The sequence below is a fragment of the Centroberyx gerrardi genome, chromosome 15, assembly GCF_048128805.1.
Source record: "Centroberyx gerrardi isolate f3 chromosome 15, fCenGer3.hap1.cur.20231027, whole genome shotgun sequence".
Taxonomy (NCBI): Eukaryota; Metazoa; Chordata; class Actinopteri; order Beryciformes; family Berycidae; genus Centroberyx; species Centroberyx gerrardi.
Genome location: NC_136011.1, coordinates 4621684 through 4765862, shown reverse-complemented (window position 1 = coordinate 4765862; position 144179 = coordinate 4621684). Strand labels below are relative to the sequence as shown.

Sequence of the window (144179 nt, the reverse complement as noted above, 5' to 3'; positions counted from 1 at the left end):
CGTGTAAGTCGCCTGTCAGCCTGTAATCACTGTGTCCGCGACTCTGTATGTTAATTCGTCTCTCCATACTGCTGACTAGGACATGCAATATAAATGAAGTTTGTTGGACGGGCTGACTTGAATAAAAGATCGGGGTCCTGAGGAGAGTCGGGGGTGTTATTAGCCATGCGGTGCCTCACCACCAAGAGACCTAATGTTGTAATGAAGGCCTTTTTTACATGGAAATTGGCATCTTTATCCCCATCAGGATGGGATTAGTATGACTATTACTTTTAGCGCTATTACTATCTGTAATAATCACAAATAACATTGTCCTCTTCTAGTACGTATAACCCTCTCCATACAAGGTTTTACACAAGAAAAAAGGTTAAAAGACTGAATAGATGAACTTTAACAATTTTCATGTTTGTGCATAGTTGGGACACTGGGAATAGCGACACTCTCATTGAATTTCTCGTTATTGGTATTTAAACTGAAATGAAGCTCATAAGTGATGCTGAGCTTTCTCTGACGCTTTTACTCATAGCGTTTCTCGGAATCGCGCTTTTCTGAGTGTGAATAGTTACAAAATGAGATATATCCACTATTCTTACACAATGATCAATGGCACAAAATGACAACAAACTGTCTCTTTTTTGGTACTTTTTAAAGGATAGTAGGTATAACTCAAGTCCTAGGTTGACAAAATGAACACAAATTACAGTAAATCCTCTATTGAATGATAAAGTTAAGGAAATTAGTTTTTCCCTAAGATGAAATGCATAGCGGTTTTGGAAATGAACTCGTCATGTATACTAATAGGTACTGTGTATTTTCACCAGAACGATCGTCCTAAAGACTGTTTGAGATTAGGTGAAAAGGAAAACAGGGCTGGGGTCAGCGGCTCTCTCTGTCCTGTTCGGCCTGCTATGAAAACATACAAGCTCCTTTCTGGCTATTTGGAAAATGTGGAAGCATTTTGCTCTTCATTGAGTTAGAGGGTCGAGGTCGAGGTCTTCACCCCCCTGGGGTGCCGTGTAGGGGGGGCAGGTGTGTGTGTGAGAGTGTGAGTAAGTGTGTGTCTCTGTCTGCGCTCCCTTCCATGTGGAAGTGTGTCAGTGTGTATCTAAATGTGTGTATGTACGTGTGTGTATATGCATGTATGTGTCTGTGTATGTATGTGTGTGTGTGTGTGTGTCTGCGCTCACTTTCATAATGTATGTTGTGTGCCTGTAGGTGTGTATCTGTGTAAGTACATGTGTATGCATATGTGTATGTGTATGTAAACACGTTTGCAAGTGTACGTGTGTCTGTATATGCATGTGTGTGTGGGTGTGTGTATGTATATGCATGTGTATGTGTACATGTATGTACGTGTGTATGTGTCTGACTGAATATGTGTTCGTATGCTTGCATATGTACGTGTCTGTGTATAATATGCATGTGTGATCATGTGTATTTGTGCATGCATGTCTGTGTGTGTGTGTGTATGCATGTGTGTCTGTGTGAGTGAGAGAGTATCTGTGTGGTGTGTGTGTGTGTGTGTGTGTGTGTACACGTGTGTGAAACATGAATGAAACACGCCTTTCTTTTCCCCCCTAAAAGTGAAACCAGGTACCAGGAGACCTCGACCCTTAGTTTGTTGTTTTCCTCGTCTTTCCTCCTCGCTCTTTGTTGATGTTTCATCATAGTTGGGATTACGGGGAAGAGAGGAGAGGAAGGAAGCGAAGGCAGAAAAAACACGCCCGCTAATAGGCTGAGACTGAAATCAGCTCTCGCTATCTTCTATCTCTTAGTTTCATTCTCTTCAGTCTGTTTCTCTCTCCCTCTATTCTTTCTGTTTATCTGCCTGTACAGGTTGTCCAAAAAGTCTGGGATCATTGGGATAACAGTTACACTATATATTTTGAGTTGCATTTTTCCCTGCATACACAAGTTGTCAGGATTGCCTAGCGGTCTGTAGCACCATGGTTTATGAAGATGGTTTGAAAAGAGGTGAGGGCTCGAATCCCATTTCTGACAAGCAGTTTTGATGCTTGTTTAGTAAGTGGTTTCCCTATAACTCCTTTTCGGACACCCTGTTTGAGACATTTTGGCGATTGCTTTAGGGCAATCAAGCTATAAGTTGCCAGTCAAAAGCTTTTAACCATACCCTTACCTTAGCTTTGTGCACAGCAGGTCAAAAGGCTAAAACAGACCAAGTATTAAAGCTGCACTAGGCAACTTTACACTTTGGCAGCGGGAGATCACTTTTATAAATCTTTGAAAGTTTGAAGGACTTCATTACCCAAAAATCATGTAATGTGACATGACAAACTAAGTGTCTTCTTCTTAGTGTGTGGTGGGGTGGAGGTGAAGAGGTTCAGTCGTCATTGGTGAGTCCAGCTTTCTCTGGACGGAGCTTTCATGTTTAGGAGACAGTTTTGCATTTCTTAAATTTTTATTTGTTGCCTATAATCGATTAAATTCCCCGCAATTGTTGATACCCGTCACGCTGGTGGGGATGGGACACTCTTCTCTGTTGCAGCCCCAATTTGTGACTTCAGCTGATAAGACAGCTGTATTTTTACATTAAAATATTGCCTTGTGCAGCTTTAAGTAACACTTTCTACTGCTATCCTATGGGGTCAAATATACATGAATTGTATTTTTATATATATTTCCTTAAACTTCATAAATTAAGCAAGCAGACCACAGAACACCTTTAAAGATTGCCCTAAAACAATCCCCAAAATCTTAAGCCCCGTATTTTCTCTTAACCTTTTTCTGTCTTTGTTCGCCAGCTGTACCTGTCTCTGCCTTTCTCTCTCAATTTCCCCCGTTCTGTCTGTTTTTCCCTACGGCTCCAGCCCAGATCAGACCTAAAGGTCGCGGGGTCAACAAATACAACAATTACCGGGGTCAGAGGTCAGGGGTCTGCCCGATCCAACTTCTCAAATTCCTGTGTTGAAGAGGGGCCTCCGCCAGACCCCCGCAGATACCACACACTCACTCACACTGTGTCCACTGTTTTTACAGCCTCGCGGATAATGATTATTACAATTAAATTATGCATGATGGATGATGGATATTTTGTATTAGTTCGGCTATGCTCTGCAACCCCAAACTCTTCAAGTCCTGTAAAATAAGAGGGTAAAGTGTGCATAGCAAGTGTCAATGGAAGTGTAGAAAAAGAAAAACAATGCTTGATGTTCATTAAAGATTTGAAGGAGGCAAAAGATGAACAATTAAAGGGATGCCTTGACATTTTGAATTTTAAACAGTTACTGTGAAGAAAAAAAAATAGAAATTCTCTTTTGTATACCTAGAAAAAGTAGAAGAAGAAGAGACGAGAGAAGCGCAAACTGTTTTTCAATTGCTCTCATCATTTTATGCCATTATTACAAAGAATATCCGTTTTTTGGCAGATGTTTTTTTTTTTTTTTTAATTGCAGATACTACAGAGACAAAAACAGATATTCTCCCCGATAAGTGTATTTACATGACAGTCCCCGCGATGTGGAGGTTAGCTATTATTTCAAAACGTGGCATATTCATGACAAATTTTGAGCCAGAAAAATAACAGCAGATGTATAAACCCACTTGAGTGCACTTCATTTTCATTCAGAACTCTGTCGGGAAAAAAAAAAAAATGAATCCTCACTGACCTGCATCTCTGTAAAAATCACAAAAAAATAAAATAAATAAAAGCCTCCCTGCTGCATGTAGTATCTCAGTAGGATAGACCCTCCTTTTCCCCTTCTGTGCTTAAAATGACAGACTGTAAACCAGTTTTACAAGAGGCTGTAAAGAAGCCCTTACCCTTTTTGCAGGACCTGGAATGGTGCCAGCACAAGTTTTTTATGTATTATTCTAGCATTATTCTTTTTTTTCTTTTTGTTTTGCATCTGTATTCATTGCTGGGTTTTTTTTGTCCTTCCGCAGGTGAGGCCGGGGGAAAGCGGGAAAAAGGACAGCGCGGCGACAGGCGTTGAGATTGAGTTGTAAAATACTTTTGACTGTCTGGCTCTGGAGAGCCACTTCCATCTCCGCGCGCGATGATTGTCGCCGTGGCAGGAGACGAGGAAAAAGAAGAGGCACGACCGGCAGGCTCGGCCTCCCCGCGCTCTTAAATAACTTCCTCGCTCCTCGTCTTCTTCCCTCGGCGGCGGACATTTACAGATGTGACTTCTTTTCGAGCGGCGCGGCGTCCGTTGGAAATTGCAGACGTGCAATGTAAAGAACTGCGTCTGAGGAAAAATCCCACCGCAACTTCATTACTGGACTTTGACAAGGACTCGTTTTATCAGATAAAGTAAGTAAGTAGGGGAGACCGGGGATGATTGTAACACATTTTGTCTCAGTCCCTATAACTCTGCACATGTAAGATCAGGAAGGAAGTGGGTGTGTACAGTAGGGATGTGCAGACAGCCCAGTATTTGTATTTGTATCTGTATTTGTTGAGGCAGCAAAATTATTTGTATTTGTATTTGTATTCGAATAAAAGTGGAAATAGGCGTAACAATCCTGTTTTTGTTTTTATTACACTTCTAATTTTAGGATATTAAAGTGTTAAAATTAATGTTCTTCAATAAACTATTTTGCAAAGGAGAACTCCTACAGCAGGTCTTGAACCCCGGTCTCCCAGACCACGGACAACTGCGCTGACCACTCAGCCAAAGATCAACTCTGCCAGACATACAGACCTGCAACTATTTATACATTCATGACACACAGACAGACAGCAGAGCGGAGGAGAGAGACGGAGACAGCGATGTAACCTCGCTACGCTACAAGTCCCGACCTGCGCGCTGTTTTTTCTATCCGAAAACAAATTTTTTTAAAAATATTTGTACGAAATAAATATTTGTATTTATTTTCTATTTGTGCTTTTCCGAATACCGTATTCGGATTCGGCTCCACCCCTAGTGTACAGTAGTGATCATATGACTCTAGCTTATCCCTGATTGGTGTAAATGGTGCTGTTACAACTAACCCCATGTTACAACCATCCCCGGTCTCCCCTACAGTTTATTTATATAGCACCTTACACAGAGCAACTTCAAAAAGTGCTTCAGAAGAGTAAAATAGTTCAAATAAGACCAGAAAACAGTAAAAAACAGACATAAAAACAATAAGACAGAATTACAGACACAGAGGCTGAACAAAGGCCAGTCTGAAGAGATGAGTCTTTAGCTGGTTTTTGAAAGTGTCAATAGAGTCCGCAGACCTTAAGTCCACAATTTCAAAGTCTCAAAGGCTCGATCACCTTTAGTTTTAAGTCTAGAGTCAACCCGGAAGCCCTGGTCAGAAGACCTAAGTGAGCTACATGTAATCTAGGGATAGCATGTCATGGAATTCTGTCATGTTTTGTATCATTACCATGTTCTGACAAGACAAAGGTGATATTCCAAGACAAAGATGCACAGATGATTTCTTCTGTACTGACGGCCAGAGACAGCCACGTTTCCCCCCAGGCGCTTTGGTGGAGCGGGGAGGATCATGTAAAAAATGGATAAAATTGCATGTTCTCCGTTGCTCCGCTCCACTTTATAGGGCTAGAACAGGCGTAGCCGCTGTAGACAACACCCAGCGTGCAGCATGCATCTGTCCTGCCTTCGCACAAGGAAGGCCAGACTTTTGAACCACGCTCTCAGACTAAATGACGACACCCAGACGCACGACCGCAAAGCTAATACAGCTAATGTGTAGAAGTTGTGTAGAATGTGTAGGAGCTATGACATCTAATGCTGTAAAACTTTATTTCTGCAATAAAAGCAGCACAACCAAGTCCATTAAAGGTTTTTATCTTGAAAATATGACAAAATATATATATATATGAGGAAAGATACACCTGTTACTTGCACACATTGCATATTACAGACACACTGTCCAATGCAAAAATGCAACCAAAACACATAAAAAAGAACACTAACCCGTTAAATGACAATCAGTGACAAAATGTAATTAGGAATCACTGCTTAAAAGTTGTGAAGAAGAACTGAATGGCCATTGCTCCTTCTGACGGCTGAAAAAAAGAACCAAATTCGACTCTTCCGAACAATTTCCCCCCGGGCCATGCAGCAACAGTGCAGCTGTAGCTCACTGATGCGTGCGGCGGTCTAAAAGTAGGACTTCCACTGCGGCTGCATCTGTAAATGTCCTCCAGTTGCGAGCGAAAGTTGTCTCTCCGAAAAAAAAAACCCGGGACTTTCCACATTACGAGTTTCCACTTCTATCAAAGAATCATCAGGCGCCGGCGAGTCGTGCCCTCAATCGATAATTATGCAAACGCGATCGACATGTGAAATATAAAATAAGGACAAATGATAATATGGAGTCGGATGAATATGTTTGAGAAGGAGGCATTAGAATAGCAAAGTAGCCATTTGGCTTTTATGTGATGGGACCTTGCATTTTAGTTGGCACACGGTTCAATATTTGAACAGTATTTACACCCAGAGAGATAGAGAGGAGAAAAAAAAGCGTTTTAACTCCAAAATTATATTGCTCGGAGTGATAGTGGTAGTAATAAAGAAGTTATTGACCAAATGATATTGATCGACAGCTCCTCGGGCAAAAAGAGCCGACCTTGGTCTCCCTCTGTGCCTTGCCCTCCCTCCGCCCGCCTCCCCTCTACTCTCCACCCCCGGAATTCAATAATATATTATTTTACACAGTTTAAAGCCGGACAACAAATAGCTGCACAGCGCAAGGTGAGGAATTGCTGGTAAATTTTTCATGGCTATTTGCCTGTAGGAATTTGGCAAGGGGTGTGTGAAGGGTGATTAAAATCAAGACTCCAGTCAAGGCTTGATTAGGGGTTGCCATTCAGCAGAAGCAGCGGCAGAGAAAGAAAAGGAGGGAGAAAAAAGGAAGGCGGAAAGAAAGAAGAAAAAAAAACGGGTTAGTGAGAAGAAAGGAAAACCAGAGGCTATGTGTTTCTTCCTCTGCTCGGCATAAATCAGATAATGACCTTGAAGTCTTTGCAGGAGGGAGGCAGCGGTAACTACATCCAAGCTCCGTCCCCTGATTTATTCACAAGGTCAGGGAAGGGAAACAATGGCCATTGATTTGGCCCCGAAGAGGAGGGGAGGAAAGGCCTAGGTGATTGTCACATTACACTCTTAAAAACAATGTGTTGAAGCGCGACAGTATGTGTTGTCCCTGAGTAAGCACATACAGATGCTTTAAAAACAGACAAAATAGGTTTTAAAATCATAATCCACCGCATTTTCATAGAAATAAATTAATTTTGCTAATTGGAGTCTGGTAGGTCTTTCCCGGGAAAAACCCTCTGGCGCACAGGAAGTGATGCGTTTTACATTTCCAGTTTGTTTGGGATAAACAGAAGAAGAACTGGGTAGTTAGCATGAGCAGTGATAGCCACCATGGCTGAACAGACAAAGAAAAGAGAAACTCAAACTGCATCAACAGAAAATCAGAGGAAAAAGACGTCACAGTGCTGGACACACAGTTTGATTGACAGGTGATCTCTGGGAAGTGCAGTGCAGAAACACCACAGTGATGAGCGCTTAGCGACAAAGACGGAGGCTAAATACAAAAAAATAAGAAAACAAGAATTCCCTGATTACTACTTTAAAGATACTTTACTATCCACCCATGTTGTTTCAGTTTTCAACACATTCAATCTCATTCATTGATTTGGGTCAACAAATCATGTGTTATTTCAACACATCCTTTTTTAAGAGTGCGAACACGATGGCTAACAGCTTTGTTGAGGAGAGCCTTAGCCGATAATAACATACAGATGATTGCTGGGGGGGATATTAGTGGATTCATTGTCTGGGCCGATTTAATGCCTAAAGATTGGGTGGCTGAGAAAAAAGCCGCACTTGGCTCTTGTAATTGGTGACCTGCAGGTCAATGCATTCGTCCCCTCTTCTTTTCTATTCTACACTATGAGTATGTGATTCTCTTACACTGCTGTCCCTTAGTGGCATCAGACCTTGTATAATGTTAAATGGTAATGGTATATGAGTTATTTCCCAGACTTTTCAAACTCCCTGTATAGCATCTCTGCATTTGCGTTTCTTGAAAGTGATCCGCAGACTGAAACGCTGACTTTATAATAGCGTTGTCTGAATCCCTTCTCTCCCAGGCACATTAGAACAGCCTGTAAAGAAGTGTAAGGAGACAGGAGACTTCTGACTTTAAGTTGATGCAGAAACACTTCTATCCATTCCCTTTAAAGCTCTCCTCTGCAAAGAAAAAAAAAAAAAAAAATACTTGACTGAATAAAGCTGTCCAGCAATGCTCATAGCATATAAATGTCCTTGACAGTCTAAAAAATGGTTAGCGCCTTTATAACACAGAAAAACACACAGCTCATACTGTGGTTAATACTATTGTGGGCCTAATACATCACAGCATATAGCACTTGTTTGTCTTTGTTTTTTCCTTATAATATTACATGCTCATATGAATTTGAGAAAATGGGGTAAGCCTACTAATGGTACTTGTTGGAGTGGTAGTAGCAGTAGTAATAGTAGTATTACTAGTTGTTCTAGAAGTAGTAGTAATAGTATTAGTAGTAATTCTAGGGGTGGTAGTAGTCATTATCTAAATACTCCAGGACAGCACTCCAATTAATTTATATTTATTGTGCGGCACTAAATATAAATTAATTGGAGTGCTGTCCTGGAGTATTTCGTTACACATTTTTTGAGGATTCAGCACCCACATAAATAACTGAAAAATTCAACTGAGGGTTGAGTGCGTTTTTTGGTAAGTAGTTATCTAGAAATGGTTAGTAGTAGATGTAGTGGTAGATAGTAGTTGTACTAGTGTCCCAAAGACTGCTATACAAAATGACCTACCAAGCCCTTCGTTTTTGTGTGCAGTTTCCAAACAGCTGCTCTGTGGCTCAAACTTTCACCCTTTTAGTATTTTGTAGACGGTACCATCAAAGTTCCAATAAAGTCTTTCAATTTCCCAAAATGCAGCTTTCGGGAGCTGGGAGCTAAAACTAATGTTAGCTAAAGCTAATGCTGACGTTGATTCTACGCTGCGGCGTGCACGGTTTACATAGCCCTTCAGAATAAAAGTCATTCGGTAATATACCAAAACCTGAGAGAGAGTGCACACGATACTTTGAGGTGTAAGAAGCGAGTTCTGAATGACAGTAAAGTTTATATTTTACTTGTTTCTTAACCTGCAAAGTATCGAGTATCTCTTACCTCTCACAACTTTTGGCTACATAAACTGTGCGTGCAGCAGCGTAGTCAACATCATCAGCGAGCTAGCATTAGCTTTAGCTCCCAGCTCCCAAAAGCCGCGTTTTGGGAAAATGAAAGACTTTATTGGAACTTTGATGGTAATGTCTAGACGATACTAAGGCCTGGGAGGAAGGGTGAAAGTTTGCGCCACAATGGAGCAGCTCTTTGGAAACCGCACACAAAAATGAAGGGCATGTATAAATCAATGCTATCTAGCGTCCTTTTGGGGCTATACATAGTTGTACTCGTAGTTGTAGTAGAAGTATTTGTAGTAACAGACTTGTCATAGTAGCAGGAGTAGCAATAATGATAATGATATTAACAGTAGTAGTAGTATTATCTGTAGCAGTGGGGGATTATTTTATACCTGAACAAACCATACAGAGCAAAAATAACCAACAGTGCCAATACTATTAGGAAGCCACAGAACAGGTCAAGTAAACCTTCATTACTGGCAGCGGAAAGAATGAGCGAGGAATCAAAGACGAAAGAGGGCGCATCAGATCATCGGTAAAGAGCGCTATCATGCTCACCTCACTTATCCTGTGCGAACACGATCGTCTTGTTCGTTTGCATGTCAGGGGGATGCTGATGGAGAAAGAGATGGTGGTTATGCTCGGTAAAATATTCATTCTGCTTGCAGGCCAGCCAACTGAAACATCCAGCTACTTGGCAGACATGGAAACTGAAAAAGGGGTGGTGGTGGTGGGGGGGGGGGGTTGCATCCATTATTAAAGGGCCAGCGTGTTATCAATTCATGCAAGGTCAATAAGGAAGATTTCAATTTGTGCCTCTGTCAAGACAAAGATTTCACCTTGTTTGGCTCGCACTCCCCGCTCTCTCTCTCTCTTCCCTTCTACCTGTCTCCCTCGCTCCGTAGTTAATACACTCATAACTGTCCATACTCTGCATTATAACGCCTCGGTTTTGTCCTTAACTGCTTTGCAAGCCTTTTGAATCCCGAGTGCATGATGGTACAAGAAATGACCTTACCTCTGGCAACTTGAAGTTCTGCCCACAAGTCTGTTTCCCCTGCACAACACACACACCGACACACCGACACACACACACACACAGGGACACACTCGCACAGTGTTTGCCGTGGGAGAGCTCCTCATTTACATCAATTATGGATAGTCAACTTCCATCCTCGTGGCCTGGCGCTGCATATTTCATGGAGAGGGGGGTATTTTATGAGTTAATGTGTCCAGTTGACATGCGTCTGAAAGCAATGGCCTGTCCCTTACACCGTGTGCAGGGTTGGGGAAGAGCACGCAAACACAAATTGTGTGTGTGTGTGTGTGTGTGTGTGTGTGTGTGTACCCACTCAACCTCCTTCCCCAGCCACATCATGCATCCAGCACAAATGTGTCTTGCAACCTCGGTTTCTCCTACGGGTAGGGATGGAGCAACGTGACATGAGTGCCTACACAGTTTTGGAACCGACTGTCAAGGCACTTGAAGTTGAGTTTCTTTTTTTCCGGGCCTCGTTTTTTTTTTTTTTTTGTAAGCCGGTGAATTCATGAAAGGAGATGAAAAAAACAAAAGAAAAGAAAAGGGTATGCGACCACTTCATAAAGCGCGTGGGATACTTGAATGTGGAATAAAAAAACATTAAAAAAAAAAATGCGACGGCACCGGTACCGGCGCCTAACTTCCAAGTTGACTTTCAACCCCGTTTCCAGAAAAGCGTGTAAACAAAGCCGATAACGTCGTTCATTATGCCTGCCCCTCCACCACCACCCCACCACCACCCCACGCCCCCCTCGCTCGCTCGCTCTCTCTCTCTCACTTTTTCATCACCCTCACCCACCCACCCATCCATGATCCCCCCCCACCACCACCACCACCACCACCACCACCACCACCACCACTATCTCTCTCCTCGCCCTCTTGCCAGCCTGTTGGGGAGGTGTTACCAGCAGCTGGTGCCTTTGCATAATGTGCGAGGTGTTTATGTGTGTTTTTCGTCTATCTGCGTGTGTGTGTGTGTGTGTGTGCGAGAGAAAGAGAGAGAGAGAGAGAGAGAGTGTGTGGAGAAGAGTGGAGGCTGTTCTCGGATGGTACAAATTGCTTTTTTGACCCCGTAATTAGCGGCAGAAGACACTCTGAAGGGGCCGGTGATGAAGCTCCCGTGGCCGGATTTCAACGCAGACGCATAAATTATCATTTATGGAACACTAATGGCCTGTTGAGTCGTCCTCTCAGACCTCGCTCTGCCACGCCGCCGCTGCGATCGGCCACAGCCGCCGCCGCTCTCCTCTTTATGCGCCATCACTAACGCTAACGACGACGGGAAAACACTAGCTCTCCTCCCATCTCCTCTTCTTTCTCCTCTCCTTTCCTATTTCCTTCCTATTTCCTTGACTCCTCGTCTCGTCCCCTTTTCTTCCCCTCACATCCTCTCTGTTCTCTTTTCCTCTCCTCGTTTCTTCCCTCTTGTACTGCCTTTTCCGCTCCTCTCCTCTCCCTTCCTCTCTTTACTTCATTCCTCTTGTACTCCCTCCACTCCTCCGCTCTCTCCTCCCTTCTCTCCACCCCTTTTTCTCCCTCCGCCTCCGCTCTTCACTTCTTCCCTCCTATACTCCCTTTTCCTCTCCTTTCTCTCCTCACTCCTTCCCTTCTATTCTCCCTTTTCCTCTCCTCTCTTCTCCTCTCCTTCTCTTGTCTCCTTTGCTCTCCTCCCCTCTGTTCTTCCAGCCCTTCCTCTCCTCCCTTCGTCCCTCTTGTACTCCCTCATCCACTCCTCCACTCTTTCCTCCCTTCTCCCCACCCCTTTCCTCCTTTCCTCTCCTCAATTCTTCCCTTCTATACTCCTTTTTCCTCTCCTCTCCTTCTCTCATCTCATTTCCTCTCCTCTCCCTTCCTCTCCTCCCTTCATCCCTCTTGTACTCTCTTTTCCGCTCCTCTGCCCCTTTTCTCCCTCCTCTTCCACTCCTCCGCTCTTTCCTCCCTTCTCCCCACCCCTTTCCTCCTTTCCTCTCCTCCTTTCTATAGTCCCCTTTCCTTTCCTCTCCTCCTCTCCTCTCCCCTCCCTTCCTCTCCTCCCTTCATCCCTCTTGTACTCCCTCCACTCCTCCGCTCTTTCCTCCCTTCTCCCCACCCCTTTCCTCCTTTCCTCTCCTCAATTCTTCCCTTCTATACTCCTTTTTCCTCTCCTCTCCTTCTCTCATCTCATTTCCTCTCCTCTCCCTTCCTCTCCTCCCTTCATCCCTCTTGTACTCTCTTTTCCGCTCCTCTGCCCCTTTTCTCCCTCCTCTTCCACTCCTCCGCTCTTTCCTCCCTTCTCCCCACCCCTTTCCTCCTTTCCTCTCCTCCTTTCTATAGTCCCCTTTCCTTTCCTCTCCTCCTCTCCTCTCCCCTCCCTTCCTCTCCTCCCTTCATCCCTCTTGTACTCCCTCCACTCCTCCGCTCTTTCCTCCCTTCTCCCCACCCCTTTCCTTCTTTCCTCTCCTCAATTCTTCCCTTCCATAGTGCCTTTTCCTCTCCCCTCCCCTCCTCCCCTTCTCTCCTCCCTTCATCCCTCTTGTACTCCCTCTTCCACTCCTCCGCTCTTTCCTCCATTCTCCCCACAAGGTTCCTCCTTTCCTCTCCCCCGCTTCTTCCCTCCTATACTCTCTTTCTCCTCTCCCTTCCTCTCCTCTGTCATCCTCACTTCTTCCCTCCTCTCCTCTTCTTCCCCTCTCCTCCTCCCTCCTCCCTCCTCCTCTCCTTCACTTTCCCTTCATATCCTTTCTTCTCAAGTCTGCGCAATGTATTGTACTGCCTAGAACCAGAAGCCATAGAGTGCAGCTCCCACAGACACAGCGCTCAGTGTGAACCCCACCAGAGTTGGGGGTTCGATACCCCCCCCACCCCCCCCACCCACCTACACGTGGGTTACCGGAGAGGAACTGTGAGTGTGTGTGTTTCTTCCACATACGCCGTATTGACACTCAGAGTGTGTGAGGTTTGCCCTTACAACAGCTGTCATTACAGAAGAGAGTAGAAAGGAATGCAATTAGACACGTCAGCTCTGCGATCCATCACTCTCCATTATGGCCTCCACAAGGTGAGGAAAAGGAGAGAGTAGCCCGTAGATACTGCGAGGCACACACACACACACACACACACACACAGTATCTCGCTCTGTCTCTGTAACACACATAACCATATACACTGTCTCACTGTCTCTGTCTGTTAATACACTGTCTGGTGACTGTCTGGTAATGCATGCATATTCTATCACTGTCTCTCTCGCGCGCACACACACACACACACACACACACACACACAAGCAGACCTCTTGGCCAGACAGCGCTGAGACAAAACGATGGAAATGAAAAGCCTTTGATAGTCACAAGAAGGAAAACAAGTACGCAACTTTATAGACTTTATCAATCCCCCAATGGAGAAGCTATCTTTCCTGCTAGTGCAGCGCCCCCTAGAGCAGGTAGGGATTAACCTATTTTGCCCAAGGACACAGGTTTGGCCTCATGAGGGATCGAACCCAGACTATCCTGTTGGGGGATGACATCATTAAGGCTGAAATCCTAACCATCGTCACACGCATAATGACGGATTTCTTTGATTTTCTTGTGGTAAATATGCTCCCCCTAGACAATAAAGGACGGGGTATCACACTCTTAACGATAAAACTGAGATGATCCCGCCGACTCCTGATACGTCACTCGCGAGGGCCTCTAATCTCACCGTAAACTCTCGCCAATCGACGTGAATCCTATCAAAACAACAACGGAAGCGGACAGCTCAGGCACTCAAACTCAGCTAAATATCAAACACGGCGGCTCAGGCGGTCCCGACCGAGCCTCCGATCGGGATTTTCCCCCTCCGATTGGACGGCTAAACCTGGCGTAAATCGCCCCCGATAGCCTTCTAGTGTGTGGGCCGTCCTGCCGTCATCCAGTAAGCAGGCAATGAAGCAAGAAAGAAAGAAAGGAAAAATAAGAGAGATAGGGGGTTGCGAGAGGCCTAAGAGAGGGCTGCAGTACCTCCTGGACTGTTTTAAACCGTCAGTTAGTGGAGCCCGCCACATCTTCAAACACACTGCCTTAGTGTGATGAGTTCCCCGAAGAGGTCTGCAGCTACTCTGCCTTGAAAGCACCCAGATTTTTGCCAGTGTGTGCACTTTTAATTGCACTCCCATCGCTTGCCCCCCAGCCCCTCAAATCTCTCCCTCTCTCTCTCTCTCTCCCTCTCTCTAGCTCATACTGCCCCTCGCTCGCCCCCTTCCTCCGCTCGCTCCTCCCCCCTCCTCTCTTTCTCATTCTGTCTTTTTAGCCCTTTTCTCTCTATCTGTCCATTCTTCAAAGGGGAAGCTCATTCACTTTATTTTAATTTCATAGAAGAACCCTAAGGGGAGGAATGAGAGACGGCAGTGTGAGAGAGAGAGGGAGAGAAATAAGAAACGCGGCTTTATTTTAGCGCGATGGCTCTGTGGTATTAGGGCAAGGCCTTTGATGGTTGGGGGTGGGGGGTGGGGGGGGGGGGGGGGTGCGGCCAGCCATGGGCGTTGCCTAAAAAGCAAATGGGATGACCCCCTTAACAGAGTGGTGTTAAACATACAAGTTGGTGTGTTTGCAGAAATGCAGCTGTGCAACTTCACTGCATGTTTGCTTGCCTGTTTGTTATGTTTTGTTCCATTTGTCCTGTAGGAATAAGTGTGAGCATGTACCTGTGAAAACTTCATATCTCCAAAATGTCACAAAACAACATAAAACCAGCCTTGTTTTTAGCTTGACCACCATGCATGCATGTTGAGTTGATCCAATGGGATTTGAAAGGATTTCAGAAGGCCAAAGGGATGTAGATTTTTCTCAATCCATCGAGGAAAAACGTAATCATTCCACTTAAGTTAAAACATGGAAATCAACCCAACGAGTGGAGGTACAAGGGTTTCACATGACAGCAGTGTGTGTAGTATGTCACATGCTGCATGGGTGCATGCATGGTTGTACCTGCATGTATGGATGGATGTGTGCATGGGTGTATGCATGGTTGTGCCTGCATGTATCAGTGGATGTGTGCATGCTCTGTACGTCCCTGTCGGCACGAGTGCTTGTAAGTGCGTACGCGATGCATGTATGTGTGTGTGTAGGCTTTTATGTGTGTGTGTGTGTGTGTGTGTGTGTGTGTGTCAGCATGCAGGTGTACAGGCTCGGTGAAAGATGAGCCCTGGCGATGGGCTGTCCACCTTGCCCTTTGGCTATTTCTGTACCATGCTGCCTTCCCCGGCGTCGGTTGCGTAATGATCTGGGAGATAGAGATCGCTCTTTGTTTGTTGTCTCTGTCAGCCATAACTGGGCTTCGGTGCCAGAAGGTCAAGTGTACAGAATAAGAACAGGCTTACACAACACAGAAAACACAGACACACCTTTGATGTGAGACAAGAGATGTGTGTGTCTCGCAGATTGAGGGCGGTGATTGATCTCAGACCTCCCCGGTAGCAACGGAAATCTAACTGTGCATTGCTTGTACTTGCAAGATCCCATTCTGGTAGCAAACACTTTATATTGTGGCATTAAAGTGAGAGCCGATGTGTGCACTAACAGTTTATTCAATGAGTTAACCACTAACACTCGTGCATTTGTCAGTGTATTATTTGAAACCGAGTTCATAAGGAACTAATAGGTTAAGAAGAGGTTTGTTTTTCGGCTTACCATTAATTGTTTTTCCCACTTTTCCATAGGAAGACAGTGAGAGCTCCCTGAAAATGTTCACAGATTTCAGTTTCAGCATTTCCTCCAGCATGGGTTTATTTTTCTTTTTGAAAAGTCCATGTTACCTCGAGGTCTTACGATTTGGCTCCAACAGTGTGAGCATGTCAAGAACTGTTCATCATAAAAGAAAATTCCCCTCTCGGATCCTCTTGCACTGTTATATATCACCAATCTGTGATGTTCAAGGCATTCCAGGAGTTATTTTGTGATGAATGAAGTTTTTTGGTGTATCCACGTTCCCTCAACCTGCTTCATCTACTTCTACTTAAGTTAGTGATACATTTCCTACAGAATGCCCAGAGAATGGCCCTGTACCTATTCCATTCACCTGTGGGCTAGCAATAGTGGTATCAAAGTAAGAGCGAGAGTTTTTCCAGTCAAGAAAAATTGAGACATACTCAGAACACAACATGTCTTGTGGCTGCATTGCATTCTGGTCTATTGAGGCTACTGTCAGTGGAGAAATTGGTCTCTCTGCCTCTTCTATGATGGATTTCTCCCTGTATGATTGTTGAACGTCTCTTGGTGCAAAATGGTGAATCTAGAAAGAAGCCCTCGCTCTTTGATTCTGAGGGACTGACACCAAAACCTGACATTTAACATTGATGCGTTACATCGTTGAAAATGTTTCGTCTATTAAACTACGTTGTAGCTGCTGGAAATATCTCAACGCAACATCACATCATCTACATTTGGGCAGTTATCCACAGGAATAAGAAAAATACACCACCAAACAACAAAATGGGCCCAGAAATGCAAGGTACATCACCAATAGCTGTGCTTTGTGTATAAGCATTCAGACCCATTTCTAAGTTTGACAGAGCTAATATTTGGCACTTAAAGTTAGGGAAACAATGCGGTTTCTTGGGTCGAATGCTGTGGGGATAAAGCGCAGACATAAATAAACATCAAACGAACATGAGATTTACCTGTTTGTTCATTAACTTTCTCGGAGTCCTTACCTTCCAACGAGCGCCGGCACTCGAGAGGAAGCAAAAGCGAGAGATTGAGGGGAGAACGAGAAAGGGAAGAACGAGAGCTGAAGGCAGAATGTCCGCTAGGAATACAAGCAGCGCCTTGCCAAAAAAAAAAAAAAACAGGCCTCTCTCTCGTCTTTCTTTATCCTCCTATTTTATTCCCTTTGTTAGAGGAACTTGGTGTACAGGACTTCAGAGGAGGCTGCAATGAGCACATCAAAGCACGCCGACAGATTGTGGCCCAACGGACACACTCGGAGTGGGCATTAATTTGTTTGTTGAAAATGTAGAAAAGGCGAGCGCAAAGTGGGGAAATGAAAGCGGCTTCTTTCTTTTGTGTTTCTTTTTTTTTTTTTCCTCCTCTCCCCTCCTTTTGTTTTGCTGTTGTTTTTCGGTGTCTCCTTCCTCTCCGAGTTTCCAAATGTCGAAGGTGGCGAGGGGTCACGCAACGGCACCTTGTTTTTGTCAGATGCTCGTTTGGGGAAGGTTTCCGTCCTCTCTCTCTCTCTCTCTCTCTCTCTTTCTCTTTCTCTCTCACTTTCTCTCTCTCTCTTTCCCTCTCGTCGACTCTTCTGACAAGCTCTCTTTGAGTTCAGCCCACATGGCTCTGGGCGAAAATCAATGCCCATATGTGTCTTCAGCTGCTCTGCACTGGAGTAATGAAGGTTAGGGAAGAGAGAGAGAGAAAGAGAGATGAGCAAAATAGAGAGAGAGAGAGAGAGAGAGAGAGAGAGAGTAAGAGACACAGAGACAGTCCGCTGATTACAGACAAAATATTCATAAGCGCTAACAAATTGTGCATCTGTTTACCGAAATAATGGATGAATAATTAAAAGAGAAATGCTCTCAGACACATTTTTTTCTTTTTTTCCCTCTGCCCCAGGTGCCTTTTTTGGTCAGTGATGGATAGGGAGAGGGCAGACTAATTGCGGAAAGTGTTGGTGCAGGAATTAAAGATTATTACCAGCGGATTCAGCCAGGAATTAATTCAGACCAGCATTCAATGACCATTAGCCTACATAGTGCGCTGCGAAGTTCACTGACCTTGAGTGGTGAATCGCAGACACGCTATTGATCGCCATCACAGCGCTTCATTGTTTCGATGTCATGGCTAAGGCTACTCGTTTGTTTAATTGTTTCTTGTTGAATTGTAAAGCAGCGAGTGGGAGGCAATTGAAAGAGGCTTTTAAACAGTTGCGGCTTAACGAGATACTTTGAGGGGAGGCCAAGGCAAACGAGAGGGACCGAAAGCTCGCGCCGTTCGGCCACAATAGCGGGTCATCTTGATCGTAGCCTTTCTCTTCGCAGAACTCCCTCTATAGAAACCAGTGCGTACGGAAAATGACTATTGGACCAACTAATGAACCTCCACAATGAGCCAGACATGGCTTTCGAACACGTTCAAAAGAACCAGTTCAAACATCGACATTCTGATTTGGGTTTTGGCACATGTCTCGTTCACGCCGACCCAAAGTTCAAGATTCAGATTGTGAGCACTCTGCGAGTGTCCGAGAGCGTTCTCGGCATAATATCCGTCGTAACGTCCCAATCATTTCGCAACGCAACAACAACCACCGCAGGAATCGAGGCTCAGCTCGGCCTGGGAAGTTTATCTTCCAGTCGCCGCATGTCAACTCAGCACCTCGAGGCGATGTTTCAGTCCAAAACTCTGCCCCCTCTTCCAGCGGTAGCCAACATTTTACAGCGGCATACTGTTCCTCGTTTTGATGCCTTTTTTCGCTCGCTGCGCTGACCCTTTTAGAAATTCTGCAGAGACCACAGATACTTCCTTGGACTGTAGATGCTCCCTGGATCTTTCGCTTCACGCCGACCTCTTGGCCTCCTCTCTCCGGTTTTGATCTCCCTTCCCTGGCTCCCCGGCCCCTGGAGGGTGTCAGCGTTGGCTGAAGGGGCTTCCAGGGGGCTTCAAGGGGCCTTTCAATCCTTCATCCAGGTCTTAGTGTTCAAAGACCTTGGCCAGTCATCCAGCTGTATACACACATATATACACACACATAGACACACACACGCACGTGCATGGCTGCACACACACACACTAGCACGCACACACATTGGCGCGCTAGAACACACATACCCATACAGCTGCACCCATACACACAATAAGACAGAGAAAGAAGGGAAGGAGAAAGATAGAGGGAGAGAGAGAAGAAGAGCCGGTCTGAATTTCAGAATAAGATCAAAACAGACTCCTGTGAGATATGGCCTTAGCACCCTCGAAATGAGATTAACAATGTCAAGTGTGTAGAATGTACAGTATGTGTGTGGAATATAGTTGAAATACTCCCTCCTATAAACAGCAATGAAGAGACACACATTCAGAAGGGTTTAGAATGGATCTGTGTGTGTGTATGAAATCTTCACCATTATCCTAGAGAACCGGTAACTGCAAACGGTTCTCCACCTGGAGTGTCCACACTACAGTTCACATACGTTCATGCATTGACATACAACATTGCAGCATTGACATACATACAAATGGAGCTGTCGGACGTTTCTAAGGAGAAATCGCATCGATGTGGTGAAGATATACGTATAGTGTACTCTAAGGAAACGCTATGCAAGTGCTACATGTACACTACGCCTAAATGAAAGATGTTTCACAAACTTTACAGCTACACTACATATGTCCAACTCCTGGGTTTCCATTGTAAGTCCATGTAAAGCCAACATTGCAGCTACGCTGCATGTGTCTGACTCCTAGGTCTCCATTGTAAATCTATGGTGTAATCGTCAGAGTTTACAGATCTTGGTCTGATGCTAGGTAGATGTTGAATGTTCTGCTTCTCAAATGTCTGCATGTGCACATACTGTATGTCTATGCTGGGTCACTTGCCACCATATTGTATTTGAAACGTCATTGCTTCAGTTGCTGCAACCACAGTGTGCGTTCTGTTGAAGTGTCCTTGAGCAAGACACTGACCCCCTACCTGCATTGTAAGCTAAAGCCCTTAAATGGAGGAAAACCCACACAGAATGTCTTACATTTAAAGTGGAAATCCTTGTCACCTGTCAATCAAACAGTGTGTCCAGTACTGTGACATCTTTTTCCTTGGATTCTCTGTTGATGCAGTTTGAGTTTCTCTTTTCTTTGTCTGTTCAGCCATGGTGGCTATCACTGCTCATGCTAACTACCCAGTTCTTCTTCTGTTTATTCCAAACAAACAAATATAAAACACATCACTTTCTGTGCGCCAGAGGATTTTTCCCATAAGAACTACCAGACACCAAGTGTTTAGAACAGACAATGTAAAAGCTTTCATGAACTGGCTATAGGTTGAATCACTATTGAGTTATAACAATCGTCCATAGAGAGTAGTAAAACAGACATTTATTTATATGAACATGTCGCACATGATCACTTTAAGTCTTACAGCTTCACATTCTGCCCTGTAGTTCTAACTTTGTTCTCTCTCTCTCTCTCTACAGGGTCTCGGGGTCGTGTCGGAGCCAGATTATAGCTGGTACCTAACACTGTATAAAGCTGCAATGTTCCCTAATTTAACACTACCTTCGGGGACCCTAACGGTTGGAGCCTGGATGGGGAAAGCAGATGTGCCCTCCACTAGAGGAAATAGTCGCTGGCCGATCACCCGTGAAACGCCGCCGCTTACCGACGGATTGCGTAGCAAAGCGATAGGCGGGTCGAGGTGAAGGGGAGCGAGGAGTCGCGGCAGTCGCTGCACTGAAACCTATCAGAAATGTATATCTACACCTCTGGACCGCTGTGGGGGTGATTTAGGAGGCGACAGATTGCGGGGTAGCGGAAAACGTGGTGTGTAAGTGTGTGTGTGTGTGTGTGTGCATGTGCTTCAGTGTCTATGAAGGTCTTTAAGTGTGTGTGTGTGTACAGTACATGCCTACACACATCTCTACGTGCATGCACACATACAAACATGTAAGCGTGACTACATATTTATAGAAGGTGTGTGTGTGTGTGTGTGTGCGCATGTTTCTGTGTGTGTGCATGGATGTGTAGCCTGTGTTTCTGTGTGTGTGTGTGTGTGTGTGTGTCCTTCAGTGCTTCAGTGGGAAAGCTGTGTGTGCACAAGGCTTGCGAGGCCTTATCTAGATGTCCTAGTTATCGATTGGGCGACACGGCAGATAAGAAAGGATGAGTACCCCCACCCCACCCCCATACACACACACACACACACACACACACACACCCTCCACCTATCATCCACCTCTCTACACCCCCCCACCCCTTCCTCCCCGTGGGACACAGATGAGGCTCGTATTTTAAAGCGCTTTACAGTAACCTGTTTACATCACTGCACCCTCCTATCCAAAATTACAGCATAATTAGATGCTAACAAATGATATTGCATGGTAAATTAAGAGTTTATATACAGGAACTAATGCTGTGGGAAAAAGGCAGACTGGGCTTTTCTCTTTATTTGTAATGCTTTATTTTGATATTGTTTTTGGTTTTTTGCAATGCCTTTCTTAGCAAGTATTTTGATTTTGGATATATGATACAATGGCCTGCACCAACGTATAAATATAGCGCCAAAATGAAAGTTGAGACGACATCCACGTTCGTCCATAGCTGCTACCTACTTCATTTTGGGAAATCTGGACGTATATATCTTTCTGATATCAGATCAAAACAGTTTCCAAAGCTGTTTGAATATGAATTTTCACTTTGCTATAATATCATATTGTGGAAATTCTGGGTTTGTTTGGGTTGATGCTAAACTTGACCACCTCCTGCACATCGCTGTCTGTCAAATACTTGCTGGGATAATTTAATGCAATAGAATCTAACCAGTAAATACTCAGGAAAAGTGTTTCCCATGTATGGATTATGATATTGTGTTGTTATATTATGTTTGGTTGGCCCACTCTGGTTTCATATTAATTTCAGGTACTGTCATGTGCTAAACTGCCATTGAAACCTTGAACTGCTATGACCATAATTCATTGCACTATTCTTTTTCTTTTTCAATTTTTCGAGTTTAATCTTAAATGTTGTCTGGGTTCTTCAAAGAGCATTGATCCTATTCAGATGCTAAAAAGAATTCATTCAATTCTTAATATAATGCTTTTTTTTATTTAAAGGTACAAACAAAATAAAAGGTGCTGCTTAGGGGAGCCACTCGTAGGGTATATTGTTATAATGTAGCAAACAATATCATCAAAATATTAATTGGCACATGAAACACTGATGAACGTTGAAACACACATACTTATATTTAGTTATATTTGCTTAATTAAAAATACTAATATCATAGGGGTGTTTCCCATATTAAATTATTAACATTAATAAATGATTACAGCTGCATATTTTACATTTTTTCCCTGATAACATTATTGATAAATAATTCATAGTAGGTAAAATTGGACTGCTGTAAAACTATGTATTTTTCATGATTACCATCACAGTTTGAGGTGGCACTAAACGGCTGCCATGACTGGTTGGCACAATCTAGACCCCCCACTGAGTGTCTGTGTACTGTGTGTGTGTGTCTCTGTGTGTGTGTGTGTGTGTGTGTGTGTGTGTGTGTGTGTGTGTGTGTGTGCATGTGCACTTGTTGAAATGTGTGTGCCGATGGCAAATCCTGTAGCCTGTTTGGTGTAGTGAACTCATGATGAGAATGGGTACAATGAATTTAGTTAAGTTTAGTTCAGTTTAGGGTTACACACACACACACACACACACACACACACACCCACCCACCCACCCACCCACCCACCCACACACACACACACACACACACACACACACACACTATATCCCTTCCCTAGAGTGTTCATGATGCTCCTGACAGCAGTACAGCTCAGTGTAAAAACACAATTACCAGTTCTTTCATTTGTCAATCAGCACAATGTATGATAATGTCACCACTGTCATGTCACTTTAACAACAGAGCCTGTATATGTTTGTGTATTCATAGTACTCCTATGATGTCACATGCATTTCCTACCAATATGGTGATTTACAATACACAATGCTCATTGGCTGTGTTTGTCATTTGATTGTAATCACCTGTTAATTTATTACAATCACCTGTTATTTTCCTACCAAGATGGCCGTGTGGTGATGTAACAGAATACTATGAATAGGGCTGGTTGGTGGAGAAGTAGTGGTGTAGAAATGGATGCATTATCGTAGAATGTATATAGACTGTATTTAAGTTACCTATAGCATTTTATATCAATAACCACATTCATTTTGAGACATGGTATAATTACTGAATACCATCGCCAAGAAGATTTTCAGCTTCTACCGGCCTCTACTCTGCATTTTACATTGTGAGCCACCAAGTTAGATTTGGCGGGAAATCTGCTGGATTGCTTTACGGCACAAAACAGTTAGAGGGCGCTGTTCTTCCAGAGCAAACGGAGATAAAGCTTTCAGAGTTTCTGGCAGCAGATGGTGGAAGGAGTGAAAGGCCGATGGAAAAATCACTTCCAACATGTTGATCCTCTTCAGGGAAGACAAAGAGAAAACCTTTGACAGACGAAGCAACATCTTCTATGCGACAGAAAACAGCGGGGTTTATGGGAAATGTAGTCTTAATTTTGAGAAAGCACTAACAATACTACTGATGTGATATAGAGGCTACCGATCGTCTCCACCATGGTCTCATTTGTTTACAGTAATTATACCAAGGTATCACAATTAATGTGACGATGATATATTGATGTTTAAAAAGCACCTTTAATGGGAGGTTGAAATAATAATCCATCAACAAAGCATATAGCATATAGCAGTGTTTCTCAAATTATGGTTCAAGATGGTAGGGTGGCCTTGTTTCTAGAGAGACTGTCTCACAACCACAAGGTCAAAGGTTTGAGCCCTACAACAACCAATCTGTGTTGTGTCAAAGTGCCTGCCCATCCATTGCAAGCAGGATTCCCACCATGGCCCTGATGTAAAATTCCACGACTTTTCCCTGACTTTCTATGACTAAGTGGGAGCAATTCCATAACTTATTCCTTCCTAGTCTGTTAATGTTGTTTTTCTAAAGGGGTGAATAGTCTGGTTCCACTCCTGTTGGGCTATCTATCTAATGCAATGAATGTGTGGAACAAGTTAGAAAATACATTCTGAAAAAACATTCTGATACATCCCCGATATTCCCTGACTTCCCCAGAGAATCTATCCATTCCCCTGACTTTCCCTTTCTGGAATACACCTCTACGAAGTCGCTGATATTCCAGAAATTCCACGACCAGTAGGAATCCTGTACCAAATCTCTATAAAATATAAAAATATAAAGACACAACATTTTCGGTGTGTTTCTGGTTGGCCCTGATGTGACAAGAACACTTTGTGTTACATTGGTAAGGCTGGTAATTTTCTCCAAATGTTGCTCCTGAGCAGAGAGTTAAGTAACACTTGGGTTACAGAGCGACAGCGCAGGGCAGATGGAGGGTATTTGCAAAGAGAGGACATCTCACAATAGAAAAGACAGATAGAGCACAAGCTGGATTATTGCCAGAGCAACTTGGAGATTGACAAACTTACCAGCCACAGTGAAGATTTAGCTGTTAGTGTTCATTTGGAGCGCTGAATAGGAGGTTTAAAGAGCAATTCACTGAAAAGGGAAGTGGGAATAGATTGGCAGCAGTGGGCCGAGGGAATGAATTTGCATTATCAAAAGAGGCAGAATGTGTGAATATAGACTAACAGCTTATAGGAAAGTTTGGGGCATGCTCAAGTTTAGGTTAGAAGCATGTGAGCTGAAATGTCGCATTATGTTTCCTATCACAAAAAGTGACTCCGACCATGTTGAAATACAGCTGAGTGCCAGGCAAGGAGAGCACAGTGGGTTGAGTGCAACCCAAACGGCATTTGCATGCCAGTTCAAAGTCCCATTGTTGATTAAAGTTAATGATATGTTAATATATAATGGAAGTTCATTGGCCGTAATGTGCAGGCAAGTGTCAGATGTGCTTTAACGCACTTAGGCCCCACGACTTAAGTGATGTAAGGTTTAAACTTCATTAGGTGTTACAGTATTCATGATGTGCCGGTTAAGCTGGTGGATAACTGGATGGGTTAAAGCTGCACTAGGCAAGGTTTTTAATGTAAAAATACACCCGACTTATCACACTAAATCACAAAGTGGGGCTGCAATAGAAAAGAGCGTCCCTTCCCCACTAACTGAGATGCTGTAGAATTTACCTTATTCACATGGCGGCCATTTTGAACATTTGGGGTGGGAAACTCTACCCGGAAGACTGGCATATATAAATTAAAGTAGCATTACTCCAGCTCATAAATGACGACAAAATACAGATAAACCTAACAGTTACCAAATTTGCTAGCAATCACACGAACAACGCCTTTTACGACAAATTTAGCAGGGAAGTTAGTTAGCTTACTAGCTAGCTAGACTCTAACGATAATGGACTAAATATATTAAAGCTCCAATCATTTCAAATATGTATTTCAGTGGGGAATCTGTGAAATGATAAATGTTTGTATGAAGTGTCTTAGTTCACAGCAGTGACAGAGCGGGCTGTACTCGCTCTTCCAGGTAGAGTTTCCCACCCCGAGTATTCAAAATGGCCGCTGTGTGAATAAGGTGATGTCGGGTATGATCACCTCCCACTTAAAGTCCCCATGAACAGTCCCGCCCCTCTGCACCCCTCCCATCAAATAAAATCTCCTTCCTCTCCCTAACTCATATTCCATTGGTTTAGACTTTTGAATGATCCCTTACTTGCATTATGTACATCATCATCAACATTAATACATCACATCCAGGAAGTAAAGACGCTGCCATTTGGAGCCACCAATGCGCAAAGTTGCCTAGTGCAGCTTTAATGCTCAATCACTTAAGGCAGATTACTTTGTTTTTAAAGGCATGTGACAAATGTGCAAGAAGAAGATGTTCAAACATGATGGAAGAAGCAGTCAGCTGTATTTGTGTATGGCTCTGTGGGTCAACACTGCCACTAACAGATGATTGATTCTACTGCATGTGAATCTAGGTTCAAATCTCATTCATCACCTTACACACACACACACACACACACACACACAAAGCCATTAGAGCTAGAGAAGCACATCATTTTGACACTGACAAGAAACAACACATTTCTTCCCACTTTTACATTAAATGCTATTTATACAAACACTGGAATGATTCAGAATGCTGGAATCATTTGGGATTATTATTATATTGCATATATCTCGATATTTTTTTTATTTTGTCTCTTATCTGAGGCTGCTAATATTTCACATCTTTGGTATGTTTTTATATTGTACATGTTAATTTTTCCTTGCCTCAGTATGCTCTGCTGATATTTTGCACACACTCATAATGCTTTATGCATTATTATTTATCAATAATACTTTTCATTCACACATTTCAACTGTCAGTCTCATTATATTTTAATACCCTAATTAGCTACATTTGTATTTATGTTCTATTTTCTTGTGCTGTATCCTATTACTATTGCTGCTGCAACGTCTCAGTTGTTTTGAGTCCTACCTGCTTCATATGAGAATAAACAATTATTATTATTATTTTTTACCAATTCTGCTTCTTTTTTTCCAGGCAATTTGAATTTGGCAGATTCCACACTTGTCAAAAAACATTTCTTATTTTATTATTGTTATTATTATTATGCATATATATATATATATATATATATATATATATATATATTTCTTCCATTTTTACACCTGCCTGGGTTCATAACAGCCAAACCTGTTTGTGTTTTGTGGCCTTGCGCTCGACTTCACCCTCCTCCTCCTCCACTAACCGCTGTCTTGTTGCTTCTGCTCGAGTGCCTCCCTGTGAATACGCCACTTGGTTGAACAATTAATTATTCTAATGATAGACCAGCACTCAGTGGTGCTTTAAACAGGGACAGAGAGAGAGAGAGAGAGAGAGAGAGAGAGAGAGAGAGAGAGAGAGAATGACACAGATACACATAGCTGGTGTAATCCTTTGTGAGTCTCAAAACTAGGTGAGCTGCCGTCAACGCCAATTTGTGCCACATTGTTTATTGGTCTGTGTGTCTGTGTGCATACAATTCGCTTAGATAGATAGATAGATAGATAGATAGATAGATAGATGGGCAGATAGATAGATAGATAGATAGATAGATAGATAGATAGATAGATGTTTTCTGGTTACAGTGTAGTGATGTGGGTTAGCCGGTCAATAGCCTTGAGCAGAATCGACTCCTTAGAGGCCTTGACCACTTGACCAGACATCAGCTCCTCTACACTGTCCCCAGGCCTCACACACACACACACACACACACACACACAAATGGTGTCCAACACCAACAAACACAAGCAAACGCAAGCCTGCATGAGCACAGCACACATACAGCATACACACACACACAGAGGCAAACACACAAGCATGCATACACACACAGTGACACATACTAGTCCATTCAAGCACACAGGCATGCATACACACTCATACTCACACACACACACACACACACACACACACACACACACACAGAACACACCTTTCCCCTGTCTCCGGAATGGGCTTTTTAACCTGAACTGGGTCAAATACAACACAGTCCCAGACATTACATACGTGCGCACACACACATACACACACACACACACACACACACACGCACATGCACACACACTCCTTCAAAGCCCTTTCAGATGCCTTACTAGGGCATTTGGTACACCCAACCCCACCTCCAACCACCCCCCACCACCTTATTTCCTTATTCCCCACAGTACCCCCCCACCTCCCACCCCCCTCACACACACACACACACGAACACGAACACAACCCAACACACACACACCCAGCTCAACTTGCCCTCCAGCTCAATGTGAAAAAGATCGGTGTGAAATTTCGCCACAACTACCTCCAGCTCTGCGGCGGCTACGGACGTTCTTACGGCTGACCCCCCCCCCCCCGCACACACACACACACACACACTTTCCTCTTTATCCTCTCCCATGCAGCTTTTGTTGTTTGCCACTTTGAGAAATCATGTAAGTCCCTATAAAAAATGAATGCCGCCCTCCTCCTCCTCCTCCCCTCGTCTTCCTCCTCCCCTTTATTCCACCGCTTCATCATTAGGAAAAGAGGGAATAATCTGCAATCCTTCTATTTTTCCCCCCTTCTCCTTCTTCTCCTTCTTCTTCCCCTTCCTTGCTGACTGTGGTGCTGCGACTGCCAACACGTACGTGCGGCACGTACGTGCGGCGCATCCCTCGCGGCGAGAGGGGAAAAGGTAAAAAGGGAGAAAGAGAGAGAGAGAGAGGAGAAGAAAAGGACGGGGAGAGGAGGAAGAGGAGAGAAGCAGCGGAGCGATAGAAACAAAGGAGTGAGGAAGAAAGGGGGAAAAGATAGAGGCCCGCAAATTGAAGAAGGTGTGTGTCGCTTTAAAGTGGCTTGTCATTGTCAAGGCGGTGCCAGCATGCCAGGCAGACAGTCAGCCAGTCAGTCAGTCAGCCAGTCAGCCAGTCAGCCAGTCAGTCAGTCGGTCCCCCTGGCACCAACAAGATAGACGCCCAGGGTTCGATTTGCATATGCTATTCAGGGCCGGGCCGCACCATCTCTCTCTCTCTGTCTCTCTCTCTTTTTTATTGTTTTTAATCAGAGGCGAATGTCAACAGAATAAATGAAGTTGCGCGCCGAAGTGAAATTTTTATCACATCGGTGGTGGTGGTGGCGTGTGTGCGTGTGTGTGTGTGTGTGTGTGTGTGGGGGGGGGGGTTGGTGATGATGATGCTACCACACACTTCTCCCCCCCCTCCCTCACTTCTCCACCCCCCAACCCTCCACCTCCATTCATCACGGGCCATATTGAGGGAGCGAAATTTCAGCGGCGGCGCCGGTAATCAATGGAAGGGCTCCATATGGCGGGGATCAAAGGTGTCACATAGTGTGTGGTTCTGCTTTATTGCCAGCCAGCACTGTTAATTGGACAACAAGATCAGAGGCAATATTAAAATCCAATTAAATTGATATGAACAGATTGCCAAGTGATGTACACTAATGTATAATTGAGTATCAAGCAAATGCGAGTGGCCCGTCTCGAGCGCCGAGCTGCTGAATAAATGATGGGCGAGCCGTAGAGGACGGAAACAAGTTTGCACATTAGCCCCCCCCACCACCCCCCCACCCCACCCCCGTCCCACCTCCCTCCACCCCCCCCCACTCCTCCTCTCCTCCTCTCCTTCCCTCCCTCGCTCTCTGGGCCCTCAGATGTGGAGGGACACAGGATTTTTTTTTTTCTTTGCTCTCTTTTTTTTTTTTTTTTGGAACTGGCTGACATTCTTAAAGGGACATTTTCATCCTGCATAATAAGGGCGAAGGGGTGTGTAGGGGTTGTCTCTGTGTGTGTGTGTGTGTGTGTGTGTGTGTGTGTGTGAGATGAGGGCAGAGGAGGAGGCTTGTGCGTGTGTGCCTATGTGCGTGTCCAAAGGGAGGGGCGGGGCTGACGTGTAACATTTTAAACGGCGTAATTCCATCACACGCAGACGGCTTTAATTTGAGTTTAATAAAATCTAAATGATTTATTGCCTTTTTTTGCTGGAGCAAAAAGCAAGTGCATGTTGTGGTGCTTTGGCTAATCGGGCATAAACACGGACAGCCCCCCGTCTCAGCGGAGAGGCCCCCCGATATGGAGTGCTCTTTAAGGAAAAGAAATAAATAAGCAGATAAAGAAGGATGCGCTGACACTATTTAACAGACCAACGAGGCCTAGTCCAAGGTGACATTCCCTGATAAGGTAAATTTGGATCGCAGCCCAAAATAATCAAAAGTTCATCACCACTCATTCATTTATTAATTGAATATTTTTAGCCTTGACTTAATGCGTCGAGCTGTAGTGCTAATTCGTGACATTGGGAGGCCGATAAGGAGATTTACATTTCAAATTTTAATGATATTTTGGCTCTAGCGATCACTCCCCTTTTCGGGGCTAATTATTTATTTCTGTTGTTTTGGTTGCGGTCCAGCATATGCTGTGTTTTTTATTTCGCCCCCCCTTCCCGCCTCCCCTCTTTCTTGCATTAAGCTGGTTTCCTTAATTAAGCGGGCACGGGGCTCATTAGCTGCCATGGCGATGGGGTGGCGTGATGTGCCCGTCTCGGTTCCCGCCGGCGATGCCCGGACAAAGTGCCTGGGGAGCAGGTGCTGACAAGGTCGCGGTGGCAGCGTGCCATCTGGACCGAGGCTCGGGCCCCGTCGCCGCCTGGCTCTTTGTAGCTATAGCTGTGGCTAATGCCATCCACCAACAACCCTGACTCAAAGACATCAAAACAGCGCTCCGGCTCTTAGGAGATCTGTGGACTTAACAACGGCTAAAACAAAGGCGCAATAATTGGTTTTGGCGCAATCTGTCCTTCGTTTGCCACTCAAGGAGCTTTTGTGGTTATTTAGTGAGCTCGGAACAGAAGGCACATTGAAGGTTTTCTTCATTTAGGCGTGATGCACTTCCATTTGCATAATATAGATGTCCATGGCAAACACCGTGCGCAGACATTTATGCATAGATTCCAACAATAGATAGCCGCCCCGAAATAATAAACATCACTGACCGTTCAAAATCTAAAAAAGAAAAGGAACTTTGTTAAATTTTGTTGCAAAAAATACTGCTTGATTGTTGAGTGCAACATATAATGCCTAACCAAAAAGACAGAATTACAAGCACCACAAGTGCCAGTTGGTACCGGTCTATGAAATCTCTCTTAAACTCCCGTGGCTAACCTCTTGTCCGGAGGCACTGGTAGCTGCATTTAGCTACATGGCACAGGGGCTATTTTAGCCCGCCGAGTGTTGTTGTTGTGTTATTATATGTATATTACTGAGTACAGCAGTTCAAAGGGTTAAGATCCCCCTTAATCTGGAAACCGAAAGAGTTCTTGGACATCTGGAGGAAATTGGCCCGTAAACGTCAAGCATTGCCCACACAGGATCGCCTTAAATCTGCGCCCAGATTACCAAAGCTCTGACCCCAAACGCTAATCACAAATTACAAAAACCCCCAGGACCTGGACGTCATTCAAAAAAAAATCCCCTCCTTAAAGTAAAGCGAAAGGCAGAGAGCAAATGTCTACCACCGTGGGAAGAAGAGCGCGCAATTTGTCATTTGCTATGACCCGCTGTACAATTTGTCATTAACTGCTGGTGGGGCTGAGCACCATGCGCGTGGTTTAGGAACACAGCGGAAGATGGCTTTTTCCCCCCGCCTGACACCGGTGCGGTACGGACTCCCTTCCCGCCAAATGGCACACTGTCACACAGTTCTCAGGCTTTGAGTTATGGAGTTGCCTGTCGCACTCTATTTGAGGCGACCACTCCACTCGTAGGGGCCGTTGATCACAAGGCCTGCGCACACATAAAGACATGTATAGCCCCAAAAGGAAACCCATACTTAGGCACCGGTCATTCCCCCTCTCCCTCTTTCCCCCCTCCACATTATTTTACAACCTCTGCGGCCTCTTTGCCAGAGGCCTTGGCTGTCATTATGCGGTCCGGTGTTTGGGTTTGCAAGCGTTCACCCTCTGATTTGGCGAGCGGATGCTTTCTTTAAAAAACGCGAAGGTATAAAACACGGTTTAATCCCCTTCGCCTAAACATAAGTCGTCGAAGGCCGTTAAGGGTCTCAGACTTTTTGGTAAAGCGCGGGCAGGAGAGCCACATATGGATGTTGAGAGCGGCTCAAAGAGAGCCCAGATCCCTCTGTTTATTTTAGAGATTTCTTGGAGGCTGGCTTGCGGTCAGCCATGTGGTGCGAGGCCATACATGAAAGGAAATGTTGGATTTGAATGCAGGAGGACTAACGGGGTTGTCGCACACAAGCTCTCCGCATAGATGGAAAAATGCATGCGCACTGTGAAAGCTGTGCCACATGCAGTGACTGAAGTGCAAATATGATATGAATCGTGATGCCGTTATTGTGCAAAAATGTTTCTTATAGCGAAGATGTGGGGTTTTTTTTCAACTTTGGTACATACAATAGTCCATAGGGTCATTCTTTCTTTCTTGCTCTTTGTCCAACTTTCTCTCCATGTTGCACAGCAGGCCTACGTTTCCTTTTTACCTGAACATGGACAGAAAATAACATACAATCCATTTAGAAACAAAGTAATCAGAGTGAGCTGTAACTAGACCCTATAATGAGGATGCAACACTTACTACTAACATGTATTTCTATGTATTAGATATATGTAATACTATGTAATATTTTCATTTTTATGTATTTGTGTGATGTATTATGTGGAATTTTGAAGGAAGAAAATTGACTTTTACCAGGTGCACAAAAAACATGTTTTGTTTTATTCATGAATACAAGTATTCTTATTTTCTGATTGATGCCCATGTTTTTATTTATTATACAATCGGTTGTAGACAGGTTTCAACAGTCCAAGGATCAACAACCCCCGACCCACTACATATATAACCATCTACACTTTCATTTCATATTATAAACACAGCAAAAGTACAAATTCATGTTTTTTTTTTTTTTTATGTGTCTTTTCTCTATATCCTTACTTGTACATGTAATTAAAAGTACATAAGCACTTAATGTACTTTCTACCACTGGCACACATGTGTGTGTGTGTGTGTGTGTACACACACACACACACACACACACACACACACACACGCACATGCACACAGCAGTATTTACGGCTAAGTTGAACTTGTGTTTGCCTACACAGGGATAAACAGAACAGAGTCTGGGGGATTTTCTTGAAGTCCCCTAATTTAATCCTCCGGTCCCTAATCTGGTGTGAACCCCTAAACCCTTCCGCACATAAAGGCTGACCGACATAATCCCCAGTGTAGAGAGATGGCCACTCATTCCCTCGCTTGTAGGATTGCAAGCAGACAAAACGAGTCCTCTGCCTTGCCTTACCACGCACTTTTTACATATTTATCATCCTCCTCTATTTTTCATCCTCCTGTCACTCATTGACTACATCCCTCCATCTGCTGTCCATCTTCCCGTCGCTGCAGCATCCAAATGGGTCCCAGAATGTGAACAGAAGGAGAAAACACTGCGTCTACTTCAGTCAGTAGTCTTTTTACTGTTAGCTCATTGATTGTGTAATATGGAGTTAACATTACAATTTAGAGAACATACTACTATGTTTTGATTATTGGTCACCAATGACAAGAAATTTTGTGATATTTTGTGGTGCCATTGACTGTATTTGAGGCATACAAACCATATAATGCACCACAAAACTCTGTAACTCTGCATGTTACACCAGCACACACTGTATCTTCATCTCTCTCCATCACATACAGTAGGAATTATCATCTCTACTGAAATTAAAATTAAAAGGCCTAAGTGGGCAGCCTTGACGGCCTTGACTCTTACTTGCCCCCCCCCCCTTCCAAAAATAAACCGCACTATTTGGAGAAAATCTGTGATTAGGGGGGGGGGTTGGGGGGGGGGGGGGAGGGGTGGCACAGCAGGGGGCTAATTCCCCCCATGCCCTGCTGCAGCTGTGCCCCTGAAACTGACTGACAGATCCCTATGCGTAGGGGGGTGGAGTTTTCTGCATATGTCAGAACAGTGAGGGGCCAACGCTGCTAACTTCCTTCATTACAGCTTGCCCACTTTTTTTTATAGCAGTCGATCTTAAACTTTCTCTCCGGGGAGCGGCATCGTCGTAACAATTTTCCCCTTGGCCAAAACCTGCCTAAGAAACGTGATCTTTGTTTTTCAGGCTGCTGATCTACAGGTCTACAGTCTTTTATTCAGCGTAGTTATACGTTGCAGGGACTTTGGTAACATAATGCAGCCAGTAACTTTGAATTCTCCTGTCTAATTTGGGGCGAGAGCGTTCATTTGAGTGTGACCCACCTTCAGAGTCTGGACCCAGACTTTGGAAAACTGTATTAGAATAACTGTATTGCATTAGCTCGCTTCATGGCTACAAACCACTAACGATTCCACTGCTAATGATACAGTCATTCCTTTGGCATTTTTTTTTTTTTCTTCTTAGGCCCTAACCTCCACTCAAATGAACTCAGATGAAATCTCCCCAAAAACTGCACACCATTAGCAGCATGTCTCAAAACACACAAAAACCCAAACACATTCCAATTACGTCTGGGGGAGAGAAAAAAAAGAGAATACGCTGACTCTAACAAGAAAAACAATGGTATTCCGACCTTGATTGGGACCTGCTTCCTATAAGGACACCCAGAGCCAAACTGGAGAGTTGCCTGCATGGGCATTTAAAATAGTAAGACATGAAACGCTGCGCTGTTAGAGCAGCCGCCCCTCCTGTGGCGGGACCCTAAGCGCAGTAACCTTATATCAAAGCTTGGCATGTAGCAGAGCAGCCAGGGAGAAGCGCATTAATTATTGAGGAGCATACGGTAACAAGCTGTGAGCGCCGGCGAAGGCCTATTGTAAGGATGACTAGCACCCCATGTCCGATTATCTACTGTTAACCTCATTTTTTCTTGTCTCCGTGAGCGCATCGGCTATGAGAGGGAGAGAGATATCCGCTGTCTTCCTCTCTCTCTTTCTCTCTTAACACGCGTTTTACACGTACAAACACACACGTTAGGGTATGATAGGGAGAGGAATATCTTCTCTCGCTTTCTTTTTCACTGGAACGCATACACGCACAGTATCCAACGCTCCCACTCTCGAACACACATGCACACACACACAGTTGGATGGCTTAAAGGGCAAGTTATTGGCTCAAACAGCGGAATAGCATGGCAGCCTCGGGGGATTTTGACCGAGGTACCTGCGAGTGTAAAAAGGCTGTTTGCAGGCATTCTTCGTACACCTCTGTACTTCTCTTTACCTTCCTCTTTGAAAGCTGAAACGCTGCTGGCTGGTGCTCAATACCTTTACCGAGACTTTGAAGGGGGCAGCGTAGGTAAGATGAGCAATGAAATAGCCTCGGTAAGTGCCGAAGACACTGCCTCTTAAAGTGGGTTATCTTTAGAAATGGAAAATCTTGGATCTTTCTGGTTCACAGCAGTGCTATTGTACTATTTGTTGTTTTATCAAAGTTGTATTTAGAGAAAATGTCAAAACACGACCCAGCCAGAACATGGTTGGGTTGTAACGCAGAAAGATGACTTTATTGGAGTCGACCAATCATCTTCCTTCGAGCAGGGGGCGGACCCTCTAGTACTGCCAGCCAATCAGAACAGGGGCTCTTTATGGCTTTATTGCTTTGTGTGGGAGACGTGCAAGATAGATAAATTACCAAAAATATTTTTTTGGGAAAAGCAAAAAAATATAGTAAACAGAATATTGACTGTTGTGGTAATTGAACTTGGAAACTTTTGGTCACAGGACAGTCTGACTCCAATTGGATCTCGATGGATGCTAAGTAGTTCTTCATCGCATCATCCAACCTCATTTCCATCAATGCCATCGCAGCCTGAGTAGGTCCAAAGCAGGGCAGCTCATGGAAAATACTTCATATCCAAATCTTGATTCTCAGTGCAGAGAATGGTACCAGCGATTGAATCCGACAACATGATTTCTCTTTCTTTCATCAACTGTATCAGTCCTGAGAACGGTATTCCTCACTGCTGAGAGTAGCGCTATACGCTGGTGTTACTGAGCGTTTCAAACATTCATCCTCACTCACTGTTCAGTCTTCATGGTCAAACCGAATAAGCCCTTTGCTTTATCATCATTCTCCAAGGCCCAATTTTTTTTATTTTTTGTAATATGTTATTCTTTTTTTTTTTTTATCTTTAGAGAATTGTGTCTTGGAGGCCCCACAGCCAAAACACTGAGATAAAGACAAGCACCAGTTCAAAACTCCTCAACATTGTGTGGGTCAAGCTATTTTAGAGAGAGGAACAAAGCTTGAATAGCTGAAGTTATTCAGCTTTATTAATGAGTATCATTATTATTATCATGATTGTCATGATTAATAATTATCAGTTATTATTAAGTTTGCATAATGATATGATTATAAAAAAAAGGACAGAGGATAACACTTCAGATTAGGGAATACAGTATTCCCTATTAACTATGTGTTTTCCCTCAATAGCCTCCCAATTAGTGCTTATAGCAGTCCGTAAGGAAATTGTTGCACATGAATTGGGCTCTTTGCTCTGTATGGGGCTTATAAGGTGCTAGTATCACATAATATTGAGGGAAATTATTGATCTATTGAGGGAAAACCCATAGTTAATAGTTAATATGTGCTCCCTAATCTAAAGTGTTGCCGGAAAGAGTTTAAATAAAGAGACAAAGGGGAAAATAAAGGGAGTGAAAGCAGACAAAGGAGTAACAGGACGCTGCTCGATTGCCTATTAAGTTACAAAGAGCTACAGCACACCAACAAGGACTGTGGGTTTATATCCTATTGTGTCTCCCGGAATCCACACACACACACACACGCACACACACACACACACAGCACTCGGGGAAGCTTGTAAAAGTGAATGAACTCGGCGTGGCTGACCAGCGGCGACCGCTCTTTGATCGGAGTGGGCTTTGTTTCCTCAGGGCCGCGACCTCTGACCCCTGCCAGAGAAAGGCCGAGTGCCTCTTCAGCTCCGTGCTAATGATCCATTTAACACCCCTCTACCGCCCGTGTTAGTGTGTGGTGTGCCGAGTGTGTGTGTGAGGAAGATAGAGAGACTGCACTGCCGTAAGTACTTCCAACCAGCACTTCAGCAACATATAACCTTAGACATAACAGCGTAAAGTGACAACTGACATCGGAGGGTGGGGGTGGGGGTGGGGGGGGGGGCCTCTTACTTGTATGAATTTTTCAGTTAACATTTGACAGCCGCTCAAGTGGATGCGAGACATGACAAGTATCGAGGGGAGTCACGCGCGTCTCCGATCATGTCGTGTTCGTCATGTCACAAAAAAAACGACAAACCACAACTTTTCCGACGCTTCCGACTTCCCGTGGCGTGAACCAATTTGTGCATCCTCCACTTTCTCTCTTTTTTTTATCTTTAATACCACATTAAAGAGGGATTTTATTAATTAGATACAAGAAATGCCGCACGCTCGGGTCTCCGCCGTGCATTTGATGTGATTTCTGTTTAAAAAAAAAAGGAGCATTCCCACGCGTCGCAAATCCCCGTTGTTGCCTCGCCGAAGCGGCGGCGAACAACAAAACAACAACAGCCGCTGCGGAGTCGAAGTGGATCCCTCTCAGTAGGGGCCGGGGCCACAGTCCCCCTTTCAAGTGGAGTTGCAACAATTATCTTCAAAGCCGAGCGAGAGCGGGAACCTTTGTTTTCCTCCCAATCCGCGTGGCTTGAACCTGACCCTGTTTCTTCAAGCTGGTGGAGGATAACATGTTCCTACAGTTTGATAGCGAGAGTACTTTTTTCTTATGACTTATTCATCTTTTTTTTTTCCTCCTCTCTCTCTCTCTCTCTCTCTCTCTCTCTTGCCTTAATTTATAATTCATTTGATCTAAAATTTCATTAATTTTCTAAAATGTTCCAATTGGGGCCTTGCTGGGCCCGGGCGAAGGGGTTTTTTCTTTGTCCAACCCTCTTTTGTAGTCGGCTATTATTCTTTTATGTAGCAGCCTTGTAGAGGTTATCGTCTTCTGAGGGCAAACAGCGCTCGCTGGAAAAGTTTTAATCAGCTTTAATGAGTGGGGTCAGCGCTGGAACCAGAGAGAGAGAGAGACACAGAGACAAGCCGAGAGAGAAAGTGAGAGGGAAAGATAGCCGGCCTCTGAAATGTATGGACATTTTTTTTTTTTCCTTTTACATTTTCTATCTCTCTCATTTGCACTTTTCACTTTTTTTTTTTTTTTTGCCTCTCCCTCCCTCTGATAGCCAGATTTAGCTCAAATTGCACCGGCATCTTAGGCATGGGGACAGATAATAGATAATGAACAAGAAATTCATTTTGGGGCCGACTATCTTCAAAGTATCATTCCAATCGGACACGTAATGCTACAAGATAGCAATTAGAAGGCGTCGGTGAATTTTAAAAGCCTTCAGTCAATATCTATCAAAATATTTCCAGCACGACTGCGACGAGGGACAAGTGCCTGTGAAATCCTCCCTCATCTGCCTTAAATTCCTCCGCGACGATAAAGCTAGTTTAGTCTTTCTATTCCAACAATCCCTGCCTTCCTATCATTCCCGGAAATCCTGAGATATCCCTCTTTTACCTTTCTCCTCCTTAAGTTACCTTGCCTTTCTCCACTCCTGCCTTTATCTAATGTCGCCGGCCTTTCTCCTGGCTTTAGCCTTGGACTCTAATCTTCTTCCAGGCGATAGTCTAAGCCATTCCATTATTAGCATTTTGTAGCCAGGGCCGGTGTGTCTTTTTTTAGGCCACATGGCAAAGATATGACGTACCTGTCTTCGCTGTATAAGGCCACTGGAAAGGATTCAATGTCTCAGAAAAGAGCAGAGATAGACCGTCAGAAAATTTGAGATTCTCTTCGTCTCTCACTGTAAGTTCATCTCTCCCTCAAAAATGTGGGATTCTCATAGTTTCGTTATGAGTTTTCATGATTGCGGTGTGTTTAAAGGCTCATTCAATTTGGATTTGAATAGAACCACTCCACACTGTACAGAGAGACTGTTAAGACTGTGTTAAACTAACCCACTCACACCACACACACATACAAATATACTGAAGAATGACCCAATGTGTGTTAAAGAGCTTAACAGCGGCACATAATGGGTCATTGAACACATCCTAAGCATAAGTTGCATGTTCTTCCCATGCTTGCGTGGGTTTCCTCCCACAGTCCAAAGACATGCAGGTCAAGTGGACTGGAGACCCTAAAGTGTCCATAGGTGTGAACACACCGTCTATCTGTCTATCAGCATGCTGGGACAGGCTCCAGCCCCATCGTGACCCTGAAGAGGAATAAGTGGGTAAAGACAGTAATGAATGTTGAGTTACTTCAACACATTTTTAAAAGTGAATTCTTCTTGATTGAGTAGTCAACATGATACTTACATGCCTGTAGTACTTGTACCCACAGACAATATTGGCCGCAGAGTCAGCTGTCAGTTAAAACAACAAGCTCCATTGATTCTTGCTCCTAACAATGAGTCCAGATGAGGTTTGTCAAAATAGCTCCAAAAAAGCCGTTTGTTGCTCCACAGGGGAGTTGAGAGGAAACATGACACAATTCCGCAATTACACACACTTTCACTAATCAGGAAATCACAGACCTATTTTTCTCTGCTGTGGGGTGTAAGTGCATTGCTGGTGGAGTGATCTAGTTTTGGACGGTGAGGTCAGATTGTAAACAGTAGAGTTTGGCATAAGACAATCCACTGAGTGGAAATGGTGCGGTGCTGCTGCTTTCCAGGCCGTGGATAGAAATATGTCGGTCGGTCGCCATATTGTTTGACTCATGTCAATACTCTCTGTGGGTCCAAGTGCTACAGGTATGTAAGAGACAAATTATATATAGGTCCAAAATTGCCAAATTTATCATTTAAAGGAATACACTTTATGCAAATAAGCGTTTTGTAAAACCTAGAATGGTGCAACGAAAAGATTGGTGGCAATCTTTGGTCAGTTTAATGAATGAACATGTGCGCAAAGTTTCCTTCCTTCAAGTGTGCTGAAGCCTTTGCATGCACAGTAACAAGTTAGGCCTATATAAAAATACTGTAAAGACAGAGCTGAAACAGTATCTACAGTATGTTCTCGACACACAATGGTAAGTTGATCAAAGAGCTAATTGAACAAAACCTTGGTGTATTCCTTTGATTGAAGCTGGATTCCGTGGTGTGAGGTTCTGGGCCACAACAGGCCGATGCTTGCCATGTCAGTTGAATCTGGGTTGCAGATTCGAGCAGTGGTCAATTCTCCACAATAGTCAAACAGATCCCAATAAGAAATCCCACCTTTCCCTGCTCACCTCTTTCACACCAAGGGGCCACAAAGCTCCATTGATCTTCCTCTTGCAAGCATTACCATGTTTTCCTCCCTTGTATGCCACGGGAAAAGGTTAGTGTGTGTGTGTGCGTATGTGTGTGCGTGTGTGTGCATATGCTTGTGCCCATATCTCCATCATCCCTATTATCTCTTTCCCCACATGCCGAAATGTCACTACATCTTTCTTGCAAATGTCTTCCTTGTGTGCGTGATTTGTGTTTTTGCGTATGCACATGTGTGTGTGTGTGTGTGTATGTGTGTGTGTCCCTTCGCGCACATGCGTACACGCCAGCCTCTGTGTGTACGTACTTCAGGCTGTACTCGTACTGAATTTATTACAGGGTGAGCGTCCAACTGTGTGCGTACGTGCGTGCGGGCGCGTGCGTGTGTGTGTGCGTGACCTGTTAGCAATGCGGGCTAGCCTCGCCGCGCTCCCAGCGGCGCCGCAGCCCGAGCTCAGAGGGCCGCCGCTTAGCCCGGGTGTCGATAAGCGGCCGCTCTTCAAAGCGCGCCGAGGAAAAACGGCTCGGCCCTGTCAAAGCCGGACAAATTCCCCGCTAACACCCTGAGCCTCGCTGCTCTAACAGTTCAAAGAGCGAGGGGGAAGAAAAGCCAGGAATGGAAAAAAAAGAAGAAGTGTGAGGAGGGGGGGGAATAAAAAGAAATATTTATATATATATATATATATATAACATCGGCTGGTCTTTTCTAGGTGAAGCCCAGGTGGACGCTTTCTGCCAGATGTACGACTTGGCAGAGGAAGGGAAAATTGGGGCCATGAAGCGCAGTAGTTTTCCTCGCTTATACCAACGCAGAGTGTTTGTGTTTAAAGCCCTCAGCATTTGAAAGCTCTTTTATGGTCACACATATGGGTAAAAATGACCAGTTGACATTCATCAATACACAGGATATGATGTAACCGGGCATGTAGTGGAGGCAAAACCCATCTGAACTCAGTTTGTCCATCTTTTTATTTGCAGAAATGGAGTTTACCACCTTTTTAAGGCTGATGTAAATCTTTGTGAGGTGAAATAAAGCATATAGTAAAACTATCAAACTGATGTACTACTAGATGTCATTTACACTCCACTGTATCTACACTTAGCTGATGCTAATGGATGCAGATTAGGGGGTCCACATGGCTTAGTGTGCTATGTATGTGGATCAGGAAGGCACATATCAGGTACTTATGACATTGTGGGTTCAAATTCACAATACAAACTTCTGTCTACGTCTTCTGGAAGAGATGCATTTTACATTTACGGTTTCTTTTGGAATCAACAGAAGAAGAACTGGGTAGTTAGCATGAGCAGTGATAGCCACCATGGCTGAACAGACAAAGAAAAGAGAAACTCAAACTTCATCAACAGAAAATCCAAGCTCCGCCCACACTGTTTGATTGACAGGTGATCTCTGGGAAGTGCAGTGCAGTGCAGAAACACCACAGCAGTGAGCGCTTAGCTTAGCAACAAAACATCAAACCCCGCCTACTTTACACTTGAAAGGATCGTATTTATTCCCTTTGTCATGAAGCTGCAGTTCCACGACACACCAGGCTGATTCTAGCCAGCATCCAGCACATTCCCAGCAGCGACGCTACAGTCGGCGTTTAGCTAGCTGCCGCACCGGTCTTCCTTGTCCTCCCAGCGGTACCAAGCCGGCGGTCTGCAGCCCGGGCCGCCTCCAGGAGACGATTTACTCCCGAAAACACGGCAAAATGACCAGCAAAGCCTCGCCTGTGGAACAAAGGAACGTGTGATGTGTGAAAGTTGTAGAAAAAAGAGAGAAAGGGGGGGAAGGAGGGAAGAGGGGGAGAGGGAGTGCATGGCCTCAGCAACTCCCTTTTTTTTTTTTTTATCGTTGGCATTAATTTGTTCTGGAGAACAACAAATGATTCTCAGCCGCTCTTGTGAGAATTTTGTTTTTTTTCTTTTATCTGCCTCTCAGACATTAATTATATATTTATATATAGAATATGCAAAAAGGAGCCGAGGAATGTTGGGGAAGGCAAACTGATTAAAAATTAAACAATGCAGAAAATCACTCTGTTACCTAAAGGGATGCTACAGTACATTTCTCCATTTTTATTTATTTTTTTTATCTTTGCTCCCTCTCTCCCTCGCCGCTTTCATTCGTTTTTTTCCCCCCTTCTTTTTTGGGTTGGAGATTTCTTTAAAGCCGTCTGCTCCGCAGGCATGCATGCTTCCCTGGCCCACAGACAGTGGCAGAGTGTGTGTTCTGCATATGCGTATCTGTCTGTCTGTGTGTGTGTGTGTGTCTGTGTGTGTAAGTATGTGTGTGTGTGTGTGTGTGTGTGTGCGCGCAGCAGGGCCCAGGCTATTTGTCATGGCGTAGGCTGTTTGCTGGGTCAGTCCAGATAAACTAATGTGTCAGTGCAGCGGGGCTTTGCCGCTGACCAGAGCGTCTGCAATATGCAACGACTTTGAATTATTTCTCTGCCCCCTGGCTCCCCCACCAAGCACCATGCACAAAAAAAAGTAGAGAGAAGAAGAAGAGGAGGAGGAGGAAGGGAGGGAAGAAGACTGGGAATAGGGAGGGGCAGATAGAAAGAGAAAGAGAGAGAGAGAGAGAGGGAGAGAGAGAGAGAGGTTGGGGTGGTGGAGAAAAAAGAAGATTTGGAGTGGGGAATGGTAGAAAAAAAGGGAGAGTTGGCACAAAGTGGAGAAAGAGAAGGACAGGAAGAGGAAGAAAGAGGAAGAGCCAAGGAGAAAGAGACAAGAGAAATGGAGGGGGGGACAGTTTGTGCCAGTGTTTCCCCCCTCAGGGAAAGCATTAGCCGGCCTTTGAAGAAAGACAGAGAGGCCTAAGTGCCAGAACTGAGACTAACACTGACAAGGTCAACAGGGTTACCGGTTACACTGATAGCTCTGTGTGTGTGTGTGTGTGTGTGTGTGTGTGTGTGTGTGTGTGTACTCATGGCCAAATGTGTGGGTCAACATTTGTGTACCTGTTGCTGCCTTCAAGTACTCCTTGGAAGCTCGTACGCCCAAGCTCAGAAGCAGTAAATGCGGCTACATGGTGCATTCAAGTGCTTGGTCGGAAATAACGACAAAATGGACCAAATGTAACAAAAGCAGTTTTTGTGGTGGTTGTTGTTTTACTTTAGAAATCAAGGGGCAGAATGAAGACGAGTCATGTAGTTGATGTTTTCATTAATTTATCAAACACAAAAATGCATACTAAAAGTTAAACAAATAGTAGAACAATAAAGAATAAAAAAACAATACTAATAACCTACATGGAATGCCATCACTTTTACCATCAGTTGTTGACACAGCTTCTATGTCTTCTGCCCCCTAAACACCACATCTCAGCAACCCAGGTATCATAGAAAATCTCCACTTTTTACCACTTTGTTGGGTTGTTCATGTGCGCTCAAGTCGTAATTCCGATACTTCTGACAGCGCTTGAAGGCAGCATTTGTTTTGTCTGACTGTGTGTGCTTGGGAGCGTAGCTTGAGATGTTCAGTCACAGAATGTCCCTGTCTGTAATTCAAACACATACCCAACTGCAATCGCACTACACATGATGATGAAATACATAAAAATGAGGCTGAATACTGAATCAATGGACTAATATGTGATACTAATTAGGGTTAGACTGATATCTTGATTTACTGATATATTGGATATCGGTCAGTCAGTTCTTATGATTTTAGTCAACAGCTTCAGGGTTGCCAGGTCTGTAAAACCTTCAACCACCCTTAACCAAAAGGAATTTCATTATTCTGTGTTTCTATGGAGAGTTTTAGTGTCCCATGATGGTCTGAATGCTGTTTCAGAGGCTTTTCCACCTTGACAAGGACAAAATTCTAGGGCAAACACTGATTACTTGTAATTTTTTCTCATTTTTGGCACAAAAAAAAAACGGTATCGGCCTTCAAAAACCCACAACCCTACTGGCAATGTGTCCAATATTTGACTATAAGCCACATAAATAGGAGCCTAAATGTTAGTGTGTATGCAACAGTGGATACGCCTATCCCTCCTAACACACATACACACACACCTACCATGCCCTGAACACACACATACACACACATATAGACGCTAACGGTCATTACGGTCTTATGTTTCCTCAAACCTCAGATTCAGCCTTTTTGCCTCTAGCTGACAACTGTGTGAAGGGAGATTTTTTTTTTTCCCCTTCATTTTTGGCAAAGGATCAGACAAACCGTGCAGTCGTGTATTAAAATGTCAGCTTAAAATGAAAATAAACAACTCAGGGGAGGGGAAAGGTTTGGTGATACTGCTAATATCAACCCCACCCGCCCCCGGACAGACTTGGTACGGCCCCTGGAGGGGTGGAGTGGTGATTGACAGGTGGGGAGGCAGCATCTCGGAGCTGGAGGGGGGTTTTTCCCCCGTTTGAACGGCAGTGGCTTCGAGGTCTGAAGTTAGAGTTCTAAGAATAAACAAACGATAAGGCTCCAACTTCATTGCACACGCAAGATACATGCACAAGTACAGGCGTGTGCCGGCACACACGCAAAAACACTGCAATACACACATGCATGATCTAAAAAGGTAGAAAATGAATTAAAAAAATGTCTAATATGAAATAAAACACTTTATATAACTATTGTATGTAAAGTGCATCACAAGTGCACTCATAAGAGGTTACATGTATATGATTTATGGATGCAGATAGAATACATCAGTAAGCATTATGTGTTCTTATCAGACTGATTATGAGGTATTATGAGCGTATTAATAATTCCATTTGAATTGCATTATAATGCAATATAGATATAATAGTTATAGAACGGGATACTAACATCTGACTTGTTTTTCTCCAACTTTTAGTTGTCAATCCACTAAACCCAAAGCTATGGCAAAGTCCCTCCATCTACATCTATGATTATTGTGAAATATGTATTTTTTGTTATCAAAGAGCATTGGATGCTGGTCATATGACGTCACTAATAACAGACACATTTTTCTATTTAAGGTCCAGTCGAGTTTTTGTTGTCATGATACCTTGAAGTAAGCATACTGCCAAAATATGTTGGTGGTGTAAAATATATATGTTGTATGGAGAGAAATGTGCAAACTTCATATATTTATTTATTCTTTGGACCGACGGTTTGCAGGTTTTTATGGGTGTAAACCCATAAACTGAATTACAAAGTCCCTCCATCTAACATCTTTTGCCAACAAAACTTCCAAATTTGCTTATGTAAAAATATTACATTTCTATGGACAAAGTGACTGACTGAATATATTATTTGGTCAATGTGCTCAATTATTAGTCATAGGTCACCAAACTATCAGGGAACATTGGTCCTGAATTATTTTTTATAAGATTATTATTTTAGATATGAGATATTTCTGCACATTTCTTTGCTCTGCATTCTAAAGCTAAAAGATCAATGTTAGACTCACTTAGGGCGAAGGCCAGCACCCACACTTTGCTACACCTAAAGGACACCCATGACTTTTCCCAACAAACGCAGACTTATCCCCCCCCAAGACACCCTTACCATCCATCCTTTCCTCTCCAGAACACACTCCATCCCCTCTTTCCCTCTCTTCCTCGTTTCATCTCCGCGTCCCACACCCTAACCTATTAACGCGTGGAAGTGTGTGCTCTCTCCCCCAGCATCTCTCCTCTTCCTCCTATTGTATAAATATACGATTAACTAAAAAAAGGCATCATTTGTTTGGCTCGGTGCGGTCCCTGAGCGCGTTGTTTTGGCCCCCTGTACAACAGAGAGAGTGTTTGTTGGCGTTAACTAGCACACGTGTCGAAAATAAACACCTCGCTCGACGGCGCTCCATTAATAACACGCCTTCGCTTTGTTGCCCGCTTGTTTCTGCTGCTGCTGCGTTTTGTTACTTCGCTGTCTTACTTTCCCCGTCTTTTGTACTGCCTGTGTGCGTGTGTGTGTGTGTGTGTGCAATATGCTCGAGTGTCTATGAAGCTCAATGTGTGTGGGGGAGTGTGTGTGCATGTGCAATGCTCTTTAGTATCAGTGGAGCGGTGTGTGTGTGTGTGTGTGTGTGTGTGTGTGTGGAAGGTGTGTGTGCGTTCAATATGCTTGAGTGTCTGTGAAGTTCAATGTGTGGGGGAGTTTGTGTGTGTGTGTGTGTGTGTGTGTGTGTGTGTGTGTGTGTACCACTGTGCCTTGTTTGTATTCCTTGCACATAGAGATGTACACAGATGTGAACACACACACACACACACACACACACTCACAGACACACACACGCACTCTAATCACAAGATGATTAGCTTGTACACTTGAATCCAAAAAGGAAGGAACAGAAAAAAGAGGAATATGTGTGTGTGTGTGTGTGTGTGTGTGTGTGTGGCCTCCTGCTTCTGTTTGCCTGCCTGTTTGTGCCTGAGCATGATGGACCCCCATGGTTTCTGTGTGTGTGTACATGTATGTGTGTGTGTGTGTGCGTGTGTGTGACCAGGTGACCAGCATGACTGAGTTCTTATCAAAGCCGATCGTCACAACACACACACAGAGAGAGAAAGGAAATAATGGCGGAAGAGAGGAGAGAGAAGAAGAAGAGAGGAAGGAAGAGAGACAGACAAAAAGAGACAGAAAGACAGAGCGAGAGAGAGAGAGAGAGGAAGAAATAAGCAACAACCATCAAATCAAATAGGGAAAAGTTTCACAGTATTCCTGACATATTTGCACATGCATCCTTGCATCAAAATATGTGTCTGCATGCATATGTGTGTGTGTGTGTGTGTGTGTGTGTGTGCGTGTGTGTGTGTGTGTGTGTGTGCACAGCTATTTTGGGGGTCTGGCATTCAGAAGACACTCACAGAATGTCACAAGAAACAAATAACCCTCGCAACCCTGCCACCCCCTGCGAACACACACACACACACACACACACACACCCACACACACACACACAAAAAGAGAAAACTTTCCCTCTCATGAATATGCAAATCTATCACAGAAGAGTCAGCGCTTGTTTGAAGAACTGCTGCTTTTGTTTCCAGCAATTAAAAGCGCAAACAACTGCTCTCTCTCTCTCTCTCTCTCTCTCTCTCTCTCTATTTCTTTCTCTCCTTCTCGGTCGGTCTATGAATATGGTTAGCAGTGCCGATACAGCTCTCTCTCTCTCCTCGCCCAACTCCCCGGATGGATGGAGATTAGCAATGGAAATGGAAAATACATAATGCAGTAATGATGATGCTAGTCAGTCGGCTGGCTTCAGAATAAATAAAAATTGAAAAGAGGAAAAGAAGAAGAAAAAAAACACGGTCAGCTTCTCGATTCTTTATAACCGCTGTGCCGCCGAAGGTGTTCTCCGAAACGCTCTCCTCCCGAGTTTCACCATAAAAGAAACTTTTAGTTTTACTATTTAGTACAGCTGCTGCCGAGTTAAAGCTGCAGAAGAAGAAGATTTTTGTGTAAGAACCCAGCCGTCTGATCAGTCCGGCGGTGATCATTCTGTGGTGTTTTTTTGGAATTTTGTCTTCATCTTTTGGTGCTCAGCGTTCATTGCTGTGGTGATTCTGCACTGCACTTCCCAGAGATCATCTGTCAATCAAACAGTGTGGGCGGAGCTTGGATTTTCTGTTGATGCAGTTTGAGTTTCTCTTTTCTTTGTCTGTTCATGGTGGCTATCACTGCTCATGCTAACTACCCAGTTCTTCTTCTACTGTTTATTCCAAACAAACCGGAAATGTGAAACACATCACTTCTGTGGTCCAAGCCTCTGTGACAGTGTTCCCACAGAAACCAAAGATGAGATCTTCACGGCAAGGATCTGATCTTCTCATGGCTGATTCTGTGTCTTGTCTCTCTGTTTAGACGGCGAAGAGCAGATTAGATCATGATCCTGAATAAATGGCTGCCTGTCAGCTCACAGCAGTATCACTACATGCAGTTTTGCTGATATTACCAAGAGCAATAATACATATTGAAGATGGCTGTTGATGGCCATGGGTGTCAATTGGGTTTAACAAGGTGTGGCGCTTGCCCTACCTTGATATTGAGAAAGATGGAGCAAAAGCTGCCTGAAATCTCATATCTAAAGTCATATCTAAAATATAAAAATCCTATCAAGGGAGCATTCAGGACCAACGTTCCCTCTAAATTGCTAGTTTGGTGACATCCGTCTAATAATTTATCACATTGACTAAATAATAATAATATCTTGTCAGTCATCGCTCCACTTTGTCCCCAGGAAATTTAGCAGATATATATGCGCGTTTTTTAAAGTTTGAGTGGCAAATGATATTCAACACACTTTGAATTGACATCCCTAGCTGATGTCCAACACCATCATTTGATCAAAATTCTGCATTCAATACCGGAGATCTAAGCCGTATCCATCAAAATAAATCGGTCAGAACTCATTTTTTTTCCCCCTCCCAGTTCGGACGCCTCAATCCTCCGGTCCCCTCATATTGGATAAACAGCGGAGGGAGGGGGGGTTGACGGGGGGGGAGGGGGGCAGTTGGGGGACGAGGACGTGCCCTGTCACATTTCATGACTAGCCGAGTGCTGAGAGAGAGAGAGAGAGAGAGAGAGAGAGAGAGAGGAGGGCATCTGTCCGCCCCGCGCCGGCTATACTCCTCAAATATTAATAATGATAATGAGCATAGGGGCTGACCAGGGCCCCGGGGCCCCGCGACTCGCATCCCCCTTATTAGAATAACCCCTGGAACCCTTAGACGCACACATGCACACACACACACACACACACATATACATACTTTCACAAATGTATACAAGCGAATATGGACGCATGTTTACATACACGGACAATATGCGCACGCAAATGCATATAGGCCAGTGAAGATGTTGTTATTCTAATGCTGCATGCAAACGAGTCCACACACACACACACACACACACACACACACACACTCCAAGTGGGACAGACATGCAAATCAGGCATCCATGGGGACTGAGAAGAGGCTTCCCCTCTGGCCAGAGAGCCCATAACCCCCCCACCCCCACCCCCTTCCACACACACACACACACACACACACACACCTCACCCTTCTGACCCATGTCACAGACAATCAGGCTCTCAGTCCGACACCCACACACACACACACACAGAGTCCCTCTCTTTCTCTCTCTGTCTCTCCAACACCCCCCCCATACACACTGTCTCTCTCCCACGCACACACACACACACACACACACTCAGACACGGCGGGTGCCCCTGCCTCACCCCTGGACCCCGTCGGTCATTAGTATGGAGGCCTGTCTGTGTTTGTTTGGCTTCTAATGGACCATTTAAATGCAGAATATTCACAGCAGACAGGGCCGTCCTCGGGGACGGCGCGCACGGAGGCCTGAATATGCTCGGGCTCCATTATCCTGGAGGAAGTTATCCTTATTATCATCACACAACGCCACGCTGACTGGCAATGAGTTCGTCCGCCCCGGCACTCCGTGTACCGCCGCGGTCCGAGGGTCGCGAGTCGGATCGCCGGAGCCGACGGCGCCCACAACACCACTGTCCTGTTATTGTTATATATTGCAGATATAATGGTATTTTTACAGTTTTTAGAATTCTTCACCTTTTTCCTGATGTACATATGTCACATTGTCGTTCTGTTTCAGTCAGTTCTGCTGCTGCGGTCATTTCACAGAGCCTCTTAAAGTAACATTTTCATATAAATGTCTGTGTTGCTGCTCTCTATCTCTGATTAATATAACATAATAGTGATTCAACCTATATCCAGTTCATGAAAACATTTACATTTGCTGATCTAAACACCCGGTGTCTGGTAACTCTTTCTGGGAAAAATCCAGTCCAAAAGTTTCAGTGGAGAGTTTTAGTGTCCCATGATGGTCTAAATGCTGTTTCAGAGGTTTTTCCACCCTGACAAGAACACAATTTTGAGGAAAACACTGAATTGTTACATTTTTTTTCTGACATGAAACTTATATTTTTATAGATGTTGAGTATCAACACAAAACATCGGCTATCAGCAGCTTCAATCCAAAAATATCAGTAAAAATATCGGCCTCAAGAACCCGTATCATGCTTGTGAAAAACTAAACCAAGTCATACCAAGAGTTTTATGCAATAAAAAGAATCCCTGAAACTCACTGAGTGACTGTGAAAGCTTAAAGATTGCATTGAGTAGAGCAGCAGAAAAAAGACAAATATGAAGCAGAGTATTCTTGGTAATCTTGGTTGTTGACTCACTATAGAACCCATGGGTGTCTGGTATATATTGGTATCGGCCTTCAGAAGCCTATATCAGTCAAACCCAAAACATGAGCTAAACACTGTTTTTTTTTCATGAATCACTGCCATATACAGATATTGTGCTGTGCTGTGTCATATTGGACCCTATGTGTTAATATTGGTGGATGTTTCAAAGTGTCATGTAGCTTCAATCAGACTGAGAGACAGAGAGTAGAAGGTGTTGCTGTCCAGTTAATTTCTCTAATAGCAGCTTGTTTCTCTCTCTCTCTCTCTCTCTCTCTCTCTCTCCCTCTCTCTCTCTCTGTCTCTCCCCCTCTCACTCTCTGTCCTTCCTTGTGGTTAATCTTATAAAAATGAAAGGGACTTTGGCAAGAGGCCGACCGGAGTGCCATCCTCTGCCGCCGGCTGTAGATTAGCATAATGTTTTAGAGTTTAATGTGTGTGTCTGTAAAAATGTGTGTGTGTGTGTGTGTATGTGTGAGTGGGTGTTGTCCTGTGTGTGTATACATGCATGTGCGAGTGTGTGTATATTTATGTAAACCTCTGTGTGTGTGTGTGTGTGTGTATAAATTGTCTATCCGTATCTGTGTGTATGTTTCTGTGTGAGAGGAGTGTTGAAGTGTGTAAATACGTATCTATGGATGTGCATGTACATATGCCCCTGTGTGTGTGTGTGTGTGTGTGTGTGTGTGTGTGTGTGTGTGGTATGTATGCTCAGTGCTCTCCGGGGAGCAGTGGTGGTTGCGGGGGTGGGGGGGGGGGGGTGGGGTGCTGGATGGAGGCTGCTAGCCCAGCGGGAGGCTCCAGATGTGGGGCTACTGAGCTGACAGGCCTGGGCCCCTCTGGGCGTGTGTGTGCCAACCACAACCTCTCGCTCTGCAGCAGCCCTTCTGTGGTCTGGTTATGGTGTAGAGAGAGAGAGAGAGAGAGAGAGGGAGAGAGTTTGGGCTGTGAAGAAAGAGAAAAAGAAGGGGGGAAAAGACAGGAAGGGGGATGGAGAGGAGGCAACCGGAGGGAAAGAGAGAAAGATATCTGATGTTTTACACTTAGAACATAAACATTTGGGCCAGTGGTCGCCTAGAACAGTGATTCTCAACCTTTTTCATATCAAGCACCGTAATTTAGAGGCCACGGACCCCCTTTTAATGAGATTTTGTCTCTTGGACCCAAATCTGAGAATATTTTTATTGTGAGATATGATTTTGTCCAGAATCCCATGACTGTCTGTATTGTAGGTAGAGAGATAACAGAGAAACTATGATCAAAACAGTTATTCTTCTACATTCTCTAATTGTGTTAACTTCTTATAAATGAAATAATGCTGAAGTTTAACAATTCTTCAGTTTACTGGGGACCCCCTGGAACCCCCTCAAGGACCCCTGGTGGTCCCCGGACCCCACGTTGAGAACCACCGGCCTAGAAGTTAGAGAGGCAGGCTTCTGATTGGAGGGTTGCTGGTTCGAATCCCCAGATTTCTTCTTCTTTTATTTATCCAGGGAAAGTCACTCTCTCTTCACGTTCATACAGTTACACACAGGCCTGCTCCCTACAACTTTTAATACTCATTCAGTTAGATAACCTGGTACTTTCTATATGCAGATTTGTCTCATCAAAGTAGACTAAAGTAGACTTAGACTAAAGACGAGTTCTCCCCTTCCTTATTTATTGATTTTCCCTATTTCTTCTTTGTCTTTTCTACCCTTTTTTTAATCTTTTGTTTTGGTTGATATATGTAGGGGTGTGAAGGTGAGGTCATAACATTGTCAGCAACTGTGCATTGAATTGTATTAGTACAGTTTTCACCAATAAAGAGATTTGACAAAAAAAAAAAAAAAAAACTTTCCCCTCGCACATTTTCCCAGGAAAAGTTGGAGGAAAAAAAAGGAAATTTCCCTGCAAAAAAAAAGAAAAAAAATGCACAGATTAAAGAAGTGATTGATGGGTGGTGGATGGGCATGGCGGGCCGACTTGCTGAACCAGTAGCAGTGCAGCAGAGTGAACTGCAAACACAAAGGACTTTTTTTTCAGTTTTTTACTTTCTTTTTTTTTTACAGTAATAACCCCTCATAATCTTGTGTAGAGAGGCACAGTCACAAGCACATGTGCAAAAGATTGCTCCCAGACACATAAGCCCAGATGTACACAATTTATAGGCCTGTATGTGCGCGCACAAACACACACACACACACAGCCAGTTGATATATACACACGCAGTGCATAAACATACCACTATAATTCATATATGTTCAAACGCACACTTGCGCAAACATTTATTTACAGGCGCATGCAAACGCAGTAACCACAACTGCTGTGGCACACACACACACACACACACACACACACAGCCCTCCAGAGTGAGTGTGTGTGTGTGTGTGTGTGTGTGTGTTGTGTACAGTGCTGTGTCGAGCCTGCAGCAGTTCTTCCAGTGAATGTTATCTGGTCTTATCTGTGTGTGTGACTGGCCTGGTAACACTGGGCCTGCTCCATACGCCTTATCACCAGGACAGGCAGCGCCCCCCCGGACACACACACACACACACACACACACACACACACACATAAATGGACATAGGCACACACACAGGCAAAGGAAGCAGTAGAAAGCCTGCACACTCTCAAGAAAATGGACATCTTCAGTGCGCACAATGGAGTCTTGACCAGAAGGTTTGCTGCACTTCATTTTGCTCTTGCTGTTTGCCATAACTTCAAGAATAAAATGGATTCATATCTCGCAGAAGAAAACCTCTGATCCTCAGTTTTTGTGTAGTTTCCTTGCACTTCTATTCACACAGTCACACACACTCAAACACAAAATGTCTATAAAACGTTTCCACCTCACATGAGCATAAAGACTTTTTTTGCAGCATTATTTTATCAACATCAACATTTGCCATTTCCATACTGTTTCTGGAAAACTATTTGGATGTGCTATTGGATTCATGGGACAGCCTTGTGATTTGCACCAATCATTTTTGAGAAAACATTAAAAAAAATATGTCCTGCTCCATGTCATCACACTGTATTGATAACGGCCGCTCATTCAGATGGGAGCAGTTCGGCTGCGGAACTATCAGGTTCCACATTTTCATCATTGTTTCACTTAGTACATTTAAAACTGTAAACACTTATCATGTATATCATAAGTGTTTTGTGCTGGATATGGATATGAAGTAATTTTCACATTAGTATGCAAATAAAGTAAATCTGCCTGACCCCCCCCCCCCCCCACACACACACACACACACTCACGTGAAATGGTGGGTGAACTATGACTTCCAGTCAGTGATCATCATAAGCTAAATAAACAACAATATTAACATGAATCAATTACATTTTCAGAAAAGCATTAATTCATGCTTTTTCCCCTTTAAAGACCCGATCTTCATATCTTCTTCATATCTTCGTCTGATACCAATTACTATGATGAACTGTATGTTAGCCTAGAAAAGTTTAGATGCGGTTACAATCCACTACGTCCCTTTTCACACACCTTAAACACATATATTTAATTTCAGATGAAGTCAAAGAAATAAAGGAGGCAAACTTAGCAGCTTAGGTAGGCTGGGAAAATACGCTGAGTCCACACTTTGGTCAGCCCACCCCCGATTTTCTTCTCTCTCTCTCTCTCTCTCTGTCTCTCTGTCTCTCTCTATCTCTTTCTCTCTCTCTCACACATACACACATGATTCATGTACATGGACACACACTCAAACACACACGTACAGATCACCATTGCCCCCGTCGAGCTGGGGGGAAGGTGCCTGTGTGTGTGTGTGTGTGTGTGTGTGTGTGTGTGTGTGTGTGTGTGTGTGTGTAGTGGGGGGGGGACAGTGCCCGGGGCCATATGGCAGAGACACAGACATTTACATAATGTCATATTTTATTTAATTAGCCATTCTAAATGCAATCAAAAGCTGATGAGGGCTCTGAGCTGCCTTGCTGATTGGCAACATGATAGCGCTCTGACCCCAAACACAGCCGCACCGCATCCCAATGATGCAATATTGAAACCATCCCTCTGCTCCTACACAAACCCAATTCACCGCTCTGTGTGTGTGTGTGTGTGTGTGTGTGTGTGTGTGTGTGAGAGAGAGAGAGAGAGAGAGAGAGAGAGAGATCACCGTTTAGTTGTTGTGTGTGCAGGAGAGAGGGAGAGTAACTTCATCATTTAGTAATTGAGAAGGGGTGAGAAAAAAAACACACTTCTGGTAAAGTGATAGTGAAAGGATGGAGAGAATGACAATGGGGGAATTAACAGAGAGGGGGAAAGAAAGACAGAAAGAAAGAAAGAAAGAAAGAAAGAAAGAAAGACAGAAAGGAGGGAAGACAGGTGTGAAAGAAAGAGTGGGTCAGCTAGTGTGTATCACATGGTTTGGGTTATATTTGGGGCGGTTGGCTGGTGTGACGGCGCAGGTGTGTGTGTGTGTGTGTGTGTGTGTGTGTGTTGCTGAGAATCAGGAACTAGACCGGTAGACTAGTCCTTTAGGACCACCCTGCTCAGCCAAGTGTCAAGCGCGCGCACACACACACACACACTGAAACTGCCTCCCAAAGGAGAGAAGCGTTGGTGGGTAAAAGGACCATACCGGGTCCCCTTGAACAGGAAGGAAGGAAGCAAGGCCTGACGCAACTGAAAACACACACACACACACACGCACACACACACACAGCAAAGCGAGCGTGCAAGCTTGAATGCACACGTATAAACTTATAAAGACACACAAATTCAAGTGGGTGTTCGTGCACACATACGCACTTACACCTCCACTCTGACACACACACACACACACACACACACACACACACACACGTACCGCCACGCTCTCAGCAGCAAGTCAAATAAACAGTTTGAGCAGGGCGGTCAGGTACTGCATGGTTTAACAGGGCCAAAGTGTTTTAAAGAGGCTGCTGAAAGGTGCTCAATACGGAATGGGCCGTTTCTGCTGGAATAAATCACTCTTTGTGCTCCTCAGCTCCCAAAACCACTGCTGTGAAAACCACCGATACACAGGGCCGATACTGGAATCACATATCATCCAGTCAGTGTGGTCCACCTCTGATATGATGCAGTTTGATTGATTACATATTTATTGTAGAATTGATCAATACTACACTGGTTGTCTACGGGAAGACCTCAACCTGAACTGATTCTAATGAGACATTTCGATCAAATTCCACACAAGTATGCACAAATATGTTTTGTCATATTCTTGCATATCATCATCCTGGGTTTCAGTGGAGAGTTTTAGTGTCCCCTGATGGTCTAAATGCGGTTTCAGAGGCTTTTCCACCCTGACAAGAATACAATTCTGGAAGAGATACTGAATACTGGTCAGATTTTGGATTTAGTTTTTTTGGTTTTTGCATGAAAATGGTCAAATATATAGATATCAAACATGCTACCAAGCAGCTTCAATCCAAAAAGAAAGAAACCTATAGCAGTCAAACCCTTGTAAAAACATAAACCGGTAAAATCATACCAAATTCTATACAATAATAAAGATATCACTGGAACAAATGCCTCCTGGTTTTTGAGTAACTGAAAGCGAAACATAGTCGATCTTTCCGAGTAGAAAAGGAGAAGAAAAGATCACAATGAAGCAGACTATTGAATTATTAGTGGCAACCTATGTGAGTCAGAATTTTGATCTCTTTTTTTTTTAGCTCAGCTCCATATGTGACAAACGGGGAATTTCAAAGTCGCACTCGTGTCCCTTCTCTGGCTGGAACCCGTTCAGTTTGGACCGCGATCAAATGCGCAGCTGACAGACATGTTGGTCAGTCTGGAAGCATATGCATCAGGCCTCCGTAAGTCCACAATGTTGCTTTTAGGCACGCAAACAGCTTGCTTTACTTTGAAAACTGTCAGAGGATCCCTTAATAAATACCCGGTTAACCTTAACCCTAATGAACGTTACAGTTCGCTTTGGTATCAATCCTTGCAAACCTTTATTTCCCACATGTTGAATGTTAAAGTGACACGTTGTGAATGAAAAGCATCTCATTTCAAGTCGTGTTACTGGATGAAATGGCCAATAATTAATGTGAAATTAACATTTTCTTCCTTTTCTTTTCTCAATTCCTGCATTTTTATTATTTTCTACTCTTTTACATGCTTTACTCTTTATTAACATCCTTATTTTCTCTCTATCTTTGTTTTTCTCTCCGTGTGTCTTACTGATTTGGACGAGCAAAGTGGTTTTCGTCTTGCTTATCATCCTAAAATGGTTGTTCAGCTGTGGCAGGAGTACACACACACACACACACACACACACGCATGTGTTGCACAAACGTCTGTCTTTCCTCCTCGCTTCCACGAATCGCCTTATCAGTGAACTGCGTCTAACCCCGTCTCCTGTACTGTGCTGTAGTGACCAGCACACACACACACACACACACACACACACACACACACACAACCCTATTGACCCCAGGGTTAACCCCGCCCACCAGTTCTTCTGCTCTGTAATGGGTGGAGAAGGCAAAAACACTGTGTTACTGCTAATGGCAACTAGTCTCAAATATACTACATCTACTAAATATATACGAGAAGGAAGGAGAGAGAGAGAGAGAGAGAGAAAGAGAGAGAGAGAGAGATCAGGAGAAATTCCCAGCTTCAATTACACAATCTCTTCCCCTTCTAGATTTTTCTCCATCAATCCGTTTGCAGAGGGAGGGAGAAAGACAGAGAGAGAGAGAGAGAGAGAGAGAGAGAGAGAGAGAGAGAAAGAGAGAGAGGGATAAAGATAATCTCGAGGCTTAGGGCGTTTATCATCGGGGACGAAGGAAGACCTGCAAGGAAAGAATGTGCAGAATAAGAAGAGAATAAGAAGAGTGTGTTTCTTATCCAACTCAAGCCATTCTTCACAGCACATTGCATCGGCATCTATAGCTAAAAAAATTTAATAATAAGGATTCAGTGTTTCCTCAAGAATTGTATTCTTGTCAAGCCTCTGAAACAGCATTTAGTCCATCATGGGACACTAAAACTCTCCACTGAAAGTTCTTATAGGTGGGTCAGCAGCTCCTTAAGGCAGAGTGAGGCAGGTTTCACTGCAGCTTTCACAGACTGTTGAGTCAAATCCTCCCACACCACACTGGTGATTCCTCTGGTCAGACATCTGATATAATAATAATAAAAACATATTGACTAGCTGTGGTCAGGGAGGAAGCTCCATCATATCAGAGGTGGACCACACTGACTGGATGATGTTTTTAATAAAATGTCGATATAAGACCAATATATTAGTCTACATGTGTGTGTTGAATCTATACAGGCCAAACATAATCCTAACAATTGTAACTTGCATTACCATGTGACTCAGTTTTGGATTCAAAGTGTGGATACAAGATAAAGCACTGCACACAGCTATATATAGTCTCATAATGCAGTGCTATGGAAGGCTGTTTCTGCCACCTGTTAAAACCTCATACCATAATTATCTCTGCATCTCATAATTATGACTTAGTATCTCATAATTATGAGATAGTATCTCATAATTATGACTTAGTATCTCATAATTATGAGATAGTATCTCATAAATATGACTTAGTATCTCATAAATATGACTTAGCATCTCATAATTATGACTTAGCATTTCATAATTATGACTTAGTATCTCATAATTATGAGATAGTATCTCATAAATATGACTTAGCATCTCATAAATATGACTTAGCATCTCATAAATATGACTTAGTATCTCATAATTATGAGATATAATGAGAAAAAAATCTCACTTGATGATGGAAAAAAAAAAGTTATGTGCCCGATTTTTGGTGGTGGCGGAAACGGGCTTCCACAGCAGTGCAGAGTATAGATTACATTTGGGCAACATTGCGCAAGTAACTATGATCGAGGGTCACAAAATGCTAACTGGCTAACCAAGGCTAACGCTAATTTCTGTACTGTTTTTTACCCTCGATCAAATCACTTTTTTTTTTATAGTTGCTCAGTCGTCTGACAACAGAAACAGAAAGATATGTCAGTGACAACACCTGTGCTGTGTTATACATTACGTTGAAACACAAAATAAGTGATCACAGACAGAGTTATGGGCGACAGAAAGTTGGCTTTTTAACACTGCTGGCAATGGTGAGAAAAAGGTCTATTGTGATGAACAAGCCATCTCATTTGTGATTACTACAGCAGAATAAAATGGAGCTAATATCGCAATTCATTTTTCTGCCCCACGATACATATTGTCACATTTTTGTAGTGCGATATATTGAATTTCAATATATTGTCACATATATCATATATCATATGCCAGGTCGCCATTGTAAATAAGATTTTCTTCTTAATGACTTGCCTGGTTAAATAAAGGTTAAATAAAAATAAATATCGTCAGGCAACTAAAACAACATTGGTTTAGATTAGGGTTAGGTTTATGGTTAGGGTTAGGTTTAGGCAACTAAACTTTGGTTAAGGAACATTTTTTCTTTAACTTTGCTTAAAGACCAAAATTGACCATAACACCTGAAATCCAATCTGAGTGGTCAGACTGAGTTCCATTTTTAGAGATGCGATTTACTGTAAATTGCATTTCAAACCACCTATGAATGTGGTTTAATGCCTCGTTCACAATTGACTATTCCATTACATCACGGTACACCGGAGGTCCATTCATTCATATGGGAGACAATTTTGGCAGAGTGACACAACACAACACCCCCTTGTGGACAAAGGCAGAAATCCAACTTTTGTAATGTGCACAGTCCATCTTGACTATTTTTGATGTTTTTCTTTTAATAAAATAATATATCTTACAATTGAAAACATAATATTCCACTCTGGATTAACCATTTTAAATTCAGAAAAAATGTCTGAAGATTTGGTGACAATAATAACATTTCAACATCACCAACATCAACTTGTAGCCTTTCTCTAGTTTAGTCTTTGTACTTTTCTCTCATTGTCGCCAGTGTTAATTTTGGGCAGGTTATGGAGCGATTTAGTGAAGGCCAGGGCTGGCAACAGGAAGTTGTAATGCACCTGTTTCTCAATGCAGAAGCTGCTACCATGACGATGCAGCTGAAAATGCAAAGTACAATATTGTAAACATATTTGTTCTGTTCTCTCAAGCAGGCAGACGTCAACTTTCACTTTCCTCCATACATACAAGATTCGATTCCATTTTTTTTGCTGTTCAGACTTTTGAAAAAATTTCAGACTCATATTGGATATGCAAAAAAAAATGGATTAGAGCTGCCTGTCTGAACATAGCTTCATAGATGACATATATCATTATCCTTCTATTACAATAACACTATAGGTCTGAATGTTTCACAAACAGACATGCTGTCTTTCACCTTCTCTGCCTCTGTCACATATAGGCAGGCACACACACACACACACACACACACACACACACACACACACACACTTATGGTACTGGTGGTCCCTCCTATTGTTTGCAAAACCAGCAGGGCTATGGTCATTGTGTTTGTGTGCACATTGTGTGTGTATATGTGTGTGTGTGGCTGTCTGGTTAGGAATTGATTCAGTCTGGGACTGAGACAGGGGTGGAAGGTCACGGCCTTGACGGTGACCCCCAGCACAGACACTGAGTGTGTGTGTGAATGTGTGTGTAGGTGTGTGTGTGTGTGTGTGTATCTTTTATATGATCATTTCTACGTATTTGAACATGCGTGTCGAACACTGGGTGATCATTTCTGCATGCACATGCAGTTTGCGTATTTGCTGTGTGCGACATATGTGTTCATATGGGTTTTTCCGTGTATGTGTGTGTGTGTGGTGTGTGTGTGTGTGTGTGTTGGTCCCAGGATGAGGAGTGTCTCATTAGGCCCAGGAGGAGGCGCAGGAGGAGGAGCAGGGTCACTCCAGGGGGAGAGAGGAGATCGATCCGGAAGGATATCCCCCCCCCACACACACACACACACACACACACCACCTCCATCACCTGGTGCGTACACACAAAAACACACACATGGACCGATACACACTTGAGCACCCCTAAACAACAAACACACAAAACATCTGATCACACACACACACTCTAACATTTGTATTCGTAAGATACATTTAATCAAACATGCACATCTAAACACACACACACACACACACACACGCTGTTACTATGTACACTGTTTACTGCACTATTTCTTGTAATATCTCAGGTTCCTCTGCATTGACGCGTGATGGACAGCCACATTAACAAGTAAATGAATACAAAAGAGATGTAGGCACAGAGTGAAGGACAAACACTGCGCAAAATGACCTCAAGACACACACACACGCACACCTACGCACACACACACAAACACACTCAAATCTAAATTACGGGTGCAAATTGGGCGAAGGGAGAGACGCAGGAGGGGGTTGGAGGCGACTGAAATGGAAGAGCCGGACTGATCAATACCGCTGGAGATTTTCCTCCCTCTTCTCTCCTCTCAATTGTCATGCTCCCTCCAAGCAATTAAATGCTCTCTCTCTCTCTCCTTCCCTCCCCCCTTCTCTCTTCTCCTTCTTCTTTCTTTTCCACCCTATCTCCCCTTTTTGTGTGTTTCTCTATGTCTGGGGTTTCTCCGTCTTTCTTTCCCGGTCGCGTCTTTTTCCGTCTTTCACTTTCTCCGTCTCACTCGGTGTGTAAGTCTATCTCTCTTTCCCTCCCTCCCTCCGTCCCTTCATCGATACACAGACGCATCTCTGAAATGCATTTATTGCACTGTGTGCACGCTAAAAATACCTCGCAACCCAAACCAAAGCAACTCGATAACTTTCTAGTGCAGTTTTGAGGTGCATTTTGTCATGTTGTAGCAGTATATTTGGATTTGCACTTCCGCTTTCCAATACTTTCACTGTGATTGTCCAAACTTGTCCTATGTTGCAAAGCCCGTACCTATCTAAGTAGGTTAAAGTACTGACCCAGCTCTGTGTGCTGCTGTATTTGTCCAGCACCTGCACTTAGCAGTTACCTTAAGGACAAAGATTTTGCACACAAACCATGTGATCAGCTCATGAAAAATGATTCTTTAAAGAGGGAGTGAGTATACATGGTCTGGGGTTTGACCGATATGGGTTTCTGATATGTATTTTTAAATTTAACCATTTTACATATGAGCAAAATAAAAAAAAAATAGAAGCATTCAGTGTTTCCGGCAGAATTGTATTCTTGTTAGGGTGGAAAAGCCGCTGAATCAGCATTTAGACCATCATGGGACACTAAAACTCTCCACTGAAAATGTAGAAGATAATAATAATAAAACATCAAGCATACTTGCATGGACTCCAATCAAAATGCATTCGAATGCATTCAGGTGACGGGCTTCCCATAGACAGCCAGTGTGGTATTGATCAACTTTACACTGACACCCAATTATTACTAAAAGGCCAATATCGGCAAACCAATATATTGGTTTAACCCTAATATGATCCACTGACCACTGTAGCTTAATGCATTGAAGATAATACATTTCCCAGTACTTAAATACACAGATATTACACAGAATATGTCATTTAACTGTCGATATGTAGAGATCTTATAGTTTAATCAAGGAATGTTTCAATAGTTTCTACTCTTCTTCATGTGTGGATTTCCTGCGTCTCCCTCTGCTGCAGAGTTTCCATCCTCAGTGTGGAGATCCTCATTCTCCTGCGAGGCCCGACACACCAAGTTATAGCCGGGCTTTGATCAGCTGCTCCGGCAGTTACCCACGTTTCAATTTGAGCGCCGCTAAACTGCTCGATGAATGGAGTAAATGGGAAATGTGTGAAACGCTCAGTGTGTGTGTGTGTGTGTGTGCAAGCGTGTGTGTGTGTGTGTGTGTGTGTGTCACAGAAAGAGAGAGAGAGAATATGTAGGTTCGCTTTCCCATACGCGCCTGCTTTAGACTGAATTTTGTTTTGAATGTATGTTTTTGGTCTCTCACACCACTATCATACTCTGCCCGAGCTGTGTGTGTGTGTGTGTGTGTGTGTGTGTGTACGCCTACTCCCTCTGTGACCTTGCTGTGAAACAGGAGATAGTCCTCATCAGGTGTGCGCTTGAGACGCACCAACACACTAACACACTTACACACTCACACACATACACACACACAGCGGGCGGCCATAAACAGAAGCATACAGATGCCAGGTCAGGCAGTACACAGCAGGTCAGTGTTAGCTCTGTGTAACTCAGCATGGCACCAAGGTAGATTAGCAGCAGTGCGTTGAGGTAACATATTGTTGAAGAGGCCGTACAGGGACATTGTAATTACTCGTTGACCCCAGTTACATTCACACACACACACACACACACACACACACACACACACATACAACACGGCTGCACACAAAGGCATACAGGAAAACACAATGGGATACATAATGGGTGTACTAGTCATACAAACAATGTAGATTTGATGACTTAATCAATAAAATCGATTCATTTCTTTTTTGTTTTCTCTGTCAGCTGCTACTCTTTTCTTTCCTTGTTTCTTTTCCCTTCCTTGGTGCACACAATGGTATATTCTTCTTTTTTGTCTCCTTCTTTTGGTTAGTCATAGTAGTTGTAGTAGACCCAATGGCACAGTTGCTGCAAGGAAGAAATGAAACTGATTCATTTCATTTTCTTCATTTCCTCTTGTCATCATTATTGTCTTTCTTTCTTCTTTCTTTATGACTTCTCTCCTTCCTCATTGCACACAGGGCTATATTCTTCTTTTTCTTATTTTTTGTCTTCTTCTTCTCCCTTAATAACAATAATAGTAGTAGAAATAGTAGTAGTGGTAGTGGTAATAGCATTAGTAACAGTAGTATTAGTAGTAGTAGTAATAACAGTAGTATTAGTTGTAATCATGATAGTAGTAATAATGATAGTAGTATTAGTGGTAGTAGTAGTAGTAGTAATTGTAGTAGTGATAATAATAGTAATAGCAGCAGTAGTAATAACAGTAGTAGTAATAGTAGCTGTAGTGATAATACTAGTAGTAATAGTAATAATAGTAACAATAGTAGTATGTTGTTGTTGTTGTTGTTGTTGTCGGGTTAAAGTGTCTTCCCATTCTTTATCCCTGTAGAAAAGTCTCTCAGCATGGCTCAGGCTCCCTGAAGTGTCTGGGGTGTGTGTTGGGCGGGGGGGGTGATGTCACCGAGAGAGAGAGAGAGGTGCATTGTGGTACTCTGAGTGTGACGCCTCGCCTTCACAGACAAATCGATTAGAGACGCTTCAGCACCGTGGACGCTCAGGGCGTTTCACATAGAGAAAGAGAGAGACGGGGAGAGAAAGAGAGGGAGGGAGAGGGAGAGGAACCCCCCCACCCCTCCCCTCCCCTCCCATATTAGAAGAGAGTCCTGCCAGTATGCAGCCTTGCAGACTGAATCCACACACATTTGGACATGCATTGTCTGGTGTTTTGCCTCCATACTATTATGATTTTGGAAGGGACATGACATAGTGACAGTGTTGGATTCGTTACTCAGAAAGTTATATATTACTCATTACTAATGAATATTAACATTAATAATGAATAATAAATATTATTAATTGACTTATTACTTGCTGGGAGTAGTATTTTGTTACATTACTTTTCTGTTACAGCCCTAAAATTGGCGAATGCGTCTTCTCTTCCCTTCAAAAACCAGGAAAACTCATTTACCTTCAGCTCAACGACTCAAGTTCAATTCCCAACTCATACCAAGGAGATTTCTAAGTTAACTCTTAATTTGTAGCTTAAGTTTTTCTCATTTAACCATGACCAAACCCTTTCCCCAACCTCAACCAAAGTTGTTGTACTCGTCTAAATGTTACTGTTAGCCAACCTTTTCATGTGACACACAGGTGAAAATGGCGTGTCTAATTCCTGTTATTGTTACATAATCCAATTTGTGGTGGAGGAACACAATGTCGTGTGCACAACACATGATCTGTTATTCCGAGATTGTGTTTATTTAAAGAAATTCTATGAGACTCTGGTGGTTTTGTAACAGAGTTAAAGTGTTTTAAGGTGGATTTTTTCCTTTAATTTGAGGGGATTTTCAGCCAGGTACAGCTATTTTACAACTTCAACAGTTTATATGTTCAAACCATGTTGAGATGATAAATTATCTGGTTTGGAAACATGTACTGTACATTATTATAGATATCACCAATATCTATAATAATGTAAAACAATCACAAAACTGAGAACAGTACGTGAGGGATTGTAATTGGACATTGTAATAACGTGTGTGTGTGTGTGTGTGTGTGTGTATGTGTGTGTGTGTGTGTGTGTGTGTGTGTGTGTGTGTGTGTGTGTCTCTCTCTCTCTCTCCTGTAAATGCTTCTTGATTTAGCTGATTGCAGACCAGAGGCCAGTGCTGTGCTAGTTGATTATGATAATGGCGGACTGTGTTAACAAGAGGCCAGGTCTGGAGTCAGCGCTGGGACTGTGGTTGTCCAAACACTGACCCCAGTTTAGCATGAGAATAGAGACGAGGCCTAGTGTGAGAGTCTCTCTCTGCCTATTCATCTACTCCCTCTCCCTCACTTACCCAGCAAGTGACGAGGACATAGACACCAAAATCATCCATGTGTCCCCGGTTGATCACTGGCTCAGGTGCATACACTATGCTGAGTGATAGTAGGCTCCATGCTAACACGTTAGCATACACTATGTTAAGTGACAGTAGGCTCCATGCTAACACTTTAGCAGCCCAGCCCTGTTCAATCGGTAGAACTGCGGCCTTTGGTAGCACATCATTTCCAAAGATTAATAAATGACTTGAAAATATAGGGCAATTAAACTTACTTACTTACTTGATGCTGAAATTTTAAGGTTAGGCTGTTGCACAAAAATTGTGAGGATATTCAATAAACTTTCATAGAATTGCCTGGATGTCTCAGGGTGGGCCATTTTCAAATATGAGTGTCAATATTTTTTTATCATTGTTTTTGTGACTCAAACATGAAGGATAGTGGAGCTGAGGCATGCTAGTGTGTGTGTGTGTGTGTGTGTGTGTGTGTAGGCTATGTGTGTGTGTTCGTATTAACAGTACTTCTTATGAGTGTTCTTGGTCAGCCAGTAGACAGCTAACCATTTGAAAGCAAGACCACAGATGATACAACTTTAATACTGATTCAGGTTTAGGAGGCTACATGAAGAAAAAGTCCTTTCCCAGCAAACATTTTGACATTGAATAGATGTTGATACAGTGGGTTGAAAACCCATTGTATCTGATATCAATATGTTTCTGATATCAGTTCATCAGTTCCCAAAGCCATTTTAATATGATTTTTTGCCATACCACAGTATCATATTGTGAACATTTCATGCTTGTTTGGGTTGACGTTGAACTTGGCCGCCTCCTGCACATCATGCAAACCTAAGGGGTTGAGCTTGGTCCATGAAATGTTTGCTGGGTTCTTTCTGAAAAGCTTTTTGATTAATAGAAAAGAATGCAAATGCTTTAGATTACACCTCTCTTTTTCTGTAATTAGACCGAGCAAGGGGCAGTTTTCAGGAATTAAGACGAGCAACCTTAGTGTTAGGTTGACCCTCATGCATTTTTGAAATTATACATACATAGGATTTCATAAACCCAAGGGTCATATAATTTTCCTGACCCACAGAGGGCCGGGTCATTGTTCTAATTCAAGTAAAAGCATGAAATTAACCAAAACTGGAGTTACACAGTTTTCACCTGACAACAGCAGCATGTTATGTACCATCCTGCTCCAAGGGTGAGTGTTGAAAACAAGCTCAAATTAGTTAAATACAATATATACAATACAATCAGCAGTTGATTGAAGTACATCGCTGTGGTCATATCTGTTGTAAATATAAACCACACATATAATTCAAGGCTGTTTGGACAGCTGACATCCCAGAGCAGAGAGGCAGTGGCCTCACTGATAATCCATCTTTTTTTTTTTACCTTAAACCACTGTCACACACACACACATCCATGCACGCTCACACACACACACACACACACACACACACACACACCAACACACTCCACTGTCTGGGGATTATTTGAATGATTATGAATAATACATGAGTGTCTCCCCTCCCCCTGGCTCCCACCGCTGCCTCTTATTGGCTTTGGCACGCCGCCACTCATTCACCACTGTCAGCTGGTCGGTCTGTCCGTCTATCTGGCGGTGGGACCTCGACACGAGACGCGCCTCCAACAATCAAAGCTTATTTTCCCTCGTAAGGAGGAAAATCAGCGCAGGCCCATGACCACAGCAATCTCATTAGGAAAGCCCTTTCTTATGGAAACGGGCCAAGTTTTGAGAGAGGGGTGAAATTTGGGGGAAGAAGCAAAACAGAAATATATTGTTCTTGCACTTAGGGTTTGGTCGATGTGGGTTTTTGAAGGCTAATACCCATACCGATGTTCTTGGATTGAAGCTGCTGATGAATTTGACCATTTTCCTGCCTAGAAAATTTAATAAATGACACCGATTTCGTGTTTCCCCGCAGAATTTTATTCTTGTCAGGGTGGAAAAGCCTCTGAAACAGCATTTAGACCATCATGGGACACTAAAACTCTCCACTGAAAGTCCTATTGTCCTATAGTCCTATCATGGCTGCTCCATGAAGTGGTAATCTGCGAGTTCCTTGTTTTTTGTGCTCAGCGCTCATTGCTGTAGTGTTCCTGCACTGCACTTCCCAGAGATCACCTGTCAATCAAACAGTGTGGGCAGAGCTTGGATTTGTTGTTGCATCTGTTGATGCAGTTTGAGTTGCTGTAGGTGGCGCTCTTTTCTTTGTCTGTTCAGCCATGGAGGCTATCACTGCTCATGCTAACTACCTAGTTCTTATTATTCTTCTTGTTATTCCAAACAAATTGCTGTTGCTGGAAATGTAAAATGCATCACTTCCTGTGTGGCAGGGGATTTTTCCCAGGAAAGAGCTACCAGATACCGAGTGTTTAGAAAAAGCAATTCTAAAACTTTCATGAACTGGATATAGGTTGGATCACTATTGTGTCATATCAGCCAATGATAGAGAATAACAAAACTGACATTTATTTATATGAAAAGTCCATGGATTATGACTTGAAGGGAGGATGAAGCAGGTTTTTGAAGTTTTTAGGAAAATACTGGCATGATTATGATCAAGGAAGAGCCTCCATCATATCAGGGGTGGACCACATGATTGGCCGATATCCAGTTTTTAATAACAGGCCAATATCGGCCCCATATATCGGTCTGACCCCACTTACAATAGCTGTGCACATGCAGGACACTAATTGTCAGTGTTGCGCGTTCTGCTCGCTACACTGTGTGTCAAATCTGGTGTGAGACGGGTAGGGGAGAAGAGAGAGAGAGGAATAGAGAGGAGAAAATGAAAGAGGGAGGGAGAAGGGAGATAGAGGAGGAAGACAGCTCCAGCCTTTCAGTGACAGGCCAGTTTCTGGGTTATTAACGAAGAGTGAGGGAGCGCTGTGTGTGTATGTGTGTGTGTGTGTGTGTGTGTGTGTCCGACAGTCTCGTCCTCCTAAGCCCCCCCGATCCTTCCTCTCTCTCTCACACACACACACACACACACACTCTCTCTCTCTCTCCTTGCCCTCTTGCATCAGAATGGGACAAAATAAGTGAGCAGAAACAAGATAAAGAGGGACACAAAAGCAGTAGAGAGACTGCAGCTCTTTTCAAGCAAATTGTAAACAAGCTTTTGAAATGTTGTAAGAAATAAAATATGAATTTGGCGTGTTTCCATCAGCCTGCAGGCGTCATGAATGTAGAATGTACCTGAAAATACACAAGAAAAATGGAAAGTCTTTAAAAAATGTATTATGGCAAGTTTATATTCTCACCACGTGTTTACCATTATTTAGTGGCCATATTTCATACCAAACATGAAAACAAAGAAATACACTTGGCAATATTCAACGAACGGTCACACAACGACAATGGAGACTTACAAATGGGAGTGACAGTGGATTTGACATTTCTGGGACAAGGCAACATTTCAGAAAAGTCCAAAGCCGTTTTTCAATTTTATTGACGACAGAAACATTTTCCCACTTCAAGTGAGCATAAAAAGAGATATTGGAGAAATTTGATAGAATTTTGTTGTTTCCATTCAGCTTTTCTACTTCAATACATCATAATTCACAAAAAAAATAATAATATTTGGATGGAAATCCAGCTATTGCACTTTGGTGTCGGCTAATGTTGGCCATATTTTATGCTGTCTGCAGATGAAAACAAAGAAATGCACTTGGCAATATTGTAATGCACCAAGTAATGGCTGTACAACCGCGATTTATTACATGACTGTTTTTTCATCGACAAAACATATTTGCTGCTGCAAGCGCGTGTAAAAACAATTTTTTTGGAAATATTGAGGAAATTTTAGCAAAATTTGCCCTTTCCACTCAGCATTTCTAATTCAATTCACACTTTGCATTAAAAATACTGTGTATCGCTGTTTTGATAAATGCGTAAAAATTAAAGATTATTTTTGTAAAGAAAGAGAGAAAGTGAGAGATGATGTGTTTTTTGTGTGTATGTGTGTGTGTGTGTGTGTGTGTGTGTGTGTGTGTGTGTGTGTGTGTGTGTCACCCCCACCCCGGGTTGCCAACGAGCAGAAGGGATGGGAGGATGGAGGGATGAGGATGGAGGGGAAATCAATAGCTCCTCTGAGCACATTGCCATAACCTTGTCAGACCCGGGCAAGGGTACACTGGGATGCTGGGAAGACAAGGAAAAGAAGGGAGGGAGAGGAGGGAAGGAAAGAAGGAGGGATGGCGCAATGGAGGAGAGAGGAGGGAGAGGCGGAAAAGAGAATGAACCGGGGAAGGGAAGAGATAGGAGAAGAGGGATCAAGGGGGAGGGAGGCGAGGGAGGGAGGGAGGGAAGTGACCAGACAGGGGGAGGAGGGAGGAAAGAAAAGAGAAAGAAATGAAGGAGGGGAATGGAAGGAGGACTTGAGGGAAGGAAGGATGGCAACAAGACAAAGGGAAAAGAGAGAAACAGGAAATCGTGAGAAGGAATAAGAGATTCATTGTCATGTGGCTGCCTTCAAAAGTTTAAAGGTGTATCATTTTAAACATCTATATATCATGTTTAAATGAATTGTGATACTTTGGTATAATTACTGTAAACAAATGAGATCATGGTGGAGACAATTGGTCGCCTCTATCTCACACCATCGTATTGTTAGTGCTAGTGTTTCTCAAAATTAAGACTACATTTCCCATAAACCCTGTTGCTTCCTGATGTAAAGAGGATCTTTGCTTCTTCGGAAAAAGGCTTTACTAGCATGTTGTAAGTGATTTTTCCACCTTCTGCCAGTGCCAGAAACTGAAGCTTTATCTCTGTTTGCTCTGGAAGAACAGCGCCCTCTAACTGTTTTGTGCCGTAAAGCAATCCAGCAGATTTCCCTCCAAATCTGACCGGGTGTCTCACAATGTAAAATACAGTGTAGAGACTGGTAGAGGCTGCTGCTGCTGGTCTCCGTTGTTTACAGTAATTATACTAATGTCTCAAAATTAATGTGGTGATGATTTATTGATGTTAAAATGCTACATGTAGCACCTTTAATATGTGAGTGATCAGTGTGTGTGTGTATGTGTGTGTGTTTGTGCATGATGTCTTGCTCTGTATCTAAAAGTCGTCCAGTCAAAAGAACTCAAGAAGCAAACTCAAGGAGCTGATAAACGCCTTGAAGTCACTGAACTACCACACACACACACACACACACACACACACACACCAATCACAACAGTTACTCACATAGGGAACGGTAAGCTTTGTACAGTTAAACTGGCTACAAGCTGAAGTCACACACGCACATGCAGGCACACATACACATACACACACACACACACACAGGTCAGCTGGCTCAGACAATGACACATGGAGGATTTGGGCCCAAATCTCTGAGGTGAAAGGTGAGTCTGGGTCACTACTATGTGTGTAGGTGTGTTGGGGGTAGTAGAAAGCAAGCTTGTACGCACACACACACACACACACACACACACACACACACACAAACTCCCTCAGACAGTTAGAGACTGGAAGGCTTTAGAAGGCAGCTCAGGTCAGCAGTGTGACCAGGGGACAGGCAGCAGCCTGGTGTCTGACATACACACACACACACACACACACACAAACATACACTTGCCCTAGCCCTTTGCTTATCTGTCATCACGATTACATGTTTCTTAATCTGTCTTTCGTTGTTTCTTTCTTTCTTTCTTTCTTTCTTTCTTCTCCTCCTAGGAGGACATCATTACGCCGCAGGATCCATCTTATATGTGGACAGGACCATGTAAAATACATGGCGCTTGTCTTGGCTTAATGTATTGCTATGGAAGCAGAGGAGACCAGCCTAATGACCACACTGCTTCATTATTTCAAATATTAATGTCATTTCCCCTCTTTGTGTCTCCTGCACATTATGGAGCAGAAAAGCCACATGGCTGGCCTAGTGTAAGGAGTGCAGCACTCCAGGCCGTTTATTTGAACCAAGGCTGGGTTTTTATCTGTTCAATAAAAAGGAGGGTAGTTTATGCTTTTTCACTTTCAAGACCCTATCCTCACATAACTAACACATACTACTTACTATGATGTGTACTATGAATTTACATCATTTATTTCAATCTAAAAAGGTGGGAAAACTTACCCTCCACTACATCCTTGTGTTCACATAGTCAATACGTCCGAGAAGAGAATTTACCAAGCTGTGTGTAATGTCGGCTCAGCTAGCTAGCTAACCACAATATCTGGCAGCAAACCATCACAGTCTTTTTGTTAACATATCTGATTTGAGCTAATGTATCTAGTAGAAGCTACAGCATTGCTTTGGGTAAATGAGCCTGCTGGCTAGTTAGCTAGCTAACAGTTTGTTCAGGTTAACTGAGCTGACTCTTCTCAAGCTACAACTCAGAGTGTTTTGGAGTAGAGACTAGGGCTAAAGACAAGACAGTTTACTGTGTCACAGTAACCTACATTTGGAAACAACACCTTATCAGACTTTTCATTTTTACTTATACAATTACTGAATTGAACTACACTCACACAACAATCTTTTTTTAGCTAGGCCTGCATCTCTTTTTTCTAGCCTCATTGTCATATATTTAGTCATTCTTTGCACACAGCCAGTGCTTCAGAGGGTCTACACGATGGCCCATGTGTGTTTCAAAGATTTGTGTTTCAAACTGCAAAGCCTCTATTAGTCCAGTACTGGACTTTGCCTTTTGCTTTTGTGCTGTTGAGCAAGGCACTAGCCTACTACTGAGACAGACATGGAGGGAAGACATTAGACACACATACACACTTTGAAAGTGCTTAAACCCTGCCTGTGTGTGTGTGTGTGTGTGTGTGTGTGTGTGTGGGGGGGGGGGGGGGGGGGGGGGGGGTCTTACGTACTATCCATGGCCAGTACATCCTGTCCAGGCTTTTGAGAGGGCGGCTTAGCGCGTGCACACACACACACACACACACACATGGTAGAGGCATTGACCTTGTGCAGAGTGCTTGACCTCCTGCCCTGGTTTCTGCTGTGAGAGAGTGACAGAGAGAGAGAGAGAGAGAGAGAGAGAGAGAGAGAGAGAGAGAGAGAGAGAGAGGTAGAAAACGAGGACATGAAAAGTGCGAGATAGATGAATGAGGGACATCCTAGAAGGGAACCAAATAGAATAGAATAGCCTCCCCCTTCTCCTCCGCCTCTCTCACTCCTTTTCTTCTTCTTTCTCCTCTTGCCTCGTTCCTACTCTTCCTTCTCTCCTCTCCTCCTCCTCTACTTCTCTTTCTCCTCTCTTCTTCTCTTCTTCCTCCTCCTTCCTCGCTCCACCTCGTCATCCTACCCCTCCTCTTTCTCCACCTTCTCCGTCTTTTCCCTTGCTCCTCCTCCTCCTTTGCTCCCTCTCCTCTTCCTCATCCTCCTTTCCTCCTTAACTCCTTTCTTCCTCACTTGTCCTCCCTTGTTTGTCCTCCTCCTCCCCTTCCTCCTTAACCCTTTCTCCTCCCTTGTTCTTCCTCCTCCTTTTCTTCCTTTTTCACCTCCCTCGCACCTCCTCTACTTCCTCCTCACTTGCTTGTCCTTCTCCTCCTCCCTTGCTCTTACCGTTCTTCCTCTTCCTTTGCTATTCTTCCTCCTTCCCCTTTTTCTCCTTTTCTTCACTTGCTCCTCTTCCTCCTCCCTCGATTCTATTTCTCCTTCTCACCCTTCTCCTCCTCTCCCCCCCTTCTTCTCCTCCTCCCTCTCTTTCTTCCCACTCTCCTCGCTCCTTGCCGCCTTACACCATTTTTCTTTTCCTCCTCATTTCCTCTCCTCCGCTAGACAATCAATTTCCGCCCCTGGCATGGCCGACGCCCCCTTCACCGCCACACACACACACACTCAAACGCAAATAGGAATACGAAACACGCAAACACACACTGTCCTATACACACAAACGCAGGCATACACACACACACACACACACACACACACACACACACACACCGCGCGCACACACACCGTCCCCTCTGTGTGGTGGTCAGGCGACTGGGGCTGACCTTTTCACCGATTCCCGTTATTAGAGAAACTGACATTCAAACCTCCCCAGCCCCCAGGACACTGAGACCACTCCTGAACCACACACACACACACACACACACACACACGCCGCAGCTCTCTCCTGACCCTTTTTTTGGTCCCAGCATCTCACCATTCTATCCCTCAAAATTCATCCATGTGACTTTCATAAATCCATCTGTGACTGCGGGCTTGATGCTGCATTATTTTAAACCAATAGAAGTGAAGGAGTGTGTGCATGTGCTTAAATAATAATGGGATACCTTGACAGTAATTTAGGTAAAATTTGGTAATAGATTGATATAAAACCGTCAATCAATATTTTGTTGATAGGCATACACTGCCAAAGATACTGCTTTATATTCACACTATAGTCATACATCTTATGAATATAGTTATTGTCAGGGTGGAAAAGCCTCTGAAACAGCATGTAGACCATCATGGGACACTAAAACTCTCCATTGAAACCCAGGATAGGAAGAAAAGTAATACTAAAACATATTTATGCAGTCTTGTGTGGAATCTGAACAAAATGTCTCATTAGAATCAATTCAGGTTAAGATCTTCCCATAGACAACCAGTGTAGTATTGATCAATTCTAACAATATGTAATCAATCAAACTGCATCATATGCATCATATTAGAGGTGGACGACACTGACCAGATCTGATTTTAATAAAAGGCCAATATAGGTCTAACCCTAATTCATACATCAATTCGATTCATATTTTTTCAGTTATATTCCTCTACCAATGGAAATGTGAATCAGACTTTGATAGAGCCTGTATCAAGGACTGTCAGGTATTCTTATACAGCATGTTGGAAGAGTATACAGCCGCTTTTCCACCGCATGGTACTGGCTCAACTCGCCTCGACTCGACTCGACTCTACTCGCTTTTGGTAGTACCACTTGGTTTTTTCCACTGCAGATAGTACCCCCCCCCCCCCCCCAACTGGTTGTCATAGCGACAAAGTAAAGTCTTGGACAAGTCTTGGATATGCAGAATATCAGTTAACCCACTTTTTTTATTTGTGAATAACCTTTTTTTAAGCTGAAATAATGCTTTATTCATCATATTCTGCAAAGTAAGTAGCATCAAACTGATGTAACATTATATAAGCATAGGGTTTTTAAGTGTTTTTCTGAAAATATAATTGATTTTTGTTTCTATTAGCGGTTGTTTGCCTTATGGTGATCAAGAACAGAAGATCATAGTTCACCCACCTGTACATTTACCCCTCCATTAGTGGCTTCTATCCATCCTTTGTCTTACAATGAATGCAAACAGGGACGAGCTCTACTCTAACACACACATATTGGTAGTTGGGTGGTAAAAGAGAGAGAGAGAGAGAGAGAGAGTGATGATGGGACGGAGCATATACATATGTATGTATTTATTTGTGCGCGATCTAACCACAAACAGTAATTGAGCATAACAATATACTCACGTTGGTCTCATTTAAAATGGGCCAAACTGATTACTGTTATTATCGCGAAATAGCGCCTATTTCGCTGGAAGTGGCCTCAACTCATTTGAAGCACAAACACACACACACACACACACACACACACACACACACACACACACAGATGAAAATAAACACAATCAACTCGGGCTGTCATCAATCCATCATTACTTTGTTACGGTGTTTTAATAAGCAAGGAATGAAAGCAGATGACAGGAGGGGAAATGGACATTTACATGGAGGGAATGTTGCTTAGACAAAGAAAATGAGGTAGAGAAAATGTTCATGCATCTGTGTGTGTGTGTGTGTGTGTGTGTGTGTGTGTGTGTGTGTGTGTGTGTTTGTGTTAGTACGTATGCGTCTATAGCTTGATAATCCTAGCGTGATAGTTTCCAGCGTGCGAGTCCTTCGCCGCATAATAGACGTCAGATTAAAGGCTTCAGTCTACTAAAAACTGATGGAGCTTTAATAGCGGCTACAATAAGCTTCACACACACACACACACACACACACACACACACACACACACACATTCAAACAAGCAGCACTATGTCTTGAAATAACAATATTGCCCAAATACACTCGACTGATCTATGTGTTGTGTGGATCAGGAGTAATGCAAGATGTGTATGGGATGCAGGTGTGTGTGTGTGTGTGTGTGTGTGCGTGTGTGTGTGTATTTACTTTAGCAGAGAGCCTCCCAGTGGCCCCGCTCAGTGTCACTCAACACTCGGCTCACCTGCGGGTGTGGTTGATAACAGGTGAGTGTGTGTGCATGTCTACACCCAATGTCTGTGTTCTTGTGTGCGTGTGTGTGAGTGTGTGTGTGTGTGTGTGTGTGTACAAAGGTGCGGCTAGGCCAGTAGAACAGGTCAAACATATGACCAGTGCTTGGGGGCACAGGGTGTGTGTGTGTTCGTGTCATTGAGACAGTTTCTGGGAACGCGATGAGATAAGTGGCGGAGAGCCAAGTGTGTGTGTGTGGGTTTGTGTGGGTGTGTGTGTGTGTGTGTGTGTGTGATGGTTTGTAACACGACGTGCCGGAGGGGACAGGACAAGAGGTGGCATACCTTACTGTACACCTTTCTCTCTATCTCTCTCTATCGCTCATCTTTCGCTCTCTGCACTGCAAAAAATGACCACGTTAAATTATTTCCTCCAGTATAGAGTTGTAAAAAAATGTTCTTAAAGCAAGTGAAAAATTCCCTATTTGCCAATAGGGGGAGATAATTCCACATTTTTTCCAATGCAGTTTTTCTTGTTTCGGGTATTTTCTAGAAAACAGTATTGAGATCATGAAACAACAAGTTGATTTGCATTGGAAAACAAGTGAAGTTATCTCAGTACTGACTGATTTTTTTCATTTGAAAAACAAGATTTTCAGTTCCTAGCATACTGCGAGTGAACAAACTGACAATGATATGACTTTGGAAATAAAAAAACGTCTTCACGTGATTGAAAGAGAGCGGAACTAATCAGCTTTCAACATAGGCGCTAACTTTATTTTCCGATCTTTTCCTGTCTTTACTTATTCTTATACTTTATCATAACGTAATGTAATGCTCTAAATAGTAGATATTTTTTGTATCAATTCTGACTCAATTTACTGAAATAGAAACAACGCATGTCCAACTCAATACTAGACAAAATGACTTGATAAGATGGACATTTTTTACAGTGTGCATCTCTCTCTCTCTCTCTCTCTCTCTCTCTCTCTCCCTCTCTTTCTTCCCTGACCCAGAAAGAGAAAAAAGCCACCTCATCAGGTTCACCCTCCACCTGTAAGTCAAAAATAGAGCTCGTTGAAAAGACAAATACTCCATACCACACTGCTTAATGAAAAAAGAAGAAAAAAGAAAAAACTACACTCCACTACATTTACAGTATTGTAGCCAGGACTTAAAACTAACTTTACTCAACTGACCATCGGGGTCAGTGGATTTAGACTTTCACAAGCCAGTGTAACTTCATTTCTTAGCTGCCACAGTAGTTTTAAGGACTGATGACGACAAGTTGGCTACCTACCTACCTGTTAGTGGCTACTAGAGCAGAAATCTACAGATTTTGGCTGAAAGTGACTGATAAATTTAATCTGAAATTTGATTAAATTTGACCATTTTCATGCCCAAAAAATGACTGATTCAGTGTTTCCCTCAGAATTGTATTTTTGTCAGGGTGGAAAAGCCTCTGAAACAGCATTTAGACCATCATGGGACACTAAAACTCTCCACTGAAATCCTCCTAACCCATATATCGGTCTATCCCTATTTGTGTGTGTGTGTGTGTGTGTGTGTGTGTGTGTGTAAAAATAGTGGTGTAGAGGTGGCAATGGCTTCCGCGATCCTGGAACTAGACACAACATACCGAGTACACCCCCACTTCACCTCTACACACACACACACACATACACACACACACACACACCGGTTTCCTCTTTCCCCCACGGCGAGCAACAAAGGTGTTCAGTCATGTGAAACCCAATCCTCAGACCCACAAGTTGACCTTTGACCTTTCACAGACACACACATGAACATGCAGGAGGGGAAGGGGCTGAGGAAGAGATTAAAAGAGAGGATAAGAGAACTGTGTGTGCGTGTGTGTGTGTGTGAGTGTGTGAGTGTGTAATAGCGGGCTTGTAGACAGCGCAGGAGGGTCATCGTAACACATAACACACGCTGCTTCCAGACATAACAACATAACACAGACCGGCCCCTCACCCACCTGCTCACACACACACACACACACACACACATTAGTCCATCTTGAGTTTACGCAGTGTCCCATCTCAGCTCTCCTCTGCATTCCCTCTCTCTTTTTTTTCCAGCGAAGGTGACCCAACCCCCTCGTCTGTGTAGCTGCAATTAACCCGCGTAACCCTTGTGCATGCGTGTGTGTGTGTGTGTGTGTGTGTGTGTGTGTGTGTGTGATGACATGCCCTAGAGACTCAAGCCTGTCTTGTGTAACCAAGTTCAGGACACACTCTCCAACACTCTCTCTCTCTCTCTCTCACACACACACACACACACACACATGCACCTACATAGATATACACACACACACTCGGACACACTCCCCTCACACATGCGCACTGATAATCCACGTCTTTCCTGGACATCCTTTATCCAGCTCAGGCCCAGGGATTTTCCGTTGGCCCGGCGCGGCCATGAGGCCTCTTTCTGGGGTCAGAGATCAGAGAGAGGCCCCCTGGTGACCCTGGAGGATCCAGGCAGTCTGCTGTTACTTCAGTGCGAGGTCAGGGAGTCAGAATACAGTCAGGGACGATGATATAACACAGAACATCATCGGCTGTGCATGATGATGTTCTGCGTTATTGCAAATTTAGCATTCATCCACAGTGAATTAAGGAACATTAAATGATGAATATAAGGCAAAAAGGCAGATTGTCAGACTGTATGTTGGTTATGGGTCTCTATTGGCTTCTATGTTAACAGTAAAAATAACCAACACTTTACTTGAAGTGGCACTCATAAGACATTATAAGGCATCATAAGTGCATTATAAGCAGATTGTGAGTGCATCATAATTATTATAATCAGAGCATGATATAATACACATAATGTGCAAATGATTTAGGGGGTTGAATAGTTAATGGGGCAACTGTATAGTTAATGAATGTCATTTCTGATGTTTGTCTGATGATTATATTGTAAGAAAAGTTTATCTGTGCTTCTAATCTGCAAGTCAAGCATCCAAATGTATAGAAACCAGGCAGCAGCTTCACACGTTTACCCAAACAGGCATGGAGGTTCTACAGCAAATACATTGCTTCAAGTACAAATATGTGAATAACAACTGTGAAAGATGTCGGTCTATGAAAACAAGCAGCACAAACAGCGGCGTGCATACTGATGCCTGCACACACAGACACATATACAGTATGTCGCACTATGTGTCACACTTGCACAAACGCACACACACACTCAAGCATGCACACTTGACACATGTTGCTCTCCTCTCTCCCTGACCCTCCCCCCATCCCTCCATTCATTCCCTCATTCATTCACGTTCACTTTGACAATGAATCTGAACTTCAGACCGAGTCGGAGGGGGAGAAAGAATGAAAAGAGAAGAAAAGGGAGGGAGGGAGGCGTTTCTTTCTTCCTCTAAAGCCTACTCTCTGACCTTGTGACCCCACACAGGGCCAACCTCCTCCCTCAACACCCCCCCCCCACACACACACACACACACACACACACACAGTCTGCAGTGACTAAATTTCAATGTAAGTCACACACAAACACACACACACACACACACACACACACACACCGCAGCTGCCACTGCTCTGTTTGATCTGTCTTTTCCACACCTTGCATTCCAGCGCTGATGGTCTATCAATAGGCTTTGACCTCCTCCTAAGACACAGCTCAGGCCAGGGATATGACTACTAATAGTAGCACTACTTCTACAACTACTGATGGTAATAATAACCATGTCAATATCATTATCAGTATCAATATTTATGAATTGAACTATTGCGGAATGCAAAGAATGTCCATTTGAACAAGTAATTTCGTCTCATTTGGTCTTAAAATCTTAGTTTCCTTAAAGTACATGAAACATTCCACTTGTTTCCAATTCATTTTCACTTCAAGCTTCAGTATCTTGAACCACAGCGGAGCAGAATATGGCAGATGACTGCATTAGTATCAAGAAACTGACACTTGATTCAAGAACATTCTCGAAACAAGTTGATTTGCACTGGAAACAAACCCATTGGAGTTTTGGCAGTATGTTCTTCCAGTAGACTTAACAGACCATGAGTTCACATCAGTAAAGGTCAGCCCCAAAAAAAATTGTGTGATAAATGCATGAACTCTGAACTTTTACCTCTTGACATCTCATTCACCGCGTCCCACTGTAACATGCACCCACTGAAGAAACACTGCACAGCCCCGGCGATGTTTTAAATGGGGTGAAAAGGTCTACGGAACCGTATTCAAGACCCATGCGACGCACAAAAATTCTCCAGCGAAACCAATACTCAGACCAAAAACAAAGGGTGGCCGGCCTTGCTCTCGATGACGACGCATATTTTCAAACACATATTTCCCGGCTAAAGTAATAAGCGAGCCTGAAATCCCCGTCATGGATGTTTTAACACGGAAGCTTAACCTGCCATTGTTTGGCGACAAAGAGTCGGATGGTGTAAGCTCAACACGTTCTTCATACCTGTGGCCTGGCTGTGTTTGTCAGTCCGTTTGTGACAAATGGCTTTGGAATTCAGCACCTTTCTCTCACATGTCTGCAGACTCCTTTGTTCCTATACAGCGTTGTGAGCAAATTGGTGCCTTTTTCTCTATTAGCTTGCTTTGGGGACTCAGCCGAAGATCCAAACGTAAGAATTCTCACCCTGTGACCCAGGCTAATTAAAACCAAAAAAAGAGACATTTTGGGTTCCAAGTACGCTAATATATCTATTTGCTGATATTTGGACCGGTGTTGGCCTTGTATTAAAAATCAGATCTGGTCCAGTCAGTGTGGTCTACCTCTGATATGATGGATATGATGCAGTTGAACTGATTACTGTAGAATTCTTACTGCAATACTTCACTGGTTGCCCTTCACCTGAATTGATTCTAATGAGACATTTTGATCAGATTCCACTCAAGTATGCATGAATATGCAATGTATACTTGTGATTTCTTGGCATGAATACAGTCAAACTTAAAGATATTATTATAATAGAAAACCCACACCAGTCGAACTCTAGTCCTATCCCATGATTTAAGAAACGCAAGTTCTAAGCAGTTTGCAGAATGGTACTTTTTGTTTTTCTACTTCCTATTATATGTTTCAACCAATCATCTCACGGCTTGCTAGCCTCCCTGCCCTTCTTAAGTGTAAGGATGTAGTGCAAGAGAATCGAAATGGACCTGCTGCCATGCATTCATACCAGGTCAGAGACATATTTCCACCTCTAATGCTTGAGTTTCTTTAAGCTGCTCTTAAGTCAGTGCCTTAAGCTCAAACTCCTACAGGGGGGCATTAAGTGCGTTGTGGTCAATGGCGGTCAATGTCCATGCATTATTCCTGCATCGGCTTCGATCACCATTGTTTATATGCTGGACCGGCCTTGTGGCCATTATACGTGCTAAGTAATGTTGAATGATCGTCCATTACAGTAAGAGGCATTTACTTTGCCGCCAGTTCCTATACACCGCAGTGGTCAGCGTGTATTAGAGCGCTCGATACGTATAGAAGTAGCTACTCTGCTGTATGGCAGGCAGAGGTTGGTCTGGGCAAAAGGCACTTCTGCGGCATAGTATGTACACAGATACTTAAGTACACTCTGAAAGAAGAAAGACAGACAAACACACACGCACAAACCATTGGAACAGTGTTGCGCCAAGGCCATACAGCGACAAAAGCGGTGTGAAAACATGCTTTCTAAAGTCTTTGGAGAATCTCTCATTGTAAAAACCCTGCCGGCCAAAGACAAATCCATGGGAGTTTATGGGGGACTGCAGGTCATGCTTGTATAGATTTTATAACAGTGACAAATGCATTATGCTTTTCACATAAACCAGCACAGGAGAGCCCCAGTAAAGCAGAAAAGGCCTGAATGCTTCACGGGTTTATAACACAATGAATTTATCACAGAGGGAGAGAGAGAGAGAGGAGAGGAGAGCGAGGGAGAAAGTAAAAAATATGGTGCTGATTTGTTTTATTTGCCCAGGCGGTGCTGCCAGTGGCTAGTCGCATTGTTTAACAGGGAGTAAAGAGGAAACTGCTGCCACTTGCGGCTCCTGAGGTGGGAAATAAAGTCTACAGCCTTATAGCTTCCCCATGTCTAACACACCTGAAGCTCTCGCGACACTGAACCTCTTCAAAGTGAGCAGCTATCAGGGTTTCCTAGTTTTTAACCTTTATTTATGCAGGGATAGTGGACTCTTTTCTCTGTACTGTCTCAAAAAGTAGAAATCCCGTTAAAAGGAGGGACAATCTGATTATCTCTCAATACGATGCAATATGCAATATGGGTTCATGATTCCATACAACCACGCTACGATGTAATAAATAAAAGCTCAATGACAATAAAGTCTGACTGTGCAGACATATGTTTATTTCTGAGCCACAAATCTTTCTAGCGATGGCATTGGCTCGCTAGAATGTAAACAACAATTTGAAAATGTCACTACAAAGTGACAATAATATAATTTGGATGGAGAGCTTGTGAAACTGTGATGGTCAAACGTCTCATTTGTGATTACTACAGCAGAATAAAATGGAGCTGATATCACCATTCATTTTTCTGCCACACGATACGTAGTCACATTTTTGTATTGCGATATATTGAATTTCGATATAATATCGTCCCATCCCTACTATCTACGTAAAAAGGAAAACTTTCGTGTTTATTTTTCACAGGGAATAACTGAGGAATTAAATGCCACAACAAACAATTCAATCTGTGCAGCGCAACTTTTGGCCACTGCTTTTGAAATTGGCAGTAGTGAGCACATTCAGAGAAATGTCGTGTATTGCATTTTTCCTGCACATGCATGGTAAACGCAGAACACAAACACATTGGTATTTTTAGTTTTTGAAGATGCTGTCGCTGCTAAAGCAATGATATCTCACATTTTCTATGATGTTTATGATTGCTTTTTATAATGTATATTCCTATATGTTGCTGACACTGCTGGAACATGTGACTGAATTATGTATTTATGTCATTTCTTTTTGTTTGTTCTGTGGTGTCTCTGGAAAAAGAGATCTTGGTCTTAATGACACTATTGCTATGACAGCAAAGTATTGAATATTGAATCATTTTGCAATCAATAACCCGATTACCCTAACAGGTGTCAGAGGTTTTATTCTTCCTAAAGAGACCTGTGTGTGTGTGTGTGTGTGTGTGTGTGTGTGTGCGTGCGTGCGTGTGTATGTGTGTGTGTGTGTGTGTGAGAGAGACAGACAGACAGTGCTGAACAGAAAGGTGTGGTGGTTGGAGGACATTATGCCGATTGATAGATCCTGACAGATTTATGAGTCTTTGTGACTACTGAGCAAACAGAGGGACATAATGATATTTACTTAAGTACATTCTGTGAGGGGGCCAGTATATATGTATGTTTATATACAGTATGTGTGTGTGTGTGTGTGTGTGAGAGACGGACTAACAAATGGTAGGGTGAGAGAGAGAGAGACAGAGAGGGAGGGAACAGTCATTATCAGCAACAGATAGTTTGAGGAGTGACACGTATAGGACACGTATGTGCTCCGAGATAGCGTGCAAGCTAGACTGTAATGGTTACACACACACACACACACACCTGGGCTATCCTGACCAACAGGTAAGATGACACAGCATTATTCACACGCTGCGCTCCCGCACAGACACCCACACCCACACGCGCACAAATACGTGTCACATGACCCTAAAAGCACTTGTATATCCACCTGCTCATGCTACCAGCCCACCCCACCCCACCCCCCCACCCCCCAAGCCCTCGGGCAAAACAAACCAGATGACACACACACACACACACACACAGAAAGTACATACAGTACAGGGCCAAAGGCTAGGGTGGGGGAGGTGGGGGGGGTGGAGGGTTGGGGTGTGAGTTCACTGGGTCCAAGCGAGAGCTCAAGACACTGTGGCCTCATTAGAGAACGCACGCTAGGAAAACGCCCTGCGCTAGGCTGAGCTAGGTCACCACTGACACCCACACCGCACACACACACACACACACACACACACACACACATACACAGACACACTTAAAGGGGGAACTTTGCTCTAAGCGCCTTGTAGTACAAATGCGTGTCGGTGCACGTTGACTGGTGAAAATAATGATTTTGATTTTCCATTCGGACCAATTTGTTCCGTGAAAAGTGATTGAAGAAAAGACTTAAGTCAAAAATAAGAGTAAAGGAAATAATAAAGGATGCAAATGGAGGAGGAAGCTGTTAAGGGGTTTAGGGGGTATTACTTACACACACACACACACACACACACACACACACACACAAAGAGAGGGACACACACACACACACACACACACACACACACACACACTCAGGACGACATTCACCTCACCTATTGCAAGCTGTTGCTAAGCCACAGACACACTGGAGATAACTTGGCACATGCAGTCGAGATAAGCGACAAGTGCAGTTATACTTTCATTTTTTTTATTAATTGTTTTTCGATAAAGGGACAAAATGGGTGTGTGAACAGGATTATGCAGACATCTGCCAGAAAACACAGACAGTGGTTTTCCCAATACAACTGAACAGAGACCCCAACAAATACAACAGAAATTAAAGAGCTAGGTTTGTCCAATGACCTTCGGCCACCATTACAAAAAAAAAAAAAAATCAAAATTATATTATAACCAAAAATAAAAAATAAAATAAAAAGAAACCAAAAAAATAAGGATCCATTCCATGTCTCTGTTTTGAACAGAGCATATAGGTAATAATAAATAGTAACTCCCATAGTAAAAGATAAAGTTCAAGTTCAAGTTACAACAAACAGCTCTCAGAACAGGAATAGAAAAGGCTGATAACAAAATATTCCGCATTGCCATTTACAAAAAAGTCTCAACTCAAGCAGGCTTCTCCACGTCCCCCGGGTCATTTTTAAATATGCTTTGCATATGAAAGTATACCCAATCTAAATATAAAGCACCATTTAGTATTTGGCAATGAAAAAAAAAACTGCAAAACATTAATTTATTTTTTTTGAATTCATTTATTTCGACGCTTTTTTTTTCCGTAATCCATGTACTGCATATGAAGTTGTTTTTTTTCTTTTTTTTTCTCTTCTCGGTACGATGTTGGAATGTAGTCAGGTGGGAGGGGTGAGAGAGACAGAAGCACACAACAGAACAGGCCGACGTCAGCTTGCATTACTGCATACAAGAATGGCAGCAGGGGGGTGGGGGGGGGGGGGGGGGAGGTCCAAACCAAAACCAAAGAAGATATGTACAACCACCTCTGTGGACAGGATACAGAGCGGCAGCCATCTTATGGCCCGCGACGCCTCCCGATGCCACATACTTTAGCTGCTTTTTTATTGGGTTTTTCGTTTTATTTCTTTAAACATACAAATAATTCGCACTATATTATCCTGCCAAATTAAAAAAATATACCGTGGCAGCTTGGGATTTTTTTTCCACTACCAAAAAAGGTATGGTAAATACCTTTAGAGAGAACAAGCAACAGTTAAAAATACGAGCCTCAATATAAATACTATAGTGCCTACTCTAAGTGAACATTGAATTCAAATACAATTCTAGAAATACAGAAAAAGTAGACCATAAATGTGTTTAAGCATAGGAATCGACATGAGTGTGCATTTTCCTATATTTTAAGTTCTTTATTATATATTCATATATAATCTTAATCCTTTCCCCAATGCAAATTGTATTTCAACCTGAAGAGCTGTGAAGAGCCAAGGCAAAATAAAATACAAAAACATCACAGGTTTTTTTTTTTTTTGCGTTTTTTTTTTACCATTTCATATATACTGTGATCCGAGTCTTGAACACCACCAAGACGTTGAGGAAAAGAGAAACGACAACAAAACTTAAATACAGTTTCCCCTAAAAGATAGTGAAGTGTTATTTGCAAAAAACGGTCATTTTTCATATCTATACTTAAAGGAAGATTTGTACAAAAAACAGATTCTTGCAGTGTGAGCAACAAGTTTTGAATGTTTGTCATCTCGCCACCAAGGTCTATAGATTATTCAGGTCTAGATGACAACGGCAATACAGTAAAGCTCCTTGACAACAATGCAGATGTTTGGTGCTGGTGTGACCAGGACTGGGACCAGCATCTTGGACCAAGTGGGAACACTGGTACCGTGCGTTGTTTACTTCTAATTTATAGACCTTGCTGGCAGGGCGAATTTTTGGCCCAGGCTAAGTGCTGGGGTTTCTAAGGGCAAAGACAAATGGCCAAAGGTGAAAGGGCATGGGTACAGAGGTCAAGGGTCAGGAGGCTGGAGTGGCTGGCAACAGATTATGTGTCTAATCTTTTACTGCTTTTAACAATGGGACCCTCGTCATCTGACAGCATTTCAACAGCGTTTTCCCCTTAAGCGTAAACCTGTAAACTGGGAAAATTGAAACAGTGCACTTCATGTCCTATAACTGACAGTCTAGCTTTTTAGACTCAACCCAGGTAACCAACATTGCATCAACGTGGGAGAATGTAAGAGAGAGATGTTGGTCGCCTACTTACTCTCAGGCAGAGTGACAAGTGCTATACTACAAAACGACTTGGGTGAATGTCTGCAACTCAACAAGGAAAAAGAACTCTCCTTTTGGGTTTAAAAGCAATAGCAAACAAAGTAAAATGTGCCCTGCATTAGCCTATGCATACTGTATCAAACTTATCTCATTTTCACTCTTTTCAAGAGCCCTGGAGTACAGATTTAATTTTAGTGATTTATTCTCTCCTTTCTTTCTTTCTTTCTTTCTTTCTTTCTTTCTTTCTTTCTTTCCGCAATTCATAGTTAATCACCCTGTTTTGATACTTGAAATGTAAAGTGAAAGCGATTGCCTCGGATTCCCCTAGCTAATATGTAGCTTCCAGTTCTGTGTAGCTTTCTGTCTGTCTAGCTTGTAGTTATTTCAATGCCCTCAAATAAAGTCAGCCTCGATTGGAGCTCATATATTACTTTATGCATTGTTCCACACACTGACATATCTAAGCAGCGTCGTAGGTTTGTGCTAACGCAGATACATGACACTTCTCAGCCATGCGCCGTATCCCTCAAGTTCAGGATTGTACGTTACAGAGTACCTTTATCTAAGTACCTCCTTACCAGAAACAAAACTACAAATAATTCAGATATACACAATACTGCTTGTACCATGCTTGCCATGAAATCCACATATTAAAGATACTATAGAACATGTAATAGGTAGCTAAATGATGATTAACTAGAATTCTCTGATCTTTCATTATCAGTTAATTGTCACAGTCCATTTGAGCAGTCAGGTGCTTGATGCAAGGACCTTTACTGGGTGGTTTAAACCCTCTAGCAGTATCTAGTGTGACCCCAAACTTATAGCGGATAAGATTATGGCCAATGCAGTCTTGAGATATCAAAGGCACTCTTTTTTTGTTTCACCAAATGATAGTACAAATTTAATTCTTAGCACATCCTTGTCTTTTTGAAAGAAATTTGAAGGCTGTCACCACTTTCAGTTTAGTAATCAAGCCAATTCATGACTTTTTTTTGTTCTCTTTAACCCTGTGTGGACATGGTGTCTTTTAGAAAGATCAGGTTAAGTGCATTTCCAGGGTTGTCAGAAGAGGGTCAAGTCAAAGACTGTTCATTTTCCATGTTACAACACAAAACTGTACATGATATGTGTTACAGAATGTATGCAGCATGGATGTATCTTTCTTGTCTTTTCTCTTTTTGAAGAATAAAAAGAAAAAAACAGAACAAGAGAAAACAGCAACACATTTACTCAACAACTAACCAACCAGGGACAAGTTCTTTTCTTTTTTTGATTAGCAAAAACATACTATGCATGCTGACTAATTCTTAAAAATGGAAAAGGAAAACTCAAAAAAGAAAATAGTACACAACATGTAAATTATTGCACAAGAGAAAGGCTCGAAGTTTTGCGTCAATGCAATAGTATTGCCCCGATACAGAACATGCATTCAATGGGTAATGGAAACGGGGTGTGCTGGTGCAGAGCACATGGTCTTAAGCTTCCACCAGACTGGTGAAAGTGGTGTGTTGGGGCTGGGGCAAATCTACAAGGGACTGGGGTTAAACAGGGGACTGATGGCGGACATAGCTAGGGGGAAACGGTCCCATAGTTCGGCCCATTACTCGGACTTTATTTCGGTACTCAAGGGGCGGTCACTGTGCCATTTTTTCATGTGTTTCTCCAAGGTGCTGTAGACACTGAAGGGCATCTGACAAATCTCACACTTGTACACGTCTTTGCCCACCTGGCCGTGGGTCTTCATGTGGCGTGTAAGTTTGGAGCTCTGGGCGCAAGCATAGTTGCACAGCTCACACTTGTATGGTCTCTCCCCCGTGTGGCTGCGCCGGTGCACTGTCAGGTTGCTGCAGTTCTTGAACACCTTGCCGCAAAACTCACAAGTATCGCTCCTCCGGCCGTCCTTGGAGCTGGGCCGTCCAGGACCCCCCAGGTGCGGTGTGCTGCCCCCGCTCCCTGTACCACTGCGGCCTGACACCCCGCCGTCCAGCTCCCCTGGAGGGGTCGAGAAACGCAGACTGCCATTCTCTGAAGAGTGCTCGGACGAAGAGGCGAAGGGCGATTGTCTGGAATCCCCAAAGTTCAGAAAAGGGTCCTTGAGTTGTCGGGAGGCAGCATAGCCGGCCAGCCACTGGGAGTAGACATTCTCCGTGTTAGGGATGGTGGGGGTGGGCAGGTCAAACTCCTTTTCCAGCTTGATGCGTTTGGAGAAGGGGCTGAGTGGACTGGGGCTGCCCAGAAGCAGTTTCTTAGAGAGGCCTACAGAGGCAGCTTCGTTGGGGGAAGCTCCCCGCCCGTTGACTGTCGAGACGCAGCCCTCCTCGCCACGGTCCGATTCCAGCACCGAGTCCTCCTCGCACATCTCGCGGTTGTGGTGATGGTCTCGGTTGAGGTGGTGGTGAAGGTGGTTCTCCTGGGCCATAGCATTCCGCTTGTGTGCATGGAGGGCTTCACTGAAGTGCTGCATGCTAGCGGCCAGACCCATCCCCTGCATCACCTCAGGCAGTGAGCGAGGGATGGGCCCCTCATCAACCGCTCCTCCCAGGCGGCCTCCGATGCTGCCATTGTTTTCATGATGGCGTGCCGCCTCGAGGTTCAGGCCAAAGTGGTAGCTGTTGTTTCTCCTGCCTGCCCTCTCTCCATTCTGCTCTTCCTCCTCCTCTCCCTCCTCCTCCTCCTCTTCCTCCTCTTCTTCCTCCTCCTCTTCCTCTTCTTCCTCCTCCTCTTCCTCCTCCTCCTCTTCCCCGTTCTCACGCCGCAAGCGGTTGTTCTCACTCTTCAGCTTGGCTACCACTGACTTGAGGGCATTGCTGGCGCTGCCCATGTGCTCGCTGGTGCCAGGCTCTGGAGAGGAGGCCGCTGAGAGCCCATCTTCTGACTTGCCTGTGTTGGGCGAGGACGATTTGTGCATGTGTGTCTTCATGTGGCGCTTGAGCTTGCTAGCCTGTGTACAGGCATGATCACACAGGTGACATTTGTACGGCTTCTCTCCTGTGTGGCTGCGCCGGTGCACTATGAGATTACTCTGGAACTTGAAGGCCTTGCCACAGAACTCACAAGACTTTGTTTTCATGGGCGTGGTGGAGGAGGGCGGTGCCCCCGCAGAGGGTAAAGGGGTGGTGGGAGTGGTCTGGGAGCCCGAGGGTGACTGCATGGAGCCTGGGAGAGGGGGCGGGGTGGAAAGGTATGAAGGTTTGCTGCCTCCTGTACTCCCCGCGCCTCCTGTTCCTCCTCCGGTCTGAAATGGCTGGAGCAGCCGCTGCATGGGGCTGGGCCGGCTGGGGGACAGCGGGGGAGTTGACCCTGAGGTGTTGCCTGCCAGCTCCCTCAGCCGCCGTGAGAAGTCCATGGCCGGAGGGGGGTCCAGGGCCAGGGGAGGGTTGAGGCGCAGCACCCTGTCGAAGGCACTCGGGTGGTGGGCTGCCAGCGCCAGCTCCTCGGGGCTCAGATGGTGGGGGTCCAGGTGGTTCCTCGGAGGGGGGCTGAAGAGAGGCGGCGTGGGGGGGAAACGCTGATGATGGCCCCCACCAGCTATGCCACCAGGGCCACCTCCGCCCCCTATTCCGCCACTATCCCTCCCACCTGAGCCCGAGCCAGGGATGCGGAGGAGGTTGAAGGGGCTCGCGTCAGGAGGCAGATGGAGGCCGTGGAGGGGCGGCTGAGAGGGGCAGTCGGCGCCCCCGCCCAGGGAGGAAGGCCGGCCCATGCGTGGGGTGAGGGGGCTGCCGTGCTCACTTTCCAGGTAGATGCGGAAGCCATGGGTGTTCTGGGCATGCTGCAGCAGGAACCAGGCACTGCCGTACGGCTGCTTACAGGTGGTGCAGGTATAGGTGGTTGGCTCCTCCTTACCTGTTGGAGAGAAGAGACGCTTTTGTTAGAGATGTTAAGTTACCCAAACAGCACACAATACATAATGCATGCAGAAATATAGCATGTATCAACTGATTTCTGTACTCTGTTACATATCATGAATCAGCTATTAATGTATTACAGAATCAGCTTTACTATCAAAATTTCAACTGTGGTGATCAAGGTTCTTCTCTAACATTGCAATTTGGACTACATTAATACAGTCAATGTACATGAACTAATAGGGGATGTTTACTGAATGAAATTCCATGTAGGACAATACAATTCAACTTGGCTGAATCAATCTTTTATTTGATCCCTAGACCTAACTTATGGCTTTTAAGAGTGGTCGGCACATGGTGTTGAGGGCATCGCAGATACAACAGTAGCTCTTATTGAGGTCATGCCCCACATGAGTAGCATGTGAGAAGTAGTGTGTGTGTGTGTGTGTGTGTGTGTGTGTGTGTGTGTGTGTGTACGCATGCATTTGTTCTTCTCCCAGACTGCTTTGGGACATAATTTCTCCCTTTAGACTGACTGTGAGTACTCCATTGTCAGCAGGAGAACAAAGAAACAGGGCTATCCCGGCGGACTACCACTTCACCTTCCCACTGATCTACCAAAATAGAGACTCGCTGACAAACACACACACACACAGGAGAGGCAACAGAAAAGGATCCTTCAAACATTTAAATTACTGCCTCCTCATCTCTGTAGCAGCAGTAGAATTACACAGTAACAAAATATGATATATATGACGAACCATGAATTGTTAAACAGAAGCTACTAATAACAGCAGAGAAAATGTGAGAGTGAGCACTGGTTTTTCTTCCTATTCACAGTGGTTTATTCTTCTCTAGGCATAACCAAATTGGTAAATACTTAATCAGAGGTAGGTTTGGCATTTTGGCAGTGACAGAATCAGTTTTGTCGTATTCAGTTAGATATTGTACTGTAGATACAAAGCTCTAATCTGAAGCATTACCAAGGATCCTGATATTTAGTGTCTCTTCCTTAAGACATAATTCCACAAAAGCCATATGCATGTATGTGCATGCAAGTTCATTCATGTATGCAGCACTCTAGACTCGTATTTGCTTATGTACTGAACATAGCCCCCGACACACACACACACACACACACACACATACACATACAGTCTCATAGACAGAACACTCAGTCCACCAGAGAAAAGTAAAACAGTAGGATTATAAAAACATTTAGGCTCCAATTACCTACTCTGGAAACACAATTGTGAAAGCATCCAAGTGTTCAACACACACACACACACACACACACTCCTAACCCCTTTCGTCTGGCTCACAACTCCTTCCCTCAGTGAAGTAAGCAAAGTCACTTTGCGACGGCAACAAGAGGAACATTTAAAACAATAATTGCCTTTGAATGGCCTCGGCAATGATGACCTGTGGTGGGACCCACAATGCGTGTGTAATCTCATTAGGGAACCGGATGGCCGGCCATCGGCTCATTTACAAGATTAGATAATAAACGAACCCCCGCCGCTGCCACTGACAGCGTTCCACTACTAAGCATGTCGCAATATGGGTGCAGTCGACACCGCGAGCAAGCAGAGGTACAAATAGACACACTGTCACACATAGGATGCACGTACACGCACATTTATATTACATTTTCAGCATGTAGCTGCCACGCTTATCCAGAGTGACTTAAAATGAGCGAATGAGCTTCAATTCCTAGTTCACTAGTTCCTCTTTCACTCCTCACTCCTCTACCCTATATACAGCATATACATATTCACCTATTATACTCTTTTCGTGTAGAATTTTGACATACAAATCGGAATAGTTGGTTGAGAAGTACAATAAATGAAGTTGCATTCCACTTTTTTTCTTCCTTACTCGGTATTCAGTGTGAGCTGAAATACCAAGAAACAGCCCAGGCACGTCTAAATGAAACAAAACAGGTTTGTAGCGAAATCAAAATATGTAAAAAAAACTGTAACTCTAACCCTGCCAAGTCTGGCTTGAGGCTTGTATGTCCTAATGCATGGATGCCTTTTATACGTGGGTAGAAATGTTGTTATTTATGAAATAACAGCCACAACAGTAAAATGAACAACCACACCCATTGACCATAAAACTATCAAAAATTGCAGTGCATAATAATGAATTGAGATATACTGTAATATTATTCCAAAAGCAAAAAAATAAAAAGGTGTCATTCTAGAGGTCGTAATATTGATGTTAATTATCCCAGATCATTTTTTAGGTAAAAAGCTATTTTGCAGCTATTTTGCAATGAGGTGTCACGAACAAGCAATCAATGCGTAAACAGGTGAGGTGGGTTGGAAAAATACACACACACACACACATGAAATTGTGGCGTATCACCTGCTAATGACTGGCAGGACGAACCCGACAAATTAGCAGTGATGCTAAAAGGATGTCATGGTTTACATAGGAGCTTTTACACACCGGCACACTGCAATTTACCTCTAATAGCCAGAAAGACAGAGTCACAGAGGTCAGAATGAAAAAAAAACAGCTTCGACAAATATCTGCAAGGCAAAACTGTGTGTGTGTGTGTGTGTATGTATGTGTAAAAAGATGTGTCATTTTCAACACTTTGGGACATCATTTGTGCTACCTTTCAACATACTGCGTGCTATCAATAATGCATACTGACAAAACATAAGCTATTATTAACGATATACGAACGATAGAAATGATATTGAAGAGTGAAACAATATCTAGAAAAGTGGATGAGTTCAGAATGACACCTTTTTAAGTGTGTGTGTGTGTGTGTGAGAGAGTGAGTGAGAGAGACTCTAAGAGATACAGAGAGACAGACAAAGAGAAAGAGACAAGAGAGTTGTGGGGTTTTGTGTGTGTGTGTGTGTGTGTGTGTGTGTGTGTGTGTGGGGGGGGGGGTAATCCTGTTAACAGGGCATGGGTGGTGGTGGTGGGGGGGGGGTCTGTCTGTCTTTGGATTTCTGTTTTCGGCGGAGGAGTCTCCCCCTCCATTCACCACTGTTAGACTCTTTGTGTCCCTACAGAGCACTGGCTATATGTCTGCACCACCTCTCAGAGATAGGAGAGCTCCCTCTGTGTGTGTGTGTGTGTGTGTGTGTGTGTGTGTGTGTGTGTGTGTGTGCACGTGCGCGTGTCTTTGTCCTCCTCCTTCTCTTTGACCATCTCTGTCTGCTGATGTCTCTTTCACCCTCCCTCTCCCTTTCTCTCTCTCTCTCTCTCTTCCTACACACACACACACACACACACACACACACTCATCCCACATGACCAACAGTTTGGAAAGGCTGCTAAATTATGGATCATTAAAATCGGCACAAATTACCACTAATTGTGGCCACCTGCATAGGGTCTAACCTGTGAATATCATTTGCATTATCAGGACCGGGGTGGTTTTATGTTTCTTTTTTTCCCTCTGGTTGATGCAGCCTAATCTTGGACAGTAAGGGCATTTTCAAGTGTGTAGTCCGCTTTGGTCTGAATTAGGGGATCGGATACCACTTTGGTGCATTGGTTTGGTTCCGTTTCACATGGCAAAATTTCAAGGGAACTGTCATTTATCAACAATACCCACATGGGAGCAGTCATTTCCTGCATGGGTCAGACATTTGGTGCGGGAAAGGACTTTCTTCCAAGGTAAAACCTCATCCATAACCCATAATTCACAGCGGGTTTAACCCATACCCATATGTACGGTAGTTAGGTTGGATTATGTTCTCCCTCCAAACGAAGCTGCGGGGTTTGGAAACGTAGCGAGAAAACCATCCTCTCAACATTTGATGGATGGCGATGGCGATGGTGCAGGAGGTGGCCAAGTTCAACATCATTAAAACAGCTTTGGAAACTGTTTTGAACTGATATCAGAAAGATATTCAGGTCCCGATTTCACAAAACGATGCAGGTAGCAGCTATGGACAACTACGGACACCGTCTCTTTTGTTTTGGCGCTGTATACACGGGTTTTCAGCTTTGGTGCAAACCATCTTAGCAACATCTAAGGGGGAAACATCTCCAGTGTCCGAAAGAACTGCTCTAAACCAGCTAGGTATGAAAAACGATCCCTGCGTAGAGTTAAATCCAGCATGTACTAGTAATGACTAAAAATACTTCTCGTTCTAGAAAATAAGGCTGCGATTAACAATTAAGGCATTGTGCTGAGGCTCTCACCCAGTGTACTTAGCATGTACACTCGCTTAGCAAGTACAAGGGACGGTAAGGCAATTAGAACACCGGGAAAGAGGACTTGGTTTGTTTTTTTTTTAATGTAGGATGCAGCAGCAAAGAGCTACCAAAATAGAGATAGTGAGTAAAACAAGTGCAAGGCACCAACAATACACTCCTAAGCTAATACGCTCCTTTTTGACTTGTCGCTCGGACTTGTCTGCATGCTGATTGAGACTGTAAGGTTAATGGATTTTAGAGTAGGCGACCGCTCCACTCTGTCTCTCTGTAATATACTCCCATCAGCCACTTCATTAGGCAAACTCCACCACTCCGAGGTGGAAAAATTAAGCGAGAAAGATAGACGGATAGAGAGACAGAGAGGTGGAAAGGAAGAGACGAGGTAGAGGAGTAAATAATCCCTCTGATTTAAGTTTAGATATCGGCTCAGATAGAGGTGACAAATATTTGCTGCAACTTTCAAGCTTGGCAACAGCATGGATGGTGAGAGAGGGAAGGGAAGGGAAGGGAAGGGAAGGGAAGGGAAGGGAAGGGAAGGGAAGGGAAGGGAAGGGAAAGGAGGATGGGGGTAAATAACAGTATCCAGTTCTTTACGTGGGGTAAATGTCAAAGCCATATAGCCACTAGAGAGGCTCCAGAGAACACACGCATGCACAGTTCCAGAAATGCCCTAACACTCAATACAAGCCATGCTACAGTGACAAGCGCAGGCATTAAGCCCTATTAAGCCAAGGGCATTGCCTAGACACTTATGTGGTGTTAGATGGGAGAGGGAGGCAGTAAGGCAGCTTGGCTCATGTTTCACGAGCCCTGTGAGTCAATGTGTGTGTGTGTGTGTGTGTGTGTGTGTGTGTGTGTGTGTGTGTGTGTGTGCAGGCAACTTCCCCTCGCCCTGTCTATCCCTCTCAAAAGGAAGTGTACCACTCTGAACAAATGGCTTTCCAAGGGGCTGAAATAACACCACTGTGCCAAGCTTGGGAGACATGCACCCAGATAAAAAAAGAGTCCTTCAAGGGTTCTTTAGTTAGGGTAGTGGAGCTGGAATGACTCCAAGAAGGTTCTGATTTGTTAAAATAAAAACAACTGGCCAATCAGAATAAATAACCCAGTGTGGTTCTTAAAAAAGTTCTGCTAATACTGCTGGTTGGGAGGATTTCATGCATTCTTAAATGGTTCTTTCCAGCACCATAAAGGTCCTGTGTTGAACCATGTGAGCATGGTGCTATAAAAATGGTTCTCTATAGGTACCACAGCAGAACCCCAAAAAGGGTTCTGCTGTGGTACAAGGCTAAAGAACCATTTTCTGCTATGGAACCCTTTTCTTAAGAACGTACATAAGCAGCACATTCTCATTCCACCTTAAAATATGAAAATGCTAGTCATTCTGTCCTATTCTGTAGCTAGATTACCATCATTCCATCCCTCTCAGACCAGCTGGTAACCAAAAGTGGATGCCAGGTCTTGGTTACCAGCTAGGACAGACCTTCTACCCAGTGGAGTGCACAGACGTTGAAAGCACCAGGGGCAGAATTCTCAAAAAGGGGAACTTCTGGACTGTCCTGGTGCTTCAGTTGGCTGAGGTATCTAACACATAAACGCAGTGTCTTAGGTTCAAAATACTCTTGTTGCTTATTACATCGCCTCTCTCCCATCATTTCTGTCTCTTTTCACTGTGAACTGTCTAATAAAACAGAAATGCCATCAAAATAATCTTTAAAAAGGGCAGTTCCTCAGAAATGCTAGAGGGGTCTGGGGCTACGATGCTCCCCAGGGGAGGAATTTCTGTAAATCTGCTTTTAAAAACTAATCTGTGGTCAGGTTTGTACAGTGGCATATACCTACCCTTTCAAGGGAGAACATGCAATATACTTGCATTTCTAACCTCTCAACAAGATTAATATGTAATCCAATCTAGAAATTACAGGTTTAAAAATGAAATGCAATATGAAATTGAAATCAAATCGGACCCTACAGAAGCAGTTTCTTTAAGCTTACATTTCCGTTTTTGAGAAACAAAGAACAAATATGTTTCTATACAAGATAAGAAAGCAATCAATCAGTATTAGTATTCCTACATTATGTCGCTCGGTTTATACGAAATAGCTAGAAATTTCCACCTTTGTCCACAAGTTGTACTGTTCTATCAATAGGCGTCAGTGCTCAATTCTTATCTTATCTTGAGTATCTTAAGATTTTATGGAGAGGACGAAAACATTCATGTGGTCTTAAATGCTCACTGCTGACTAGTGTAAGCTGTTGAAGACAGGGAAGGCATGGGCACCAGGGATGGATAGCCTACATATAGTGGAAATACTGTGGTATAAATGCTCTTCAGACTGGTTCTAAGCCCCTTTTAGCTTCTAGCTCCTCAGGTTATCAGTGTCATCGATGCGTTGACCCGTTAGAAACTCTATCTCCGTGTTTCAATCTGAAAAGGGCACCTAGGACAAAAAGGGCACCCTATGCTTCCACCGTCTTATGCTATCTTTCCTGCCTTATATGAATTCTATCCATCCCTAAGTAGCCCACTCAATTCTTTCTCTGCTATTTTTTCACCATCTCTTTCTGCCAATGTCATTTTATCAGCCAGCTCCCTCTCCTTCTTCACCTCTTTGCCTTTTCACTCTTTGTCCATTTTCATTGCTCCTTTTATCCATCATCCATCCCTCGCTACACCTTTCTCTCTACCACTTCCTTCCCTCTTTCTCCTCCTCCTCGTCTCCTTCCCTCTGTATCTCTACACTGCACTCTCTCCTTTACAGCCCTCCTTCCCCATCTCGCTCCATCCTTTCCCCCCTCTCTCTCCACCCATCGTTGGCTCTCCGGTGGTGTCCTTGGCTGGGTCCACCTCTGGGTGAGATGATAGTAATTGAGGTAATGGAACATCGCTGAAACAGGATTAGCTACGCATACAGGGAGAGAGGGACAATGTCCCTTAATACAATTTGGGATTTCTATCTGAGCCTCAGGCTTTCAGGATCTCCTGCTTATATTTACATCTGGGCATCACCGCTCACTCCTGGTCACCTCTTGCTTTACCTTAAAGGGATACCTTGACATTTTCAAAGAATTTTAGACTGTTATTTTCTTCACCGGGCATGTGTTATAATGTTGGGAGGGATACATGTATTTATTGGCACATCAATAAAGTGAAAAACAGCATGGTACCATTGTTGACATTCCTCTTTCAAAACAATGGGGAGGCAGGGTGGCCTAGTGGTTTCAGAAATTGTCCCTCAACTGGACAATGCAGGTCCAACCAGGGTGGCAATCATCCGCCCTACTGAAGTGTCCTTGAGCAAGACACTGAATCCCTACCAGCTCCTGTTCTGTAGCTGAGCCTGACTTCTGACCTCCCTGTGAAGGGGGGCATCAGAAAAGAGGATTTCCCTATGGGGATGAATAAAATATCACATTATCATTAGCATTATTACGATAGATGTTGCTGGCCGAAAGGTAATTCAGCTAGTAGCTGAAGGACAACTGTAAAGCCTTTTTCTCCAAGTGGCTGGTAAAACATCAGACTAAAATCCAACTGAAGAATTCAAAACGTCAAGGTATCCCTTTAAAAGTGCAGCATTCATAATCATATTTGACTGTGATTATGATGGGGAATTCGATGCATTAATATATGATCATTGCTTTTGTGTGGCAATGATTGCTGTTGTAATACATACAGTATATACTGTATGTTGGCCAGTTTAGTGCCATAGAGTGCTTGTTGTAACATCCAGCCCCTGTACTTTCATCACTCCTTTCTAATCAGCACATACAAATACACATCCACACACAGATACACACACATCCACACACACATACACCTGTTTGCATCAGACTCTCAGTGGTAAGACAACTGACTGACCACAACACAAAGGCCAGTTTGATTGGGAGACAAAACAGAAGTGAGGAAAACCCAGAAGAGAGAGAGACATAGACAGAGGAGAGGGAGAGAGTGAGAGAGAGAGAGAGAGAGAGAGAGAGAGAGAATTGAGGTTGATTTTAAAAGGGTTTCGATAGGACACTGACATTATAGACTGAGGTGTCACTGGTTGCTGGTTCTATCCCAGACAGTGGCTAATACTAGCCAAGGGCACCTAACCATAACCATAACCAAACCATAACCTAACCTCCCTGATGTCATGTGAAAACCTCATAACTTCAGTGTTGGTGATTTTCATGTTTTCAGTTGAAGGATTGCATGATTCCTCTTTGGGCTGAGAAAATTCTACAAATCTACTTAATTTCTATTCTACTTATTTATGAAATGCTTTCAAAACCCATTGGCTGAGATACAAGGTGTTTACCTGACAGCAACAATATATTGTATGTTGCTGTGTATGTACCAACCAGCTCAAAGGTGTGGCTCTAACAGTGTGGCATTTTACATATTGACTGATACGGGTTTTTGAAGGCTGATAACCAATTCCGTTTTGAACTAAGCTGCTGCTGCTATTTTGTGCTGATAATCAATAAAAGTGATAATTTCGATGTCAAAACATTCACAAAAAAATCACAATGATTCTGAATGGTATTCTTGTCAGGATGGGAAAGCCTCAGAAGCAACAGCATTTAGACTACTGGAACCTAAAACCCTCTACTGAAATGCAGGATAATACCAATACTAAGAATAACACTTATGTGGAATTAAACTGTTACATTAGAATCACTGCAGGTTAAGGTCTTCCCATAGACAACCAGTGTATTATTGATCAATTCTGCAATAAGTAGGCTATGTATGTGAGTCAAACTGCAATACTGGCCCCATATACAGTCAAACCAATATATCGGTGTAACCCTAGCAGCAAGTTAGAGCGAGGTCTAGGAAGAAGGGATTTGCACTATCATCCTCTCCCCCAATTATATTCCCCTCTAAGCTCGAGCTTTCTGACTAACTGGACGGCAAACAATTGGAATGCAAACAGTGGCAGCTGGTGTCCAGTCCGCTCACTGGGGGGAGTGACATAGTCAAACAATAACAACATGACTGCAATTGCTGAAACAGGCGGCGCTCCGCTCAGAGGAAAAATCAGCCTCCATTACCGGCTGGGAGTTGCCAGCTAGATCAAAGCGACTTCCCCAAACAGTGTGGTTAGGGGAAGAGCACTACCAATCCTGATGCATCAGCCTAAGCTCGGAAACAAAGAGTGGATTTGTAATGATATACGGGGCTGGACGAAATACAGAAAACACCAAACAATATATGAATAAGGAGTAGGGCTTCGGTTCTCCTTGTGCCGCTGTCATCCTGCATCCTGAACTGGGTGTAGTGGGATATTGGAGCTTTCTTCTAGAAGGAAAGCCTCCAGTTCTGTAAGGGATGAAGGATGAGGGAATCTACTTTCTATAAAGGTTCAATCGTGTTTAGTCCATTGAAAGCTGCAAGGCACTAGTAGATCCAAAAACGTCCTGATCAAGTTTTTACATTGCCACGAAAAACATAAATACCGTTCCATATACTGTATATTGGCGTCTTATTAAAAATCTGATCTGGTCCGGTCAGTGTGGTCCACCTCTGATATGATGCATATGATGCAGTTTGATTGATGACATGTTTATTATAGAATTGATCAATACTACACTGGTTGTCTATGGGGAGATTCTGATATGACATTTTGATTAGATTCCACGTATTATTATGACTATAATCCTGGGTTTCAGTGGAGAGTTTTAGTGTCCCATGATGGTCTGAATGCTGTTTCAGAGGCTTTTCCACCCTGACAAGAGTAAAATTCTGGAGCAAACACTGAATTTTTGCCACGAAAATGGTCAAATATAGCAGATATCGGCATCGGCCTTCAAAAAATCCTTAACTTAAAATAGCACCAAGCCCTTCAATGTCACAACTTTTGCGGATAGAAGCCTTTAGGCCAGACAATAATGATCTGGTATTTTCACGGAAGAAAGAACTATGAACGCATTTGAATTACCAAAAACAACAATGGATTATTGAGCCTGTCTGATTACGTGCTGTGTGCGTGTGTGTGTGTGTGAGTGTGTGTGTGTTTATGTGATGTGTGTATGCGTATGCGTGTGGTCCTGCTGAGCAGCCATACTTTCTAGGCTGGTGTCTGTGATGAGCAAAAATATCAATACCGTCTGTCCCTATGTGTGTGTTTGTGTGTGTGTGTGTGTGTGTGTGTATGTGTGTGTGTGTGTGTGTGTGTGTGTGGGATATATCAATACCTTCTGTCTCTGTGTTTGGAATCCCTGCTGGGCTACAGACTGCGCTATCTGCAACTCCCTCGCCAGTAAATCTACGAACACGTGTGTGTGTGTGTGTGTGTGTGTGTGTGTGTGTGTGTGTGTGTGTGTGTGTGTGAGTAAGAGTGAGTGAGAGAGTGTGTGTCCATCCGTCCGCCCATTATAGCTTCCATGTGACAAAGTTTCTTTTTCTTTCTCTTTGTCATATACACACACACACACACACACAGTAATGTATCTCGTAAAGCCTTTTCTAATGACACAGCCAGGGCTCCTAAACTGTGTTTATGAATGTAATTAAACGGACGGGCCTTTATAGAAGCATCCAAGCGCACTGTAGCAATGATCCGGTGTGTGTGTGTGTGTGTGTGTGTGTGTGTGTGTGTGTGTGTGTGTCCGTTTGGACGACCAGTACTCATGGTGGCAGGGACAGCCTCCACTTAACCCTAAACCACCATGGTGAAATTACAGAGCATCCAAATTACAGCACTTATGTGAGCGTACAGAGAAAAAGAGAAAGAGAGAGAGAGTGGGAGAGACTGGGGTTTGAAAGGGGAAACTTGGTCCTTTCACATGTGCACACACACACACACACACACACACACACACACACAGGCCTATTCAATGACTCAGCTTGGGCTCGATCGCATTTGCTTCTACTTGAAGCCCAGAACGGACGCACCAAGTTACTTTCAACATGTAATCTGTTGCAGAGCTTCTTAATCCAATTTGCTTAATCTGATGGTTTCCAATTCATTTCCGACTTCACATACTGGAAAGCATTTTCTCTGTGTTTCTGCAACACACTCACCTCGTCTTCCTCAATACCCACTTCATTCAATCAATCAATACTACACTGGTTGTCTATGGGAAGCCCTTCACCTGAATCGACTTCAGTTGAGAGTTTTAGTGTCCCATGATGGTCTGAATGCTGTTTCAGAGGCTTTTCCACCCTGACTAGAACACAATTCTTGGCCAAAAACTGAATATAATGAATACATTATTTATTTAATTTAATTTAAAAATATTGAATATTGAAAAAAGCATCAGCTACTGGCAGCTTCAATCCAAAAATATTGGCCTTCGAAATCCTAGTAGCTCTACTTTATATGAAATTAATTAAGTGGCCACGGCGAGCCAAAGGTCACTTTTTCCATTATTATTTCAAGTAATGAAATATATTGCTGTAAATATTTTCGGTGTCAATAGATATTTTCAGAGCAAAAGGTCAGAGGTCGTTTCTCTTGGACTGTGTTTAAAGCTGCAACCTGAAACTTGTCAAAACTGAAAGCCAAAGCACAAAACGACAGGGTTTTTTTTTTTTTTGTTTCTTGTTCCTGGAAGTGCGTAGCTATTGTTGTGACACACACACACACACACACACACGCACACACACGTGTATGTCTCAAAATCCCCGATGAGACATGAGTGCATGCTGAGAGGAAGCAGATTTTCTTTAGTGCCACAAGCAAGAGGTTGGTGGTCACTGAAGACACACACACACACACACACACACACACACACAAAGCCGGTCTGGTATTGAGTGATCTGCAGGGACCTGCAACAGCTGCCAGGCAGGACAATTCAGTCATCAGTGTGTGTGTGTGTGTGTGTGTGTGTGTGTGTGTCTTGCAGTGACCACAGTGGGAGATCACTCTGAGCCGAGCAAACACCTCGGCTGGCCAGAGGCCCACACACACACACACACACACACACACACACACACACCGCTTTGCTTCCTCTCTTTATCTAATCCCTCCTCCGCCCAGTTGGTTTCATCCCTCCATCTGTCCATCAGCGCTGCATACAGGTGGCTGTCCTCTCCGTCTCTCTTTCTCTCTCCCTCCCTCCTTTTTTCTCCTTTCTTCTCTATCTCGCTCTCATTCATTTCCCCATTCGTTTTCTTTCCCATGTTCCCTGCTTCTTCCCTCTCTTTCTCTCCTTCGTCAGCTCTTTCCGTCCCATTGATACAGAGCAACAAGAGGAAGGAAAGGAGAGGATGAAAGGTGAGGGGAGGAGGGCGAGAGAGGTAGCGAGGAAGAAGGAGAGAGAGGGGGAAGAAGGAGGGAAATCGTGACAACGGAGGTAGATAAGGGAAGAGCGGAGGTGAAGAGCATGATGAGAGGATGAATCACTAAAACACACACAGCCTAAACACACACATACACACCCTAACCACCCGCACACACCCTTTATACACACACACACACACACATTTACGGCAACATGTGGACAAGCTGCGACTCGACTGAAGAAGCTGCACGGCTGCCAAAAACCCTTTTCGCTCGTCTACTCTTTCAGGCCATCCCTCCCTCCCTTCCTCCTCCCCCCCTTGTTTTCTTCCCTCTTTTCTTCCAACCCTCCCTCCCTCCCTCTTTTCATCCCTCCATCCTTCCCCTCCCAGGTGGGAAGCACTCAGCGCCCGCTCTTTAATTGTATTCATCCAACAAGGCCAATCGATAGAGGACATATTTAATACAAATTTATAACTATTAGCCATCAGCGATAAAAAGCCTCCTTTTTTTTTTTTTTTTTTTTCCTAGATAGCTCTGCTTGTGGCAAAGGAGAGAGAGCAAGGGAGGAGGAGGAGAGGGAGGAGGAGGAAGAGGAAATACAAGCCATCCTGCTTTTAACACAAACAGCCTCCCACAGTCTCGCTGTCCGACCTTGGAGAGATACGGCTTGAGCCGCATCGAACACATGAGGATTCAGACCAGGCAGGGCTCAATCATATATGTGTTATTTTTCAAGCACTTGATACTGGAAGTGCTGTTTCCAAAAATTAAAAGAGTATTTAATGATGAGCTCTCAGAAAATGTGTTGCCTGGTTAGATTTGTTATTGCCATGGTGTGAGAAACAGCATCCTCAGTCACACTGGTGCAAATGTCAGAAACTAGAGTTGAATGTGCCATTAAAATAGATATGTACATACTAGAGTTTGACCGATATGGGTCTCTGGAAGGCCGATACTGAGTTTCTTATGGATTGAAGCTGCCGATTAGCCGAATATCTTTAAATTTGACCATTTTCATGTCCAATTTTTTTTGCTTAATTCCAAGTATTCAGTGTTTCCCCCAGAATTGCATTCTTGTCAGGGTGGAAAAGCCTCTGAAACAGTATTTAGACCATCATGGGAACCTGAGATAATAAATATCAATAACAGTAAGAAGAAGAAGAAAAAGAGAGAATGCATACATGTATGCTAGCGTCAAATCTGATCAAAATGTTGAATTAGAATCAATTCATGTTGAGTTCTTCCCATAGACAACCAGTGTAGCATTGCTCAATTCTACAATAAATATGTAATCAATCAAATTGCATCATATCCATCATATCATGGGTGGATGACAGTGGCTGGCCCATATCCAATTTTTAATAAAAGGCCGGTATCAGCCTCATATACTGGCAAACCGATATATGGGTGTAACCCTAATACATACTGTGCATAATACATCTTTCAACGAGTTTCCTGCCAAAAGGCAAAGTGACGCGAAACCATACATAGTTGAGAAGCTAAATATTACATCTCATATCAAAAAGAGTGCGTTTCTGGACGTTGCACAGTTACACGCGCAGGGAGACAAACAGATAGATAGCGCCGCGACGAGATGAAGCGCGAAGACAAACTCCCCTCCGGCGCTCCTTCACAACCTTGTCTGCTTAACAAACACTGCAGGCTTGATTCATTAGAGCTGCAGTCACTACACCCTGAGAGCCCTATCGATCCCCCAGACGTTTTATACAGGCCGGGGGAAAAGGAGGAAGACGAAGAGTACAGAGAGAGAGATGGAGAAACAGAGGAGGAGGTGGGGGGAAAAGAAGAAAAAAAAGCAAGAGACAGGCTGAATATATGGCTGTATTAATACGAAGCGAGCAGCAGTTTACCTGCCTCTTTAAATTCATTCTGGTGCGCTATGCGACTCTGACGGCTCCCGGGGAGAGAAGGGGCCCCGGACTCGACGCCAAAGGAAATCTCCAGCCCTCCAAGAGAAACAAGGTGCGCACGGGCTGGAACCGAGCGCGGCGAGGAGAGATGATGGAGAGGGAGTTTTTTGGTACGCTTGAAACCACCAGTCAAAAAGTACTGGAAAGACAGCAAGACTTAACGTTTTTCCTGGTTGGCTCTTCTTCAGTGTGAGATGGATTTCACCAGGGATGCAGTGGAGGGTAAATGCAGCTTTGCCCAATGTTTCGTTTGCGCAATAGAGTTTACCCAAAAAAACACATGTGGAAAGAGAGGCTGAAAAGAGTGGATACTATTGAGAGCGTAACAGCAAAACAGATATTTTTCATGTCAAATGGTTATACTAAAACTCCCATGCTTATGTGAAAATATCACATATCCGGCTAAGACTGGCAGTTTTGTGTAGCAGACTTGTAAAATTGACACAAAAAAATGATACAAAACTAGCACACAGTTTTGAACTAGCAGGGACTACTTTCCCTGTTTCCATAGGAAGTGAAGGTGATGGGTGATGGGAGACGGTGTGCAGCTAAAAATCACTGCGCAGCGGATGAATACGAGGTTTCTCAGCTGAAAAAGTTCCAGAAATAAACCTGGCTACATCAGCTGTATTGAGTTAATCATATTTCATTTTTTAAATTTATGAATCGACAGGCCATAAAATAAAAACCACTAACAACTTTTTCTTCTTCCCACTCTTTTCTTCTTGGTTTTCTTACTATCACTCAACATGGTGTATGCTAAAGTGTTAGCATGGAGCATCAGAGCCAATGATCACATGGAGGATTTTGGTGTCTATTTTGGTGTCAATCTCCCAAAAACTTGTTGTATTCCTTAAACTATCAACCATGTGAAATTTGTAATAGGAATTAATTAAAAAGTACAACGTGGAAAAAGTCAAAATTGCTGAATGAAAAGGCTTGTGACTGGTCAACACCCTGCGTGAGCATATGGCACAGGCAACGCTTCTGAATCAAACAAAACGACACTTGATAAAAGACTTGCAAGGGACGTGAAAGGCACTTCTGTTTGTGTGTAGACAGCGGTATTCATTTCTGCATACACAAACACACACACACACACACACACACACACATGCGCACACACACAAACACACATTGACATATGCCTGGGGCCTGGCCACCAGCACAGGACAAAAAGGCCAGTAAATAATTAAGAAGTGTGAAAAGCTACGGAGGGAGAGAGAGAGAGAGAGATACAATGCATTCAATCCTATCATTTGTACATGGTTGTGATCATGTGCGTGTGTGTGTGTGTGTGTGTCTATTGTGCAGTTGTCTGTATTATGTAAAGAAAAGAGTAAGAGTACACCATGTATGTAAAATCGCTTGTGTCTCTAAGTGTGTGTGTGTCTGTGTAATGTCTACATGTGTGTGTGAAGTTGCGTGAGTAATTGTCTGACTCTCTGTATGTGTGTGTGTGTGTGTCCAAAGATGCTCCATTAGCGATTTGGAGAGTGGTGTGGGGGGCCTGGCATTCCCATCAGGGCCGAGCGAGGCCTAAGTGCTGCACCACACACACACACTCCCAAACCCCAACCCGACCCCACCCTCGTGGGCACAGCACTGGGTAGCATAGCACCTCCCCCCCACCCCCACCTCCTCCCCCTCACCCCTAAGCCCACCTAGGACGCCCTCGTAGCGCCTCTCAGCCGGGGCCCAAAACACCACACACACACACACACACGCACAAGCGCACAAACACACACACTCATGGTCCACTAATGACCAAACCCAAATAGCTCCCAAACAACTCTGAAGAGCTATTAGGAGAGGGCATTTTGATGGGGAAGTGATTTTTTTATATGCCATTAAAAGCCATGGATAAAATGGGCGTTCGCGTAAATACAGCCACAGGTCGGAAGGGGATAGCCAAACAGGGATAATTGAGAAACCATACTTCCCCCCGGAGATAAAGGTAGAGGAGTGTCCAAATGTTGCTCTCTATCAAAGTAAAGAGGGTATCTAAGGTAAGTAACAAAGAGGAGCTTTGTTCCTTTCTTTTCCCTCAATGTGTTTTCCACATTTTGGGACTTTTTGAGGAGGTTTTTTTTTGGACGTGTGTCTTTCTGGGACTTGGTCTTCACATGTTCCGTACGTTCTGACGTGATTTCGACATCTTGTGTCTTTTTTGAAAAGTTTTTTGATCTCTACTGCCTTTTCGAAAACTTCTGGGACGGGATTTTCACATGACATGCCCATTTTGAATAGATTTGTACACATGCTTTGGACATGTTACGGCTTTTTTTAACCTTTTTTTTGCACATTTTCCCTATTTTGTCTTTTTCAAAAGTTTCTTGCTCATGCTGTCTCTATCTTGTGTCTTTTTGAAAACTTTTTTCAATCTCTACTGCCTTTTTGAAAACGTCTGGATCACGCTTTTCACATTACATGCCCTTTTTGATTAGATTTGTACACATGCTTTGGACATCATGCTGTCTCTATCTTGTGTCTTTCTAGCAAGTTTTGGGACATGCTTTCCACATTTTATGTTCTTTTGGACAGCTTTTCGGACATGCTTTTGACGTTTCGTCTTTTTGAAAGATGAAATGTCTTTTTTGGCAACGTGCTTTCCCTATCGTGTCTTTTGAAAAACTTTTGGAACATTCTTTTCAAATTATGTCATTTCAGACCAGATTTCAGGCATGCTTTTGACATATTGTGCCTTTTTAAAATGTTTTGGGACATGTATTTGATGTTACAGTTTTTCCGACATGCTTTCAAAAACACCTTGACTTTTGAATGTTTTTTTTGCACATGCATTCCATATCTTCCGTCTTTCACTACACTTTTGAGTCACGCTTTTCACGTTATGTGCCTTTGGACAGCTTTTTGGGCATGCGATCGACATTTCGTGTCTTTTTTTGAAAACTTTTGGGAGCTCTTATAATCTTAAAAATGTCAAAGTCGAATTGAAACATTAAACATTCTCCTGAAGACTAAAAATAAAGCTATTCTCCACATTTTTACTGAAAATCTGAGTCCAGGCAGAGAGACTATAGAGGCTCCTGACAGGGAGAAAACAGCTTGGGTTCCAGGGTAAACAGGGTCCGTTCCTTGTGAGTCGAGCGCACTGGGAATCACGTCAGTTCAGGTTCAGACACGATTTAGAGCCGTATACGTAACTTTTTCCTAGAAGGAGACGGTAGGCTTGGCATACCTGTGTAGCACCGCTCCTCCTCCTCCTCCTCCTCCTCCTCCTCTTTTACCGCCTTCCTCCCTTTCTTTTCTACGTCCCTTTTTTTTTTTTTTACAATTCAGTCTTTCTCCTTTCTCTTTCTTGCAGAGAAGAGGAGGGGGAGAGAACGGCAAAACATAAACATCACTCATCGAGCAAACACGCCCACACACACACACACACACACACACAAACACACAGAGAACGAGGCAGGCAGGCCTAATGCTGTCTCAGCCACAGACAGATATTATAATTTCACAGCAGGCCTCACACACTGGGATGGAGAGGATAGACAGCAGTGGAAAATGTTGAAACGCACGCACACACACACACACACACACACACACACACACACTCCTGTCTCAACCCAAAATCATAATCAGCAGTAAAAAATAAGTCATTCGCAACTCAATTCATCAATATTTCTGCAAAAGCAATAAAACGTAAGTGAGAAAGTGGAAACATACAGGCACCCTGGTGGCCTGACACACACACACACACACACACACACACGTTTACAGTAGAATATCTTTCTAGTCCTCATTAGCTCTTAATAACCCACAAGGCCATCATATTCATACTGGCTGTTAGAGAATCTTTAGAAAAATGGTTCCTGATGGGAAGGTCACTCGGTCTATTAGAAAGCCCGTCAACGTTTGCTAGTCTAAATCCTGTGGAGCCTGGGAGTGGCCGTAGGGGGAAGAAATTAGATTTTGAGGCCACAATTTACTACATCGAGGGCACGAGATTGGTATCGCGTGCACGAGATAGACCTCATTTTGGATCATTTGTGCCCTCGCATTCGTTATTTTGTGGGCACGTTTTCAGAATTTGTGTGATAAAAACAATCAAGGGATGAGTTGTCAAGGCATTGATTGCTGAAAACGCTTGTGATGCAAGTTGTTAGCGTTAGTACGCCAGGTTTTTGGGAGATCGTCCCGTTGGTCAACTTACCTGTTAAGTGATGAGAACAGAGACACCAAAATCATCCATGTGTCCATAGTAGATCACTGGCTCCAGTGCTCCATGCTAACATTTTAGCATACACTGTTGAGTGATACTAGAATTATTCAAAGTAAGAAGACTGACCTTGTTAGTGGTTTCATAGATTTTATACATGAAATATCATTAACTCAATATAGTAGGCCTATAAAGGAGTAGCCAGCTATATTTTTGGAACTTTTTCAGGTGAGCAAGTGAGTTTTAGCACATATCACCCACCACCTTCACTTGCTATGGAAATAGGGAAAGTAGTCAATGGTAGTTCAAAACAGTATGTTATTTTTGTATCATATTTTGTGTAAATTTTACCAACCTCCTACACAAAACTGCCAGACAGAGCTGCATATCATTTACGATAACTCATCATTTAGCTTTAGAGCTGCTGCAAGTTCCCATTTTCTCACTTTTGAGATCAAGCTAGTGGCCTACTATCACTGAACATAGTGTATGTTAAAGTGTTAGCATGGGGCCTACTATCACTGAACATAGTGTATGTTAAAGTGTTAGCATGGGGCCTACTATCACTGAACATAGTGTATGCTAAAGTGTTAGCATGGAGCACTGGAGCCTATGATCTACCAGGGTCACATGTATGATTTTGGTGTCTATGTTCTCATCGCTTAACGGCTACGTTGACCAACGGGACAATTTACCAAAAACATGCAACTCAAGAGCATGCTTTATATATCGAGGGCACCCAATTGTGTGTCATGCACATGAGTTAATACTACATAACCACAAAATACACTTTTCCCCCAACAGGACGGCCACTCCTGGGCTCCATAAAATCCTGCTCTACCTTTGTTTAAAACAGTTTTGCAACCTCTATATTTCTTCTTTTCCTAACCCGGCTACCTGTAGGCTATACTCCCCCTGTCTCTCTCTCTCTCTCTCTCTCTCTTTCTCTCTCTCTCTCCCACTCCCTGCAGCTGAGCCCTGTAAATCAAGTTGAAACATAGCTCTGTGTGTGTGTGTGTGTTGCCTACTAACCGCTGCCAAAAAATGTGTCCCGACTGCCCTCCCTCCCTCTCTATATGTCTGCCTATAGGAGGAGGAACAGCCAGAGGGGTCGGAGGTGTGTGTTTGTGTGCATGTGTGCCTGTGTGTGTGTGTGTGTGTGTGTGTGTGTGAGGGATTAAGTTTTGTTCTATCTGTCAGGGTCATATGGGTTGAAGGAACATATCATAGACGCTTATCTCAAGTGGCACAGACCAAAAAAAAACTGGAAAACCACCGCCGTGTACTCAGTTTTTTTGTTGAAAGAAAGAATGAAAGAAAGAAAGAAAGAGGTTTGGTCTGTAGGAGGTGTGTGTGGCAGATGCCATATCCTGCTATAGGCAATTTAGCAGACAACTATGTTTAGTTACTGTATACTGCATGCACAAACTATATATAGAGAGTGAGTCTTTCCTAATGCTTGGAATCAACTAGTTATTATTATTATTTTACTGCATACTACAATGCATTTTAAGTGCATTTTATGTGATATTTTCTTGATACAAGACAATTCTTCAAGTTGATTTGCATTGGAAACAAGCAAAATTATCAGCATTTTCTCACTTTTTTTAAGAAAAATCAGATTTTAAGACCCTTAAGCTTGCATTGCATCACCGGCGACGGCTACGAGCTAGCGCATCATTTATAAATCATCATTCCTAAAGGGATAGGGATCATTTATAAATGATCCCATCCGACCTAATAGACTAAATGTGAACTTCTGCTCTGGTCATTAGCGTGGCGTTTATCACAGACCAGCAATAACACTGTCAGTGGTCATATTTTATATCTCATACAGCCCATGGTCCAATTACCAGGGGAGCAAGCCACGGTTAGTCTTCCGCTATTGTAACGGCAAACAGATTTACCGTCCGGAGATTAACAGAAGGCAAACGGACAGCTTTTGATTACGATTCTGTTCTTTGCGGCGCCGGCTCCCGTGTTAAAACATGTTAAAAAAATTTTTTTAAAAACGCAACAGCAAGAGACCAATTTGAGCTCAACACTTGCGTTACAGACTTTAGTAGCTTTTGCAGAGAGAGTGTGTGAGAGAGGGAGTGTGTGTGTGAGAGGAGAAAGTGTCAAAAGCATGCCATATTTAGGCCAGACTCACACACACACACACACACACGCAGCGGAGACACGGGCTAACTGTTGCTTTTTACACCTCGCACCAACTCTTCTTACCATCTGCCCTCTCTCTCTCTCTTTCTGTCTCCCTATCACTCTCTCTTTCTATTTCCCTCTCTCTGTTACACTCTCGCTCTCTGCCCGGCTGATAAGGGCAGGGGTGTAACCTCCCCGCCGCCTCCCTTCTTCTTCCTCTTCACTCCATAAAGAAAAGAAAAAAATGGCACTAGGGCAGTCGCGCCAATACATATCTCTCACCCCCCCCCCAAAAAAAGAAGCCTGTCCGCCATCATGGCTGTCTAAATGGGACTCTAGCCCTAAAATGGCTCCTGTTTAATTCCCCCCCCCCCCCTCAGAAACAGTGTGATATCAGTAACGCAAGGCGGCAGCTAGCGGCGATATGTGTCAGAAGGCTGGTGGCTGCAGAAAAAAAAAAATGAGGAGAATCTTTCTCATGGTCCGCTGGTATATTTAGACTAGACAACCGGAGCACAGAACACAAACCACCATGACTCACACACACACACACACACACAGATACACTTACTCATGCACAGACTAGAATCAATCCCATCATAGACAGACGCAAGAAGTTCCACCTCGGTGATCATTCATGTTTCTCACTACCTGTTTTCGTCGAGGCTGGCAGGTGTGTGTGCGTGCGTGTGTGTGTGCGCATGTAAAACAAGTGCGAAAGAGGAACTGACTGGTATGGGTGATAGTGCTTGGTGGGGCAGGTGTTGGCAGTCAGCCCTATCGCTGGTCTGAGCAAGATGAGTTCAAGTGGCTCAGTGAAAATGGGAAAATCAGATTGTCCCACATAGGTCTTCCTTGAGAGTGCAGGGTTCCTAACTTTCCTCACAAAACAGTATTGACAGCCTTATGAGTGTGTAGTGATATAGTTTGGGAGGTGATATATTGTTGAGGAGGAGGTTACTTACTGTTGAGGAGGTGTTATGGTATATATTACAATATGTATCGTGGGGCAGAAAAATGAATCGCGATAACGTTTCTAAATTGTTGTTTACATTCTAGCAAGCCAATGCCATCGTTAGAAAGATTTGTGGCTCGGAAATACACATAATTCTGCACACTCATACTTTGTCATTGAACTTTTATTTATCACATCATATTGTGGTTGTATTGAATCGTGAACCATATCGTGAGATAAGCATATTGTCCCATCCCTAGTATATATACATTGCTATAAGCTATATACAACATATACTGTATACTGCACTACATTATATAGTATCACCCTAACATCCTATGCATTTCAATAGCAATTTAGCTCAAGTGGGAATACTCATAATAATAATATGCCAGAAATAAAAACTACTGGCTATACACACACCTCCATCTTTGACTCACTATACTATACTTCACCTGTGGCACCCAAAGGTGCAAATCTAGCTCATTAGCGCTAGCGGACCCTGGCTCGACCCCCAGCGGCTAAAAACATTATTTCACACAGAGAGACGGTGCTACTGCAGCCCTGGCCTGAGACCGACGCCCCTCTGGTGTGGCGAGGGTTGGGAGCCATGTTGAGCTAATTAACCCTGTTAATCTAAATGGGGGGCTGGGTCAGTGTGTGTGTGTGTGTGTGCGTGTGTGAGTGTGTGTGTGGCTATAGCTGGCTAACCCTAGCAGATGAGCCCTCACCCCAATCACATCCCCCTTTTTTGCTGGCAGCCTGCCGTTTGACTTGGCAGACACACACTCGCAAGGGGTCTGGTGTGCATGTGTGTGTGTGTGTGGCTGTATGTGTGTGTGTGTGTGTGTGTGTGTGTGAGCGTGCATGTGTGTTTGAGCCTGTGTGTGATTGCACAAGGGAGGGAGGATTATAGATGTTGAACATACACACGCAAATGAGCACAGGGCCCGACTGGTCTGCGTGGTGTGTGTGTGTGTGTGTGTGTGTGTGTGTGTGTGTGTGTGTGTGTTGTAATAAAGCCAGCAATGTTTTACTGGCCCGCTGACACAGTGCATAAAAAGATCAGTGGGCCAAATCCATTAGTGCTATAATTGCATTACATGGTAAATATTCCTAAAAGGTCAGTATCTCCATTTGAAACATCACTATCATCACACAGCATCGCAATAGGAACAGGAATACTGGGATTTTCAGTAAAGCCGGGGACACACTACACCACTTCTAGCCCCATTATAGCAAATTTGGCCATAGGGACTGATTTTCCAGATCGGACCGGGTCGGCGCTAGTTTGTGGCAGTCATACATATGATCTCGTAGTGTGTGAGGGTTCAGGACTTGAATCTCTGTCCTCCCAATCCAGTCTGGACATCCCAGTTACTTCAAAAATGTTTGATTTTTATTGAGACATATAAGAAATATGCGTTTTGCTTCTATTTTGTAGTTGCGCAAGAGTTTCATGCCGGGGGAGTTTCATGCCGTGAGAATCCAAGCTGAACAATGGGACTGTAATGGACTATTAAATAAAAAGGCCAATATCCTCCTGATATCCTCCAGTCTATCCCTAATCTGAACTGTTATGCAGTGTGGCTCCAGCTTAAAGGATTCAGGCGAAAAAGCGTAAGGAACAGAGAGTGAAGAAAACCAAAAATGGGAACACACAAACACAAACAGGCAGCTATGTGGACAGCTCATAGTGCACAGTACACTCACACACACACACACAGCCCCCAGGCTATTGTCCTCCACATTTAGGTCAGGCTGAAACTAAGAGCTTCACACACACACATACACACACACACACACACACCCCAGGAGGCTTTCCTCACCTGCAAAGAGGCCAGTTTGGACACAGTGTCAAAGATTAAACCTGTGTTTTATCTCAGAGAGGGGTGGAGGGGGGGGGAGGGGGGGGGGGGGGCTTGTGTGTGTGTGTGTGAGTGTGCGTGTTCACTCAGTCCTTTAAACCAGAGGGCAGAGGGTCACTGGAGAATACACTCTTGCACACACACACACACACACACACACACACACAGGCACGCGCGCACACACACACAGCCGCCCTTCGCTGTGTGCGCGGTCAAGTAGAAAGGTGGATCTGTGTCAGGTAGCAAGGGTATTTACTGTTACTGAGACAAGCAGGCCGAGAAAACACAAACAGCACAGTGGAGAGGGAGAGAGAGGGAGAGGGGCGAGAGAGGAAGAGAGATAGAGAGAGAGAGAGAGAGAGGGGAAGACAGAAACGGAGAAAGAGAGATGGAGGAGGGAGAGGACGAGCAGTGATGCTTCAAAGGCCTCGGCGGTCAACAGAAAGCAGCCATGTGCGACGTTTAGACACGCACACACACGCACACGTGCGCACACACACACACATACACACACACACACACACACACACACAGAAAGAGAACAGGGCGTGTGCTGTGAGGGCAAAAACAGACCTGACAAGCTATTTCTACAAAACACAAACCCAAACATCAGGCCAGTACACACTGTAGACACTTCAATAAAAAAAAACACATATTTCACAGAAACATATGTTCACACACACACACACACACACACACACGCAGACATACACACACACACAAGCGTTCACCAGTAGTAAAATAAGTAAAATAGGTAGGTTTTACAGGCTTTAATGACAGAGTCACAGATGCAAAACAGGATCGCCAAGGATCAGTGCAACGAAGCAAAGCAGGAAAACTGTGTGTGTGTGTGTGTGTGTGTGTGTGTGTGTGTGTGTGTGTGTGTGTGTGACCAACTCCAATTCATTTCTAATGGAAGTCCTTAAGTCCTGATCAGTTCACATCCCTAACAGCTACAGTATAAGAACCGCCTGTGTAGACACTCATTTATTATCTCACTCCACTTTTTGATATCTAAATCAGTAAAGCCTGAAAAACAACACCAGTCTGGTCAATACATGTGCAGCTTCTAAGGCTGATTTCTCCCTTTTCTTGGGCGATCAATGTGCCTTATTCGACTGTTTCTATCTAGTTTTTGCTTTGCTTGAGGCGGCGATTCTTCATTCAGTCTCACAATACATGGTTCTGTCCAAATGAGACAGAAATCTCAGACAGCTTAATTAAAGTAATAACATTTTCATTTAAATAAATGTCTGTTTTGCTACTCTCTATCACTGATTGCTATAACACAATAGTGATTCAACCTATATCCAGTTCATGAAAGCTTTTACATTTGCTGTTCTAAACACTCGGTGTCTGGTAGCTCTTTCCCGGGAAAAATCCTCTGGCGCACAGGAAGTGATGCGTTTTATGTTTCCAGTTTGTTTGGAATAAACAGAAGCAGAACTGGGTAGTTAGCATGAGCAGTGATAGCCACCATGGCTGAACAGACAAAGAAAAGAGAAACTCAAACTGCATCAACAGAAAAAACAAGAATCTTGCGGTGAATGTTGAACCTAGATGTTCAGATTTTTACTCAGTTCATGTAAGAAGTGAAATCTGGTTCCACTAGCGATGTGAATCAGCTGAATGACGATTATATCATTCAGCTTCTGGCAATCTGCTTCTACCAGTCAGACAATAACCTGCTGGTTCAGAGGAGAAACTGGAATCTCCTCTATCGGCAGTTCAATAAGTTCATAAGCAGTTGATAAGTCAGTCGGAGGATAAACTGATGACTAAGTGTCCGAGAGCGTATCTCTGTGATTAGGGTATCTGCAGTAGATTAACAGGAGAGAAATGTGTGTTTTGGGTGTGTGTTTGCACATCCTCAGCACACACGGCTATCAGACGCACGACATGAGCAAGTTCCAATAATGGGTACTTTGAGATTGACCAAAGCAAACAACGGCGCCGGTGAGGAAGAAGGGCGAGCGACAGAGCAAATACCGAGAGATAGAAAGAGGGAGAGCGAGGTAGAGAAAGAGAGAGGGAGAGAGAGAAATAGCCAGGGCAAGAGGAAAGAAAGGTTGTTCTTATTCTGCTCCTCTGACTTTCAAATATTACTCACGTATTCTTCACCTATAGTTTCTTCCTATACTGCATATAAACTAGGTTCATTTTGTTCTATTAGAGTTCGACCAATGGAGGTTTCTTGAAGGTTGATACGGATATTTTTTGGATTGAATCTGCTGATAGCCAATATTCTGTGACATATTCTTCAAATTTGACTCATTATAAGAAACATAAGAATTCAGCGTTTTCCCCCAGAATTGTATTCTTGTCAGGGTGGAAAAGCCTCTGAAACAGAATTTAGACCATCAATGGACACTAAAACTCTCCATTGAAAGCAATGCTAATGAAATGGTTTCATTACATATTTTACAGACTGACACCACTGAAGCTGTTGGGTAAAAAAAAAAAACAGAGAAACCTCCATCATATCAGAGGTGGATGACATTGACTGGCTGATATCCAATTTTCAATAAAATCATCAAATATCAGCCCAGAGTTAGCCTAAATTAGCACCGGGGATTTTACTGTGTAGCATGTGAAACGCATATTAAAATCAAAACTGACTCATATAATAAATTTTACAGAACCAATTTTACCAGCTGCAAAAGATACAGGTTGAAAAAGACAGCAGGGTGTGATCAGGATGCCCCAAAAAACGGAAGGAAATAAAACAGGAAAATTTGCAGAAATTAGCATGTGAAGTTACGTGTTTATAAAAAATCTTGCAATCCTGAAACAAACCCAGGCAAAATCACATCCCCGAGGGATTTTGTGTTTATTCCTCTCTCTCCCTCTTTTTTTTTTTTTTTTTTTGCTCTCCCGCCACACGGCCGGGGGAGCGAGGGACCACAGGTGCTCGGGTGAATCCGACGGACATCGCAATTTATCATTCATACGCTAGTGACGGCGGGCCAGGCCGAAATATGGCATGGTAAACACAAACCATAGATCATTCACGGACGCAGATACACATAGACACACACGGACGCAGATAAACACATGCATGCACACGTGCATGCACACACACATACACGCGAAATACATATTTGAAGACAGATGCTTTTATGCATACACAGAGCCGGACACAGGTCACGTCACAACATGCCTCATTCGACGTTGTCTGGGGTATTTTTCCTTTCTTGTTTCTTACTTCTTCTCCTCCTCTTTATCTTTGTCTCTCAGATAAACACACACATGCGCACACGTGCACGAACACGGCTGCCATAGGTCGCATCGCAACATGCTCCTTTCAATACGCTCTAGATATCTTTTTTCCTTCTTATTCCACTTTATCTTTGTCTCTCTTTTTGTACGTCTCTCTCCCTCCCTCCCTCCCTCTCCTTTCTCTTCTTCCTTCTTGTGAATTTCCGTCAGACTAGACGCTTTAAAGCGTATCGCTGCCGCCCGCCCATTAATGGAAAAATAGATTTAGGCGACATGGTTTATATTCGATGATATGAGACGGTGGAGTGCAAAAAAAAAAAATGTAGAACTTTCTTCTGAACAATTCTTCCTAGTCTTTAGAGTATTTCTTGCGAACTGTTTCAGCGAGATCGCATTCACATAAACCATCTGGATGCTTTCCAACTAACTGAAGACCTTTGTTCAATCCTTCCTCCCGCTCTCTCAGGTATAAATATACTGAAGAGATGACAACTGCCTCCCCCCCCAGCTCTGTATATAAACTCCCCTCCCCCCAAAACGCCCCGCGCCTCCAAACTTTTAATCCTGGCTTTAGAGGGAAATATCACAGTGGGACATCGCTGCTGGCCTGCATCTGCCAGAGCGAGTTGGGAGCTGATTTCTATGTTTACATAAGATTAGAGCGCAGGGAGAAAAGAAGGTAGGCGATATGGTCGCTCCGAGCCAAGCAGCTCTCATTTCTAATGCAGCGAATACTGCCACAAACAGCCTCTGGGAGGGGGCTAAGGAGAGGTATCGCCAGAGGTAGGAAGAGTAAGTTCCACCGCTCGCAAGCCTGAGGGTGTGTGCGTGTATGTGTGTTTGTGTGTGTGTGTGTGTGTGTGTGTATGTACGCGATTTTAAAATTTGTATTACAGGTGTGCCTCCCTGCCTACGGAGGCTTTGCAGTTGTGGCGCCATCTTGGAAGTCCATTGCAAAAGAAGCTATGTGCAAATAATGTCTAAATATAACAACCAGGCTATAAAAATAAAGATACCTGAAAAAGGTTGTTGCGGTGTGGCTGTTGGTCCATTCAGTAACTTTATATGCAAAGTAGTGTGATAAGGTAGAGCTTGAGAGTTCAGTTAACCTGAACAAACTAGCAACTAGCAAGCTAATTCAGCAAAGCAGTTCATATTAACATTAACATTACTAGTTGCATATTAGCATTAACATTAGTATTGGCTAGTAGTTGCATATTCACATTAACTAATGTAAATATGTAACTATTACTAATGCTAGCAACTAGCTTTGAGCGAGGCACGTTAGCTAGTGTGCAAAACAGATGTGTTAACAAGACAGTGATGGTTAGCTAGCTAACAAACTGACATCTAAACACCAAATGAGTCAGATGTATCAGTGATGAAATTATCAGTTCCCAGTCAAAAACAGCACAGAAATTAACCATGCTTATTCTATATTGCTGAGACAGACTAGTCCTAAGTTTAGAAATGCAATAAGCTGTTCTCAGCCAGACCTCCAACATGGCCGCCAGAGGGCACGTTACATCGCCTGAAAGCCCTCTCTTTGATCTTTCTGCCTGTCATCCAGTCTTTCTGTCTGTCCTTATAGGTCCAGGTCATAGTGTCCAGTTCATGTTGCATGTACTGTATAGGCCCATACTGCAAACATAAAGTCCACATACCACCTGCCCTATCATATGGCGCGCACACACACACACACACACAGACACACACGCACTCACACACACACATGCACCCACTGACCCTTGGTAAATGACATAACCATATGATGTATATGTCAAACAGCCAAGCAGAATTACTTTATGCCTGTACTCACACACACACATACACATAGGCCTACACACACATACTGTGTATTGCCATGGTTACAAAATGCCACTCATTCCTGAAACATACATAGACATGTAAATGTTTCATACACCCTGTGCATATGAGCAGCTCTGTATGTCTTTATGCTGGTGTTGTGAAACTCTTATGCAACCTCAGAACTTGTGTTTGCACTGACCACAAGGCCAAAGGTTCAACATGGAGGCTATACAATACTGTACTGGCACAAATATGCACATGGACACACACACACACATACCTGTACACCCACACACACACACACACACACACACACACACACACACGTCTGGTCCATAGTACATTTACGATCACCTGGAACATAAGGACATGGCCTCTTTTAAACTTTCCACACAAATATTTAAGGCCTTGATGTTAGGTCTTGAAAAATAAAGATTTCCTCCATTTTGACACCGTTTGACAACAACTCCTACAAAACAATTACTGACAAGAATGCAAACTCATTATGGAATATGATTAAATTTTGCTAACTATCTCAAGGCCTTTGCAAACAACACAGCACAGTTTGAGACGATGCAATCATCTCTATGATTGCGATATAAAGCAATGAATATCAGTCGTATTGCAATAACCCCACTCCCACACTCCACGAGTCACCTTTGATCCCTATTATGAGAGAATAGGACAGTGTGTCTTGTACAACACAGTAGAGATTAAGAGCACATGCTTTGTCGTATGGGCAGAAAACTCACATCCATATCGTACAGCATTCAAAGGTAAGTACAGTATGTCCGTGCCAAAGCCAAAGTCTGCAGTAATGGCAGGTCCAACCCTCCAATACACCATAAATCAAAGAAATCAACTCAACTAAAATGGGGAAGCTCTTTACTTTATTGTGTCTCTTCTTCCAGCATCCTAATACTCTACTGTTCAACACACACACACACACGGGCAGCAGTAGCCTAAAGGACAGAGAATTGGCCTGGTGATTGAAAGGTTGCAGGTTTGAATCTCCAGGCCCACATTCCCGACTTCAACCCCCAAATCTGACGAGCTAGTTCTACAAAACCCAAACTCAAGCATCAGGTCGGAGCTTGCTGTAGATGCTTCAGCAAATAAAACACAGATATCAAACACAGATTCAAAAGTGCACACACACAACTACCATCAAGGTACCCTTCAGCAAGGCACTAATCTATTCAGTGGCCATCAACATACAGTATAGAACTGCAAGTACAAAAACAACTGCTGTCAAAGTAACCTTGAGCAAGGCACTAAACCAGGGGCATTCAACCAAGTATATGCAGGTTTCTGTCCCAACTACAGAGTATACCAGGTGACTTCACTGATTAGTTCCTCCTCTGTGGTTGAAGTTGTGCTAATCAGTGAAATCAGCTAGTGTAGTGTTCTAGATCAGTTCTCACCATTGCCAGCAATGTTAAAAAATGAACTTTCTGTCGCCTCCAACTCTGTCTGTAATCACTTGTCGAGCACTGATCGAGGGTCACAAAATGCTAACTGGCTAACCAAGGCTAACGGTAATTTCTGGGCCGTTAGCATTTTGTGAGCCTCGATCAAATCACTTTTTTATAGTTTTGCAGACGTCTTGACAACAGTAACAGAAAGATATGTCAGTGACAACACCTGTGCTGTGTTATACATTACGTTGAAACACAAAATAAGTGATCACAGACAGAGTTATGGGCGACAGAAAGTTGGCTTTTTAACACTGCTGGCAATGGTGAGAACCGAGCTATACCCTGCAACGACAAAGCGGAAATACGTCGGCCATGTTTGCGAAAAGGATAGACCGCTGCACTAAACCCAGTGGAACCGCTCATTGGCCAGCAGTAGCAGACTGTAGCCACGACTAGCAACACAACTACCAACCGCCATCTTCAAAGTCCTACAAACGACAAAAACAAGTTGAAACACAACTACTTTTCACACGATCCAGATCAACTAGTAGCACCACTGTTGTCGAGCAAGGCACTAAACCCAGTGAACCTGCCCGGCGGCCGGCAGCAGCGGCGACGACTCCGAAGTGTGTAGCTCTACTGTAAGAAAGTGTGTAACCCTCCCTCCGTCCCCCCCCCCGCTGCACCTCCTCACCCAGGCTGTTGCTGTAAATATCAATGTGCTCCGGCACCGTCAACTCGCACTCGGTTACACAAGCACAGTTACACAAAGGTTAAAAATATGTATATTTTACTTCCTCCTGCTTCTGCCTTTCTCTCTCTCTCTCTCTCTCTTTCTCTCTCTGTGTAGAAATTGTTCTCCCTGTATCTCTCTTTCTTTCTCTTGAAGTCGAGGGCGCCGCGGGTCAGGGGCATTATCGGAAATCTGCCGTAATATTTCTTTTTTTTTTTTTTTTGTCTTTTCTTTTCTCTGTGTTTGAACTTTTTGTTGTGTTTTTTTTTTTTTCTCTTTTCCCATAACCCTCAATGGCACTGTTACCACGCCAACGAACCGGTCTGAACTGGTCCTGCCGAAGTGTGTGTGTGTGAGTGAGAGAGAGAGAGAGAGAGTGTGTGTGTGTGTGTGTGTGCAGGTAGATAAAAAAGAGAATAAGAGAGTGAGGCGACGGATCTATGTGAATGGTAACAGTGGGTCAATGTACTGAGCCAGAGCGAGGGAAAGATAGTGTGTGTGTGTAATTGCGTGAGCATGTGTGTGTGTGTGCAAGTGTGTATCCCCCTCACCACCCACCCCCCTCACACACACACACACACACACACACACACAGGCCTATGACACCCGTCTCATCAAACAGTTGGACGTCGGCCAAGTTCATCTGTTAATGGACAGCCACCGCCAGGACTCAGCCTTTCCTACCCCTCTCTCTCTCTCTCTCTCTCTCTCTCTCTCTCTCTCTCTCTCTCTCTCTCCCCCCCTATCCCCCTAGGGCACTCTACCCCTATGCCCTCTCCTCCTCTTCTCTCTCTCCCTCTCTCTCTCCTCTTTTCCACCCATCCCCCCTTTCTCTCAACACCTCTCTCAGCATTGCAGACTGGGGCCTGCATTTCCCTTGTACGGCAAAGATAAACAGTGTGTGTGTGTGTGTGTGTGTTTCCTTTTGTCTGTCTATCTGCAGACAGTGCACGGGGTGTGTTGCATGTGCACACACACTCACACACACACACACAGTTACCTGACAAGCCTACCTTTGAACAGACCCTTTTCAACAAGTCAGAAATCAAACAAAGGCCAAAAGGAAGGTATTTTCTATCAAAATACAGCAGATAGAAAGTAGTGTGTGGGTGTGTGTGTGTGTGTGTGAGAGAGAGAGAGAGAGAGTGTGTGTGTGTGTGTGAGAGAGAGAGAGAGAGAAAGAGACAGAGGGGAGAGAGATCAGCAGTGTTAACTACAGTCCAAAGCATGTTGAAGCACATCTGTCCTCCAAAGGAAAAAACTGCAGCACGGGGGAAAACAAAAGGAGATAGAAAACGCGAAAGAGGGATGACAGAGAGAGAGAGACGAAGCCAAGTTCATAAAGAGCAGGTGAAGGTGCGCTTTCCGGTATTTGCAAAAAAAAAAAAAAAGAAAAACATCACAAAAGACCAGCTTTTCTTTCGGGGGCTGATTTTTCGCGGGGCAAGAGTTCAAGGAATTACCGTCTCTTTCACACTTCACACAGTATTTATTTAACAAGATAGGCGACGTCTTTACTTTTAAGCACACATTAAAGAGGAGGTGAAATGAAGTGTTGAATGTTATTATTGTCGTGTGAGAAAACCCCGTTAAGTCCGGTTTTGGATCACACGGTTCCTCTGCGGGTGGAGGAAAATCCGACGACCCTTAAACGCATCATGAAACCCTTTCACAAAAACTAAAAAAATGCAATGGTCAAGCTAAAAAACAAAGCTGCTTTTCAGGCAAACAACCACCAATAGAAATCACTAATCAGTTCTACTTTCATAAAAGCATGAATTGATCCTCTAAAACATATAACTTATACCTATTTCATACTACTTATAATGATATACACTGCGAATTGAAGCCATAAAGATTCATTTTGCCGTTTTTTGTACCCGCCAGCGATGACAAGCTGTGTGTTGTAAACGGAGTCTCTCTCCTTTCCCTCGTTTTGACCACACACCGTTGAAATTTTTGTGGATTTTTGCCTGCTACTAATTTAACACACACACACACACACACACACACACACAAACACAAAAAAAAACACATGCCTAAGAACCATTTTATCGGTTCTTTATCCATTTTGGAGGGATAAATTATCCATTAGATTTCATCATATCGTACCGGGGCAATTACATCAAGAAAATGATAGCGGGCACGGGATCAATTATGCATGCCCTTGGCCAAAGACCAAGCATGGGGCAGAAGGAGAGGGCATGTACACACACACACACACACACACACATAAAGAAGAAGAGGATCTCATAGATGTGGCCCATCAGTTCATCTTACTGCCTAAAAAGTTCATACGCTTAATAATTTAGCTGTGCTCTGGATACAGTTTCCCAGCTGAATATTAACAACTTTGAAGTGAGCAACAGCAGCCAGAGGTATATAGGGTGTGTGTGTGTGTGTGTGTGTGTGTGTGTGTGAGCTAAAAGAGACCTCAGGAAACAGGCTTTTTGAGTCCCACCGGAGACGAGCGCACAACCCCTCACCGCCCCCTAACAAAGACACACACACACACACTGATACACACACACACACACACTCCTTCCACCCGGTTGCGTCCATTACACATGCCGTTCGTAACATTGCTCATTTCTGGGCAATTAAGAATTCCTTTTCATCGCTTATGTAGGTTCACACGTCTTCCCCTCACAGCGCTTGTACACAAACTGGGAAGAGGGAGAGGAAGAGTGTGTGTTTGGGGGGGGGGGGGGGGGGGAGAAGGAGTGTGAAAAGACGAGGAAAAGAAGAAAAAAAAAGAAGAAGAAGCAACAAAGGGAACCGGAGGAGAAAACAGAAGGATTAGCCCCTGTGCATCGGTTGTTCTTGTTTGTTGTTGTTTTTTTTCTTCTTCTTTTCTTTTTTTTTCCGCCTTTGTTCTCCTCTACTTAATTGTCCGGCCTCATTATTAGATGAAAATGGATTTATTTTATTGACTCGCTTCTTTCCTTTCTTCGTTTTCCTCTCATCTTCCCGCCCCCCCCCCCCAAAAAAAAACAAAAAAAGGTGTCATTTTTTTTTAGCAGTACAAAGAAAATGCACCGATAATGTCTGTGTGTGTGTGTGTGTGTGTCAGTCCGCATGCATGTATCTCGGTGTGTGTTCATGCATAGGTGTCTATTTGGCGAATAGGCAACCGACATACACACACACACACACACATTCTCCAAAGAGTCATGTTCTCCACAACGCAGAAACAACAGCATTTTTCTGCTGTGGACAGAACAATGGAATTCATTTTCTCCTCTCTTTTCTTTTCTTTTCTCTCTTTTTTTTTGGTAGGAGTTTTCGTCCATGTTTACAGAGAAACTCACTTAGGAAGACAAATCACTGTCTCCAAAATGGCAGCGCAGAGAGAGAGAGAGAGTCAGAGGGAAAAGGAGAGAGAGAGAGAGAAGAGAGAGAGAGGTATCTGACATCTGTTTCTTCAAGGAGAAAGAGAAAAAGAGAGGGAGGGAGGAAGGGGGGTGACAGTGAGAAAGAATAGATTGACAGAGAGAGAGAGAGAGAGAGAGATGGGCGCTGCGAAATCATTTTATCATTTCAGGACCAACACGTACAGGATAGAGCCAGATGGTTTGCATTGGGTATACTTTCGGCGTGTGTGTGTGTGTGTGTGTTTGCGCGCACGTGCGTATGTGTGTGTGTGTGTGTGACACGCAATGTAATGAGGGAACAGACGAGACATCATGTAAATTAAATATGTCCAATCTCTGGCTCGACTCTCAATCTTCAGGCAATTAAAAAAAAAAAAAAAAAAAAATGCAACTTTCATTTATATTAGCCATTCTGCCTAAAACACAAGCAAGCTCCCAGGGTTTTTCAACACACACACACACACACAGAGTTATCTCACACACACACACACACACCCCTTGACACGCCGGCTCTGACAAGCGTAGCTGATGTGCGCCGCGAATGCGCATGGTAATAGGCCAATCAAAAATGCAAAACAATTGGCAATTACTGTGAGGACCTAATGGTCATTAGAATTTACAACTAGGTAATGAACTAAAGTCTGCCCACTGCATGCATATTCATAAAGCCATTTGAGCTTTGAAGATTAAAGTAGCGCTTAAAATTCAAATGAGCCTCCGCAAATTATCGGGAAGACTCGGGTGCTGCTGGTGGTGGTGGGGGAGTCCTTTACATATGTGTGTGTGTGTGTGTGTGTGTGTGTGTGTGTGATTTTTAAAGGCGTGATAAAACAGTGTATTCCTCGACATCTGAAGTTTGATCAGCTAACGTTTGACTGATTTTTCTGATATTTACTGATATTTTTGGGTTAAAGCTGCCGATTGCAAGTGATATTGTGATACATAGTCAGTATTCATAATATTTCAATTTTAAAATGATTCCAAGTATTGTGTTCTTCTCAGGGTGGAAAAGCCTCTGAAACAGCATTTAGACACTGAAACTCTCCATTCAAACCCAGGATGATAGTCATAATAATATTCATGCGTACTTGTGTGGAATCTGTCCGATCTGATTTTTAATAAAAGGCCAATGTGGGCCCGATGTACTGGTCTAACCCTACTTGATACACCGATAAGAGGGCTGGGCTGCTTATTCACGCACACACTCACACACACTCAAAGAGAGAGAGAGAGAGAGAGAGAGAGAGACATGAAACACATCTTCATGTCACGAATATAGCTTCTCAAAAGATAACAAAACGTACAGATTTAAGATTTTTTTTAAACTGAGGTTCGTTACATGATCTGTCTATAGCCACAGAAAGACTGTAAGGTTAAGTCCCTGACCTTTGACCTCTTTATTTTTGGTTGCTTGTAACTTCTGGATGGTCTAGGAATTGAAGCTCTTTCTACTGTTGCAAGTCAGTCTGGATAAGAGCGTCAGCAAAAAAAAACAAAATGTAAAAAACACCATTGGGGGGCTTGGCTTTTTGGCTTTTTGGCTTTTTGCAGCGAGTCGTGCATCTTCAGAACTATCGAATGCACTGTCGGAGATCATAGGAGTTATATGTTATTCTGTTTGAGGATGAATTCCGCTTTATTTTGCACTAAACACGCTGCAAATTTGCTGGGAAGAAGGGAAAAACGCAGCAGAGTTTCTGACTGAATCAAACAAACACACAGAAATACATTTACAGTGCCAAAAGTCAAAGATTAGACCCACTAATGTACGGCTATGGCTGCATATGTGCTGCACTGATCAACACACACAATTACAGGGTGGCAGTGTGTGTGTGTGTGTGTGTGTGTGTGTGTGTGTGTTGGAGTGTGTGTGTGTGTGTGTGTGTGTGCAGCCACACTCCCCTAAGGCAGTGCTGCTTTGCTGTAGTTGTAGTAGTAGTTCAGCCAAATGGGGAACATGAAACCCCAGCAAGGAGCCAGGCCCCTCCACACACACACGTCACACACACACACACACACACACACACACACACACACACACACACACTGGCCACTCAGTCATTGCCAGCTCAGCCCTGGCACAGTTTGCCAGGGGATGTCCTACAGCCACACTGCCAACTCACACACACACACACACACACACACACACACACACACACACAACCTTTCATGTTCACTCATGCCCCTACTGAACACCCACACACACATGCACACACACACACACACACACACACACACACATGCATAAAGGTACAAAGATACAAAGGCAAGCACTGACAAATAAGCACAAACACACACATACAAACACACCACTGTGCAGAACCGAGCAAAACTCGCCGGTGAGGTCTGAGTGTGTGTGTGTGTGTGTGTGTGTGTGTGTGTGTATAGAGCCAGTCTGTAATCCAGTGGCCTATATAAATAAGCTTTGTAGTGTATAAACAGTTTTATGAACAGGCCTTCCACTGCCTCCAACATAATAAGAGAGCTGAGATACATGTGCAGACCGAGCGGTGTGTGTGTGTGTGTGTGTGTGCACCGGCATGCGGACACACACACACAACACACACACACACACAGGGAGAGGGAGCAGCAAGTGAGCCAAAAACAGCAGCTTTCCCTCTCGCCACAAAGGAGTAAATGTAGCGTGCATGTCGAATCCCTCACCGACACATAAACACAAAAAGCCAGATCAATAAACAATACTCCATCACTGAGCGTGTGCAGTAGCCGGCTTGACGTCACACTGCACCGAAACACTGTCACCGCTGGAAATACTGCAGCGGGGGGGAGCCGAACGCCGTGGCTGCGTTTCCGCCGCTGTCACTGTTTTCAAACGCTTTGCCGTCGAAATCTCACGGTAATCTGTGAGAGCCTTGTTTTGTGAGTTAGTCTCCGTCTCCGTCGCTGCGGTGTTTCTGCACTGCACTTCCCAGACATCGCCTGTCAATCAAACCCGTGTGGGCGGGACTTATTTTTCCTTGGATGTTCTCTTGATGACGTTTGAGTTTTTGGACTTTGTCTGTTCAGCCACGGTGGCTATCGCCGCTCACGCCAACTACCCGGTTCTTCTTCTGTTTATTCCGAACAAACCGGAAATGTAAAACGCATCACTTCCTGTATGGCAGAGGATTTTTCCCGGGAAAGAGCTACCAGACACCGGGCGTTTAGAACAGCAAATGGTTTGAAACCAAAGTCCTCCACTTGCCATAGAATTGATTTGGTTAGTAATACAATGCTGGTGTCAAAGCGATGCTAATACCATCTTATGTAACTGCATCAAAATAAAGGCCAATGCAGGGTTGGGTGTGTGTGTGTGTGTGTGTGTGTGTGTGTGCACTCTGAGCATTACCAAACAGGATAAAGGATAAATCAACAGGCTCCCAGCGCAAGCCGCCTCACAGGAAGAGAAAAAGCAACTTTCTGAAGAATGTCAGCCTTAAAAATTCCTCTGAAATACTCATTTTAACCGGAAAAATAAATAAATAAGGTGTTTACAATAAGATGTTTACAAATTGCCAGAAGCAATCATTTCCGAACCATATTTTACTACCACAAAATTTGTCGGCAGCGAATTCCACGTTTTTTCTTTTTCTTTTTTTTTTTTTTGTCCGTCTGCATCGCCGACACGCTCCGCAAACACACACCCACACATTAACAGAGAGAGACACCAGTCAACAGTCCACTCAATATGCAGCGTGTGCGTGTGTGTGTGTGTGTGTGTATGTGTGTGTGTGTGCTGCCATACTGGATACAATACACAATACAGCGCACTGGCCTTGGCGACAGATTATTAGCTTTTCCAATCATACGAGTGCATTGCTGTGTTGCTGCTGCGGCTGCCATGCTGCTTTCTGCACACAGGGAGGATGTTTACATTCAAAATGGGGGGGTGGGGGGGGACCATGCATGAGTTCAAACTGCTGCACTTCAGTCCACTAAACTACAATCTTCACCAAAAAAAAATAGAGTGCAGAAAGAGAGAGAGAGAGAGAGCAACAATAGATTAGTAATGGCAGCCCAGTGTGTGAAATCTCTTTGTAGGCATGCCGGGGTGTGTGCTGCTGCTACGGCGTATAGGACACACACACACACACACACACACACACACACACACACACACACACCAAACACACTGTAATTGATTCAGTATCAATTGGCTGTCCCGGATTTGCATCGACTGTTAATGTTGCAGAGAGAGAGAGACAGAGGGACGGACCGAAATGAGAAAAAAGAGGGAGGGAGGGAGGGAGGGAGGGGAAGAGTGGGAGATAGATCGAGAATAGAAAGGAGATTGAGGAAGAGAGAGAGAGAGAGAGAGAGAGATCTGACAGTGAGCCAGAGAATGAATGGGTGTTAAAAATGCACTAATGTGTATTGAGGTGGGCAGCATTAGCCAGCGATGATAAGCTAATTGCTAATCGCTAGATCATAGACTAACAATACTCATGTTACAAGGCTGCAAGCCAGGATGGCTCCTAAATGGCCTGACCACTATGAATGAATTTTTTTTAATTTTTTTTATATCTCATACCAATGTTGATATTTATAGGGAGCAAAATGATCAATATGAATTATCAATTTCCCTGCTGAATTAGAATGAAAACTATGTTCTCTATGGATTTATCATCATGTACAAGCACTGATAATATCCTGTTAATGATCTGATAAAAGGCCAATATAAAAGCTTATCAACCAATATCGGTCAATAATAGACAGATTAATCAGTTTTTATACTGGCTTTATATCAATATCAAGTCACTAACCCACATATTATCAGTGAATTTCCATAGAGAAAAGGATTCATTTCCTTATGCTTGAGTCTTGCCAATTAGAAATCAATTGAATTCAATTGACAGAACTGGACAGAAATAGTATATTATTTCACAATAATCCACAAAGAATTCATTTTCAATTCAATTTTTTAAACTGAAATTTTTACAAACATTGGTGTGGGCGTGCACACACACACACACACCTACACACCTACACACACACACACACACACAAACCCCACTCTTCGGAGACATTAGCGATGCTGTTTCTGAATGAGGGCCGCCTCAGGGATTATAATCAGAATTTTCATCTCAGTCAGGGATTAATAGAATAAATGGGCAAGAGAGAGAGCACAACCGTGTGTGTGTGCATGTGTGTGTGTGGGCGGGTGGGTATGCTTGCCTTTTGCATCACTGATCCGCATTTTGCCCGTACAGTACTTGCTCACACACACACACACACACGCAGGTAATGTCTTCCCTCTCCTCCGCCGGAGCTGTTTGATATGTAAATAGCAGCGTTCCAGCACAAGGCCGGCGCTTTGTGTTCTCCTGAGCTCCACAGCGGCGAGAACAGCACTATAGCACTCCAACCATAAGCAGATACACAGGTATTACTGAGCCGCTACAACAAGCAGCGCGACTCGCACTTATAGATGGAGAACACATAAAAAAACAAGCCACATGTGCAGAGATAAAGGCAGGGAAATAGGAATTGTCATTAGAAGAGGAACCAGAAAAATTGTGGAATCCTGAAGAGAGAGCATGAGTATTTTGCCCCAAAAAAAAAAAGTCAGATTAAAATATTATTACAATATTACCAGCAAATCCCAGGAAAAGAAAAGCAAAGAGGATGATTTTAAACTGAGTTTGGATAATAATTTTAGTGTAAAATACTGTCTAAAATCCCTACAGATTCAGTAGAGTCTAATAGAGTTCTAATAGAGGATAGAGTTGGCTGATAGAAAATCTTTATGAGATGAATATATAGTATACAGCTTAGTTAGTAGTATCAAACTGCTGTAAGTTAAATAAAAATAGGGTATGTTAAGGGGAAAAAAGAGCATAAATGAATTATTTTCTGAAAATATAATAGATTTTTTAATTGTATTTGGCGGTTTTGAGATCTTACAATCATCCCCGACTGAGCACAGCCTTTATTCACTGTATCTAAAAACCAAGAAGAGGTCAATGGAAAACTAGAAAGTTTGTATTGGAGATGCACTGTAATACCCAGCCAGCCATTTCCAAAACACACACACACACACACACACACACACATTCCTCCCACGCCTCCTCCTTTTGTCACTAAGAACGCTTTTAACTGCTTTAATCACGGTTGAAATTCCAGCAGATTTTTGTGCTCTTTTTTTTTTTTTTTTGCTGCATATTTACTTCACTGTGACAGTTTGGGGTCAGTTGGGATGAAAGGGGTCGGCTATGGAAATACTGCCTTTAATTATCAGCTATCAGAGTAAATACATTGCATAATTTCACCATGTGAGGTATGTGAGTGGTGTGTGTTGTTTTGGCTTTTTTTCGCTGGTGTGTGTCCAGTGGGGTTTAAGAGACACAAACTGTCAATTAAAGGGGGTGAAATATAATTAGTATGACTAATTCCTGATGTGATTTTGAATCTTGCACAGACAGTGAAAAGGGCTTTTATTTTTTAAAAGCGGAGCTAAAATTCTATGGATATATATAACGCCGTTTTCTCCTCTTTCGTCTGAGTGTACAGCTGTTCCTACCAAGACGTTCCCACACACAACGCTATTCAAGCCACCAGACGCCTGCATTATGATGTAAATCGGTCTAATAACCCAGTTTAGCTGCTGAGTGTCTGCGAGTGTGTGTGTGTGTGTGTGTGTGGAGTGTGGAAATGTATGGCCGCTGCAGAGACACAAGCAGGTTTTCACAAAAAAAAAAAAAAAACAAGAAAACAAAAAAAATTCTCCCTGCCTCATTGTCTTCCACCCCCCCCTCTCTCTCTCTCACACACACACACACACACGCACACACACACACACACACACACACTCTAACTCCTTCCAGCTGACATACAGTAGATAGATCCGTCTTGCCAGCGAGGGAAAATCAAAGGTCAGAGGTCAAACGCAGCCTGATTGACAGCGATCTCGCCCACTTCCGCTTCCCGCAACTGTAAATTTTTTCCGCAATCAATTACGAGAAGCGGCAAGCGGCGCCTTCGACAGCTTAGTCTGCCGCACACACACACCCACACACACACACACACACACACATACACACACACACACATACACACACACATGCGCACGCAACGGGACAAAATAGGAAATTAACTGCAACAAACAGCAACATTTACTCCGACACCATTCTTGAGCTGCAGTCAACGAGCAAAGTGATAAAGTGTGTGTTTTGCTTTTGTGTTTTCCTCTGCTTTATTTCTCTCTCTCTCTCTCTCTCTCTCTCTCTCTCTCTCTCTGTAACGGCTAATTTAGTACAGGCAGCCCGCCACTAAAAACTACTGCTAATTAAAATGCACAGAAAAAAAAAAAAAACCGACGCTGCAACAAATAATTAGTGGTGTTAAGACGCTTTAAATAAACGACTTTCCCTCCACGAGCAAAACTAAAACGGGCTTTTTCCTCTCCGCTCGCCTCTCGTTCGCTTATTGCAGTGGGAGAGGAGAGGAGAGAGGGAAGAGGGAAGAGAGAGGGAGAGGAAGAAGGAGGAGAGCGAAATCGGGGAGGAAAAATGATGCGTTTCGCCTCCGAAACTTTGGGTCATTTCGCGCGGCGATCGGGAAGTGAGAGAGAGAGAGAGAGAGAGAGGGAGGAATGTCAGGGAAATGTGGGGATGAAGGGGGGTAGAGAGAGAGAGAGAGAGAGAGAGAAAGAAAGAGAGAGAGTGATAGAAAGCAGGGCCGCATTTAGTTGGGTAAGATGTGGCAGCGGAGGGGAGAAGGGGGGTAAACCACACCGAGAGCAGGACACATCTGCTAGGGCCACATGAGAGAGGCACACACACACACACACACACACACACACGTTATGCAAGAACACACACACACATTCTGCGCACCCAATCCCAGGAAGAGGCTGCAGTTACTCCCCAGACTGAAAAGTCACAAACGTGAAAGTAACGTTCACACACACACACACACACACACACACAGTTTGGTGGGTAGAGTCCTGCCACACACACACACACACACACCCACGCCCTATTTAGTGCGCTGACAAAAATGACCAGTGGCACCACAAAGTCAAGGTCACCCGTGTCTCTTTGCCACTGGGAAAACTGGGAGAACGCACGTACCTCCACACACACACACACACACACACACACGTATACACACTTTCTGCGTGGAATCCGCTGGGTCAGCGCGACAATTGGTCAGACTTGGGTGGACAAGATCAGTTACGCTGCCCTACACACACACACACACACCACACAGATCTCCAACTCGGCCCTCCGTATTGAAAACACTCGTCGGTAGAAACAGAAGACTATTCACACACACACACATACACACACACACACATACACAGACAAGAGAGCGAGAGAGAGAGAGAGAAAGCCACCGCATCATAAATCAAACCAGTGTGTGTGCTTTTGTGTCAGCTGTAAAAGAGAACAGAGGCGTATTCTCTCGGGTTTCCTCCCCACCTGTGACGTCCCCCTCTGTTGTGGTTTGTCTGATAAACCCCCTCCTCCCTCCCTCCCCCCCTCCGCCGCCGTCTCAGCCAATCAAACGCCTCGCTTTAACGAGGATTGGCGTGTGCGTGTGTGTGCGTCCCTCTCCTCCAGCCCCCGCGAGGTTTGGGTGGAGCGTTTTTCGTAGACAACATGTAGGCTAGACTTCCAGACTAGACCGGCCCTATCGTCTTGTCATACCGTGACACACACACACACGCACGCACACACACACACACACACACTCGAGTGGAGTGGCATCCCCGTGCCAAAGCTTTGAAAGCAAGACCTGATCAGCGCAAACACACACACCCACAAATGTAAAAACCCTCCAGGGCGATGCACACACCCGTCTCGACGCAGTTGTGCCGATTTTCACACGCATAGAAGAAGAGTAGAGTCACACTGAAAGCTGCTTCTACATTTATTAACACTGATGTTCTGAACTCTATACACTTCGTCCTCTGATGAAAAGCACTGAGCTCAAAGCATCACATGTTTAGGTGTCAAAGTGTGCCGACTCTGCTCTTCTTCTATGTTTCGTGTTCTGTCCGGTCCTGGTTCAGACCGGGATGTGCCTGTTTTCACTCTGCTCACCCACACACAAACCGATACGCAGGCATAATCACAGCCTGCAGGAACACTATCTCGCCCATCACCACCTCAATAGAGCCGTTGCTCCATTTCTTTTTTTTTTGTTTGGGTAATTCAAAACACCCCCCGCGGTCCAGACCGAGGCGTCGTTACCTGGGACGTGCTCCTGCTTGGGGCAAATCCCCCGGTGCGACGAGAGCCGGTCGTCGTCGTCGTCGGCCAGCGTGGCCTGGACGCCCACCTCCACGGGCCTCCGGCTGCGCAGGGCACCCAGGGCCGGCGACGGGGTGAGGGCCAGGCCGGGGGAGGGCGAGGGGGGCTTGTCCAGGCCCCGGCCCACGGCGCCGGCCAGGCAGGGCGGCCCGTGGCATCGCTTCCGCTTGTGCTCGATGAAGAGCAGGATGTCCGCCAGGGGGAAGGTGGCCTGGCACTGGCCGCAGGTCAGCAGATCCTGCTCCAGCGAGGAGGGGTGGAGGGCGTCGTGGCCCGGCCGGGCGAGACGGCCCGCGGGCGCGCCGGGGCCGGGGCCGGGGCCGGGGCCCAGGTGGTGCCCGTTGAGGCTGCCGCTCTCCTCCGAGTGCTCCGAGCAGCGCTCCGACAGCTCCTCCGACGAGACGACGGCCGTGGAGAGGGGCTCGGCTGCTGGCGGGGCGGAGGTGTGGAGGGGTGGAGGGGTGGAGGAGGGAGAGGGGGGGGGAGGGAAGGGGTAGAGAAACAGGGAGAAGACAGGGGGAGGGAGGGAGGGAAGAATGAGGGAGAGCGAGCGGAGAAGAAGAAGAAGCAAAAAAAAAGAGAGGAAATTAGAAGGCGACGCTTACTCTCAGCAGAAAAAGCCACATGTTTGTATAGTGTTTTTTCCTCCCCTTGTCATCTGCAGCTATCGATACTGGCCTTTGTGGGAATGGACGGCCGGGGAAGTGTCACTGAGAAAACACTGCACCTAACCCTAAGACACTCAAACACATCCCAGTTGTGTCCACTTAGCCGCCTGTCAGCAGCATCGCCTCTGCACTTAGGGGACCGGGAGTTAAAATGACAATGCTAAATGAAAGCCTGTAACATGTGGGACAGATAATAAGGGGGGGTGAGAAAACGGCGCCTTGTGATGATAGAAACGCATGAAAAATGATTACAGCGGATTCGCAAAAACGATGGGAATAAATGGTGGGAAATAATATCTTGGAAGTCGTCGCGAGAGCTCAAAGATAACAATTTCACTGCCAATGAGAGGGGAATCCTGGAACGAAAAATTACGCAAAATACAGCATTCGCAAAGAAGATAATGACATGTGGGTGAGTGTCACTTGATATCTGGCTTGTATAGGTTTTGTTCCTGTAATCAGCGCAGGGGTGGGGGTGGGGGGGTGGGAACTGTCACAAACGTGTCCGACACATGTGCGGGGGAAGGCGGGCGGCAGCGAGAGTGTGTGTCGGGCTGAAGGGAAAACTCTTCCCTCGGTGTGTGTGTGTGTGACTTCTAGTTCTTCGATAGCGGGGGAAATCGCCCCCCGAAACCCCCAAATTCCTCGCCCCCGGAAGGCCGGATTAACGCCCCTGCTACTTTTTAAGAAGCCTTTTGTCGAGGCCTGGACCGTCCCACCAGCGGTGATCCACACATGTGGAGAGGAGGACATGGTTCAGTCAGTGTCCCTCTTTTTAAAAAAATCTTCCAGTCCAAGGTGAAGAGTCTGACTCTCTGGTAGCCGCCTGATGCATGTTGACCTTCTTTACTCAGCCGCCAATTTCACATTTTAATGAACCTAAAACCACTGAGAATCAAAAAATAGATTTTAATTTTCACTGTCTGGGTGATTGGTACAGATTTTGTCTGATAAAAAGGGATAGGGTTCCTGTGAGTGTGTGTGTGTGGGTGTGTGTGCGTGCGTGTGTGAGTGAATGCATGAGTGTGTGTGTGTGTGTGTGTGTGTGTGTGTGTGTGTGTGTGTGTGTGAATGCATGCATGAGTGTGTGTTTTTCTATGTGTGTGTGTGTGTGTGTGTGTGTGAGTGGAGGTTACATTTGCTCCAAGTCCATCCAAGTAAGTAGTGGAGGCAGACAGAAAGAGAGAGAGAGAGAGAGAGAGAGAGAGAGAGAGAGAGATAGAGAGAGTGGGGCTCTGAATGTGGACTAGCTCCCCAGTGCGCCACAAGGAAATATCATCTGAACCGCCCGCAATCCTTGCGCGACATCTGTGCGCAAACTGGGACATGGAGAGGAGATATAACGTGATAAATTCTCCCGGCTTCTACTGCTACTACCACCCTCTCTCTCTATCTCTCTCTCTCTCTCTCTCTCTCCTTCACTCCTACCCCACCATCAACAATCCTACCCTCCTCTCTCTCTCTCTCTCTCTCTCTCTCTCTCTCTCTCTCTCTCTCTCTCTCTCTCTCTCTCTCCTCTCTCCTTCTCTCTTTCATTTAACTTCAGGTCAAGCAACACAACGGGCCCCGCCGTTACACAACAACAGCCCCCGGGGGCATTAAATTCACGGGATAAAAAATAAAAAATCTAATGAAAGCTGCATAAGCCCCTCACCTCCAAACTTGAACTCAAGAGTGGATATCCGGGGTGGAGAAAAAAAAAACCTTTGTTGGATTTAACGGGAGGTGGAGGGAGGGAGAGAGAGAAAACAAAAAAACGAACAAAAAAAAAACAGATAAAAACTAGGTCCCAACATCTGCACGCACGCATTTCAACGCAATCAAAAGAAAACGCCAATCACTTATTTGTATCTACCTGTTTCCTCTTTTCAAATGGAAAACTGATCAGTGTTAACTGGGTGAAATGGATGGAGGGAGAGAGAGAGAGAGAGAGAGAGAGAGAGAGAGAGAGAGAGAGAGAGAGGGAGGACAAGAGGAGAGGATAGTGTATCTGCACACCACATTTACATTATCAAAACACGCAGAGGGGGGAATGATATCGCGTTTCCCTAAACTAAAGAAGAGTATATATCGCATGAAAACGCGAGCGGTAAATTAGACATTCCTTTCCCAAAGTTGTGGGGTTGAATATTATTCCTGAATCTAAAAATAGTGGGGGGTGAAACGTAAGAAAACTAGGTTGTGGGACTTAGTGGCTTTCTGCCCCAAATACGCTGCTGTAAATGTAAATGTAATGTAGGTACATCCATGCGTCCAGGCGTATGGAAATGACTGGGAATATGATTTAATCCGGAGAAAGAAAATGCAGTTTTGTCTACAAACGCAAAGGGAAACAAACACAATCTGTACGTCTGTTGAATCTCGTTACATTTTACTACTTAATTCCACCTTAATCACCTCATATATGCTGTCCATAGGCAAATACGGGGGCATACTGTATATTATATAAAATAGGCCTCAGATATAGAATTGTAAAAACTCAAAATTAATAAAAAGACAGATGAACGGCGCGCAGAGGGAAATAATCAGGAATAGATTTCCACTTGAGCACTACAGCAGTTTTAGGCCGAAATCTGAGTTGCATTAGTTACAAAAGGTGAATCTGGATATTGATGCAAAAAGAAATGAAAACGCTCGGACCTCCACTGTGTGTGTGTGTGTGTGTGTGTGTGTGTGTGTGTGGTGGGGATGTTTGGGGGGTAAAAAAAAAAAAGGCGAGGTCTGCAGGCACGTTACAGTGGCTGCATACTCAGATTGCAGCCTGCATGTATTTAAAAATGTGCTCCAAAAATGAAATGTGTGTGTGTTTGTGGGGGGGGCGGGGGGGGGGGTCGAAAAGAAGAAACAGTGGTGTTTGAGGCGATGAAGAGGAGTTGCAGTGGAGGGGGGGCTCCCCATCCTCCCCCTCCCCTCCTCCTCCTCCTCCCCCCCTCCCCATGTCTTGCATATTCTCCCTTTTATTCTAAAGAGATCGTCAAATAGTAGCCTATGTCGATAGATAGAGAGAGGGGAGGGGAGGGGGGGGGGGGGCGGTGAAACTGATCAGGTTCAAGTTCAGCGGGCCGTTTTTTCTGATCGTGGTCTGCCTCCTAGCGACGGCACTTGGCCATGGGACTGCGCTCTCACCTAGCCGGGCCATGCACACACTCTATTCAACCAAACAGCTATACAGCTCAGCCAGCTCAGCCGACATACCGAAACACAAGCATGCACTGATATGTAAAGATGCCCCCCCACCCCTAAAAAAAACAATATCTCCCCTATCTTCCCGTCCGCGCCACCTCCACCTCGGACAGCCGCCTGGACGCCTGGCCGGGGACCGGAGCGCACATGCACATGGCAGCGGGCGATAACGCCACTTTTGCCAGCCGGATCGACCCCCGCAGTTTCAAAACACCGCTGTCTCACAACACACACAGCATTACGGGCAGTGCGCCTATATCTCCATGCGAACACCGCCGAAGAATAGGCTATAAGGCTCGGTTGAGGAAATAAGCGCCGGTGCGTAAAAATAGACGCTTTCTTACTGGTTTCTAACTTGACATTGTTGGAATCGCTTGTCGCCTTTTTCCTCCACACGCCGATGACACAGCTGTAACACACCAATGACTTGATTTTTTTTTTTTTTTGTCTTACCTTAGCTGTACGGGGCAGCATTATACGCTTAAGTTTGCGATATGGTCCAAATTTGTGGAAAAAATGGAGAGAGGGGGGAAAAAAGACTAGATAGGCGGTTGTCCTGTTGCTGTGTCGGTAGGCTTGTGTTTCTAAGTCTGGGCTGCAGAAGCTCTGCTGTCTGTGTCAGAAAGAGACCTACTCGTGTGAAATAAACATCAATAGCAACCCTCTCTATTAGGGGAATTGGATTTTACAAAAAGTGTGTAAAATAAATCGATTTGGATTGTCTCTATTGCGGAGCTGCTACACACTTGTAAACAGTCGGACACGAGATATCCCCCCCGATCCAAAAAATCCACCTCCAAGTTTTTTTCTTTTTTTTTTTTTTTTTTTGTTGAAAATAATCCAAAAAGAGGACGAGGGAGAGAGGAGATGAAACCTGCCTGCAGACTATCAGACAGCAATGTGGATACACGCAAAAAAAATATTCCGGGGGGCTGTAATTTCTCCACAAAAAAGCTCCGCGGAGAGGACGCGCTCTCCTACACCGGAGCCCTGTGCGTTTCCACTGACCGGAGCGACCGGGGAGAGAGAGAGAGAGGAGGGGGGCACCGGAGCCAGAGCGGAGTGCATCTTAACAGCCTCTAAAATGCCCATTCTCGCCGTGCAACTTCCCCGTTTTTCACAGAGAAACAATACCGGGATATATGATCTACACACAAAACTTTTTCTCTCTTTCGGGCCGTCGGGGCTCTCCGCTCCGAGCGGCTTTTACGCACGGAGGTGTCGCACTTTCTCGCCACGCTGTTAGGTCCAGTTGACCGCGGGTCCGAGCGGTGCGTCCGGTGTCCACAAGCTCCTGTCCCGCTGCTTGGTTTCCTTCCTGAGTGGAGTAAAAAGGGGGGCCCCACAAATGACAATTTTTTCATCTCTACTTACGCGAAAAATCCCGTTTGCTTAAGTGCTGGGGTTTGCCTTGCTTGCGGCGAGACATGGTGGCTGGCGGCGGCGGCGGCGGCGGCGTTCAGCGCGGATCACATCGGGGAGAGCCGGGGTTAGAGAGGAGACTCCGGAGGGGCAAAAAAATATCTTCATCCAACGCCTTTGACATCCAAAAAAAATAATAAATTAGAAATAATACAAAGATGGCGCGGAGGCGAAGATGGATCGCGGGATCGCCGTCATGGCTTTTTTGAGAAAGGAGAGCGGAGAAAAAAGAGAGAGAGAGAGAGAGAGAGAGAGGTGGATGGAGAGAGAGAGAGAGGGGAGAGAGATGGAAAAAATGGCAAAAGCCCCCCCCCCTCCCCTCACCCTCCCCCCCCTCCTCCTCCTCCTCCCCCCCCTCTGAGCTGCAAGTTCAAGTGCACGGACGTGACGTTCCCGGCGAACTTGAACGTCAGGCGATGGACGGACACCCGACATACAAAAACATGGGCAGGGCCGAAGCGCCCGAGTGGGAGTGGGAGTGGGAGGAGGGACGGACGGGACGCGCAATAACAACACCAATGGACGGTCATTAGAGAGAGAGAGAGAGAGAACGGGGGGGGGGGGGGGGCTGGACATGAGAAATAGACCGGGTGGAAGCCAATGGACACAGAGATCAGGGGGGCCGGACAAGAGGCACTTGGAGGGAGGGAGGAGTGTGTGAGAGAGTGTGTGTGAGAGAGAGAGAGAGAGAGAGAGAGAGAGAGAGAGAGAGAGAGAGAGGCAGAGATGTCTAATGAAAGCAATATGCACTGTGACTGCGTGTGTGTGGGGGGGGGGGGGGTGAAAGGAGAGAGAGAGAGAAAGAGAGGTGGACGCAAAACAGCAAGGGAAGCCGCGGACAGGAGCTCACTCACTGACGAGGCGGGGGGGTTATAATACTACTGCATATACGGAGGAGTGTGTGTGTGTGTGTGTGTGTGTGTGTGTGTGTGTGTGTGTGTGTGTGTGTGTGTGTGTGTGCGCGTGTGTATGAACAAAGTCTGTCGCATTTGGTGGTCACTGTTCTGTTCCGTTCTTGTTCTGTTCTGAGGGAGCGAAGCGCGCAACGGTCAGCCACCCGCTCACCTGGACGCGCGCGCGCGCGCGCGCGCGTGTGTGTGTGTGTGTGTGTGTGTGTGTGTGTGTGTGGTACGCGCGCGCGTGTGTAGGCTCTGTGTGTGAGAGTGTGTGTAAGAGAGAGAGAAAGAGAGAGAGAGATGCATGTGTTGAAAAGAAAGGGAGCGCTGCAAAACTATCCGGTTGCAACGAACACGACGGACAGGTTCAACAACCGGCAGGGAGATAGCCTATATATATAGATATATATAGATATAGCAGCTTAAGATATAGAATACATAAATATTTACACAGAAATACATAGAACCTATAGTGGCAATTACAAAAATTACAAAAAAACACAGAAAATCCCATTACATTACATTTAAAATCCAGTCCCTTTATGGTCATGGCTGTTTATCAGAAACAATATTGCAAATGTCAATTTTAAGATATACATTCAAACCAATTGAGATGTGGCTTGAAAGCGTGTACTATACAATAGTGCATAATCATTAATATGTATAATACACTCTTAACAAGAGGGGTTCCATATAGTACCAGAAATGGTCCTTTAGTCCCCAGCAGTACCCTTTATAATGTCATAAAGAAGCATTTTAGACAGGTTCTCTATGGCAGCATGTACACGTGGTTCTACATAGGACCAGATAACCCTTTAAGAACATATGAAATGCAATGAAAGATATTTTTTAATATGAATATTATTATTAGAGCATTTCTTTGAGTCATTACGGGTCATATGAACACTTTTTTGAAGAACCCTCTTTTTTCTGTGTGTGTGTGTAGGTGTGTGTGTGTGTGTGTGTGTGTGTGTGTGTGTGTTACAGTTCCAAAATTGAGAACACAGTAGCCGTGCAAAAGCATTCATGGGAGTGTTTTTTTTTCCTTTCCTTTAAGTTATAATTCAGCTATTCAGTTCCCCATCGTGAATAATGCGTAGTGTCTGTACTATAAGTTGGATGGGGAGGTGAGGTGAGGGGGAGCGGGGGGGCACTATAGGGTCCGCACTCCTCTGTCTGTCTCTCTGTCTGTCTCTCTATCTGTCTGTGTGAAATCCAACCCCCCCCCCCCCCTCCCCCCCCCCTCCCAGACGAGCCCGCGTGCAGACCGTGGGAGTGGGAGTGGGCCCATAAGCGCCCCGTGTAATAACTTTCAGATGTGCCTCAGGTTCGAGCTGTATACGGCGGCGTTGCTGGTGGAGGGGTGGTGGTGTTGGTGGTGGTGGTGGTGAGGAGGGGGGGGGGGGGTTGAAGAGGAGGAGAAGGAGGAGGAAGAGGAAGAACGGGATGGGGAGGGAGGGAGGAGAGATTGTAAATACTCTTGGAATAAAGGGGGTTTGGTAATATAAGACGCAGGGGCTAAAACGACGAAGGCGCAGCGCGGCGCAGCCCGACGCGCTCACTTTTCTTTTTATTTTGTTTCTTCCCAACACCTATACCGACACCGACTGACAGGGGAGAGAGAGCCGCGGTGGGCTGCGTGGACGCGCGGAGGAAAGAGAGAGAAAGAAAGAATGGGGATGACATAGGAGAAGAGATTTGCCTGGAACGCGGCGGCGAACGGCGGCAAGTCGGGCGGCGGCTCCAAGTGGCGACTGGACTGGGGAGAGATCGGAGAAGAAGGAGCGGCGGCGGCGGCGGCGGCGGCGGCGGCAGTGGAGACCTGGAGAGACGCGCACTGACCGAGGAGGACGCGCACTTAATACCGGGGGGGTGGGGAGCAAGAGAGGAGGAGGGGGGGGGGGAGTGATGGGAGAGAGAGAGAGCAAGAGAGAGAGAGAGAAAGAAAGAGAGAGAGAGAGAAGCCGGGAGTGGAGGAGAAGGAGGAGGAGGAGGAGGTCCAACGTCAAGGGGGAAAAAATGCATGACCAGTGAGTGAAATATTTTGCAGGTTGCAACTCGCTGCATGGCTTATACGGACCGGCAGTGGTGTGTGTGTGTGTGTGTGTGTGCGCGCGCGCGCGCACGTGCGTGTGCGTGCGTGCTTTAGTACAGCTGGGAATATGGCCAATACAACCATGCAGGGCGAATTGTCCCTGTTGTGGCTGGGTGTCAAAGTTCAGCCACTTTTAAGCGCTTGCAGATTTCGAAGTTGGTTTCATGATCAGAACATCATCTTTGTTATTTCTAGACTAAAAAAAAAAAAAAAAAAAAAAGTGCGTGATCGAATAGCCTGGTGGCGATTAAAGGGGGATTAAACTCAATAACCATGCGTTTTGACACGTTATTCAGCAGTCGTTTCATTTGCATGCGTTTGGAATAATGAAATCAATTCACACGAAATTCACTTGAAATGTGGGCTGTTTCGCTTAATCTGTGGAATTAAGCTGCATGCATGTAGATGGACTGGCTATTATGTTTTTATTATAATTATTGATTCCCTTTATTGTCTATGCGCGCAGTTTGTGAAAAGTAAATTATAGGCAATTTAACAAGAGTTGTAAGGCAGAATACAAGTCTGACATTGAGGAATAAAATATTTCAAAATTGAAATGTTGATGCTGATGATGAGGCTTTCAGAATCCCTGTTTCAAATTATATTTTTTATTTCTCACCGTCGGATCTGGATCAAAAAGGCGCAGAAGGTGAGCTGCGCGTGGGTGTGCACTTTAAATATGTCCTTTATTTATTGAAAAAAGGAATAAAACATGTATTTGCTTGATAAGGGCACTTGGAGATGGAGCTAAAATAAGTTATTGCGCTTGAGTTTCTGCTGATTTCAGGATTTACGGTTTGCGTCAGGTGGATGTAAATCTGTCTGGGCACTTTTCTTTTTTGCTGGCTTTACTTTAAATGTCGCCTTAATTATTTAGCACTGCTTCTGTACGGGCTGCATGGGGGAAAGATAGGCTCCTCTCCTAAAAAAAAAAGATATTTCCTTCTCACATCCATGTGTCCAAATAGGGATAAAACATCTTGGAAACACGTGTTATAGCCGCGTAAACACCAACACGACTTGAGAGGAAAGGGAAGATGTTGAAAAATGACCCATCCCTTTTTAAAGAGTGCAATTGGGGAGAAATGGGAGGATTTTAGCTCTGCGGAGCATCGGATGTCCTGGTGGCCTGTTGCTGTCTGGATGGCGACAGGCGGCCACCGCGCCCACTGAACCCGATACAGTAACACTAGAAGGCTTTCGCAGCCTGGTAAACACGGCAGGGTGTTTGGACGGTCAAACACTCAGAGAGAAGTTTAGACTGTGTGAAATCGTGTAGTTGGTATTCTTTATGAGAGTTTACGACCTATTATGTACTGTCAGGATGTAAAAAGCGAGGGGCGTCCGTTCACTAAGCCCCAGTCCCTGCGTCCAGCAGCCTTGCACCAGAACTTTCAAACCCGCTAATACCCATTACATTTCTGGGGATAAAGTGCAGCAATGACCGACTCTCCATCATAATGAAAGAAACTACACAAGATCAACAATTCGGACTCACTTAGGCTAAAGTATGGTGAGTGGTTATAACCTTGCTATATCCAATTGATGCTCATTGCGTAAAGGGAGGCCTCGTTTTAGCGACCCCCCCCCCCTCCTCCCAACACACACACACACACACACACACACACACACACCAACATCCGAGAGCACCTAACCTTGACCTCTCCCTACACCCCGCTCCATCTGTTGGCAACAAAGAATGTTTTTCCTTTTTCTCTCTCTCTCTCCCTCCCATCACCTCCTCCTCTGTCTCTATACCCCCCCCGCCCCCCCCATACACACACACACACACACACGTACACACACACACATACTCCAAGTCAAGGCGGGACATTGATCAAAGCCCCATATAGAGCTGCTTGCTTGGACCCAGGGAGCGCGCAAGGGAATCTCTATATGTAAATGGGGAAGCGCGTCGTCGCGGTTCCGTCATAAATCAGTCAGGCTGCATGCTTAATGCATTGGAGGTAGCCAGCTATAGCAGCACTCTGCATGCATGAGGGAGCACGGGCGGGTGTGCGCGCGCGTGCGTCTGCGTGTGTGTGTGTGTGTGTGTGTGTGTGTGTGTGTGTGCGCGCGCGCGAGGCCATACCTTTGCCTAAGTGAGTCCAAATTTGATCTTGTAGTTTTTATCATTATAATGGAGAGCAAAGATCAAGCAAAAAAAAAAATGTATTCGGAAGCCAGAGGCCCTATCAGGGGTGCATTCAGGTGTGTGTCAGTGTGTGTGTGCGTGCGTCTGCGTGTGTGTGTGCAAAGATAAAAAGGGATTTTGCACCCTATTTTTATTTATTTATTTATTTATTTTGCGCCATATAGGCCACATTCAGCCATGTTCAATTTCGTTTCTTGGATTCAGCACTTTTATTCCCTTCTGTTAACTTTCATCCGCCTATCGCCTATATACAGTATAAATATATATATATAGTGTATATATGCATTGCGTGAATGGACAGTGGCATACTTTGAAGATATAAAACCTCGTTCATAAAACGGGGCGGGGGGGCGGGGGGGGGGTAGAAGAGAATTTAGGCCTTTGTAAGAGCGTGAAAAAGAGAGAGAGGAGAGACTATAGGGCATCACATTGGCGGTGGTCACATGCGCGCCTTTTCCCCTTTCCACGCACGACAGCTCCGGGGAAATTGAGTGACTGGGGCGCATTTCAATATATGGAAATGACCGGGGGGCTCCCGAGATAAATCAGCCCTCCACGCCCCCCTCTCCTCCTCCTCCTCCTCCTCCTCCTCCTCCTCCTCTCTCTCTCTCTCTTCCTGTCTCCTCTCTCCCCCTCTCTTTCTTCTTCCTCCATGCTCCTCTCCTCTTCCATACCTTTTCATTTCTCCCACTTTTCCACAGCAGCCGGGTGGGTGGAGGCTGCTGTTGGAGCTTTTTTGTCATTTTTTCTCCAAACCTATGCGTAAAAAAATAAAAACGATTGATAGATGAATAGTTAAATCATATATGCTGGACTTGCTGTGTATGTGGCCTAAGCAGTCCTGTAGGGAAATACAAAAGGAGGATAAACTCTCATCTGCTGACTAAAATCAATTATATTTTCAAAAAAAAAAAGTATTAATTTTTACTATTTGCCACTTAAAAGACACTATCCTTGTATATCTTATATCAGTTTGATACTAGTTATTATGATGTATGCTATGATTTTGAGTCTTGAAGATATATATATATATTCATAAAAATTTATGATAAACTGATATCATTTAAACTCCGTTGGTCGCCACCTTTCTGTATATTATTTTATTCAACTGCTGGTGTAGCATAAGTAGCCAGTAGGCCGAGTTATATAGTTTTATTTTATATTTAAACACTCAACATTGACCGATAATTCAGGTAAAAATATGATCAGTACCTGGCAAAAATAAATAGTAGCCTAATTACCATTAATAGTCTTGTGGATGCTTTGGGTTTTCGTGTTTGTTTTCAAAGAGTATGGAAGTAGTAGTAGTAGTAGTAGTAGAGAGAGAGAGAGAGAGAGAGAGAGAGAGAGAGACTGGCTCTGAATGTGGACTAGCTCCCTAGTGCGCCACAAGGAAATATCATCTGAACCGCCCGCAATCCTTGCGCGACATCTGTGCGCAAACTGGGACATGGAGAAAAACCGGGAGAATTTATCACGTTATATCTCCTATATAACGTGATAAATTCTCCCGGCTTTTCTTTTCAAAGAGTATGGAAGTAGTAGTAGTAGTAGAGAGAGAGAGAGAGAGAGAGAGAGA

At 44.1% G+C, this 144179-nt stretch overlaps 1 protein-coding gene across 2 annotated transcripts; it reads right to left on the bottom strand.

Moving 5' to 3' along the window:
• Window positions 1–83500: 83500 nt before the first annotated feature.
• bcl11aa (BCL11 transcription factor A a) lies at window positions 83501–137574 on the bottom strand. Of its 2 annotated transcripts, XM_078288574.1 has the most exons (4): window positions 137407–137574; window positions 132571–132607; window positions 132122–132459; window positions 83501–88886 (listed from the first exon to the last, which is right to left on the bottom strand). In XM_078288574.1, the coding sequence occupies exons 1-4, from the start codon at window positions 137459–137461 to the stop codon at window positions 86641–86643; spliced, it is 2676 nt and encodes an 891-aa protein (XP_078144700.1). In that variant the 5' UTR covers window positions 137462–137574; the 3' UTR covers window positions 83501–86640. The 2 variants fall into 2 exon arrangements, with proteins under 2 accessions (XP_078144700.1, XP_078144699.1); XM_078288573.1 differs by having other exon boundaries at window positions 132122–132607.
• Window positions 137575–144179: the final 6605 nt, after the last annotated feature.

Excerpts from the sequence above, each read along its gene's own strand:
- bcl11aa (XM_078288573.1), bottom strand. The coding sequence starts at position 137,461 with ATGTCTCGCCGCAAGCAAGGCAAACCCCAGCACTTAAGCAAACGGGAT. Across the intron at positions 132,608-137,406 it reads AAGCAAACGGGATTTTTCGC|CCGAGCCCCTCTCCACGGCC; the intron begins GTAAGTAGAGAT and ends CCCCGCCAGCAG. Across the intron at positions 88,887-132,121 it reads CAAGCAGGAGCACGTCCCAG|GTAAGGAGGAGCCAACCACC; the intron begins GTAACGACGCCT and ends TCTCTCCAACAG.